The 116165-nt window shown below is 38.7% G+C and overlaps 1 protein-coding gene across 1 annotated transcript; it reads right to left on the reverse strand.

The window, feature by feature from the left end:
- Window positions 1–23772: 23772 nt before the first annotated feature.
- DTWD2 (DTW domain containing 2) lies at window positions 23773–92955 on the reverse strand. The gene is made up of 6 exons (XM_062513691.1): window positions 92819–92955; window positions 61173–61263; window positions 55134–55228; window positions 47023–47212; window positions 26068–26196; window positions 23773–23943 (listed from the first exon to the last, which is right to left on the reverse strand). Exons 1-6 carry the CDS (start codon window positions 92953–92955, stop codon window positions 23773–23775), a joined length of 813 nt encoding a protein of 270 aa, XP_062369675.1.
- Between the last annotated feature and the right edge of the window lie 23210 nt (window positions 92956–116165).

Raw genomic sequence — 116165 nt, forward strand, 5'->3', positions numbered from 1 at the left:
AGAAAGATAGAATTTCTTTTGTTTGGTTTGGGTTTTTTTGTTGGTGTTTTTTTTTTGTGTGTGTGTGTGTGTGTTATCCTTCAAAGGTAAAAAGCAGAATGCTAAATCAGTACAGAAATTCACCCAGATTCCCAGGTCTTAACCTTGTACCATTGAAATTAACAGAAATTCAGTCACTGACCTCAATGATAAGATGGTCTACTGTAATATCTGAAGCTTCATGGATGCATGCCAGAAACGTCACAGGGGAGTATCAGAAAACCACTGTAATAAGTCATCATATCCCTCAAGTAAAATACACTGCTCAAATATCAGATGTGTCCCAAAGCACCTGTATCAAAACCTGATTTTGGAACACTCCCCTTGAACTGGTCATTTCTCCCCCATCAACCACATTTATAACTCTGCATCATCTGTATGTCCCAGACTGATAAATATGTTGAAAAGGTCATGTCATGCAGCAGTTGCTGAAGGGATACTATGAAAGGCCACACATAATAAGTCATGCAGGAAAAATTTACTCACTAATCTTAACACTCTTAAAATCCTTCTTTGCAGAATGGCAAAACTGCTTGCAGGAGCAGTGACTGCCCCTGCCTATCTAACACTTTCAGTACATTCCTTTTCAAAGTAGTATTCCATGACATACTATTCAATGCATTTTCATTGTTGAGTTGGACCTTTTACAACTACAGAAGAAAAGATGAGAATTTTGCACAGGCACATTTTAGCACGGAAAATACCCAGCTTTTCCAAATATAAGATATGTATAAAGTATCACAGTTTCAAGTGACCCTCACAATAGTCTCAGCATATGGGACATCACAAATAGCTTGATTGTTTTCTCAACAGTTTTAATTTACCTATTTACTATTTCATTACAACTCTATCGCAGCACATTTAGTGTCACAAACATAAGCAGAACTGGTTTTTTCTCTGTTATTGCCCCATACCTGCTACAAAATAATACCAAATATATATATATATATATATATATATATATATATATATATATATATATATATATATATATCTGTTTGGTCCAAGGGTAAGCTCCACAAATGAGTGCAATCAATGCTCTCAAAGCATTTTTTGTCTCTTGCAACAAGGCATGGCTATTGGAAACTAATCTTGGATACATCTGTCTTTTAGATGCAGAAAGCATATATAGAAACAAAGTGTATGAAATATCAGCTTACCTCAAAAGATAAAACTATGTGAATATTTGTTTTGGCAGAACTCACATGGAAGTGGTTATTTTTTTGCAGGAAATTTTAAAAGATAAAATAAGGTTTGGCTCATCAAATAAGCTAAACTTCAACAGTGAGCAACCTAGGAAATTAGGTTTCTTTATTATTAATTTTGCTGATGTTTTTCCACTGAGGGGCACAGTTAATTTAAAATTATAACCAGTAGTCGAGCTAAAAGAAACCTTCTGATAAAGAGCAGTTTTACCAAAAATATATTCTGCTGTTATAAACTTTCAAATGCAAATGACACGAGACATGAGTATCTGGCTGCAATAGTGCCCCCAGGTGACATCCTCATTTCAATCCTCTTCTCTTGCACACCAAAGCTGCAACAGCACAGAAATGGACAGTCTCGAGCAGTTCAGGACTAGAGCCTTGGAGCTAGAGTTCTTCCCCTGGAAACTCTGTGATGCACATACAAATCCCACTTCAGCACGAGAAAAGAGCAGGCTGTATGGGATGTGAGGACCCATCCAGATTTTCTCTCTCACAGTCCAGCAGCCTGGATGGGAAATCAGCTTCTCCACAAAGTACAGCTGATGGATGCTGCACTGAAGTTTCATCCTGCTGGGACAGCAGGACATTCTCACCTAGACTAAGGACAAGAAGGGTGGTTTGGACATTTTTACTTTTTTCCCATTGCAATAGAGAGTGGAGGAAACCAGGGATAAGCTTAGTGGAGGGGAGAACAATTCAAAGAAAGATGTATTTCCATGAATTGGCTGGGGTATTACACAGGTGCTGTTCTGTGCATCTTTACATCATTAGATGATGCTTCACAGACTTTGCTGTTGAAAGACGCCTGATTGAGTACTAGAGTTCTCCAAGTGTGCATTGCTGTTGTTGCATCCATTTCAGTGAACACAATGAGGTAGCACAGGTGTGACAGTGGCATGCAAGTATGCCAGAAAGAGATCTTACTCCAACATATAAAAGATTTAAGCACATCTTCAGTCTGCACAGGGACAGGACCTGAAACTGCAAGCACTCATTACCTTACAGGACAAAAGTCCTTTACCCTATAAGTAGTGTGACATCCTTCAGACAGGTAGAGAAGCACAGACTCTATTTTGGACACGAGGATTTGTATTTATTTGGTTTGGTGTTTGTTTTTTGGTTGGCTGTTTATTGGTGGGATTGGTGGGTGGTGGGGAGCAGAGGGTTTGGTGGTTTCAGCTTGGTTTTTTGGAGAGGGGCATGGTTTGTTTATTTTTCTTTCTTGGGTTGGTTGGTTGGTTTTGGCCATCTTGAGTGTAAGATGGAATAGAAGTGTATTTCTCACTTGTTGTAAAACCTGTCACTTAAAAAACTATATCATTTAAGGACTGCTTGTTCTGAACATTTAGCCAAAACTAGGAATCTTCAGCTAGTTGTTGCATCTTAGTAAGAGTGAAAACTGTTTTAAACACCTATGATTCCAGCTGTCAGGGTAATTACTTTCCATAAAATGAAGTCAGACCAGCTGTAGCTTGTTGTTTTGTGACCACTTAATCCAAGCATCTGAAACAGCCATCGCCTCTATAAGATTAACTGGCTGGTTGACAACAACCTCTAATATGAAGCCTCTGCTCAGTAAGGGATAAAATAGCCAGGGGCTACCTTGGGAATTGTGTTTTGATTGCTCCTTACTAGTGTTGCCTCGCAAACTTAATAGACATTGAGCCTATTTATTTATATATAGGCTAGATTGTTAGTCCTGTGAAAGCTGTGCTGACACCACTTAAACCCAACTGGCAAGATTAAAGTCATTGTCATTTGGATTGTATTCTGTCTGTGGCACTCCAAGTACAAAAAATTTCGACATTAGCCTCTGGAAAGAACCAAAGAAATTGAAACAGGCTCCCCATCCTTCAAAATTCAGAATTTATCTACCAATTTTCAATTCAGTCAGAAAAGACAGGCACGAAAGGCAAAGAAGCACTTTTTTCCAAGCTCTGAATTAATTGTGAATGCCACTGCGCAACAATACTCAGAATTAATGCAAAGGCTGGGAGGACTGCTTGAGGTGATTGCATAAAAACACACATCCATTACACTTTCCTGTTTAGCACAGCGTTAATGAAGTAGAGCATTTTCCCATGGAGAGAGGCATGATCTGCGCTATTTACAGGCAGGTTTTCGCTCCAAGTGCAAAGGAGTACTTCAGCTGCCATCTCCTGGCTAGTCAACCCTACTGCACTGCACCAGTCTGGTTCCCACCTGCCTTGCTCAATCCTGTTAAACACTGACAAAACAGGTTCTCCTTTAACCCTAATCCAAACAGGTACTTTGATAACTGCATTTTTCACCAGTAGCAAAGACTGAATTAGAACACTGTGTTTTCAGCCTCTATCTCTGCAGTTTTGATGCAGACGAAAAGAGTAGGAACTTGGGTGCAAAACCAGAAGGAAGGTAACAGGTCCAGTGGAGGGTGGGACAGGTACTGCAGATCCCCAGTAAGATGTCAGTACTGAAAAAGGGGGAATCTCTGTTCTACCAAAATCTGCCACATCCTATAAAGCCTAACCTTCACAGGGAAAGTCAAGGAGCTAAGGGAGATATCACAGATGATTTTACCAACACAGTGGGGTAAAAGTGGTCATTAAATAACACAGGTCAAACAGAGGTTTGTGGTGAGGAAGAGAAGGATATTTACATACAGATTTTTTTAATTTGTTTACTATCCTGACCTCGGCTTCCAGGCAAACCAACATACCACTGCCATTCTTCTTCTGGAGCTAGGTGGTAAGAAGGTAATTAATGTCTTTCAGTGACCAGCACATTAGAGCAGAGAAACTGAAGCCTTTAAAATTTTACATCTTGTTTACATGGCACTATGACCATAAAATAGATGGAAATTAAAAGGATTTGGGGATTTGGGGGCTCTTTGAACAGAAATTTGTGAGGTTGGTGCTTCTCCCTATCTATCTGCTGAAACATGAATACTGAACTAGAGAAAATGATCAGAGTAAATACAGGTTTTTACATTGCTAACTCGGACTTAAACTAAAAATTGTAGGATTCTACTCATAAATCTGGAATAAATAAGAAAAACAATCTGTCCTGCACCTCCAAGGCATCATGATTCAAGCAGCCCTCACAGTACAAAAGTCAACAGAAACTGAGAACATGATAACAGATCCCCACACTTATCAGCCCTCCCTTGACTCTGTTGGACAAGGCACGAGTCATAGCTGAACATTTGACCTAAAGAAAGCATTACATTTAGTTTAAAACAGGCCCGGGGAGAGTGGAAAGCCACAGTTACAACTCCATTAATAATTACAGCCATCAGTAGTATCTAATACCTCCTCAACACAAGTCTTCAGCAGTTAGGGATGTTCTGGTATTGTGGAAAAAAAGAACGGACACATAGAAAATCCAGATACCTCAGGCAAGGCCGTGGCTGCATGCTCTATTCAAAACCTCTATTGAGGGATGAGAAGCTGAGAGGAGCAGAGCAGTAGAATTAATCCCTGGGTTTATAAACAAGCAGCACTATTTCATTGTACTATATCACACTGACTTGCAGCCAAGACGGAAAACACTTACATAAGAACAACACATTACAATAAAAATTGTTTGTATGTTCAAAGTCTCCCTTTTACACTCACAATCTCCCTTCAAATTTTCATATGTTGCTGCTTATTTCTTTCCTGAGTTATGATGTTGACTTATCCAGTGCTCTGCATCAGTGTTTGTCTCTGTGTAAAAGAGGCTGGGGGTCTCAGGCTTAAAAACATGAAGACAGTTAAAATATTCTCTCCTGAAATTCCTAATATCTTAGACAGTAAGATGGGAAAACCAGCACCAGCAGATGGTGAAATTAATAAATCAACCACGGTAAGAATCAGAAAAGTGGGCTTTAGGAGGGTTACCAGAGAAGAACATGTCACTTACAGTAACATCACATGCTCTCAGATTTCTAAGACTAAATATCAATTTTTCATTCCCATCCAGTATTTATTCCCCACTAGTCCACACTCATTGACTCCTTCCTCCCAGTCCTGATACCAATCTCTTGAGAAACTCCTGACTCTCCAACTCACAGCTGAGCTCTTACCCTGGCTACTGTCACCATTGCCCCATGACTTAATAAAGGCAATTTTGTTTACCAGCAATTTCAAAATAATTTTCAAAGATGGTGTCTTGTCATAGGTCTTTTGGTCCATGCCATGCACTGTGTAGGTTTTCATACAAGCCACAGTTATTTGCTAAACACTTAGAAATTATTCTTGATTATATGAACTGTACAAATATTATTTCTTTACAAAATGTACCAATACTAAACCCAGTTTTGTCACAATATTTCCTAAGTTTAGGGCATTGTGACAAGGTTCTTATAAACTATAATTACTTTTTTTAAAAAAATTAAACACAACAAAACAATTCCCCTCAAATCATGTAGTCAGTTTTTTGATCAAAATTTGGAAAACAAGGCCAAATTGAACTAACCCCATTATCCATTTCTCTCTCTGCTTTACTCTGTGTTTCAGTCACTTGTCAGCAAGATAAATCATAGCTTAAATGAAAAAAAGCTTTCCCTTCTGTCTGGGAAAAAAAGGGCTTGTTGTAACAGAATGCTTTTTCATTTGGGGGCTGACCTTGCTTTCACTTCCTTTCACTCTTAATCTGTACATCACTACAGCAATGTTACTAAGGCAGGGAGATAAATATCTGGCTGTTGTAGGAAAATAACATCCAAGAAAGTACAAGCAATTTATACACAACAATCAGGACACAAACCTTTGGAGAATTTTCCTTCTCTCCACTAGTTGTATGAGGAATTTACAACATCCTTCATTGATGAACTTGTCACCACCTCCTGAGCTCACAGAGAACTGTGGAATGCTTGCTCTTTTTTAGCACTCTTACAATGTAGAAATTTGACACAAGAGAATAGTATTTTATTGCCATTTCCCTAGAGCACCAATTAGTTTCATCTCTTTCATCTACACTTGCTTGGCAGGCAGGAAGGACACTTGGTGTACTCAAGAAGGCACATCACTGTTAGGGCTCACAAACAGCACAGTTCTGAAGAAAGCAGTGTAAGGGTTAAACATGACCATGTGCTCAAGGAAATGCAGTGTAACACAACTGCAGGGTTAATATGTACACTGATAATTTTTCTCTTTCATCATCCTGATCTGCAAGTAATACAGTCCAGAACCAATGTTTCATCATTTCATCAGTAGCTTCATCATTCATTCCTTGAGGAATTCACAGCTATGCAACATCAGTTAGAGCCAGATCAAAGACCAACTGCTAGAGGCAATAACTTTTCGGTCTCAGTTTGCCATGTTTCAGAAATGCAGTTTCTCTGCAAAAGACAGACAACTGAACTAGAAAATTCATCAAGCTGCTCCTTTCAATTAGTCATTGCAACACACAGGATAGGTTTTAATGCTTCTCAGCATTCTGTACATGTTAGCACTGTTTTGTGGAGATCGTTTTGAAGAAGTGATGCTGGAGGGAGGATCAGGTAGGTCACTGTCATTAAAAACACTTTCACTGACTTTTGCCAAAGTGAAGCTGCTTATTGTTCATTAATGCACTCATCTTCTTTCCATACATTCAAGAGTGCTTCACAGATAGACCTTGAAGCATCCATTCCCCTTGGTTTTATATTTCTTGCTCAAATCACAGTTAGAAAAAACACACTTATTTAGTATTCTCATTAATAATCTTTAGCAGGAAGAAAATGTGTCAATTTTATTCTTGACTGATACAATGCCTGTGGGGTTATGAATGCATGCATGTAGTGTTTCAAAAACAAGGAAGCTTTGGGATAAAAACAAATTACATTGCAAATCAACCTGAAAAAAGTCAAACTAGGACCTTTGCATACAAAATAATTCAGAATACTAATAATTAAATGCAGATTGTGATGGGGCAGCTCAGAAGAATATAGAGCAGGGAAGTAAAAATTTACATATGGGTGCTCCATTTCATTACAGGGCAGAGAAGGAACAGTCATCTGCTAGAAAAGTGACAGCACCAAGACATCTCATATTTAGCTAGACAACTGAATAAAAACCCTATCTTTAGGCTAAGCAGTATCAGCATAAGAGGCTAGAGGATGAATTTGAGGACAAATCTGGGAAAAAATCTTAAAGACTACCAAGTATGCCACTTTAGCCAAGGTGAAAAAAGGGGAAAATAATATAATTGGATACAAACATCTGAAGGGAAGAAACATCAAAGGAAGAAGAATTATTTGCTGAAATAGAAACCTTGCTATGTTGAACAAAGAGGTGAAATAAGGACATTTAATACAGTTACTACCAAAAATAGTTTCTGTTAAAATATATCAGGATATGGAATATATCACAACAGAACTGATACTTCATAACAATTTAGAGGTAATAAAAAGACAAGAGGCAGAAAAATACAGGAATTCCACAGTAGAAATGTGATGTTATGGAAAGTACAATACAACAATGGTCCTTGAGCACTTTTGTCTCCATATTTCTAACTAAAAGGACTGACAATGTAATTGCAAAGACTTAAATGTTAAATTGGTAGTGAGACCAAATAAATATTTTTTCTAAAAAATGTTGGAAACTTGCCAGGCCATTGAAATAATTTACACACTTTTCCACTCTGCGTAAATATATTGGGAAGCACTGGTAAATACAACATGAGAGTATTTATGCAACCTTTTGGAGTAAAAATTTTGGGCAGTTTTTTCTCAGTTTCAGCCACTACGCTGATACCTCAAAGGGAAAGAGTTTCACAGCAGCCACAGCAGGACCTCTGTGATACAGCTCCACACCACCCAGGGCTCACCAGAGTGTTCTATGCCCTTGGATGGAGCCAATTCCCAGGGGATGCCACCCACCTGCAGTGCTGTGGCAGTACAGGCACTGTACCAGAAGACACTCTCAAGGGTTTTAAATGATCCATTGCTGCTTACATTATTCATTTTGTTATTATTAAAACAGTGACAGTCTGACAAAAGCTGTAGATTTTCAGACAGATATGCAGAACCAAGTGGCATGAAGCCTGCATCCCGGCTGTACACACAATTAAAAATGAACTGGCTACAGAGACAAATGTAGTCCCCCCTGACCTTAACAATGTTGATGTTTACATATGAACCTCCCCACTCGACTGCAGATAAGGAATGACAGACAATACTACAAATTAGTGAAGGTCAACAGAGCAGGAGGCAGCAGTTAGTCAATTACAAAAGCAAACCCTCCACTAAAGCACCAAGTCCTGTGTTTTCTCAGTATAATCAACTGCCTGAGTCATGGGGGTCTAATAAAATTGACCTGTTTTTCCTTTATCTAATTGATTGATGCCTACAATTGCATGAACTTAAGGTGTGATAGGATTTAAGTCTTAATATCATGTAGCAAAAGGCAAACATCTAATTAGTCTGTCTTCAGGTCTAATGGTTGAGCATGCAGTGCACAATTCTACTCAACCATGACAAAATTTTCAGTTTGAAGGGTTTACAAAGACAAAAAATGTTGTTTACAAGCTATGTATGAACTCTACTGGGTCCTAGTAAAGTTGCTACAGCAAAACAGTTCTTGTGTGAAGAACAAGGATTGAATTATAAACAGAGGTTAAAAAAAAATCTCCAAAAAACTAATCCTTTCCTCAGACAAGATGTACTCTTTCAGTTAGAGATTAAAAAAAGCAATGCTAGTGTTCTTGAAATAGCAAGGTGTCAAAATTTTCCGGATTCATTTCCCTGAATAAGTAATTCAAACTCCTAAGTAGCCTTACGGATATGGTTTTCCTCCTTAGTTTCATAGATTATTTTATATAACTATTCTGACACTTTAAAAAAATACATATAGCTTCAAGATTTTACAAGATTTTAAAGGTTTGTAGTCTTTTTCCCAGACATTTCCTACATATGGCCTTCAGAGGAATGGTCTCAGACCTTGCTCCGCACTGAAAAGTATCTGCAACAGCTTTTGCTGCTTGGTGGCCCCTCCTTTACCCAAGACATTTGTGTGTGCATTTTAGTTTAGACCCTGCTGCTGACCTTTAACTGAAATAGAGCTGGACTCTGGTTGCAGTTATTGTGTGTTTGACAAGTGGATTTTCAAAGGACTCCCACACACCTAAACCTCCCTGCAAGAGTTGGTATCTAACAAAATCTGAACCCAAACTAGAAGGTACCTCACTGGTTTCTGTCCATGGCTCAGTGAAAAGAGTACTTGGACATGAAAGGCCCAGTAGGGGCCAGTAGACACTGAAGGCTCTATGACATTCTTCCCCTCCAACTACCCTCAGGGAAGTTAAAAAATGGGAAGGAGCTATGAAACTCCACTACTACAGCGCTTTTTGAATGAGAAGACAGACATAACCAAAAATTATTATTTTAAAAATAATATAATAGGATAAAATTTGAGACAAACTCCAAAATTGTAATTTCTTATGTGTTCACGAGAACATTAAAGGGTTTCTGCTGTGAACAGAGCAATTCCCTAGGGTTTCTACAGTGCATTTTGTTTGAAAATATATTAAAAATAAAGTTCATCCAACACAGAGCACAGGCCCTGTAAAGAGAATTTTCTGACACTATAAACAATAGAACAAGAGGCTGAAATAAACATCCTTAAAAACCCAAAGCCAAATTTTAGTCTTCATTTATGCACAGTTTGGTGAGACAAAGTATGCACATTCTCCCTTTCTTTCTCTAACTACACATAATATTTTACACTAACACAAAAACATTTATGCAGTTTTACATAAGCAAATGCAACATAAAATTTAGAAAATCAACTTCCAAATTTATTCAGGTTCCCATAGTTATATTAGTACTTCTCTCTGTAAACCACTAACATTTTTTTCAACATTCTCTCCTTTTCTTGGGAAATTTACTAGCTATTTTCTTTCCCTCCCAGATGCACATTTACTGATGCCTCACTAAAACTTTTCCCTTGAACTGATTTTGCTGCTCAACCATCTCTATGTACACTAGCATCATACTGGTATTTCTGGACTGAAAAATGCATTCTATCACCACACAAGAGGCATTCCTGCAGAGGCAAATCAATTTATTTGCTCTTTCTCACTCCTCTTACCAACAGGCTACTCATTTGAGAAACCAAAATTTGTTTTCAACATTCCTAAGTGCAGGACACTTAAAATACACACCAGGAATTCTAGTTTTTTAAACAATACTTCAAGTGCTCACATACGTCAACAAGCAAGTAGCCACAGCATCCAAAGATTATTAAAACAATACTTTATGTTGCTACTTAAGGTGATCTAGATTTATTAAAAAAAAAAAAAGGAGCACTTTAGAAGCAAATAGTGAAAAAAGGGAAAGTTAAGTAGACTTTACATCTTGATTTAGTACATTCTACAGATGCATTTAGTTTTAGATAGGTCTACTGACAAGTCTTAGAGACATTTTACAAATTTTTCAGCTTCTCTTGAACTCCTGAGTAGCTTAAGGAAATTCACAACAGGCACTGCTCTGATAACATTAGTACGGTTATGCATAGTCAACTTTTACATAAATATTTCCATTCATCTGAAAAATAATGTTATATGATAACATCAGCAAAAACTAAGAAAATATCAGAAGGCTGCATGTCTATTACCCACAGCTACAAATTAAATCAAATTACTAGTTTAGATTTCTTTTAGCAGGATTAGTGTGCAAAAGTATGAGTTTCCCTTGGGATCTTTGAGAAATCAGAGCTCAATTTTCCTTTTAATGAATGATGATATGTTTGTGCTAGACAGAATATTAACAAACACTCATGCAAATTAAAAAAAAAATTACAACTTCACTGATTCCTAAATGTTAACTCTGTTCAAACTCCTTACCAAGGAAGGAATAACATTGGTTTTGTGATACTAAACAGCCCAAAGCCAAGGCCTGCTGTGTACCAATATACAGATCACCAAGGGACAGTTTACATAAAACAAAAGAGCACTAACATGACCTCAAAAACTCACCCACAGACATCACCTATAATACACTTCACAAATTTTGAGCTGGGTCTTGTATTTTATAGTCTGGTAAGTGCTTTGCAGAAAATTAACAAATGATAAATTGTCAGTTAACATACATGAAAGCCAAAGAGATCCCAAATGGGAAAATTAGTGAGAACATCCTGAAGAGAAATTTAAACATATCAGTTTGTACAAAACTGATTACACGGCAGCACCAATTTTGTTTTGCTGCTTTAGTTTAAGATACAGACTAATGAACCAGAAAATATTGTAAACTTACATTGAGATATGAGGTCTTTGGAGCAAAGAAAATGGATCTTTCAAAGCAATGTTAATAGAAAGTGGTTAGGACATTCAGGCAAATGAAAGAACTAATTTACATGCAATTAAACTCCAGAAACTCAGAGAAGTAATTCTCAAGTCTGGCCAATCAAAAGCTAGGCATATAAAAATAAGAGAAAGAATATGTTAATTTATTAGTTGGGGAAAACTAAGGAAAGGAAAACAAAGGAAATATATTTAAATGCAGCCTTTCAGAGAGGTGGTTTAGCATATGCTCTAATTTGGGAAGAGGGCAAGTCAAGAGAGACACAAAGGAGGTCAGAATGTAATTCCTAGCATAAAGGAGATGTTGAAAATCAAGGAAAGACAAAAAATATGAAAGAGTTGCAGAATCTTAAGTGTTCCTGAAGGCATCTGCATTATCTTATGTTTTTGCAAAGCATAAACTGTGTTTGCAATTTTTGAGAATTGCAATTTGGCCAAAGATAAACTGCGGCTTGGGTGAGAAACCTCCAGCAAAACCACAGACTTGATCTCTGTTTCACAGAGAGACAAAATACCTATTAAGAGAACAAGAAAGGGCACCAGTAAAATACCATTTTTTAATGCTGAAATTAGCTTGTTGTACTACTGCAGGAACAAGCTTAAAGGCTGCTCCACTGAGCATGTGAGGCTAAATGGACAGCTCACTGCGTGGAAAAGCACAGCCACAGGATGTAACCATGTTTACTTTACTCTGTAAACATGTTTAACTACTCTGCATAGCATCTTGTGTGCACATGACCACTTACTGCATGGCACTCACCAAGAAATACGACTACTCTACAATGTTTCCTGAGATATTTTTGCCCATATCCTTAACTAAAAATAATACAATTATAGAATTATAAAATATTTGGAGTTTGAAGGGACTCATCATGATCACCAAATACAACTTCTGGCCCTGTATGAAATACCCAACTCGACCATGTATAATCTGAGATTTAAGGACTTAAATATAGTGACCTATTTTGGTTTAACCCATATTTCTGAGGTTTTATTTGCTGCAGTTGAATCTGACCTGCTATCTGGAATGAATATCTTTAAAGTTAATTAACTGAAAGGAAATCAAAAGCCATAGGAAACCTGAAGTACAGATAATCGTTCTAAAACTGTCATTACATTTCAGAGCAATAACATCTACTCTCCTGAAATGATGTCATCCTTAATAATCAATGTGTCACGTGTCATAAATACTGTGTCATTTTTAATTAAAACAGAGTTTTGATTCAATATAAACATGTCACAACTGCTTTGTCTGTCAATATGCTCTAAGTGCCATTAAATGCAAAATCTCTGGCATTACAGAGCATCATTAAAATATGTTTTGTCAGACTGAGTAGGTTTAATTAAACCTATTATGTTCTAGAAGGAACACTGCAAAAGACAAGGACTGTATGCAAGACCTACACACAATTAATTCTATTCATAACAAAAGCTGCCAAGTACAAATTGTCAACTTGTTTAAAAATGGAAAGCTGTTACATTGCCAAGTAATGGGGAAATAGTGTTTAGTGGTATTTCAACCAATTACCTTAGACGCGTAAAAGAGTAATGTAACTGTAGTATACCTGAAGTTGGAAGGGACCCCTTTAAGGATCATTGGGTCCAAATACCTGGGCCTTGCAGGACTGTGTAAAAAGATAAACCACGTAGCTGTCATCCAGACACCCTTTGAACTCTGCCAGGCTTGTTGACATGGTGACCACGTCCCCAAGCTACAGGTTCCAGTGACTGACCATCCCCTCAGGGAAGGACTTTTTCCTAGGCGTCAGCTAGCAACTTCATTCCATTTGGTTGTATCTTATCACTGTCACCAGACAGGGGACATCAGCACCTACCTCCCACTGCCCTACCTGTGGAAGTTGTAAACCAGTCCTGCAGCTTTCTCCAGGCTGAATGTGCCAAGTGACCTCAGCTCCTCCTTTTAAGTCTTGCCCCCGAAACCTTTCACAGTCTTAGTTGCCTCCTTTGGACACTCTCTAGTAGCTCCATGTCTTTCTTACATTGGGGCACTCAAAGCTTGAGGTGAGGCTGCTCCCACACAGAGCAAAGCAGCACAATCCAGGTCCCTCATCCATCTGGCAATGCCTGGAGCTGCGCCTGATGCTGTCACTGTACATACATTAAGGTTTTTTTTCTTCCTCAGGCCGAAAAACCCCAACTCTCAGCCTGTTTTCATAGCAGGGGGGTTCCAGCTCTGCAGTAATTTTCATGGCACTCCTCTAGACTCACTCCAACATCTCCTCATACTTCTTAATGCTGGCCTTCAATGCAGTAACCTGTGCCATGGCCTGCTTTTGCAGTGCTGCACAGAAGGATAGCAGTTCTCCATGCTCCCAAGCCACTGCTTGCCTTCTTTTGCAGTAACCATTGTTTGGGAAGGTGATGAGGCTGGACAGCTGTTTGCCACACTCCTTAGCTTTATGAGCAGTGTGAGCAGTGCAGGAGATGCCTGCAATTAGATGATTGCAAGGACTGAGTCACAGCAAGTGCTAGGATGATGGCTCCTGCTCACTTGAGCCCAAAGGAGGGACTGTGGTTTCCAGGGGTGCCCAAGCCCTGTGCTGAGAGTTCCCCTAAAGGGGAAGGGCTCTGCTAGACTCCTCCAGGCTGATGGCACATTGTGCTCAGCTCATGAGCTACATGGCTGCTTGTGGCTCAGCAGAAGAAGCCCCTGGTCAGGGCTTGCTCACAGGCTCAGGGGATGGGCAGCTCTGATGTTAGGAAGGAATTTTGAGGCGGATTGGCTCCAGTCCCTGGGAGACTTTCATCTTCCTCTGGAGCACTGAGCATGACCCCTGGGCCATTGTCGGTATCTCACTGCCTAATGCCCTTGCAGCACCATACCACGACTGGTGCCCTGTGTCTGCAGTCAGGAAGGTTTTTTCCCCTTGGGTCACACTCATACATCCCAGGATTTTGGGGAGGTGGGAGGGGGCAGGTTGTCTTTCTCTGAATCATGGAATCCTTGCCAGAGCATCTGTGGGTTCTTTTGAGTAAGGGTCTTCCCACCATTCTTGTAGCACAAAGATACCATGGGTGCCCAAACCCCAAAAGAGCTGCCACTTCAGCTGTCCCTGTACTCCTTAAAGCTGCCTTTTTTTTCATTGATCTTGGTCTTTGTTTCATGTATGTGCTGCTCTGGGCCGGGAAACCTTGTCCTGCCACTGTGCTGTGAGTAGTGCAAGTACACAGTACTGCAGTTCTGGGGCAGTTTGGGAGGGGGAGAAGCAGGGGTGGTTTCTGTAGTAAGGTGCCAGAAACTTCCCCCATGTCAGACAGAGTCATTTCCAGATGGCTCTAAGATGGACCTACTGCTGGCCAAGACTGAGCCTATCAGTGATGCTGGTAGAGATAACATAGCTAAGAAAGGGAAAAGAACTTCTGCAGTAATTATCCAGATACTGCAGTGGAATTTTGAATGCCACTGCACATTATAACACATTTTCAGCTCTGGGATATTTAAACAAATTTTACATGCTGCAGTGGAGTCCTTACGCCAGTGTGCAATGCCACAGTGAAGGTAGAGCAGAAGCAAAAGGCTCAGTCTCCAACCATACATTCCTCAGGGAGGCCTCCAACACAGACAGTTGCTGCAGCATGAACTCCAGCCTTAACAAACAGCCCTAATGAAACCAACAAATAGGAATGGCACAACCAATCCATTAACTTCTCAAAAACTCATTTTAAGCATAAGAAGAAAGTTAGGAGGTTTTGGCATCACAGTGAAAATGCAGAAATTAAGAAACCTCTTTAAACTCTTCAAAGATTTTCAGATAAAAGTCACTATCTTCTGTATAATTTAAGCATCCACTGGCTGCATTCACAACAAGGCATATTTTCTCAACAAATGTATTTATTTAATGAATATGGAAATTATAACACAACAGTCAGTATTTACTCTGCATTGCTTACATGAACTACCATAGATCATTTTAAAAAGATGTTTCTAGTAAAGCTTGCTTGTGTTGCTGCTCAGATTGTTTACTAAAAGAAATTTAATTCTTCAGGAAGCTGAGCAACATAGTGTGGAGTACCTGTTTCTTCACTAGAGCTTCCAGAGCCATCAGTAAAATTTTGGCTGTCCTTTGAAAACTAGTTCAGCTTGCCTGAGAACTGGAGCCTGCGGCTATATTAAACAACAGTGACCCTCCACTTGGTTCCATTTTAAAACAGAGCATTTGTGACAGCTTCAGAAGTGATATACATTAATCCTGCTTGGGGTTCAACCCGACTGTGCTCTGGTTATCCTATAGGATAAAACTTATTAATACTTAAACATAAGCATTAAGAGTATCATGCATTTTACATAGAATGCTTTGGTTCTAACACAATTTCTTCATTGAGTCATTGGCCAGCAAAGAACTTGCTTCCATCTTACCTGAATTATTCATGAGGCATGCCCTTGTAGAAATCATCAACTTAACTGGAAGAATCACTCAGCAGAATACCCCTGTCATATTTTATTTTTTCCCCTTTATTAAGTTCCATTGTTAATCAAAAGCATTGCATTTTTCCCCCAAGAAAGAAGTAGTATATGAAGAATTTATTCATGATCATGGATTACCTGCCACACATCAGGAACAGAATGTTAGACTGAAAGATGGGCAATCTGTTGGGCAGATGACAAAGTTCCTAAGAATTAGTGAAGAAATACAAATCGATATTAGATAGTAGATATTAGTAACATTTTGATATAAATACAATTTGGTATAAGCAGCTACTTGCCAAATATCTACTTTTACAAAGTAGCAATTGTCTCAAATAAAGGCACTAATATGATTGTAACTTTAGATGAATTTATAAAGGAAATTAAAATCATCTGTTGATATTGAATAGACACAATCTGTACAATTATTTCAGGAGAATTATATTTCATCATGAAAGCTGAAACATAGAAAGCATGCAGATAGGGTCCCATCTTCTGTGGTTGCTTCAGTAATTTTGGAGACAGAATATACTCAGTATTTTACAGGCAAAAGACCCTGTAAACTAAAAATCTGCTAACTGTAAAACTTTCAGTGAATTTAATCAAAATCACTAGAATATAATCCATAACTTCACAATGGAAAAGTTCCTACCTCTGAAAAGGGCAGCACAAGACCTTTTTAAAAAATAGTTTACTTCAACAGAATATGAAGGCTGAATCAGTTCTGTAAAATGTTACCAAATTCACATCAGTTTTTTCTGATTTCTAGGTGCTAGGAAGAGCAGATGCATATTAAGAGTTAGAAACTCTTTCATTCTGTAACTCATACAGCTCTCCATATCGAATTCAATTCCTCTAGTAATTTGTCTTGTGCTTCTGGATCTTAGAACTACCTTTAAAAGCAGAAATACTCAATTCCCTCTCCTCAAATGTCATTATCACTTTGACTTACTACCATCTTCTCATATACACATTATGAAAACAACAACAGTAATTTAAAGCAATTTATATCTGAGGTCAACAATGCTGACAGGTTTCTTGTTTGGTTATTAAGTACACCCAAATTTCTCTTGATGTCCTTAAAAACTTTAAATAGGCCATATCCTAAAGAAGAGGCTGCACCATGCACAGTTTTACTTTTAAAACAGTGATATTCAGCATTACAGTTTTGAGCTTACACTGTAGTCATTCCCCTTTCCCCCAGCTTTGAAGTGATACATGCCTCTAGAGATAGAAAGACACAACTGTTTTTCTATTCTCTGGAACAGAAGGGCTGTGATTTTCCTTGCATCTTGAGAAGGTCATATAAGCAAGGACCTCCTGTTAGGAACTCCTCGGTAAAGTGTAAAATCTGGCCCTTGAAAGTTTGCTTTCATATTTTGTCCTTTATTATCAGACAATACTGACATTTCATTTTTTTCATTTCAGACAAATCCCTAGTAAACTGCCACAGAAACCGATGTTCACCTTTCTCATATCAAAAGCACATAATGCCCCAACAGTACCAGAATAGCTCTGCAAAATATCATCTGCTATTCCAGTGTGACAACAGGGTCAAAAGGAAACAACCGTGGTCTGAACAGAGAGGCAGGAAGGATTTAGTTTTGCAGGCTGAAGCACAGGTTCAGCCTGCTGGGCTAAAGAAATTCTCACTGATCACAGGGAGCCAAGTGCTCCCCAGAGGGGAGAACTGTTGTCTGGCAGGACACAGGTGAACAAAGCCAAGAGAATGATAATCTCACAACAGTTTCAAGATAACTGGAGTACATATTTTATCTACTACAAATGCATGCAAATGTCTACAAAGAACAGAAAAAAAATGTCTTTAAATAAAGCAAGGGTCACAGACCATAACTGTTCAATGTTTTTGGCAAATATCTGACTACCAGCACCTTTCATTAACTAATTAATTATTGGTACATTTCAGAATGAAACAGGATGACCTGTAGGAGTGCAGTTATGTACAGCTCTATTAAACTCCCATTAAAAAAAAACATCAAAAAGAGCAAACCAGGCACTATTTTATGGAATTTCATTTGCTGGCAAAAAAAAAAAAATCCACATACTCTTTCTATGGAAAAATATATCAATGAACTTTTCATCTAAACATAGTATTCCTTACAATACTGACTCCACACTTGGCATACACTAGCCATCTAGAACTGACGGAAGACATGCTATCCAATACCTGAAAAAAATAGGGAATTTGATTTTGGATGAACTTAAAATCCCTTAGAGGACTACTTCAAGTATAATGAAGCACCATAAGCTGAAACATTAATATAGAACAGTATAATTTTTTCCCCATTACCTTCTGCTGGTAATTATGGAAAAAAAAATCAAACATTATGTATTTGACCTCAATTCTGCAAATGTTTAATCATGACAAGTATATGATCCATTTCTCAGTGCATCAACCTTAAAATATCTTTAAAAAGAACATATAAAAATCCCACTAGAAATTATTACTTTTATCTACACATTTTTACTTTTATCTACATACACATATGTCAACAATAGAAGAAAAACAAGTAACTAGAAGCAAGACTTTTGTTTCACAGAAATTTAATTTTCCTTTTAAAACGTATTTTTAAATGGTGATAAACTTCTAATAATAACATGCATTTTAAAATACATTATATTTCCATTCATGTTTGTAAGTAGCAAATGGTTTATATATTATTAATTTGCAAAGTATTTTTTGTTGTTCTCTTCCACTAACACATAAAGTTGGTATGTCTTGTGCTGTAAGTATTTTGTATATACTCTTTGGTATCTCTCTTTATTGAGAGCAAATCTTACCATTCAAGCCAAAAACATCTTTCTGTTGCAGCTACTGAGGCTCTCAGTTACTGCTTCAATGGTCCCATAGGTACAGCAATTCTGCTTAGTGACAGAAGTACCCTCTCACATACAAAAGTAATCAGCATATTTTAGGAAATACAATGGGATTCAAAGAAATATTTAGTAAATATTAAACCACTTAACCAATGCAGCTAACCTGGGATATACTTCTTATACAAGGCAATCCTGGTATATGGAACACCAAGTACCAAGCTTTATAGTAGACATACCCTAGCAACAGAAACAACTTTTACCTTGTCTCTGTATTTGTTCTTGCTGTGGTAGAGTTTTTTTCACAGTGACGAATACCAGCCTGTGTCTTGGATTTGTGCTGGATACAGGGTTGATAATACAGAGATGTTTTTGCTATTGCTGAGCAGGGCTTACAGAGCCAAGGCCTTTCCCACTGTTCATGCTGTCACATTGGTGAGGGAGTTGTGTGTGCACAGGAGGCTGGGAGGAGACACAGCTGAGACAGGTGACCTCAACTGAGCAAAGGGATATTCCAAGCCATATGGCATCCTGCTCGACACATAAAGCTAGTGGAAGAAGGGAGAGGGATGTTCAGAGTTCAGATATGGCATTTATCTTCCCATGTCACTGTTACAAGTGATGGGGCCTGTTCTCCTGGAGATAACTGAACACCTGTCTGCCATGGGAAGCAGTGAATTAGTTCTTTATTTCGCTTTGCTATTATGCACAACTTTTGCTTTCCTATTTAACTGTCTTTACCTCAATCCATGAGTTTTCTAACTTTTACCCTTCCATTCTCTTCCTGATCCTGCTGGTGGGGGATCAAACAAGTGGCTGTCTGGGGCATGGCTGCTGGCTCGGGTTAAACTACAATAGTCTCTTATCCTTCTTAGAACACAGACTTCTCTCCTCTTTATTTTCCTCTCTTATCTATCCCTGTGAGACAAAAGCAGCAGCTCTCACAGCTGGGACTGTGGAAGGATTGTGAAGAGGAATACAAGGAACAAACCTGTAACCAAGGCAATTTGAAAGTCCCTAAAGTGTAAATTTTGTAGAAGGGAGATAAGAAATGGCTGCATAAGAACAGAAACAGTTTTGTTGCTTTGGTTTTCGTTTTTTAACTTGATTATAGCAACTTGAGGAAGGAGAAACTGTGGGTGAGATACAGAATGGTTATCTCATTGCACCTACTAGGACATGGAGCTGGAGATACAGCATTTGGTTGGTGTTTCAGTGTGGGAAGATGGGTATGTTTGTGTGGTATCAAACAGGAGTCAGTCATCATTGCAGAAAGAGAGACGAGAGCTCTGAAACTGAAATGCTTGAGAAATTGCCACAGCAATTTAGTCTTCATGCAGGGTTCAATGTGTAACAAAGGAATCCTTTTTCTTCAAATAGCATACACAAAGTCACATCTCATTAAGTGACTGAATGGTGTTAAAAAGACACAAAAAAGGATGGACCAGGATTTTTAATATCAGCACATGTGAACAAATTCAGTTCTGTAGAGATGCAGTGAAACATACCACAGTAAATTAGATATTTTATTGCTCTGAGGCAGAAACAAATATATAATTTACGTGCATTCATGTATATAGACATAAAACACACAAACATCAAGAGAAAAGAATGAACTACTATCCCTTTTTAAAAGTCCAGTTTTTAATTAAATTTCAAAATAAGCAGGGAAGTTGAGAAAATAATGCAGCATAAGCAATTGTTTACCTAATGTAGCAGTTAAGAGGGAAACCCTTGGTCTTAAAATAATTTTTGCATCTTTTGAGGTCAGTTGAAAAGTTTCCTTTTTATCTCAAGAAAAACTAATAAAACAGTAATTTATTGGTAGCATGGGGTTATGAGGCAACAAAAGCAGAATCTTGAACAAAAATACATTTATGTTTATCCTGAGTGTCTCTTAAATATGAAATATTTCTAAATAAAAGGGCAGGTGTGGTTTGTGTTCTTATTTTAATGTATTTCCATCTGTGTCTTTTTTTTTTTACAAACTTAGTCCTACAGGCTATGAAAATATGGTGAATTATCAGTTCTCCCCTTGGAAAAATATCTGCATATGTTCAAAAGCCTGCTATTCATGCTACCAGTTTCCCAACAAATGACATTGGGGCACATAGAAGGCAGATTTCATTTTGGTAGCAATATCTGGAAGTAAAACGTGGACAAGGACAAAGGACCAAACATGAGAAGCAAACACATTCTTTCCTTTTTAATCAATATCTTGTTAGACTGGTGGGTTTCACTCATTAATCTTTTGGCAAGGGAAAATGAAACAGATTTACCATTACAGAAAAGTAAAAGTGCAAATTAAATTCATTCTAACGAAAATGCTTCCAAAGAGTGCTACTTCATCACACACAGCTTCTGTCAAGAGAGTTTCGACTTCATAGTATTCATTTATTTGAGGTAATGTATTTATTGGCAAAAATCTGAATCCAAAATACCTGAAAACAAACTTTCTAAATTTCTCCTCTTACATTGTGCATATTGTTAAAATCATGCAAGTTCCACTTAAAAAGTATTGTGTTTTGTGTTTGATAGCTTCAAATAAATCTGAAACTGTACTTCATATGGCTGCTGTGCTGCACCTAAATGTTCACTACATTATAGCTGAGCTGGGACATACAAAAAACTCAAAGAAATAAAATGCCTGGAGGTTTACAATGCATTGTTTCCAATTTATTTAGTTACTGTTGCATATTGATTGATCTAGCATTGCACAACAGAGGAAATTAGCAATTAAAGGCTTCTATGCATCCAGCATGAGATCCTACAAAATCCTGTTATCCACGGGACCAAAATTAAAAGAACAAGAGGCATCAACAAAGCTAAAAACATGCTTATTGTAAGCTGTGCAGAAACTGTCCTTTGCTGAAAAACATGAAAACTCTACATAGATTGCATGCACAAGTGTATTTAATGTAGGATTATAACTCAATTAAGGCAACTATTTCTCTGATCCTGTAATTCTAAGGCATTTTGCAGATGGCTATGAATCCCAGGCTTTAATACAAATTTCTTTCTGTTCTCTATAATATAAACTCACATATTATGTAAAAACACACTTAATCTTCTGCCTATGAAAATAAACTTCACAATGTAGGTCAAAAGATACACTGCTGCTTGAGATGAATTTAAAGTAAGGTAAATTGAATTAACACATACAACCTTAAATGTGAATCCATATATGTAAATATGACATTAACAATGAAGCTTAATTGATATCCATGTTTCCTCAAGGAATTATTGACCATGACCCAGGGTGCAGGGAAGGAAGATTACCAGCCCAGCAGGAGCCATATCAACCCTGGAACTGGACACGGCATCACACACAAGGCTCTGCACACAAATTGCACAAGATTGCAACTTTAGACTCCGAGTTAGGCTGGAGATTGGTCTGCTACAGGAATAAACATGCTCTTTCTCAGTTCCAATGTGAACAAAAGTGCATCTACACTATCATTAATCATATGAGACTGGTTTGCTTCAGATTTGTCAAAAGTAATTCAGCTTTGCTGAATTTAGTGACAGATACTGGATTTATCTAGACTGGGAGAAAAGAAAGGTTATGTAAGCTTTGCTAGTATAGCCAGACAAATTATACTGTTTATCCATGCCTAAACAAAAGGTCACTATTAGCTCAGGGTTAACTAAAACTTCTTAGCTAATCTCTGACCTAATTTTCACCTCTCTTATTAATTGCAGAAAAGCTTTCAGTAAAATATTGGCTAGTTGTGCTTACACATCCCCCCACCCCGTCCCCACCCTGCTTCCATAGTTTCTTGTCTGACAGATCATAAATTAAAGACAAAATATCTTTTTCCAAGACTTATTAGTACCCAGTTAGCTTCATGTTGTTACCTAGAGTGGAAGTGACAGCAAAGACAAACATTAAGCATTTTAATCTCTTAAATGCAGGAGGCATTTATGTAGAAGAAAGGATTATCGGAACCTTTACTTCACTTTATATTTTCCCCCAGATCATAAAATTTTATTTCAGAAAGCCTGTAAAAATACCCAATTCTTCTGCTTCTAGCAATTCCCATTAGAAATAAGTACAGTTATATTGCTTTTAGAAGTGAAAAACTAAACACATGAAGTCTAGAGGATCTATAATAATGTTAGTTGGTTTTAACCAGACATAATCATTTGTCATTGAATCATACTTCTTACAGAGCAGTTTACATTGGGCTTGTTTAATTCCTTTAGTAGCATCATCATTGTATGTCAGAGTATGGGTATGATGTATTTATATCCATGAGATCTTCCCATCTGCGGAAGACTAGTTATTGCTCAAGTAAAAGCAAAGCATCTGAGTTATAATTCCAAAAATCACTTTTTCTACTTTTCTTTTTGCAAGTCAGGATTGTTCAGTTTCTCATAAAAACATGCAGACTTAATTAAAAAAATAAGTCTGAGAGAAACTAAACCAAACTTCACTGTAAAATATATGTAAATTTACAAAAATGAGTTCTAATAATACAAGAAACAAAAATCTCAAAGTTAGAAAGAACAGTCCAAATAACATGCCTTATGCTCATCTGAACTAAAGAATATAAGGAATTATGGTTTGAAAGCCTACGGTAATTAGATACTGAAGCTAAAAAGCTCAGTAGAAATTCAACATAATACTAACTGCTGAAGCCTTACTATTCTATCACATCCATATTCATATTTCTTGTCTCTTTGTACTGATAAAAGCCTCTCCAAAATAAATTCATCCAGTCGTACTGAGGATCATATCTGACACCCAAGTGATAACATAAGTCTAAATTATGTTCAGTTTTCTTCCTCTTCTCAACAGGAAATTAGAATGCTCCTTCATCATCTGAACAAAGGCACCCGGCTTACTGCATGAATTTAAAAGCTTGTCCATTACTGTTTGTCACATTGGTAGATAAACCTAGCCTAAGAAGGGCCTAAAAGTTGTTTTATTACAGTATAGTCAGCTATCTGGATCAAATCCAGATTAATATTCATTTGCTAGGTGCAAATAAATCCCACTGTACAGTCAGTACAGTTTTCTTATATTTTAACATTATTCACCAGAAGCTCCATTCTTCTGAGTTTGCGTTTATTCTTTGGCATGGGCTTGTCATATAAGCCATTTTTGAGAAGATGTTCCTTGCTGTGATGGATCTGGGCACCATGCTGAAGTTGGAAAGAGCATAAAGCTTGAAGAGGATGGAGTATAGTCTGCAAAAATGTGGACAAAAAAACCCCAAGCTTTTAGTAAGGTATTTTAGAGACATCAATTATTACAGTTTTTTTTATTCAATGATTACTTAAAAATGCTAATAAAATGCAATTTGGATTACAAAAGTTGTTAAAATACAACCTTTGGAGACACAAAGGGCACAGCTGAATAGAAGATGTACTGAAAAGAACCACAGAGCAGTCATACACCACCTACGTGGTGCCATCCCTCACTCCTTCCTTGGAACCACTCAATCCTGACTTCAGCCCCAGCCACATTACCATAAGTTATGGCTTTGACTTGACCTTAGCAATGGACTACAATCAATTACTGTAGCTCGGTCAACAAGCTGCAATAAAATAAGTCACAATAACTAAGCTGTTTGTGCTTGCACAAAAACCCCTTGAGGCAGGGTTTTAGAAACAGAGGGGGGACTCAAGATCAAGGCAGCTGGACTGCTATCCTGGAGACTCAACTACATCCATGCTTCTGCCCAGAGGTACTGTGTAGGATTAGTGAAGCTACACAAACCAAATTTACCTCAAGTGGTTCCTAATTGTAGACTCTTCATTTTCTGATTGCCTGACTGAGTCACGGGGGTCCCATATGCAGATGTGTAAAGTAATCACATATGTAACTCCAGCCAGCAGAAGCTGAGATTCTACTGAGAAAAATATGACTCTTAAGAGCACACAGGAAAATCAATTGACATACTGGGTATCAAACCAAGTGCACATTTTTAATATCCATGGCTCTCAATTTCAGTTCACCATATTATATGTTGGCAATAGCACTCAGTTCAGAGACGGTACAAAAAATGCATGGATGTAGCTCTTGGCTACTGCAATGCTTAGAGAAAACAGCAATTTTGTCTTTGAAAAGTAGGCTGGGCCAATTCCCAGTGATAGGCGTGAATCAGAATACAGGACTGATAATTATAGAGATTAACTAAACATGCACTGTAAGACAGAAGTCCTAGTGAAGGACAAGTGAGTCTTCCTAGTGCAACGAAGACAAAGGTAAATATAAAACCCCACATAAATACACTAGTTTGTTGAAAACTGTCTTTACTTGGAGTTCCAATTTCTGAGCCATACTTTCTTGTCCACACATTTTGTCCAAGTATGGGTTTAAATCCAAGTCCTGTAATATTGAGTCTAGTATCACAGAAGTAGACACAGAGGTGGCATACTATATATTATGCCAGCTGCAGGAGCAATTTTTGACCTGGACACCTTGTTAAGTAGGCAAACACTGAGTACAAAAATATTAATTAGCTGATGGAGAGCAGTATGAGCACCCCAGGGTGATGACTAGAATGTAGTGGGTACATGGATGAAAATGGATGAGTTTTAAATCTCTTTTCACAGATCATTCACTACTACATTCTGTTGTATGCAGTTGGAATTGCAGACTTGGCTCTGTGGTGTAAAAGTACTTGTAGGTGTTTTTCAGAGGGCTTATTAAATTGATATTATTAATGTCAGCAACAAAAGATTAAGAAGAACATTTTCTTAATTACCTCCTCCATAATGGACTAGTGGGATCACAATTTACAAGGAAAGGCTAATGTGCAATTAGTAATCTGTGACCTGGGATGAACTTAAACTCAAGAACTATTAAGCCCTGAATTCCTCCAGTGACATATAAGAGTTGTGAGCTGGCTGGTAGGCAGACATAACCCTGTGGGTTACATTCCATAGCTAAGGAGTGCAAGAGATCAGAGGAGCTGACTTTAAAAAGCATTTAATCTTCAAGATAGCTATGAGGGGGTATTCAGACCATATCTGCTGTCTAGCTTTAGGAGAAAACAATTTACTTCATGCAGTAACATACCTTATCTCCTGCTACAAAATGAATTAGGTATTTTAGTAGTTAAAGATCACTTTGTTGTGTTCACTTTTGGAGCACAACACGAAAGAGTCAATGTAATCCCAACACCCTAAAGTTAATAAATGAAAAATGGTATCCATTGCTGCATTCTTGTTATAGTTTGCTATGCAACAAAACTATTACAAATGTCATTAAGATTTTAACTGTCAAGTTTTACATTAATAGCTAAGTACCTTGACTGCCCCTCTATGATACATGAAGGAAAAACTCAGGTATTTAAATTTACATACCTCTTGTATACTCTTATTTTTTTCCAAGATAGAAAGAGCAATAGCTGCACATTCAAGAGTAGACAGACAGGTGTTTGTTGGTTGTGTACGAATTACATATTGACTTGAAATACTGGGTTTTAACTGCACCTGAAAAATAGCAAACTAGTAAAATGAACAGGTCAGGATAGCAAACAAGATACCTATTTTCTACCCCATGCAAAACACATCCCCTTTCCATCTGTATTTAACTGTCTTCTTCCCTTCTTGATGTTTGTCTCCCAATAACCAATGACCTGCTACTGTTCAGTGTAATACACGTGAGTCACCATCACAAACAAAAACTGCACATTTGTTACTGTATGAACATGCAAAGGAAATACAATTTTTTTTGATAGAGAAAGACTGAAATTTTAGCAACTGATTTCAGTTGTCACAGATATGCTATAACAAAAATAGAATTATTCACTTATGCTTTTAAAATTGAACATTCTAAATGCACACACAATCCCATGCAAGGTACAATGGCCATACAGTCATTAACACTTTTTACCTTGGCAAAATATTATTTGTCAAAGTTCTAAATGTAAGACTTCTAGAAACTGTATTTATTCATACAATGTCTTAGGTCACTGACTAGAACTATCTGCTTAACAAAATCATGTCTGAAAATAATTTACTGGCTCTGCCTCAAGTGATAAACACTTTACGCTATCTTACAAATTAAAGGCTTTTTAGGAAAAGTAAATTTAATTCAACCAACAGCTCCAAAAGCTTTTACCAGGTTTTTAAACAGTGGTTGAAACAACGCAGATTTTACACTACTTAACTCTGTGTGAAAATTCTGATATTTTTACTTTATTCCTAATATTTCCATGGTGACATATATCTAAAATGTAATTTTCAAAACAAATAATGTTTTAGCGACATTGTCAGTATTCTTAAACCAGAAATTCTCAGGTCTTTTTCAAAAAACATTGTAGTGCAGTACAAAAAACCCAGATAAATCCTTATAAAAGAGGAAGCTAATTTTCTTATTTTTAAACTCATTCCATCAATTGATTTTTATTTTTCTTCTTGAAAAAACAAGTGGTCCCCATGGCCTACTGTTCCCATTTTGCCTGCTAGAAGTCTTTCACTATTCCTCACTTTATTCAATATTTTCCTCCTTCACTTTCCTCATTTTTCCTTTTATTTGAAATATTTCATTTTCCTTCATCTCTCTTACATGCAATTAACCATTCTTTAAAGTTAATGGTATCTCATTTATAAAAGGAAAACTCCAGAGTGCTGAAGAACCATAAATGAGTAAAATGAAATTCCACTGCCTTATCTATCCCAATTTAATGGAAATTAAAAATAATAATAATAAAAAAGGCAACAAGAAAAGAGCAAAAGGCATTCTGGAAAGGACAAGCAAGTTAGCTATAAAACCTCAATTTACTCAAATATGGTAAAATAGAGAAAAACAAAGCCTTTCTCAATTACCTTCTTCAATTTGGTATATAAAAGCCAGAAGAGAATAAAATTAATTAGGAGAAAAAATTTAGAATCAGTGTATGTAATGAAAAGAAAAAGAAGATAGTATTTTCATTTGTTACTCCTCAAGGTTTTCTTTGATTTTATGCCTTCTCTCTGTGGACGTGTAGAGATCTTCATCACAAAAGAGTAGGAAGTCTAGTTATTTGAAGTATACAGAAATCTATCATGGAAGAAGCTTATGGTCTCCACTTAGAAACTCCTAAATAGGTAGCAGAAAACAGGATAAACATGGTCCATCACTTCTCCAACACGTGTCCCTGAGCAGCAAAGCAGACATATATTAACACTTTTTCTCAAGAGCTGACAGCTACATTCTTCATGGAGCATCTCTCCATAGCTCCATGTCCAGTTTTCAGGCTCAAACCACCTGGTGGAGTACCTGCAGGCCCACTGGCTTCCCCTTCTTTGGACAGTGCCTTAAGGTTTTTTTTACCTAGGAGTTGGGAATAGTTCTGTCTGCTGGTTTCTATGCTTCATTCCTTGGGCCTGATGTTGAAAAGCATTTGAGATAATCAACATTCCAGAGAAAGAAAATTTATCCATGACTGCAAGACAATTTCTATAAAGAAAAGGGGCTTGCACTCTTCCACACAACCATGGAGCCAAAATGTGTGTAACTGCAGCTCTCAAACAACTGACAATGCATAAAAGGGCAACTTTCTAGTACTAATAGCCACAGTAGCAGCAACTAAGTTTCTTTTCTCATGAAAATAAAGAGAAAGGATGGAAACAAGTGTCGTCGTCCATTTTTCTGAAAAATTACATATTCCCTGGGATAAGATAAAAATACCATAGAGAGTGGTAGAGATCAGAGGAACAATACCTTATCAAGACAACTACCAGCTACAGTTTGTCTCTTAAGCTTCTTTCTGCATGAATTTTACCCTACTCTTTAAAGCAGCACAGAATCTAAATGTATGATGCCTAGTCACTTGAAATACAGTCAGGGTAGTCTTTGTCTACTGCAAATTGGACAGACTCACCAAAGTTCCCATCTGAAACTAAGGTACATTTACGGAACCAATAAAACACATAATACTCTACCCACTCAGAGCATAAACTGAATGGTAAAACCAAGCAGAAACAATACAGAAACCCAAACAAATTAGTGTAACTAATAAAGTTCAGACACAGGAAGATATCTTCCTGGAAAAAAAAAAATGCCTAGATATATGAAATATTTACTTGTCCTCAAGACTTGACTGGGTAGGAAGATGACCTCTTTCATTTTGCACCAAGATGTCTAAACTTGAATTGCCTTTTGCGCAGTTAACAACTTCAGATAGTGTGTTGCAACAGTCTAATCCAAGTTTCTGCATTACCTATGTGGATTCTTAATCTGTCACCTGCGTATCTCAAATCCACCTGAACAAGTTTAGTTCAGATTTACAGGAATGTTCTTGTACAGTTAATTTAAACAAAATCACACTGTCTACCTCTTACACCAGACTTCAAAATCTCTGAACGAGTAAACACAAATACTCTGTTTAAGTACATTTCAAAACAACAATTATGATATCTTAGAAGCATTTCTCCATAAAATGATGAATACCACAATACAACCATTTGTTTTTACTTCAAAGTAATTTGCAAATCAATCCACACTTTGGAATAATATCAGTTTCTAACAAAATATAGAAATGAATAGTTGAAAAAACAGCAGACAGTTTAATACTGCACACCAAAATAACTTCAGAAAGAAGATGGACACTATCTCAACCAACCCAAACTAGAGAGGAATTTAGATAAACTGAATGCAATTTCTCACTGCAATTCAGCTAAGACACTGAAATTAGTGCATCCATTCTCTCTAAGTGCAAAGGAGTTTGGGGACTTCGTTTCCAAGCCATCAGAAGTATGAAGCAACACATAAAGTTTCATTTCTGTCTGTAACTCAAGACTCCTGTTTCCAAAAGCCTGAATTTCAGCAACTCTCACAAACTGTTGGCTTATCTGCCAAAGCACCATTCCCTTACCAAATGCTACAGCCTTTGAGCATTTACAAAGGATTTGAATCACAGTAAGAACTGTAACCCTTCAGTGTTTCTTGGGGCAGAGTTTTTCTTCCTGAGTCTTCCTTGGATATGCTTCAGGCAACTGAAGACCCAGCTCATCTTGTTCATCAGTTCAAAATTGATGGAAGGAAAAGTGTTCCATTGATGGGATCAAAGACCTGCTGCTTGAAATTTTAAAAATTTAAGTCAGTAAAGACAAGAAACAGATTTCTGCTTTTATTTTAAATAATAAAACCAGAAGTCTAGCAGAAAGCTCTAAGTGCTCTCCTTAGTTATCCTCTTAATATCTTTCTACCTTTTCTATGCTGATTTCCTCATCATTACTCTTACCAGCTGTATTCTTACCAGCTTTACTCTCCAAACAGAAATCAACATTATGCAAAATTATACTTGGAAAATAATGCATCACCAAGAACTCAAAAAAAGTTAGCATATCTGTCTCACAGGACACATTAAACAATCCTTGCTTGTTCTGTTTTCTGCAATAACACTACAGGCATCTCAAAACAGGCAGAGGCATAATATATTTTTCTGCAGTTTCTACAAAAGACTTAAGATCACTTCCTCTTTATGTTGATAGTGTCTTTTGAAAATCTGAATGTCAGCTTGGGAATTCATTTGCTTAAATTTTCAAGAATTAAGGAAGAAAGTACCATCTGTCCTCCTGCTTAACACAGGCACTAGTTATTGGTCATATATTCTACTTCTTTAATAAACACCTTTCAGAAAAATAATTGACTATTTCTTTAAACTAACTCAAAGGGCACAAAAAAAAAAATCTAAGAGTACAACCACATCCTGCTGTCTTGCTCATCCTTCTAGAAGCTAAGAAAAAAATTGCTTTTAAGGTGCTTAAGGCAGTAAGAGCATTCTCTGGAAGCTACTGCAGAAGCAACCTCAGACAGAACATAGGTGACAGGCATGGGAAGATCTTTCACTCAGCATCCAGTTTGCACAAGCACCTTTTACCTATAAGCCAAAACAGTTTTCTGTACTTACAGAAATCTCATGCAGTTAAGTAAAATCACCTTTGCGCCAGAGAAGACAGGCTGAGTAAATTTAGTCTCAGCATGCTACTGAAATTTAAATCAAGAATATAAATAAGTTATCTTGTTCAAAACCTTGGCTTTAATTTAAAGTGACAGCTTAAGAGCACTCTCTTTCTAAAATACTGGGGGGAATAACTGTCATGCAACTGTCACAAATGGACAGCCTGAAAAAGTAAATACCTGTCAGAAAACCCATGGTCCATGAGGGCATGACATTAAAGACTTTGATGACTGGAAAAAGGGAAACATAAACCCCATTTTTGAAAAAATAAGAAGCATAGGATCTAGGGATCTGCAGAGTAGTCTCATCTCTCGGCCAAGCAAGCTTATGAAGCTGATTCTCCTGGAAATCATGCTAACGTACGTGGAAAACAAAGAGGTGATTGGAAGGAGCTAGCATGGCTTTACAGACAGGAAGTCTTGCCTTCTGTGATGGAGCTACAGCACTGGTGGACAAGGGCAGAGCAATTGACACAGTCTACCCATGCTTATGCAATGCTCTGGATACTGTTTCACATTATATCTTGTTTCTGAATTGGAGAGAGGTGAGTTTGATGGATCGACCACCACCTGGTGGATAAACTGCCTAGATGGCATGGAAAGAGTTGTGGTAAAGAGCTCCTTGTCCACATGGAGACTTGTGGGTCAGTGCTGGGATTGATACTGGGACTGATACTGTGCAACACCTTTGTTGGTGACAGGGATGGTTGGCATCAAGAGTACACTCAGCAGGCTCCCTGATGACTCCCAGCTGTGTGGGGCAGGGACATGCCAGATGGAAGGGATGCCAGCCACAGAGACCTTGGACAGGCTTGAAAAGTGGGACTGAGTGAACATCAAGTTCAACAATATACAAGTGCAGGATCCCACACCCAGGTCACAGCAATCCCAGTCACACCCACACAGGTTGGGCAGAAAAGTGACTGAGAGCAGCCCTGTGGGACAAGACTTGGGGATGGTTGATGGAAAACTCCACATGAGCCAGCAGTGTGCACTCACAGCCCACAGTGCCAACTGAGTCCTGGGCTGCACCAAAAGCAGCGTGGCCAGCAGGGCAAGGGAGGGGATTCTGTCCCTCTGCTCTGTTCTGCTCTGGTGAGACCCCATTGCAGACCCCACCCTTCCTGAAGGGCTGGCATCCCTTTGCCTCTGGCATGTCCCTGCCCCACACAGTCTGGTGTCATCAAAGAGATTGTTGAAGGTGCTCTTCATGCCTCTGTCTCCGGCATGGTTAAACAGTATAGGCCCCAGTACCGACCCCAAGGGACATGTATAATCCCCTTTATTTCTTGCACGAATATTTCCAAGTACAAGAAGGGTTAAAAAAAAAAAAAAAAAAAAAAAAAAGCTCCAACACCAACCACAGGTGTCCTGGTTTGAAAGACAGGTATTTACTAAGAAAGCCAGAAGCCTCCCTTCGAACTCCCTTCAAAGTGAAGAGTGTGATCCCTCCTCCCTACAAATTATTATAATTTTGGAATTAAGGGAGCACTAAGGTGAAGATAAGGGGGTAGGAATAACAGTTCTTTACTAATATATCTAACAAGACAAACAAACAAGAACAACAACAGCTATGAAATTAGCCACAAACAGAACAGTAACTCAGTCCCAGTCCCTTTCTGGCTGCAGGCACCTTTTCCCTGAGCTGCAGTTCCTGGTGCTGGGGGCAGGCAGGTCCCACAGAGCTGCAGGAGGGCTGGGGGTGATGGCAGCGCTGTCCCAGGGGGAGAGAGAGATGGAGAGAGCCCTCCGCTCACGGTGTTAGTCCTGGTGCTCAGCAGAGTGCTGGATGGTGGCAGGTTACAGCCAGAAGGCAGCAGGGCAGGGTCCCACAGCAGTGAGGATGGCTCCCGGTGCTGGGATGGCAGGGATGGGGCTGAGGCTGCGATCGTCCTTCTCGTCTGAACTCCACAGGGTAAATGGGCCGAGCCAGAGCCTTCTGTCTGCTCTTCTGGATGTTTGGATATCGAGGGGTTTCCCTCTTCCCTCCCCTCCCCTTTCCCCTTGTCACTAGGACCTAATCAACAGGTATCTTAGTGTGACAACAGGGAAAATACCACAGAGGGAAAAAGGGGAAAAAAAAACAACCCCCAAAACCAGGTAACTTAAATAACGTCCAAGTGCAGACAAGCTGTAGTTCTAACCCAAAAGGAACTGTTTCAACTCCAAACGAATACACCATGAGGCAGATCCACATGTCCAAAAAACTAAGAGCTAACAGATAGTTAAAGTGTAAGGAAAGGAAAACCCTCATAGGTGAGATATTACAGAAGACAGGACTGACTTAGTAATATCTGGACTACGTATTGTGCAAAAAATAATTGAAATACCATCTGGTTATGGTCTTGGTTACTGAAATTGCATGACTTGACCTATAACAAAGGAATTAAAAAATTTAATACTGCCATTAAATTATCGAAAAATAATTGTCTTTAAGTACAAGTCATATAGCCTATTCATGTCACTTTGTAAAGTGACTATGCATTTCCAATTAGTTTCCAGGCATTGTATTTTTTTGGTATTTAGAGAAGAAAAAATCTAGAAATTACTTCTGGTAATATCTCTCTTGCTCCACTTACATTTAAAAAATTAATGTCAGCCAACATTTCAATATTTTATGCAGCACTATTCTTTTAATACTTAATGAAACAGGAAAGCACTGCAACCAAATTCAGTCAGTGAGCAGAGTATAAATGTAGACAATGGGGTCACAAAATTAAGATAGAAAAATTAATTACGTGTATTGCCACAGCTATTTAATTACCTATTTATTTACAATTACCTGCAAATATCAGAAAATTTTAAATGAAAATTAAATACTTCTGTGTCAAAATGTAGCATCAATGCAATAACACTGTTCTTTGGAACCTTTGGAAACCTTATTTTTGCTTTGTGTAATTTCTTGTTTTCTCACTGTATGTGAATAGCAGTAGGCACTTCCTTGAACAGGTGAAAAGAAGCGGAAGAAGCTCCTGAGAATAATTTAGGCAAGGGTAGAAGGGAACATGAAAAGAAAGAGTAAAAGAATAAAAAAGTCTTCCATTAATCTACCTATTTGAAAGGAAATTCAATCAAAATTAAATATATTTTGAGTTTACTTTTTACAAGATGATCATATCCCATGAGAATATCAGCATGGGTACAACAGTACAAAATGTGCAAATGATCCTGAATTGTTCTAGCACAGTAATTATGAAAGAAAAGGGAAAAAAATAAAAGCAAAGCTTCTGCCTAAGTGTGAGAAGCCAGTTCAGTTTTGCTATGCCTCAACAGTGGTTGTCAGAGGCATGTGGAGGAGAGGTTGCCCATATGCCATGTTCAGGAGGTAGCTGGAAGAAGATGGAGGAAAGCCTTGTCTCTGGGGAGACTTCGCATGGCGCCATTTCATTTCTAATATGGGACAGGCAGCCAGCAGGGGAACACCGCAGACACTGTACTGCAGAGACACTATGCAGTCAGATGGCAAAAGGTCTCTTCTCTACCACTGGACTGCAGCGGAATGAATGCTGGACTGAGCCAGTGGTGTCCTGTCAGCAGGTGGACTTGGGGAGGAGCGAGTGGCATGAAAAGTAACCGCACCAGAAGCTCTGAGGGGCTATTCTGTCCTTTGCCTTTTGACTGGGGAATTTTTGAACTTGTTTTTTTAGTGTGGACTTTTGGCTTGGGGCTGTGCTTTTGCTTTTGAGGTTTGGTGATTCGAGAGGCTTTTCTGAGATTTGCTTTTTGAGACTTGCTTGTCAAAACTTGCTTTTAAGTTGGGCCTTATTGAGTCTTACACTTTTGCCCTGGGCTCAGCCTGCCTTTTGGCTCTCCTGCCCTCACTGGCTCTTGTTCGCTCTCACATCTGCCCTGCTCCCTGTGTCCCTGACCAACACCCAGCCTGCTCCACCTCTGTGTCCCTGCCTGAGCCACCTGCGTCCAGCCCTGCCTGCCTCTGAGCCCCCCAACCACCGTGATCCTCACTGCCACCCCGTCCTGGCCTTTCTGCCCGAGTGCCCCTCACCTTGTGTCCGGTCACCACAGAGCTGTGCACAGTCAGGCAGCATGAGCAGCCCCTGCCTCATGGACATGGACTGCACTACCCGACCTCTGCTGGTAATGCCCTCTTTTCCCTTCTCTCTCCTCTCCCTCTATCCCATTTTTCTTCCTCTTCCTCTCTCTTCTCTATCCCTCTTTGGTAGACAACTCCTTGCTCTCTCATTACCAATAAATGGTTCTCAGATGCAATATTTGCCTCGTTTGGTTTAATTTTGTTCCTGACCATCCATTATTAAAAGAACTCCTTGTAGTTCCCCACAATGGAACACAACACCAAGAATAAAGAAGTATACACTTCTGACATCTGGCAAATCACCTCACACCTTTCAGTCACAAAGAAACTGTCACTGTTTCGAGAGGTAATAAATATGTGCTTATGACCAGAAAAATGTCAATGACCAATGTCATTCAAATTAACCTAAATGTTAGAAGGTCAAAATGCTGTTGATTGCTCAGCATCATATCTCAACTTGGCCTGCAGTCTTGACCCAAAATAAATCCCAGTTCTCTCCCTTTGATCTCACTTTTCTCAAACAGCAAGTTCTGACAGTACTAACAAAACATTTTGTTGTGTAGAGTTCAAAATTTTTTTTTAATGTTTTGGTTGTAATAAGACAGCAGCAAAAAACTGAACACGTGAAACATTTCACAATATATAACAACTGTTAATGATTATGAGCATCTTACAAGTCATCATACACAGGTTATGAGCTACTTAATGAAAAGTTTTCTTGCTACACCAAAAATTGCACAATTGGAAAAAAAACAATATAATGCACAAACAAAAATGTACTATCAACTCACACAGCCTCCTTTACTCTAAGGATAACTGGGCTGTCCTGTGGGATTATTAGTAAAATCACCAGTGTCATGCACCAGTAGATAAGAAATGTGTTTGGAACAAGTCAGTGAAAATGCAGTATATTTCTTCCATGAATATGGATGGATGGTTGAATGTATATTTTCCAGGACCAGCCTTAATACAGTTTTCCCTGCTGCAATCATTGTGGCTAGCCTTTGTTGCCTTGGGTTCTGATTTGCCTCCTGCTCACCTGCACTCTTTATTCATGATCATACTTCTTTCCCAAGCAGAATTGAAATTAACATTGTTCATTTAATTAGGTTCTATGGCAAAATTTCTCTCATGCAAATTGCAAACTGTAACAAATAAAAAGAGAGGAAAGCATAAAGATAAAAAGGGACTGTACAAAATTAATTTATTACTTGGCACTATTTATTATTTGGCCCTCATAAAGTCACTTCCTGATGTCTCTTAACTGTGGAGATGAGAAAAAGTATTTTTCTCTGCATCTCCTGAGCTCAGTGAATGGGAGATTTTATAAAATTAATTCAGAGAGCAATCAGAATAAGAGTGAACTAAGACAGAAACAGATAACAGTAGTGACTCTCGATGGTTTGCTTTTTCTTCTATTCTGGGTATTTTCTGTGTGAAGATGAACGAATGGTTTTATATTTCTGCTTCTACATTAATTGTAGTCCACTCTCATGGTGTTAAGACAGTTGGCTATACAACATAAACTGTATTATATTTGTGTCTGTGACCATTAGAAGGAAGTTTTAACTTACTCTAGAAGGAATTTATCAAAATGGCTGATTACACTTTAGGATAACTGCTTGTTCCATCAATGAAATTCTTCTGATTGTGGAACATGCTTTCAGAAACAAAGTTTCAATCTTCTAGGCTTGAAAACGATAAATTCCCAAAAAAAAGTTTCACTATCTGAATATACCAGAGAACTAGACCAGGACTAGACCACATACTCCACTTATTGTTAAAAAGCATCATGCAACTATTCAATGAACCTCAAACCATTACAGTTTCTCCACCAACTCATTTATGACTTTACCTATCATCAACAGAAAAACAAGAAAAAATAAATTCAGCATTTGCTCAGTGATGCATGGTGCATAGCTAACCAAATTAAATTATGCATTAATTTTGTATTGATAGTTCTGGTATCACTGCAAGTCAAATTGCTGATAGAAGACCTTACAGCCAACTACAATTCAGTGTCCTTCACCTTTTGACTTTAGCATTTCTGCTAAATCACATCTGCCATACAATTTGCTTTAAACCAGGTGGCAATTTTTGACTTCCTGTCTAGCATTTTACCCTTCTGTGGAAACCCACTGGACTCTCCTACCTACTAACTCCAGTAGCACCGTCTCATTTGAAAAGCAGGTGCACCTCTAGAGGAATTGGGGTTTTCTAACTTCTTTTCTTTTAAATAAAAAGAGTGGCAAGAGATTGTACCTTTCCATATTCCATGAGCAGCTTCTTTCTTTCTTTCTTAGTGCTCAATGAAGTCCTGAGAACAGCTGGCATATCCCTTCACTGATTCCTATAGAAGAGGGTTAAGAATGTTCTCCTGAAGGATCCCTATGATGACAGAGTTTCAACCAAGCTGCTTGATAGGACTTACTCTCAGGCATCCCATACCATCTGCAAACCCATGCTCACCCAGAAGAGGCAACATGGAAACCACAAACACAATCCAATAAATGCTACTCACTTTGCACAGCATGAAGTTTTGACATGAGCAACAAGGTAAGTCAGCAAAGAATTCTTGAAACAGATGTTGATGTGACTGACTCTGGTGAAAGATCAAAACTCTGGAATCTCAAAGACCAGTTTGTGTTGACAACTACTCAGGGATATTACAAGATGGTCAGTGAACAGCTGAAAAGAAACAGAAATGCCTAAGTGTTTCATAAATATTTAATCCCACTATCTTCCAAACTGTAAGATTTGGGCTGCATTTCTCAGAAGGTGAGAATAAGAAAAGCTCCCCCTGCCTGACAAATTGCTGAAGTTCTCTTCCATTGACTGGAGTTCTAGACAGCATATAACTTTGACATTTCAAATTTACAGGGCCTTTTTAGAAGACAGCACATCAACTATGATGTGGCAGCCATGCTTTTAATTAACCAGTTATGAGGTCAAAGACCACAGTTTCTGTCATCGGTAACAGCTTTTGTACACTTTTCCTTTGTACTGAAGACAGTGAAGCATTTTGAGGGGGGTTTTGTAGTACTATGGTACTTTAAATTAACAGTAAGGGTTCTTAACAACCCGATTACATTGTTTGCAAATAGATCTATGTTTAGCAGACTGTACCCATTTTATGCAGAGAGAGAGAATGTCACAAAAAGGTCAGACAGAAGGGAGTAAATAAAGTCAGCAGGAATGACCCTTTGACAAATGCAGTGCCAAGTAAGAAAATTTGTGTGGTACCTTGAAACTTTGCAGTTTATTGCCACCAACAAGTTTATAAATCACCCTGAAAGTCTTGCCTTAAAACCAATATGTTTACCTTTAATAGGTGGCAAATGTACAACCTATTTTAACAGCTTTATGATGATGCATTTGACCACAGGACTCCTAGGATCTCATTTAAGTATGAGCAAACAGCTTAAAAAAATGTTTAAGAAAGAAAGCATATCGCAGCATTTACCTCACCTACTAGCAGATCACATTTTTTTTCTAGTTCATTTCAAACCCATCAAACTGTGCAATGAAGAAAACTTAAATTCAACTGGAAAAATGGGGAAAACTGAATTTAAGAGAACGTTTAACTACCCTGAGCAAAATTTGGCTATCATATCTGAGCTGAAAGCCCACCATACATAGGAAGACATAAAAACCTCGGGTTTATTTATTTATTTATTTTCATAGAATCATAGAATAGATTCATTTGAAGGGACTTTTTAAGGGTCATTTAGTCCAGCCCCCACCACATGGCCTTGTTCAACTTCATGAGGCATCCACAGGTTCTCTTCTTGAGCTCCAGGTCCCTCTGAATGACATCACATCATTCAGGAGTGACATCCCACCACTCAGGAGTCATCTGCAAATTTTCTGTGGGTGCACTTGACCCCTTTGTCTGTGTCACGACTGAAAGATATTAAATAACACCACTCCCAGTAGAGACCACTCAGGGCACCACTTGTCACTGATTCCCATTAGAACACTAAGCCATTGACCCTCACTGAGCCACTACCCTCTGATAGTGACTGTTCACCCACATCCTCATCCATTAGTCTACCTACCTAATTCATCTCTCTCCAATTTAGAAAAAAGGATGTTGTAGGGGACCCTGTCAAAAGCTTTACTGGAGTCCAGAGAGATGACACCTGCAGCCCTTTGCTTGTCCACTGATGTAGCTCCTTCATTGTAGAAAGGGTTGTAATTAGATGATTTTTAAGGTCCCTTCCAACCCAAACCATCCTACGGTTCTACAATTTGCAAGAGAAATTTCTGTATACACTACATAAGACCATAAACTAATTGCCAAGGCAGTAAAAAGCAAGTAAGGTGAGCTGCAATGAGCTCAGCTCCAAATAAATGCTGGAGAGGATATTCAAGAGACTGGGTGCATTGCTGGCTGGAACATTTCAGGAACATGAAAGGGCAGGTTGGGCCTTGCCTTTGGTGAGGCAATGCCTTGCAGTGCACAAAACACCCCATGCTTGTATCCCAGACCTACAGTGGCCACCAGTCCCTGGCACAACACAGGCAATACTCCATGTCTGCCCCTGAAGCCCCAGTCTTGCACCAGCGCAGCCAGATGAGAGAAATCCCACCAGGGGAAAGTGTGTAGGAAAGCCAAAGGGTAATTTAGCCAGGACACGAGGCAAGCACAGGTCTTGACGCTACTTCCTGTTGGACTTCTGATCAGCTGAATACCACTGGAACCAGAAGGGTTCTTTATAACAGCTTTTCTGCCTTTCTCTCTTCCTTCTAATTTCCTCTTCCTGGAGTTTTGAGAAACTTAAGACTGGACAGGCTTGGAGCCTGTTAAGTTGAATGGGGCATCAAGATAATGCTTTCTGAAGTGTTTTATGTTGATTGTATGTTGTTAAACTTTTGTCAGAGTTCTCTGCTTTTCTGAAGTTGTCATTAAAGTGGTTTTTTTGCTGCTTGCGGATATCTTGCCAGCAATATCTCCCATGCGTCTAACTCTGAATACGTGAAAAACTGTAAGCGCCTTTAAGAGGTTTGTCAAGCCATTTTTGGGGGGCTTTGCAGGTATTACTTCACATGTGATGGAAGTAAATCTACAAAGACTGCACATTAAGAGAGTTGTCATCATATTTGATTACTACTACTAAACAGAAAGTCAACAAATTGGGATCCCACTTCCAACTAACAATTTTTAAAATTCCTGTACTGGACCAACAAACAGTTTTTCAATTTGTATTATTAGAAAAAGTATTCAAGGTGTATTTGGCACAAAGATTTCAAAGCAGAAAAAAAATCTCATCATCAATGGTATTGCCTAAGTGCATGACAATTTAACAATTCAAAATCTGGTTCAGGATTTGAAATATTGTCTTCCGTGTATGAAAAGTCTAAAATGTACACAGATAATGTAACTAGATGCCTGAGTTCTCTTCTAGTCGTTTGTGAATTTTTGTGCACTTTTTTTAATAGGCTTGAAAGGGACTGCATGCATTCAAGCAAGCAGATGTGCATCTAACTCTTGGGCACTGAACTGAGGTTTTCATCAAATTTATTATTATAATCTCAAAATCTCATTGCTGACAAGTACATTTCCCTGTTAAGAGATTAAAACAAAATCTTCTTTTTAAAATGCATTCATTAACATTTATCTACAGTAAATTTTCTGTGCTGTATTAATGTCCAGTTACTGAACTTCACACTCCTTATACAACTCTCCATAGAGTTATCCCTACCACTTTGTATAACTTAACGTCATGATGACATTTTGTCACTTAACTAGTATATCTTTAGTATTTCTTCAGAATATGCTGAACAACATTGACTCATTGCAGACTCCACTAAAAATTTCTCTATAAAACATAAAATAAAATTACAATCACTATGAAAACAGACCAGTTCCTGATGGATGCCTTTTTTAGCATTTTTTATACAAGACAGCATTTCTTCGTACAACACAGTTCTACTGAGGGTGTTTGGTGAGCAATCTGCAAAAAGTGACTTCTGCACACTGCTTCAGTCAGATTGCTTCTGAAAGAGCCATGAAGCAGGTGGCTAAATAGCTTCTAAACTTGTAAGATATGTCACCTGTTTTCAACAATTGCACTGAGCTAGACCAGTACTGCTGGTCTAGCAACACTGGCTCCAAATCCTATTCTTAATCAGATTTTCCACTAAATTATTTGGTACAGGTATTACTGCAGTGTACCTAAGTATGTGAAAGTATAAGCAGAAACACAGACAACAGTATGCAGTACTCATGCAATAATCAGGGACTGTGATAATCTTGCACTGTGATGTTAAGACTTTCTGAGTCTTCACTGTTGACTGTCTAAGAAGCCAGATACATGACTGTACTCAGAAAACTGACAATCCTAGAGCTGAACATTAAAATTTTTTCACCAGAAGATCATGCTCTATACTTTATCCTTATTTCAAGAACTTCCTTTGAATCAATTGTCCTGGAAGTTTAGAGCATTGGATTAGTAACTTTTCTTCCTAAGAAAAGTCATGCATAACCTTATATACACATCATGCAGACTAACACACAGGAGATTACTACTCTTCTAATGCAGATAGGTGAAGAGATCAACAGATATGTGAATATATCAACAAAATTGTAACTACAGTTTTAAACTACCTGGCCCTCACTAAAAATGCTCATATAGAAAGCCTACTTTGCAGGCTTTGAAATAATCATTTGAAATAATTTCTGACTATTAAAGGTTGTTTTTCTATAAGGGTTACTGTAAATAGATGCTCTTGATAAAACGCTCTAGCCTCCAATCTCTAAATGTTCACTAAAATGATGGTATAGACAGTGTTTGACAAAACCTCTGAATAATAATCAATATACAAATGTATGTTTTTTATGCCCCATTCCTGATTGTCTAAAATTGATTTTTTCTTGACTGCTGGCTAGATTGATGCTGATGTCTCAGCTTAAAATTAGAGGGAAATACAGTTGTCTTTCCACATTCACTTAGAACTATTTACTGGTACCTGAATACCAGAATATTAATTTTTCTCCCCACCCCTCAAAATTCTCAAAATAAAATGTGATGACACTGTGGTGGTGAGAGCTGCTCCGGAACATGGGCAGGGACAGTCCCCTTGGCATCAGCATGGCATGGTGCAGCTCCCAGTGCCACTGCTGCTCAGTCTCACCACACACACTGATATGCACTACTCTTGACCCAAAACTCCCCTCCTCTGAGGAGGGAGCACATGAGGTACCAGAAAAAAAACAGGATCCAAGAGGTGCAAAACTTCTTCTGAACCCCAAATCAGAGCCAGTGAGCCCTGAAGGGCACTGAGCCATGGGTGAATCACTGCCAGCAGAGCAGAGAAGGCAGGGGGAGGATTCTATTGCACCCTCCCAAGGAATGAGCGAGATGACATGACAGGTGAGCAAGGACAGATGTATGCCAGCAGGATCCATGGACATGGCCTCACACAGAAAACAGCACAGTACCCCTGGGACAAGCAAGGATCTTGGAGGTCCAGGGGTCCAGGACGCAAACACATACTACAAGAAAGGGTTTCAAAGCCTTAACGACAAGACGACCACTCTCCCTTTCAGTGGACAGAGGGGGCTCAGTGCAAACCCTGTCAAAGCATCAGAACCATCATGTGCTTCCTCAGGTCCCACCACAATTAGCCCTGGAACCCAGCTCTGCCTCAATGCCACAGCAAGACAACCTCAAACCACCCCAAAAGTGAGGAAGCAAGGAGCCGCAGGCCAAGCAGGGACTCTCCTGTCCAGATCTGGCTGCACCTTGGGCACAAAGCCACAAGACCAGGAAGATGGCAAAAATAATATGAAAGAAGTAAACCCCACTATCCAGAAAGTACCTGTAAACTTTTTCTCTTTATCTCTCATCCCTACCAAAAAACAGCCAACAAAGCCAACAACCAACTGCATAGCACTTTCCAATACTTTTAAGGGATGGATATTTATTTTCTACAATTATCCAGCATAAGCATGATGACCTAAAGCTTTTCACTGTGTTTTTAAAAAAGGAAAGCAATATGAAGTGACAGAAACAATTCATTTAGGTTTGGGATAGCAGATTCCTGGATTTACAACAGTGATCCAGAAATACTTATCCATAAATAAAAATTATTTCTGTATTATCTACTTCTGATAAAACAGTAAGCACCTGTGATAAGATTGTCTACTTTTTATATATGTGGATTTTGGGCTTTTTCAATTTGCACTTGGTGCTGAAGGAGTAGAAGGCCAAAAGTGGGAGTTTAATCATCTCTTCCCACTATGATGTGCTTATCTCCTTATGAACGAAGTAGCTTCACCCACAGTGGCCTGTGATTGCTTCACACAATACACCACCACATGGACTGTGCCAAATGGCTAGCTCTTCTCTCAAACTAATTGCATCAACTCCTCCAAGGTAACTGAATCCCTTCTCTATATCCCCTCTGCAACAGCAGCTGCTGCACGAAAGCCTGCAGTTTGTGACTTCTTTTTCAGCTGTCGCTATGCAAAACATCCTGGGATAATATGCTTCTCCAGAAAGTGCCAGTTCATGGAGTATCCTATGTAATCAATGTAATAATCATATTAAAGACTATTAAAGTCATATGAGGAGCAGTTGAGGAAGCTGGGGGTGTTTAGCCTGGAGAAGAGGCAGCTCAGGAGAGACCTTATCACTGTCTACAACTCCCTGAAAGGAGATTGTAGCCAAGTGGGGCTCAGTTTCTTCTCTCACACAATTAAAATTAGGACAAGAGGACAGAGGCTTAAGCTGCACTCGGGAAGGTTTAGGCTGAACATTAGGAGGAATTTTTTTTTACAGAAAGGATAATTGGACACTGGGATGGGCTGCTCAGAGAGGTAGTGGAGTCACTGTCCCTTTTCACCTGAAGGTGTAAAGACTTTTAAGAAAATACTGGATGTGGTGCTTGGTATCAGTGCCACCAAGTTGACAAAGTGGTTTCTGTACTAGGTTGGACTTGATGACCTCAAAGGAATTTTCCAATCTAGTTGATTCTATGATTCTGTAAAGTTACCTTAAGCCCAGTGCCTCGTACATTTTTGCAATGAAGTTTGTCCAAGCTCATGCTTTGTGATTTATGAAAAAAAAATCCAGACAATTATTCTGACAATCAAGATCAAGACATAAATTGACATCTTTCTGATATAGTGAAATATGTTATATTCACAATATAGTTTTTCTCTGGGACTTTCTGGAAGAGCACAATTTAAGTTTCTTTTAACATTTTTTTCAAAGAAAAATGCTGTGCTGACTGAGCTAACTGAGCTGTTAATTAAAAGAGCTTTCATTGGAGATCTCAAGATTTTAACACTAATTTAAAACAACAGTGAAGTTATTAAAATATCCCACAGTACCTTGAAAATCATTCAACATAGCAGTTTGTATTACCCAAAATCAGCAAAGCTGTAAAGTAATACAATTAAATATTCCTTTCAATGCCTTCAATCTATTGTGTCCTTGTAGTAGATCTTGCAATTAAGAATTGCTAACCTCTTCATTACTAAAATAGCTCTTTTCCACTGCTGGAATATTGATTAAAAGCTCAAATCACTATTTATTGAATAATTCTAGTTTATTTTTGTATTACAGATAATGCCCACAGGTATCCAATCCTCTTCACCTTTAACATCCCTTCTATATAGATGTTGTCATATACACTTCATTCACTCTCTGGGGCCAAAGCCTGCCTTCTTGAATTTCAAATATAGGGGTATTCTACTCACTTCGGTCTCACAAAATTGTAATATCAACCCAAAGTTTCAAGACACGATCTGCAAAAACAGAGAACAATTTACAGAATATTTAAATATGAACTATGATGTATAAAACAAGAAATAATGTAGAAATAGTCAAAAGCCAGAAAAGCCCTACAGTGTTGGCCACTATGTCTAGCTCAGTGACAAAGACAAAACAGAAAACTGTCACAGGGTGAACAAAGTTTAGTCCTTAACAATGCTGGTGTTTATTTGCAGATAGTTTTATAATAACCTTCTCCCACACTACTGCTAATTTTAACCACTTAGAAGTTCTAGGGGGTTGCACAGGTGCCTCAAGCCCATTTCAACACAAAATAACCAAATTCAGTCTAACATGCAGGTGTGCACACAGGGCTCCAACACAGCTTTTGCACTGCTCCACACCAAGCTGTACCTTCACTGAGCCTTACCTGCTTGCAGCTACAGCACAAGTTCTGACTTAGTACAGCACAGCACATCACATCACATCAGAAAAAAAACTAAAATACCATTCAAACCACTAAATGCAACCGTTAAACTTGATCTAAGAGACAGAAGTCAGCCAGGTCACACTTCAACATGGGAAAACATTTTTTTTCTGGGGGAAGCTATTTTTAGAGAACTCCAACAATGTCATCATAACATGTCCATGTAATTTGAATAATAGAAAGTAACAAATAGAATATAATATAAAAATCAAACCAAATATTGATTTTAGCTCCAGTATATTTACCCGATGGATGAAACCAACTACCATAGTTTAAGAAAAAAATTAAAACTTTTATTAACTTAATAATTCAAGAATCACTGTATTCATTTACTCAAACAATTTAAACCCTTTAAAACAAGAGCAGCTATGCAATTCCAATAAAAAAGAAGGGTAGGGATGGCAGAATATACCTTTCCTTGAATAAAAGGACCAGAGAAGAAGTAGAGTGTTGATTAATAACTGCAACTGTTAAAGACTGCAATTGATGAAATACAGAATTCAAGTATGCACAAAGAAGCAAATCTGAGAATGGTTTTTGATATTCCTGCTGTCTGCTGATGTTTTTCCCCAGACTTTGAAGTATGATCCTTTGCATCACTATTTCATAAACCAAGGCCTCTGAACCTTCTCAGAAAGGAAGTCTGTAACTCACTCTAGTGACAAACCATATACAGTCATTCACTTCTGCAAAGTCTTGCACCCTGTACAGAGGTGCCTGCTTGCAGGGAGGGAAGGTACACAGCACCCAGTTATCAACTTCCATCCAGAAAAATATCTCTCTGGGCTGTCACATCTTCATGTTTTGATCCCTGTTCATGTACAGAGTGTTATAGATTAACATCCTACACCTACATTTGCTACTACAGCTATGACATTTTGTACAAAACTTCTTAACATACAGAAAACAGTTATGGGCAAATTAGGTGTCTATAAAATCACATGTAGATATGACTTAAATCTAGTATTTCTGGTGTAATAACCTCCATGGTAGGAACACATTTGTTTGTAAACATAAAATGTTTTTTTCCTTTTTTGTAGTACACAGACACATTTTAATATCTTGGTGAAATCTAATGCAATAGTAAAAAAAAAATCCAAAGTAAAGTAACAAACTGGGTATTACGGATTTTTTAAAATACATAATAATCACTTATATATTTATTAATTTTATTAAATAAGGTTAATGTATCACAGTCAATACTACTGCTAAATTTTCCAAGAGTTTTTTACTTATTTTTACTTCTTCTGAGTAAAATAACTGAGTTATTTACATTATTTTTACTTGTTCTATCACTTCAAAGTCTTTATCAGCTTCAATTTGCCTTAGGCAGAATTTAATAATTTTAAAAGCATTACCTGTATGTAAAATAATCCATAAGTTTTCTGTCCATTATTTCAATAAAATAAACATTTTAATGGCCTCAGGGATATTATTATCATCCAATGATGAAGGAAATTACCTTTTCCATTAGTAAAACTGTTTGTATTAATACTTTTTCTAAAATATGCTTTCGATAATGTCTCTGAATAAAAATGGCAGCTTTGTCAAAAAATTAGACCAACAATTGTAATCTGATGAAAATAGTTAAGATATCGATACAAAATTATTGTTAATACAATTAAATGGACAGTATTTGTCACATGTTACCCAAGACAGGGTTTTTAATATGGTGGAGAACACATATGAGAAGAGTGTGACCCTTTCCTAAGAGGCTACAAAATTTAACTTTCAGCTTTCCTATTTCTGTAATGTAAAACACTTATGCAGGGGAAAATAAATGTTTATTTTAATCAAGAAGTGCTTATTTCAATCTATGAATTTTAACATCTTAAACAAGACACTATAATTTTCTCCACAAATTAGGTTTCAATTTTGCAAAACAATGATTCACTATGAAGTACATACACTAACTCAAAAACAAACAAAAAACAAATTTCAAGTGAGAAAGTGGAAACCTTCAGTGTTTACAATCATCTTGCTTATAATCTCACAAATTGCTTAAGCAGTCTTTCTCTTGTTAACTGGTTACATCCTCAGAAAACCACTCCCTTCTGACTGATAAAATTTAGACAAATTTAGAAATTTTATTTTACAATTTATAACTCACCTGCTTGGGAAAGCGGAAGAGAGCATTTTTGTAAAATATATCTTTAGCCTGACTCCACGTTCCATCAATGATGATCATAACAGATGAACTAGAAGACATCACTGCAACTTCTTCCAAATTGGTTGCTTCAGCTCCGGGATACAAAATTAGAGTATTGGGATTTCTGCACACAGTTGCTAGTTCAGGATACCTTCAAAGTACAGAAACACAAAATTAAATTAATTATTGAAACTTTTCATCTCATACACATACTTTCAGATATTAGCTCCCACTCAACTCCACCAAATTTTATTTAAAATATCTTTCTCATCTATCACTTTCTCCTTCCAACACTTCCGAAGTTGTTGGTTTCCCCAAGGTTCTACGTGGGGGCAGTCAAAAAACAACCACAAAAGTAATCAATGAAAGCTGAATAAAGCAAGATATCTTATCTTTTCCAATGTTTAATCATTATTCTAATGATTATTGGATCCAAAGACGTTCTGAATTGTTTACCAAAATTTAATATAAGCATTCTAGAAAAATATGTTCAAACACTTTGCATAAAATTACTGCAATTATCCCATTTTTAACCTTGTATATATAGAGAATATTAGCAATTCCTGGTCCACACCTACAGAACACTTTTGAAAATGTTATCATTTCCATTGTGTTGTTTTTCTAAATTATGACTTTAACTAACTGCTACAGTTATAGTTTCCACACTTTGACGCTGTCTTGTTCCTTTCTGTTGGCTTCTACATTTCTCAATGGTACCACAGGAGTAACTTCTGTCTATTAAGTGTACAGTTAATGTTCCTGGAAACTCCTGAAGTTTTTGCAGCACACCACTGCCTTATAAAAATCTGTGAAAGATATTTCAGTTAAATAGTACTCCAAGACTCCAAAACCAAGCCTAAACTAGTCTGGCCTTGGACACTCTAGGGATGGGGCAGCCACAGTTCCTGTAGACATCCTGTTTCCATGTCTCACCACCATCAGAGTAAAGAATTTATTCCTAGTATCTAATCTAAACCTACTACTCTCTTCCAGTTTAAAACTATTTCCTTTGTCCTACACCTTCCAAAATCCCCTTCCAGCTTTATCAAAACTCCCTTTAGGTACTGAAAGGCTTCTGTAAGGTCTCCCCTGGAGCATTCTCTTCTCCAGACTGAACAATTGCAACTCTTAGCCTTTCCCATCAGAGATGTGTCCAGCCCTTTGATCATCTTCATGGCCTTCCTCTGGACTCACTCCAGCATGTCCATGGTCCATATCTTTTCTGTGTCCAGAGCTGGACACAGTACTCCAGATGAGGTCTCACCAGAGTGGAGTAGTGGTCTCAAGCAGAGTGGTAGGGGAGAACCCAAGAAAAGGCTAGTCTTGTAACAAAGACTGTATTATTTGTCTGGAACTCATTTCAGCAGTATCATCACATATTCTTCAGAACTGCCTCAATCAGAAAGCATGAAGAAATATAAAGCAAGGGTTGACTGTCCAAAGCATGTGACATCGAACAAGAAATTAATTCTGCATAGTACTTAAGTGGTTATAAGGTGTAACTGATTTGGTAGGACAAGAGGAGCTATAGGCAGTTGAAATACCACGTGAAGTGGAAAGAGAAACCAGCACATCTTAGGTGTATCAGAATGGGATTAACAATAGCCAGGACATAAAGTGGGCTCTTCATGATGCCTATCAAAATCCACTTTGGGCAAGATCATGGACACAGACACAGGCATGCTAAATATGTAAGTTCACACTGAGGAATTCTTATTATCACTGTCATTGAAGCTTTTAAGTTCTAGGAACTGGACACCTGCACGACTTTTCCAAAAATCAAGCAAGAATAATGTGTATTTGTAGGGGGAGGCAGTGATAGGAGTGAGGAGGACTAGGGAAGAAAGGTTCATAATGGATTTTGAGTTGACATATAGGAGTTGTACTTCAACCTGCACTCCATTACCATTCTCTGAAGAAGCATGTGAAAACACAGTTTTAAGAATGTTAAATTCAGGCAGAATTGAAGTGCAAGACATTGAGATCCTGAGATTAAGACTCAAATGGGAGCATACGAGATGCATGTGAAATGAAAACGGAATGGAATTCAGCATACTACTAAGCCAGGCGACAGTATTCCACCATCTAGATAGACCACCCTCACTGCCAGCCTCCATCCTCCAGCAAACAGTCCAGATTGATTCAAGACTATGTGTTTCAATGCTATCAACATCATTAACTACAAAGAACAAACACACAAACAAACAACAAAACCAAAACATAATGATCTGTCTTTCCAAAATGAACAGAACAATAACTGTAAATAGAAACCAGAAATCTGTAAGATAAGTCTGTGTCAAACACATGTTCATGGAAATTTCTCTACCCACTATTTTTTTAAGCCTTACTTATACTATAGTAATTTTAATAGTATCAGTTTACTTTAACCAAGAATCTTGCTACATAAAATCTTAAGCAAGGGGCTATCTCATTACATGGTGCCTAATACTCAAGGCTTAAACCTAGAAAACTGGTTATTATTTTCATGTTTGCCTTGAAAATCTAAGTCTTCAAAGACCAAACTATCCTAATTCTGATACAGAAGATATTTTAAATCATTAACACTCTCAGAGGATCAACAAAATGAATTATTGAAACTAATCCAAAGCCATATTGATTATGAAGCACTTTAAGTTCATATTACAAACACCACAACTGAAGTTTTAGTCTTCAAAATATAATTCAGTTGACAATGGTTTTCAATGCATACTCATGCAAGGATCATAGAATCATCACAAAATCATATAATGGTTTGGGTAGGAAGGGACCTTCAACACCACCCTGTTCCAACCTCCGTGCCACAAGCTGGGACACCTCCCATTAGACCACGTTGCTTAGAGCCCCATCCAATCTGGCCTTGAACATATCCAGAGAAAGGGCATCCACAGCTTCTCTGGGCAATCTATCCCAATCTATCCCACCCTCAAAGTACAGAATCTTAATATTTTCTCTAAACCTACTTTCTTTCAGTTTCAATCCATTCCCCCTTCCTCTGTCACCAAGTGCCCTTGTAAAAAGACTCTCTCTATCTGTCTGGTAAGCTCCTTTCCTGTACTAGAAGGCTGCAATTAGCTCATCTCTTTTCCAGGGTGAACAATCACAACTATCCTAGTCTTTCCTCTTCCTAGTCCTTCCATCCCTTTAATTCCCACTAAAAGTTACTTCCATGATTCCCCAACACCTGACGCTTAAAATTTAGCTGAACAGGTTTAGCCATACTGTCTAGACTGCTTTTGCTAAAAAAGTTTGGACCAGATGATCCTTGAAGTCCCCTTCCATGCTGTAATTTTATAGTACATATGTAATGAATATCAACAACCAATTATGGCCTTTAGTTGCACCTACGCTCAAAACAGAATGACTTCAAGTAACTGAAGGAATATCCTCTATAAAGACTACACTGAAGGAAAATCCTTTATACAGACACTATGACATTTCCCATACTTTCATTGGCAATTCATAATATTTGCAGACTTGCAGACTTCAGAAAATGTTGGAATTGGAATTCCCAGGAGAAAGGAATTTGTATCATTTACAGTTGTAGTAATTTACTTCAATCCAGGTAAGATTTTCATTGCAATAAAGAAAAGTAAGATCAGTCTGAAGATAATAATTTTCTCTTTTTATAAATACATCAAAACCCATTATTTTATCTGCTTTTCATGACCAGCAGCTAATGCAAAGCTCAAACAGATGACACAATTTAAAAGTCAGGCTGTGAGATACAACTATGATCTTGAGGTCCATACAAGAAATATTTGCAATACTCGCTTCTCTTACAAATCAGCTTTAGTTTTGGTATGCAGTAGGTATTGCCAGCCTTTATAATCTATTTAGCACAGCAACAATCTCTGCTAAGCAGAATTTTTTCATATGTTTCATTCATGTCTGAATATCCAACCACTTTGTCACAGAAGATTTATACATTCTCATGATTGTACTTGAGTAGCATTTCATTATTTCTGGGATACATGCTCTTGAAATGTGTAATTTAAATGTAATCCCATTTTTGCTCCATAAACATTTTCATTACACATCTACTCAGTTACTCTCTCTAAGCGGTTTTAATTCAACATGGATCCAGTGTGAATGGCAAGCATTCAAATTAATAAATAATAAATAGATTAATAAAAATACAACACTGACATTTAGTAGCAAACAATACCAGTAATAATGAACAGATGCTAACTTATTATCTGTAGAAAACCAACAGGTTAACAAACCTTCTCAATTACTCTTATCATTTTTACTATTTCACCTTGGTTATAGGCAGGTGCCTTTGCTTCTCTCAGTATTCCTGTGTTTGGAAGACTGCAGACTGACAATTCCTATAAGGTACTAATTCTCATTAGTTAATAAAAAGGGTAAAAAATAAAAGTAATTACATTCTGTCACTTCCACATTCAGAAACAGCCCCTTAGGATCAGGACTAAGGCATATAGGAGATATTCAGCAAGAGATAAATATCTGTTTTATCACTTATCTACTTTTTTGTATGTAAAGCACAATCTTTAAGAACAGAAACATTAGCACAAGGATCACCACAGAATTGTTTACATTGGAAAGGACCTCAAAGACCATCAAAGTCCAGCTGGACACTTAACACCGCCAAGTCCACCACTAAACCATATCTCCAAACTCCCTATCTACAGGTCTTTTAAATACCTCCCAGGATGGTGACTCAACCACTTTCCTGGGCAGCCTGTTCCACTGCCTGAAAGTCCTTTGGGTGAAGAAATTTTCCAATCTAAACTTCTCATTGAAGCACATCTTGAGAGACATTTCTTCTTGTTCTGTCTGTTGCTTGTTCGTTCAGAGAAGAAACCAACACCCACCTCACCGTAACTTTTTTTCAGGCAGTTGTAGAGAGTGGGAAGGTCTTCCCATATGTGATATATGCTGTGTTGGGCTCATGGCAAGGTTTTGGTAGAAAGCAAGTTGCAAAAGTTGTTGTATGTTCCCAATAAATAATCCAGATAAACAATTGAACTGGTCTATTATTTGAGAAATGCTATCTGATAAGCCAAGTCACCATGCAAAAACCTCATATTTCCACTAGAATTAAAATGCCAGACCGTAGCAAGAATAAAGACAAGGAGAAAATCACATATTAGCTTTTAAAAAATTGATTCATCCTTTCTCATTTTTTTCATTGTGGTGTCAATTATATGTTGAAGATATCAGGTTCTGGAAAGACTTTCCAAAGTTGGTTCTTCAGCTTTTCTGCCAATACAGGCAAATAAAGAATAAGGTAAATGTAATCTACACAGTTTGTGTGTCAGTTTTCAACTACATGATAAAGGTGTACACAAGAAGGAACTACTTTCAGGAAAGTCTCACCAAAAATACCCCACCACAAAACAAAACAACAACAACAAAACAAAAAGAAAAACAAAAACAAAACAAAACAAAAAAAAAACAAAAAACAAAAACAAAGACACCAAACAAAAAGGCTCTTTATGTTTACTCTTTCATCCAAACATGAAAAAAGTTTAAATCCTGATTTTCAGTCTTACTGTCATAACCACTGGACAACTAAATGTTACACTTTCATTCAGGTCATGCCAGTTTATTCTGTACGACATGATTCTGGAGTTCCTTATAAAACCCCTCTGTTCACCTCATATAGTTTGGATGCTGATTACAAAGCACAGGAAAAAATAACCAAGGTACACTTGGACAGCAAATCTGCCCTCCCCTTCAAGCAATGGGCACTGAGAGCTACCCAGCTGTGATGGTATGTACACTTCCCCTTAAAAGCAGACCTCGGCCAGCTATGGATTTACAGCTGCCAGTTTGCTGGTTGGCATGCCACTGCTAGAGCTGCTGTGATGGAGACTTCCAAAGAAAATCAGCCACTGCATATGGCTTATTTTTCACTCAGATCCATAAGGACAATTACTTAAAACTCACAAAGGTTGCCTCGAACTGTTCTAAGTTTTCAGAGCTGTTGCCAAGAGCTGCTCCCTTAATAATACAAATATTTCATTCAATTATGATTATTTACAAGAGTATGGGCAACCATCCAGGCCATCACTTGGCCAGGTCTGCTGCATGGTAAGGTTCTACATGTATGCAGAAAAAGAACGTGTACACCACATCATGCCTCCATCTGCAGGCACTGTCCTAACACAAGGTCACTGACAGCAGAGATTTTGAGTTATACTGGTTTATACCCTTCCATACCTTGCACCTCTGGTGGCAGCAGCAAAGGACACAAACAGCATCAGACAACATCAACCAAAAGCACTGGTATGGCCTTAACTTGCTTCAAAACAATACTTCTAAAATATATCAGCAAGAATTCTATAATAATTTATTTCTTCAAAGTAAAAAGACAAAAGTCCTGCCCCAACAGGGGGCAAAGTTCATTAAGCTGCCTGTACAGTAGGTACCAAACTGCTTACAGACAGCATGGCTCTTAAGAAATCCAGAAAACAACTAAGTCCTGTTTAGCTTAGTGTGCCATGAGATGTAAGATGAAGCACTGTAATTTGCAGGGCTTTAGAAGTCCCATTAGCAGAGACTTTCACTCTAAGAGAAGATCAGGGACCAGTACAGTCCTTCCCATTTACAGTAAACACTGAGATGTTTCTACAAGTCTGCAAAATGCCTGTTCCTTTGTTTTTACAAGGAAGGAATATTGCTTAAAACATTGACAGAATGCCTTTATAGCTAAGAAGAAAAAACATGTAGAAATAACACATTGCAAAGCTGGAAAATAACTCTTTCCCATCACTCTTCCTTTCTCATCCCAAGAAGATGAACATAAGCTCAACGACTGAGCATTCCAAATTTCTACAGTCTCACATCCACATTTCAAAGCAGGCACACTACAGATGCTGAAAGTGTTAAGTTTTAGCCACCCCCCCCCCACCTGGGCAAGACAGATCACTAATATACATATTAACCTAGTGAAAATGTCCATTTCTATCACCACCTCCAGCATGATTTATAGCAAAAAAATCTAACAGAATTTGAGGCTGAGATGTTCCACAAGAGGTTTTGACCTAAAGAGGATCCCCTAGTTTGGAGAAACACCTCTGGATTCAAACTTGAAGCAGCTTTAATACTGTAATCATCAATTCTAAAAGAATTTGGAAATTTACTAGGCACAGACTGTATTGAGAGTCTATCAGTTTGAAAAGTTGCTTCATTTTCAGGTTTAACACAAAGGGAGTAAAATTTCCCTGTATCCTAGAACCTTTCAGATAACTATTAGAGTTATTATCATAGACGACTGAAAGAAAAGCAATATATTTTTAATGTTTTCTAGTTAAAATACATGCAGCATAAAGATGCGTAAGCCTCATTCTGTATTACCTTCCAACATTTTTGTACACTGACCTCCACAGAGAGTTTCCTCTAAGGATTTGACTCAATTTAAGAACTAATTTCCTTCAAAAGTATTCATGATTTCTCTTTGCTATACTGAAAATATATGTAGTAAAACTTCACTGGCATTTGTACCAAGACTGGGTTTCTATGCTTTAGCTTAATCTAATGAAGATTACAGATGATATATGAGAAATACAATCTTTTCGAAGGTCTCAGAATACTAGAAAAAAGGAATTTTAAAATTGTGAAAGCTATGCTTTCTTATGATTAATTTTAAGAGGAAGAAGAAAGTGATATTTTTTTTTCAAATTTTCAGTTTCTTACCACAAGGCTGCTTTCTCAATTTCCTACACTTGAGCAAAATCTGTCAGTTTTACTTCAGTGACACCAAATGCTTAGTTAGATAAAGCAAATCAAAAAAGAACAAAACAGCATAGCAAGACAGACCTAGTACTAGGAAAGTTCTAGTACAGTTCTAGTTTCCTAGAACTGGAAATAGCTAAGAGTTTGAAAGTAGTCATCTGAACACTCCAAGAGCACAGAACAGACTATAACCAAAAAGGAAGACTATCAAGTGTTTCTGACTATCTTTGGACATCAGTAGTTTGTATCAAAAGTAAGTGTGCACACTTGAAATAAAAATTAAGAACACTGTCGGCTATTTAAAAAGACACTACAAGATATATTTCTAAAATTTACAGAGAACCAGAAAATGCACAGGCAATCCTGCTCACCTGTCTTCATTAAAACGTCGACCAACCAAAATTTTACATTTGTCTGGAGGGAGACAAGCCGCTAGCAAAGGTACTGTTCTTAACACTCGACTTTCCTGTAAAAAAAAAAGAAAAATTACTTTTGACAAAATCAAGAAAGGCTTCTTGAATTGATAATGTTTTCATTTTTTATTGGATTTTGTTGACTACAGATAGAGAAAAAAAATTTAGCAGATAACAGGACAACACAATCTTCAGGAAAAAAAACCCCAATCTTGATGCTTCAAATTGTATTGTTTTGACTGACAATACTGAACTTAGTCTCAACTAGTCTATGACCATCATGATAAATTTGAACTAGGTTATCAATATAAAAAACAGTAACAAAACTTCAGAGAAAATCACAGAATAAACAGTGGGCAAGAAAAAAGCATTAGCATTAATGTAATGGTATCAGGATCAGCAGAAAACTAGGGTAGGGTTCAATTTACACAGATGCTTAAAAAAAAGCATGGATTGCATGAACAGAGTGAAGCACTAACATTCTGCTGTCACTTCATTTCAGAGTAACCTGGACAATGACACCTACACTGCCCCAAAGACTCTGCCTCGTGCCATGCAGGCTGTGGTGACCAGGCACCTGCATACGTCTTTGTGTCACAGATGAGAAAGGTGACCACCACACCTGGGTGGGGAGCAGGGGCTTTTCATTTCTCAAAGAGCATTAAAGAGAGCTGTGATGCAGAACTTCAGAAAACGGAGGAAAAAGAAAGTAATGATAGCTAAAGCAAACTATCTACTCCTCAAACAAAGGAAATAAAGTATTTCTGTGCTTCATTTAGCAGAGCTGGCAAAGAACTTTTGTCTAGACAATAATTAATACAATTTGCACTCCAGTTTGTGGGATTTCAAATTTTGTTTTCTAATCAAGGAAGCAGAAGCATAGCTCTATCTATAGCATTTACTGAAGACAGCAAGCCAACACAAAAAAAAATCGAAGTCTCAGTTTCTTTATTTCTCCTAAGATGAACAAAGGGAAGGTTATTAGCTGAACCTAGCAGCAGGGAAGACACGAGATGTCAGGTAAGGATCATGAAAGCCCTAAACTCAGTAAAAGAAATGAGTTCTTACAATATCCTCAACTTGAATGTTTCATGACTCAAACAATGAACATCCAAACATCAGTCCCTAAACCACAGGATTACTTAATGAAACCAGGGCCAGTGGGGGGCAGGGTTTGGTCTGCCTTTTGATTTAAGAGCCATATCTAAACAGTCTTTGTGAATGCATGAGGCCCTGATTAACTCATTCTGGGCATACGTTACTTCCACAAATATCAACGTGCAGCTGGCTGCACTCTGACACTGTCCTGCTACCAAAGTAGTGTTAAAATAGTTTTCTGAAGACTTATTACTGTTACCTAAAACTTTTATTAATTTTGCTTTTTCTGAGCCTTACGTACTGATCCTCTATAAATAAAACATCATGGAGTTGAAAGAGTAGTTGTCCTGCTACACCCACCACCATTTTTCATGGCTGCAGCAGCATGATGTCTCCTAGGGACAGATGATAATCAAAGCAACTTGGGAGTGAAGTGCCAGCAATGGGAGGGAGAAATATCCTTCAAATTGTCATCAATTTCTTCTACCTTAACAAAGTAGAATAAGCTACTGACAGTGGTACAGTATTATTTGTCTTTATTTTATCATAATTAATTCAGTAGTTAGAGGCCTCCATCTTCATAAGAATTTAAGAAGTGGAAATAAAGGAACTGAAATAAAATCAACTATTTGTCTCTGATTAACAAAACCAAAACAGCTGTCATCAGTCAGGAGAAAGTTATTCAACTGCCCCCTCCAACATCATATCCTTACTTGAGAATTACCTTTCATATCAAAGAAACACATTCTCTTACCAACCTAGGAAATAGAATTTTCCAATCTAAAACCTATGGAAACTGAAACATCAAATGCCAAGCTGAAAGGAATTGAGAACAGTAACTTAAGAAGAGCTAAGTCAAACTAAAATTAAAACGGTTTCATTTGTTTATAATTTTCTTCATCAAAAGTTTGTATTTATGCAGTCTATATGTAATGTTATCATACCAGCAATTTTCTATTTACTGGTTTGAAAGTGAGCAGTTAGGCTCCTTTGTTCTTCTCAGTGCTCTGATAGTTATTTGCAACTCTTAATTTATACATGACTTGACCACTTAAGTACATACAAAGAAATAGAACTAAAGGACTTATGTGGTGGGCTGACCTTGGGTGGCCTCCTGGTGCCCACCAGCTAGTCTCCCTTCTGATGGAATGCGGTGGGGAAATAAGATGTAAATGAACTGGTGGGTTGAAAAGGCCATGGGCAGAACCAAGGGATAAAAAATATATTTTATTCTCCATTTCTTATCAGGAAGCAAAGTGCAGCCACTTCCTGGGAAACAGGGCCTTAGCACATGTACCAGTTCTGACACAAGCCTCAACGAGAGATGCCGTTCACCACCCACCTCCCCCAGCCCTTACTGTGTTGTCATGTAGTACAGAATTTGGTCAGCCAGGCTTACATGCCCTCCAATATCTTGCCTGCAGCCAGGATACTGGCCTTTGAAGGCAGTCTTAAAGGCACAGTCCTAATGCTGTGTCAGCACTGCTCAGGAGTAGCCCAAACACTGGAGGCACAGATCTCTCAGAGCTGCAGCATGAAAAGCTAACTTCCTGACAGACTCAAGGCAATTTACTTTCACACTGTGGGCTTTTTTGTTTGTTTGTTTTCTGGGAATTTGTGGTAATTTTGGTTACCAGAGCATTATCCATCTAAATGGAAATTATAGTTCAAACTAATACAAATATTTATTAAAGCCAGAAGGAACACATTTCCTTCATGTCTTCTTATGAATTTTTAGGGCAAGCAGAAAGAATTTCCCCCTCACATTTTTTACTGTTTACTAAGAAATACTATATGGAAGAGGTATTATAATGAGCAACTCAAAATTAATTACTGGAATTAGATCAATATACTTAATTATTAAATATGCACAAGTCTAAATTTTCTTCTCAAATGAGTAACATGGAAAATTCTTACAGAAAGAAAGGCAGGAAACAAGAAACTTAAACAGATACCCTCCGCTATGCTTTGGGGTTCTGTCCTGAGCTATACTCTTCACTCAGGTTTTGAAAAGTACATAATGGCCTACATTCTACTTGCAACCACTTCAAGAATCATCAAAGGCAAAGATCAGACAAAAAGGAGTTTGAACACCTATCTATGCCACTGACCCATGGATCATAACAGCAGGCATGAAAAATGACAAAATCATTTTATTTAATTTTATATATTTTTTTTTAATATTTTTTTACCTATATGCAAAGAAGAAAAATAAATCAGACCAAGCAAATAACTCTATCACCTTTGCACTAGTCCTAATGCTGGGTTTCTATATTTTTAGTTTTTAAATTATTCCCATGATGAGCAATGGTACAATAACACTAATCTGAAAACAGGTATTTACACCTTGACATGAAATGGTGTATCACCCTTGGATTCCTCACAAACAAAAATCAAAATAATTAATGTGGCTATTATACAAAACATAAGTTGGACGGGACGATTTCGCACATGTGATTCACTGTTCTACAGTGAGTGATTCCCCTCCCCTCCACAATACCTGGTACATGCACAGGTCTATCTGGCAGCTTGGCCTCTGGACAAGTGTGAATGTGGAGACATTAGTCAGAGCACAATAAATGTTTTTCCTGACTTTCTACATTATTATTTTGCCTCAATACCAGTCTCAATAGCATCATTTGACCATAGTTGAAGGCTTAGTCCAAGGCACTGCAGACTTCTAAAGTCAATAATGAAGTACATAGGGGACGACATTTAGGACTGATGCACAGTACAGGAAAGACATTCTCCACCTGGTTAGCTTAATGGGAAATTTTTGAAACAGATTGTTAAGAGTGTATCTGCAATGCAATGGCTGACTGAAGGATCAGATACAGACCAGAAGGCTCATCTGCCTTCAAGACTGACTGTGTTTTGAGTAGGAGCAGCTACAAGCAAAGTGAACCTACTTTTTGTCACATATGCCTCTGCGGTTATGCAATCAAAAGTACCACCTGTGACCATCTGAGATAATACATCCAAAGATCACTATATGATGTTTTTAGCTTCCCATCATTTAATAGGACTTCTCTGATAAGCCAAGGGCCCTGATATAGTTGGATAGTTACAATAGGGGTCTTCCAATTATAGTTAATTGTATGAATAATCATTATGTAATATAGAGTAATGGAAAACTTGCATCCCATTATAACAGACAGCTGTTGTGATTGCTAAATAATAAAAGATTGTAGATAACCTTCTGGACAGACACAGGAATGGTGTATTAAATCCAGAAAAATCTGCGATTTTTTTGTAATACCCTCCACCGTGAACAGGAAATTCAACACAATTAAAATGTCAATTCAGTATCTCTGGCATATTTTTAAACTTCTTTTCCCAGCAAGTGACTTCAGCATATATTTAGGTACTTTTGAAATGAGTAACATGGAAGAGTATTTCTATTATATACAGTACATTAAAAATCAGTTTTCCTGTTTAGGGCCCAAATATGGCTTCTGTTTTATTTCCCTGCAAGAGAAGACCTTTTTTAAATTGGATTTTTTTTTTTGTATTCTGCTTCAATTCCTTCAGATATGACTCTCTGCATGTTGATTGAGCAACTGTGTAATGTCAAGCAGGCAGCTGGACCACAAAGTACATGAATTTTCTGAATTCCACAGTCTAAATTTGCAGACCTACCATCTACCCAGATCTGTGTAACTGTGGTACAATTTCTAAACACCTTACAATCCACCTCCATGGTTGGCCACTGTCAACCAAAGAGAAAAACATCAGTGTATGTTCTTCTACTGGTAAACCAAAACATACTGTTCTGAAGCTGAACTGCAGTTTTTCATTGGGGAAATAGATAAAGTCATCACTAAAATGAATAGCTTAATTTATATTTTTAACAGAACACTAACATCAATAAAATATCACTGCTGTAATCAAAATAAATTTCTCCACAAATCAACTCCAAGCACCTCTGTAAGACACTGTCTTCACAGAATCACAGAATACACCGAGTTGGAAGAGACCCATGAGGATCACTGAGTCCAACTCCTGGTCTTGCACAGGACACTCCACAAATTACACCATATGCCTTTATGTTATTTAATGTTATTTAATAATAATGTTAGTTCATTATTAAAATTTATACAAAGGCAAGTAGATTTCAATTCTAGTAGGTGAACTGAGACATCTTGCATGCATGTAATTACAGAAATAAGGCGTGATTTCAGAAGATACAGTACTCCAGAAGAACTGAACAACAAATATAGCAACTCAGATGAACTGGCATTCAGTCATGAAGTGTAAAATGAAAAATCATTATACGATTGCCCTGGCTTTGGCTGGGATATGATTAATTTTATCCCAGTAGCTGATACAATGTCATGTTTTGAATCAAGGATGAGAATAATGTTGATAGCAACAAAGAAAACATCAGTGGGTTAAGTAGTGTTTACCCTAAGACAAGGACTTCTCAAGTGTCTCACACTCTGCCAGTGAGGAACTGCGTAAGAAATCTTGAGGGAGCAAGCCCAGGTCAGACGACTCAAACTGGCTTATCATGGATATTTCACACCATAGAATATCATGCCCAGTATTTAAACTGGGGATGACCAGGAGCTGCCAATTGCTGCTCAGGTATGGGCTGGGCACCAGCAGGTGGTGAGCACTGTATTGTGCATTAGTAGCAATGCTACTCTTATTAGTAGCAATAGTACTATTTCACTTTGTTTAATTTATTAAACTGTTCTTATCTCTGGCAGAAAGTCTGCCCTCTGCTTCTCATCACCATCCCATCTGGCAGAGGGGCAAGTGCTGTGGTACTGCATGGTACTCAGTACCTCGGAGATGGCTGGGGTTGAAGCATGAAAATGAGCTGCTCCCTCCTGCCTACCATTTGCTGCATTAGGATTCAAGGTCAAGTCCCACCGTTACTACAACCTTACTCACCTCTGCTGGATGCTGAATTATATACAAGCAGGTAGAGACCTTAAGCGGATGTACAGGCAGGAAAGGACACAAACACACCTTCTGAGGACGGCTACATAGCAAAAGAGAGTGAGAGAGAACAATAAAAAACAATCAGCAATTTGTGAAAGAATATATAAATAGACTGTACAAATGCATATTGCATTCCCTAAGAAATTCTCCTAACTACATTGTATTAAACCTCATGTAATTTTATGTTTGAAATTCCTTTCGCTTGTAAAAAAAAAGAGGCTAGGCTTTAATTGAAACAGCATTTTGGTAACAGTGTTCAGATACTTCCTGTGGTTTAGTTAGGGTTAAAGCACTCTAAAAATTCTTCTGTCATCTTCCAGATGAGCAGCTTACTAACATCCATACTCTTATTAGCAAGTCTGTTACTGCTTTCCTACAAGCTAATTTCAACAATATGATGAGCTGTAATAGAGCCTACAATATTTAAAATTTATATAATACTTACAATGATTGACTAGAATACAGCATTTTAGAAGTATACCTGTGTGAAACCCCAGACATGCTGTATTTTATTTTTTTTTAATTCCATCTATGCTGAAATACATTGCAGACATGGAATGAAAACAGAAAAATCCTTGTCAGGAATCTAAGCTAATCTAAGTCAGAAAAAACATTTAAAATTCTTTGGTGTACTGTCTCAAGCTGTTGAAATGACTAGCTGAAGAACAGTATCAAAAGAAATTAACTTATACTTAGTATGAAACGGATGTGCTGAATGATCAACCGAAGCAAAGAAGTAAGCTTGAAGTTACTCACAGAGAAACTGAACTGTTACTCCAGAAAAACACACATTCACATGCACAGACAGACATCACTCTAGCTCCTTGCATACATTATTCAATTACTCAGAAAAATGAAGAATTTTCCTAACAGTGAAACTATTACCTGTATTCATCAATTAAAATCACACTATCTCTGCAAATTTATTCAGCAGTGATAGGGACTTGGAGCAGAATTTGATCTGCATCCTCCTTGTCACCTTTACTGTTACCAGTTCCTACTTTGACCACACAGAAGAGGCAATAAGCAGTGAATCACTGCAGCAGACTTGATTCAAAGAAGTGAATTCTGAAGACAGGTTCAGATTAAATTCATGACATGGGACAGCTACAGCTGATCTGTAAGCTACACAGATAAAACTGGCGATAAAAGACCCCAACTCAACTATCCTAGCACCTTAGAGAGTAGAAGTAAACAAATGCCCAGGTAAGACAATGATAGGTTGGATTCAAACCCAAACAGGGGACCCCAGCCAATCCCATTCAAGGCTGAAGGCAGATATCTAATGGACCAGTGATCTGGGCAGTGTTAACACCGCAACCAATTAAATGTTCAAGCGTGGGAATTTTTGAAGCCCCTGCAGAAGAGGGTGTCTGTCCATCAGTAAACTTTGGCTTGAACTCGCATGAACTCGATGTGCTCTGTTGTCTGACTGTCTCCAAAACTGTGACAATGATGAGCCAAACTGACAATTAATTTGCTTAATTAAGCAAATGTTCACACACCCAGACAGGTGGACTAAGCAATGTCATAGTGATCAACACAACTACAACTGTTCCCCATTCAAACATTAGTATTTAATAATAAATGCAGCATTATAAAAAGACAGTAAGAGCTGATAAGCTCTCCTTTATCAGTTGACAGGCTGTGCTAATCTAAAACCTGTACCTCAAGCCCCAGCTACTGAGGCACAGAGGCTATTCCCTTGTCCACAGAATGTAAAGGTTACCTAACACCAGTCTAAATACAAAGTGAGGATGGGGAAATGTTTATGCAAGACAAGGAACTGGTACTTCTCAAAATAAGCACCAGAAAAACTAATGTTAAATATATAGACTAAAGGGCTCACAGACAATAGATCAGCCTAATGACAACTGGAAATTATTCTGATACATTCTTCTGGTGTACTGTTCCAGTCACCTACTGGCATTTTCCTGTTGCCAATGCAGCATTAATTTGGCACATTCTGCTGTATTAATGGCTAGGCTTTGGGCCTAAAATTAAGCACACAGTAACTTGACTATTCAGTGGGCTACCCAAGGGACCTTCGTCATGAATGAACTAAAAACATCTCTTTTTGGGTCTGATGGGTTGTTCTCCAGTGCAATCCCTTTGCCTTTTTCCCAAATGTTCTCACATGTGAGCAATTTGAACAGAAATCTCTGCTTTGATAACAACGTAGAAGCAGCAAATACTGTGGAGACTGTTTGTTGCCTGTGCACTGATTGTTAAGTCAAAGTTCATGCTCTTTTTGATCATCAGGTTTATCAGAAAGTCAGGTGTATGTACAAAGTGTGATTCCTTGATTTCTCCCCAGTATCTGGTTCACTTCAATAGCTGATTTCACTTACAAGATAAGTTGTTAAAGTTCTCTCCATTATGACATTTTCTGCTGAAGAGTGATGAAGGCATGAAAATCTACTAAAGCAAGCTGTTTCAAAACAGTTAGCTGTTGACTTCAATCCCATGAGGTATACTATTCATACCTCTTATAAGCACACAAAAAAAGCTTCCAGTGATTTCTGACCTAAGGGTGTTTAATTATAACAAATTTCACTAGATATTACTTACGTACTTTCAAGTTCCCCTTTGGTATATGCTTTCTATATTTTCCACAGTGCTTTGGATTTTTCCCAGATATTTTTTAAGCTTTGTTAATCTCACAGCAAGAAAATCAATAAACAAATCCAAACAAAAATAAGAAAACTACTGGAAAGAATTTTTAAATAGCTGCAAAATAAATTCTGCCTATAATTTGATCTGTAGGGAGCAGAGCATAGACTATGACAAATACAGAATTTCCCAATATAATTTAATTACTTACATATGCATATACATCACTTAACTTTAAGCACCCAATTAGGTACTTAATTATGTTGAAATCATACTTTTACAACTGCATCCTGAGGGCACAAGACTTATTTCTGTAATTTTACTTTGGAACCTAACAGTTATTTATGAAACAAAAAACCCCCAACATTATTCCTTCATGAAACTAACATTACCAGTCTACATCTGTGGGACAGGAAGCACTGCGGAACAAACCAAATTCTGTTCCATCACCATAAAAGCTGCCTTTGCTCTTAGAAAGGCGACCTTGCCAGAAAAAGCATTTGTTCTTTTTCTTTTGTATAAAGATGCTGTTTTAGTCTTGTCCTACATACACAGAAAAGAAGGAACAGCACCAGGAACTTCTTTAACACTGAATATCAGCTTTCTCATTTCTAAAAATCAGACTAGCAATCAGCTCTAGGCAGGAGCAGTAATGTTGAGAATATTAAGGAAAACATTTGTGCATGGGGATTAGGATTTTAAGGAGGATAAGTCTTTGTTGCATTATTCATCTGTATGCAATTTTTGCTACAGCTCAAAGCTGTACCAGTGGATTCCTACCTGTTTTTCAATACAGCTTTTCTAGTCTAAAAACATATGATGAAGTAACCCATAACAGCACAACTAAAAGAAAAAGAATCATCATTCCATATCTTGCAAGAGTGCTCCATATGAAAAAGACATCCATGTATATGTATTGACTTCCTAGCTTTCTTTTCCATTATTTGTATCAAAATTAATGATACTCAGAATAACATTAGGTCTATCTTCCCAGCAGAACTGAATGTGGACAGTAGACTGTGGTGTCAGATTTAGCATGATTACCAGTTTCTGGGCAGAGATACTCTAAAAGTAAATATACTGTAGTCTGAAAAACAGTGAGCTAATTCTGGAACTCTTTCCAAGTCTCTGTATTATTTTACTGCAAATATGTCCTCACTTGCTTCATAACTAAATTTTACCTTGCTACATATCCAGTACCTTCTTCTGAGAACAAGCATCATTCTGTGAATGCAAGTCATACACCCCTACTCAGAAAACTACAGGTAGGTTATTCAAGGATTTAAATCCCAAGTAAACAAAAACTAACAAAGTTACAGTTTTATGCTCAGTATTTGTAGACATTTATATGGAAACATACAGAGGTTGAGTAGCCAAGCATATGTTCTAGAAACAATGTTTCCAACATTAAAATAAGGAAGAAGATTATGTTTTTTAACTACTAACACTTGTAGCAACATATTCATGTTCCAACACATACTGCCAAGGTCAGGCCCCAGACTGTATTTTAAAAAAAACATGCCTGCCAAAACAGAAATGGCCTCTTCAAGTAAATTAGGTTTGTCTACTGTTTTTGTCAAAACACCAAGCGTTTCAAGGTCAAAACCCACCTGAGAAATCTGAAGAAAAGCCACAAAGCTACCATACGTTTGTTTTATGCTAATGTTTTTATGTATGCTTTATACTGACACAAGTCTATTACACCCATGCATTAAAACAACATTCAGGAGTTTTACAAAGCTGTATATGGGAAGTTTTAAAGAAGTCCATTTATTTTTAAAAATTTGAAAACTAATACTATTTTTGCTACATTTATGTTAAGAGGACAAACACAAACTAAAAATTCATTTAAGATGACATTTTGTATTCTCCACCTTAATCACTACAGCTATAGAGGGAACACAAAAGAAAGACTGGATTATACATAGATAAGTAGATCTTACACATAGATATTATACACAGATTTGTACAAAGTTATTCATTTAGGAAAAAACAATCCTAACTTGACAATTAGGAAAAAAAAGATGTCTGAAGTTAATATAATATTCAATAGCACAAACTTTCAATAAATAATCTTGTGGAAACAGCAGTTTAATGCCAGGCAATCCTCAAAAACACAGATCAGTTGTAAAGTGTTACTAAGAAAGGACAAAGTAATTAAACATGAACACTATTATGACACTACACAAACCTTTGGTGTGCACTCTGAGTGTTGAAGAAGCCAGATCAAAAATACCTACAGTAATTTTTCATGCTATTAACACTGTCTAGGTTTATTCTAGGCTTATTTTGGACATTCTTTACTCAAGGAAAATTTCAAGCCTCAGTTTTAATGGGGTTAACTGAGTAAAATTCAGCATAGAAGATTACTCTGAGTTTACTGTGTTCCAACTCCCATTTTGTCCTCCCATCTCTTTCAAGACTTAGATACTCACTGGTGATGAGGCATAAAAACGTGAAATTAAATCCTTACAAATTTTTTTTAGGAGTCAATAGCCACATAAAATACTGTATCAGAAACACAGGAAAAGGGGGTATCAGAACATTAATAGAGCACTTCCTTTTCCACCTGGCAATCTGTACAACACCAGCTTCCTGGCAAAGAAAAAAGGAAACCAAAATCAAATTAAAAAAAAATTAAAAACAAATCACGAAAGGCACATTGCTGAAGTTTTGCTTCCCACAAGAAGTTATAAATAAATAAAAAAAACCAGGCGTATGAGTGTATGGGTTGGTTTTGTTTCGGTATTTTAGTTTTTTAATGGCACAACCAGTGAATGTAATGGAACATATCTTTGTTCCCTGAGAAAACACACTTAAATGTGTATGCACAGGAAAAACATCTAATACAAATCATAGTGAAAACCCTTCCAAAGAAAAGATTAGACACAATAATGGAAAAAAAGTTATGCTACCCAGTAATATGAATCATCTATTTTGCAAACAAATTGCCTTCATGTGTAAAAAGGTAACTGTTTAAAGAAAGTTTAGTCACTGAGCACAAAAGTTATTGTGCATTTGTAACCTTTTAAACACAATAAAGACAGCCACTTTAAGCAACAGAATACAGAAATAAACTAACTCAGATGATCAGAATCTAGAATACTTGTTCTAATTAATGCAAGAAGTTCTATCAGAGGTCTCATGCCATCATGAGAGAGCTGTGGAGTCACTGTCTTTCCCTTTTGCAGATCATTTTCCAATGCACATCAAATGTGCACAGCGCTAAACAGCTTGAGGCCCTGAGTTTGAATGTCAGGACTTCATATACCATATCACTACCAGCTTCCTCCTCCTACTACTCCAGAGTACTAACCAGGAGAAGGAAAAAAACAAAAAAAAAAAAAAACCACAAAAAAAAACCACACACAAAAAAAAAGAAAAAAAAACCCCAAGCATTCTCCTAGAAACAGTCATTTAGATCAACAGTATCAGTGTATCAGTGGCTCAGCAGCAGAATGGCCTGACTTGGAAAAGATTTTCAAGATCATCTCATTCCAACTCCCCTGGATGTTGGATAAGGACACTTTCCAGTAGATTAGGTTGCTCAAAGCCCTGTTCTAGCCTTGCATGCTTCCAGAGATGGGTCACCCACAGCTCCTCCAGGACAACTCTTCCAGTGCCTCAAGTGCCTCACTACCCTCCTAGGAAAGAATTTATTCCCAAGATTTCATTTAAACCTGATTTTATCTCTATTTTATCTCTTTTAACTTACAGATCTTGCTCCTTTTACACTTTAAATCTGTAATATATTTTGGTAGAGATTCCAAAACTTTTCTATCTAGTTCCAGGAAAAACCACTACAGTACTAAATATTAAATTCATTAAAATATGCCATATTAAATTTAGCATTTTTTACCAGAAGACAAATTTAAGGCAGTATCACAAATTTCCAGACCAACAAGACCATAAAATCAACCAAGTAAATTGAGGTTACCATTGTATTCAACAAGTTCATTTCCAGGGCACTTTCCTCATAGTTGTACAGTTGAAAAAACATAGCATCTGTTCTTCTTGTCATGACGTACTATCAACACAGCAAACTTGGTCACAGTGTAAAGAAGCGTAATATACAACAGAGGCATTCAAAAAGCAATGCAGTATTTTTAGACAAAATCTGCCTTTGAACTGACCTTGTATCCCACTGGAACTAACAGGATCAAGGGATGCAGCAGTTCGAGAAGGCAATGGCATGGGGTCAGATATACTTCAGAGAGGAAGTGCAGGAAGAGGTTCAGAAGGGCGGCAGGGAAAGAGAGTCATCTCTCTGCCTCTCAACAAAGCATGCACTATTCGTGAGCAGCTAGGAGATCACAGAACTATTTCCTAGCACTCATTTCTTGGCACCAACTCTCAGCAGTTCTGCTCTTACATGGTATGGTGAGAAGATACATCCCTTGCCCTAATTTCTGTTTTCCACTCTAACTACAGCCTCCTATGCAAAATCCTGATTTTCCATCATAGTCAATCAATTTGAAAATTCTGCTTTCTTGTAAGTTTGAAACAATCTTGGGCCTCTGCCCAGAGCACTGGACTTCAAAAAACCTGAACAAAGAATAAGGTAGTTAATTCACAGATGCATCAAGGAATACCAGCAGAGACTAAGGGCAAAAAGAAACATTTATGTACATCTGTTTCATGAACAGTTACATTGCATCACATAATGGGTGGGAGGAGAAATTCATAAGCAATAAAAAATCTGTCCATCATCAAAAGTTATTAAAGGACGAAGATACACCTTTTAGTTCAGAAAATCACAAAACCACTATTCCTATCAGCCACAAGTATCACTCTACATGTGCCCTGTATTTATGATGATCCCCAGGCACCTGTTATTCATTATTTAGCTCTCCACCACAGAACCTCATATTTGACCCATTTGCTCTGAGTATGGTCTACTGGCAGAAATCTCTATTTAAGAAAACATGCAATAGGCCATTATCCAGCTCCTACACTCTGCAGGAGAACATAAAGCTCAGCGAGGTAAGTGTTGAAAAAAAGAGTAGAGACCATATGCAGTTTCATTTTAAAATTTACTTTCAGAGCAACCCAATATATTTCAGGGATGATGTCCTGAGGTCTTACTGGGAAGAAAAAAAACCCAAAAAACAAAACAAACAAAAAATTTCAAAAATAGCTGAGTTTTCAGCTGTTGACAGACAGCAACTAGAAATGGGATTTACATCACCAACTCATCTCTTCTTCAGCACCAAATAATGATCAGTTTGTAATGATTTTCAGTCAAAGTTCAACTGGTCTGGACTTGAACAACTGTAGCAATACACTTGAAAAGCCTTACTTACAAAGATTACATGATCTTATTTTTTCCTAGATTTAAGACTAAAACTGGACTAAAAAGGCAGCTTTCCAGAAGGGACAAAAGCATGTCAGTTCACGACAAGCTCTGAATTCTCATTAAAGAAAACCTTGCTTTTTTTTTCAAAAATTACATCAGTAAGTGCAGTTCTACAAAAATTAGGCAAATAAACATACATACATACATAAATACATAATATACATACATTTTTCTTTAGAATATGTGTATTTCTAGAAATATCTAAAATTAATGAAGTATCTTTCCTTCCAAGTATCTGGTAGCTTATGTATCATTCCAAACTTCTCTATTTTGCATTACCATATTTTTCACAGTGCTTTTGAACTAAGTAAATAGTACAAGAGATTTTATCCTCATCATCAGTAGTAGTTGCAGCACATATTGAAGACATAGTATCTAGAGAATTACCAATACTGGGTGAAGCAACTTTTATGGAGAACTTTATAACACTACAGTGACATGCAATTATATTGGAAGAATTTTAAATTAATTTGGACATTTCCTTTGACTTTGTAGACTTTGATACTACAATAGGAAGCAACAGGTTACCCGACAAATTTACTAGATTCTTTAGTACAGCATGTGTATGAATGTTATAAGAGTATGCTATCATAACGAGCGATCTTTTGCACATTTTTATTCTGAAGGTATAGAGACAAAAAGCAATATATCTCAAGAATGTGCACAAAGGCAGCAACAACTTTATTAAAGGCTTTTAAGTTGTGCTGAGTTCTTATGTGTCCATTTCCCAAGGCAAATAACCTTTCTGCCTGACCAATTAAATCACAAATAAAGGACAAACAAGTTAGTTTGGGGATTTTTTTTCTTTTCAGCCTGGTATGTCCATGGCAGCTTTACAAGCCTAATCAAAACATATCCAATACAACAAATACTTGCTAGTGCTTTAAAAGAGAAAAGATACAAAGAAGAAAAGAAAAAAATATCCACTCTATCATTTTCTGAGCTTATTACATGGAAGCAGAAATTGGTAGTCAGCTTTCTTTGCAAATAACTTATATTAACAAATCAATAGGAGAACATTCTTTCAACAGCTTAACTGTTTACATTAACATTGGCTGCAGTTTCCACTGGAACTAATAGGAGTAAATAAATAAAATAGCATTTAGCTTATGCAGCACTGCAGTCATTACAGAAAGGCCAGGAAAGCCAAAAACTAATGAGGCTGAGATTGTTGACATTTTCATGCATCTTGGCTCTACAGTCTGGCAAAATACCTGGCACCCTGACAAGCTTGATGCCAGACAGCTAGCAGAGCTTTAAATTTATTGAAAAAGGTGAAGCAGTAATGGCATTTAAAGTGTACCATTGAGACATTAAGAAGTTAAACTCAAGTCTTATATTGCCACCCTATAATCTCCAATCTGTTTCACAAGTTTAGATGCTACCACAAGAAAAGACAAAGCAGAAAAATGTGTAACCAAAACATCTCATGAAACAGTCCAGAAATTCCCAGGGCAGAAGGGAACCCACCAATCCAAATAAGGAAGTGAAAAAAAGAAAAAATTTCCAACAATACAGCACCCGCATCTTGTGTCTGGTAGGCTTGGTAGTCCCTTGCATGCCTGCACAAAGAGCCTCTCCACAGATGACTCTCAGAAACAGTGGCTGACTCCCCCCCTTCTTCTCAGTCTGGTAGCTTGGTGGAACGCAGGTTCTTTAGCACCCCATATATAATAAAGGTTCATAATTAACATGGCAGTGAGACAAGATACCTGGGATTAAGACACTGCTAACAAAAGCCACTGACTGTACACTTCAAGAGCAGTAAGGGGCTCAAACAGCAACTGAAGCTGTGTAAATGCAGTCTACAAATCTCAAGTTAAATTTACCTAAAATCTTCCTGCAATGTTGTTCTGCTATTGCTTGTTTATTGATCAAAAAAGGATTGTTACAACTTGTCATTAAGCGTAACATTGCAAAAATCTATGTAGGCAAGAATAAAAATCTAACACTAAATTTCTAAGTCCCATCTTATGGGATTATTTCAGTTTTATGTTTGAATTACACGAACAACAGTCTCTCCGAAACACGCTGACCAAGTTTCAATGAAACCACCCTTTCTATCTCCAAAAAGGCAATAGGTCATTTCAAACTTGAAATTTAGGTTTCAAATGCAACTTCATCTTATCTAATATAGTATTTTAAACACAGATACTATTTAAATGTATACTTTATTTTTAAATAATAAAACCAAGTCTGAGTCCTAGTTTGAAACAAGTAGATAAAAAAGGAAGCTAAATTTAAAGCTCATTTCTGCATTAAATGTAGTCAAGGGAATTCTGTCATTGATTTTTGATGAAAGCAGGTTTAGTGCCCACACATCTTTCAGAAGTTAAAACAGCTAAGTTCTTGTGTCTCTCAATCCACACAACAATGCTATATCCTGTCACTGATAGCTATGAATTTAACATTTGTTCCTTGAAAAACCTTTTTAAAAACTATTATATGAAGTTATGAAAAGTAAAAGAATGTTATAACTTACTATAGTAAAACAGAATATACAACAGATTTAGAATCCCTTTCTAAATTATATTTAGCATTAACATAAAAGTAATAACGTCTATCACACATTACACCTTTAAAGAATACACATTCCTGTTAGAAGAAACATTCTGTAGTTTAACTGAATGCAAGCAAAAATACAGTTAATGGAGCTTCATATTAAGAATAACTTGTATTAGGAAAATGGTTAAATATGAAAAGGAATCTTCAGTTGAAGTATTCTAGTACAGTATTAAATTCTGCCATAGATGGTAGAAGAATGGAGTTAAGTTTATGTATAAACTCAGAAAATTTCAGTATAACTCAACATTATAAAACCTTTCAAAAAAGGCCTTGTGCTCTATTCAGACTTGTGAAACACTTAGCTGTGAGAGCACTTTCAGTGCTACACTGCACTCTAGTGTCCTTTTTCTGAATAGCAGAGCTTCTGTCAAAGACGGATTCTGATCTAGCATCTCTTACTAAAAAGCAATCGGTTTCCTTATATAATGCAATAAAATAATATCTTTTAAAACAGTGTATCTGTTATTTAACATTAAGAGGTTATTTCTTCAAAATATGTTGATTTTTACTGAATACAGAATATCTCTTTTATTTAACCAGGCACATCCAATTCATTAAGCCATTCTAAAGTGTTTTCTGGATACTGGAAGTCGCTGCTTTTAAGGTTAACAATCAATTCAGCATTTTTTTTTTTCATCGTTTTAATGCTTAATATAGCAGTCACCATATCAAACCTCAGAACCACACTGACTTTTACCACTCAAGGTCCTTTGCAGGCTTCATGTCCTAGGAAAAAATACCCGACAAGAATGCTTTCTTTTAAATAAGAAACTTGGAAGGCTTTTGCATAGATGAAACTTTCTTGTGTAACTTGGAAACACTACTTTTATTACCAGTGTAGCATATATTTAGCAAACATGATTATAAAATTACCAAAAAAATCAAAGTTAGACTGTACTTGAGTATCTCATTAAAAGTTTGACAGGAATAAGAAGGATCACAATAGTTAATAGATAATTTTGCACTCATAGAAGTATCATGGTCTGAGAGGCCCACTGGTATTAATTTAAACAGAGCACAGCAGTACAAAGCTATAAACAGACACATAAAATAATTCAGAATTGGACAACTTTGGACTCAAAGCAGGCATAATTTCAAAATCCTTGAGCCAACCGATGTTAGCCTACCAGAGTCTCACCAGGGAACCAGCTCTAGCATTTAACCACTCTCAAAAAATTTATTTTTTGTGAAGCTGAAACACAGCTACACCCTGACTGAAATTGACAGGACAGGGCCTCTTCTCCCACCAGGGGATGCTGCTGGCTCACGCTCACCCAGCTGCCCACCTCTGGGCACTGAGTTTCGAATGTGCCAAATTTTGTGAGGTTCCTCATGACCAGACAGCTGACAGCATCTCTCTGAATGGCTGCTCTAACCTCCTGCAGGACAGCAATTGCTCCATCCACCTGGCTGTCACCTGAAAGCTGGCTGTGCATGCCTTCCACCCTGCCCACCTGGGCACTGGGAACATGTTGAACCTCCACGCAGCATAAACCCTCACAAAGACCTCTCCTACTTTGAGTTGTCGATTGCTTGAGCTCAACAGCCCAGAACGCTTTCTTTGTTTATTTTGAAGACCCATGACCTAGTCTGTATCTTCCCAGCTCGACTTTTGTAGAAAGCTCTCAAACACTCCCTTAATATTCTTATAATCAGACAGACGTAAGAACCAGAACCTATCATCATGGTTAGATACTGTTAAATCCATTAACCAGTCTGTCAAAGAAGGTGGGCGTGCTGCTTTTCCATCTGTCCCCTGCCCACATTTGTTTTAGTGGTACATAACTTCATTAGTCCTCTGATAGTGTCCTTACTACATTTCTCCCCAGCCCCTCTCCCAACAGATGCAAAATCTGCATTTGCCAACAGGGAACAGAATACAAAATGAAAGCAGTGGCTCAGAACAGAATTATATTAAAGCATAACCAGCTTAATAGAATTTGACAGATTATATGCACTGTACCATTATAAATGTCAAAGACATTACTGAAGCAGTTTTAAAGACTTAAGCTCCAAGATATTTGGGTGCCTATATATCTTTAAAACTACTTGAGTTTAAAGCACATATTCACCAGCATGCCTATTCATTTTGTAAGGCATGAAGCTGCTATAGGTGTAAATAGGCCTGTTCTACACTAGGGGTTATTTTTTAACCTACTTGGAGATGACATAGATTGCACATTTTAAAAGGCACTTAAAATCAATTTAATACACTGTATTTGCTGCCTGCTTTTCATGCATTAGGGTTTTTAAAAGAACTTTGATGCTCAAGGAGAATTTGACTTAGGTCTCCAGAAGAATTAGCAAAATTGGAATTAATTGATCATTTTTTGGTATTTTAATGAAGAAATTTCCTAAAAGGAAGTAGTTACCAAGCCCTTCTCATAAGGACAATAAAATATATTTAAACTCTTATGATTTTACAGCCTCACATCTTCATTTGTTGAAAATTGTAACAAAGATGATTTATAGTTTATAACCAACAATTCTAATAAACGAAGGGGGGGGGGGGGGGGGGGAGGGAAAGGGAGCTTATTCCTAAATTAAGTGTAATACTGAAATCAAAAATACCAGGAAAAAAAAAATTCCACACATTATAAAACTGAACTGGAACACTGCTGTTGTTTCATCTACATAGCAAACCATAAGAGCCTTTGTTGGGGGTTGGTTCTTTCCCTTTTCCCTCTGTGGAATTTTCCCCATTGTCATGCTAAGATACCTGTTGACTGGGCCCTGGTGACAAGGGGGGGGTGAGAGAGAGGAGGGAAACCCCTCGATATCCAAACATCCAGAAGAGCAGACAGAAGGCTCTGGCTCGCCCCATTTCCCCCGTGGAGTTCAGACGAGAAGGACGATCACCGCCTCAGCCCCATTCCTGCCATCCCAGCTCCGGGAGCCATCCTCACTGCTGTCAGACCCTGCCCTGCTGTCTTCTCACTGTAACCTGCCACCATCCAGCACTCTGCTGAGCACCAGGACCCACACCGTGAGCAGAGGGCTCTCTCCATCTCTCTCTCCCCCTGGGACAGCTCTGCCATCACCCCCAGCCCTCCTGCAGCTCTGTGGGACCTGCCCGCCCCCAGCACCGGGAACTGCAGCTCAGGGAAAAGGTGCCTGCAGCCAAAAAACACTGGGACTGAGTTACTGTTCTGTTTGTGGGTAATTTCATAGCTGTTGTTGTTCTTGTTTGTCTTGTTAGATATACTAGTAAAGAACTGTTATTCCTACCCCCATATCTTTGCCTGAGAGCTCTCTTAATTCCAAAATTATAATAATCGGAAGAATCACTTTTTTTTTCAGTCCAAAGGGAACCTTCTGCTTTCCTTAGCAAACACCTGTCTTTCAAACCAGGACAGCCTTTAAACCACCTTGTTTGGATCATCCTTTTTTATAAAATACCAGTCTTGATTTACCATTTTACAGCCATTAAGAACATAATCCACTGTCAACAAAACTAGCCTTATCTCTAATTAACTTTTCTGGCACTAGATTTCCTCAGACTCTTTGGAATCTTTAACTAACCCATAAAATCTAGGTGCTTTTTAGGTAAGGAGCATTTTCTCTCCACTGTCTGATATAAGCATCAAAATACTGATTTCCTGAACATTTCATATTCATTCCAGTTTAACCCATTTATTCTGTCCCTAGTGCACAAATTGCCTACTTTCAGTTTCATTAAACTGGACTTCTGGAATAAATAGAAATGCTGAAGGGCTAAACAGAAATGGAGGCAAGAATGCCAATTCCATGACACCATAAGAAAATAAAAGTATTATAAATATTGTATAGTTTCATAAGCTGATACTGTCAATTCACACAAAAGTGTCCATTAAAAAGCACTCCTTCCAAATGTAGGATGCATGCATAGTCAATTTTATTTAATATTTCTTGTCTTTTGGACAACAGTTGATTGCTTAAAAAAGGAAAAAAGAAAAAAAGAAAAAACTCTCAGAAAATTGTATTATCAATTATTAATATATAAAAACTAAGGAAAATACATTAAAAGAAATAGAGATAAGTCACAGTATGTATTTTATTCACTAGGTAAAATAATTCATGTTAACTTTACAACATAGATGACCTACTATCTACCACTTTGTGCCAGAAGAGCCATAAGATGAGGCTTCCAGGACTCCTTGGGTCCATTTTCTTTACATGTTCACGGAAAAACAAAATTTAAGTACTGCAAGGAAAGGACACATTCCCCTTCACATAACTAATATAGCTGTATGCTTCCATGAAACTAAATTTGAGATTAAATAAAAATCATATGCTAGAGACTGTTAGCAGTCTTCCATATTAACATGCTAAATAGATTTAGGAGCTGAGTATAAGAATTTTAACATAAATTTGTGTCATAAATCATAGGGATAACTGGTGTAACTCAGAAATTGTATGCAGAAAGATGGAGGAAGAAAAAATCTGACTATGTCTTGCAAGCCAAAAGAGAGGTACAGACAACTACTAGGCTGCTAGGCTGACAGATCCAGGAGTCTGAACTGGGATTATTTATTCCAAGCAAAAAGCATTACAGACTTTGATGAAAAACATTTCATCAGAGCCTGTGAAGCAAAAGTACAACTCTAAAAAAAGTAAAGCTATAAAAGTGCCAAGTCAGAACACTACTTGACTTTAAAAAAAGAGAAAGCGACACACAGGTGCATTGCAAGGGATAAATGTGGATGGGAGATCGGGTGGTAGAATGACATACAGTCATTAAAAGGAAGAAAAGACTCCAACAAACACCACACCTGAAAGGGAAAACAAACAAAAAAAATCATAAATTAAAGACATTAGAAAAAAAAAACAGGAGGAAGTCAAATGACCCTGATAAGTCCATTCTCTGAGACTATTCAGAATAAAAAAAAAAAAAGCCAATAAATTCTACGCATACTGTTTTAACAAAGGAAGAAGGTTTGAGTGATGCACCTAAAATGGCAGGAAACTTTAAGAAAAAAAACCAACAAACTCAAACTGAGGGAAAACATAAAAAATAAAAAATGAAAAAAATAACAGGAACTGAAAAGAATCCAACTGAAATAAGACCAATTAGTCACAGGATGCTCAGACAAGCTCTAAGAGTACATTACATAACAAAAAACTCGGAGATATGTAAGGGCTGGCTCTCCTCAAGAGAGTATCTCTTTCAGCACTGCAGCTGAAATTTACCTATGCCAATATCAGACATAAGCCCCAGAAACTACATGAAAAATCATTGGATTTGCTGCACTTAAACCAACTCTTATTTGGATAGATGTATAACAGTCTTCAGCTACTTTTGTAACCCCCACAGAATAGAAAGTAAAATTAATCTTTTGTTTAGGTTTTTGCTTTGTGCTGTGTTTACAAAAATCAAGAGCAAATTTAGAAGAATAAATATTGGTATTTTTAGTATTCCTTATAATTAAACTGAGAAGGCCTGATCAATGTTGAAACATTTTTGACCTCTTTTACAATACATTACCATCCCCAAGGAAAAGGTGTGCTTGAGTCATTACAGAATAGAAGCCAATCAAAGGTACTACATTGTTTTAATTAACAAGACTATTCTGCGCTGCAGTTCTTGTATTTGGATGTGCTCCTATTAGCCCATACACAGCCAGCCTGATGTATTCTTTTTCCTTTTTTTAATGTCAACAGATCAAAAATGCATCCTAAAAAGGTCTCCGCTCATTACTCTGATCACAATATTGTAGGAAATTAATAAAAATTGGGGGTTGGTTCTCTCCCTTTTCCCTCTGAGGAATTTTCCCCATTGTCATGCTAAGATACCTGTTGACTGGGCCCTGGTGACAAGGGGGGGGCGGGGAAGGAGAGAGACAGAGGAGGTAAGCCCCGCGAGATTCAAACAGCCAGAAGAGGAAGCGGAAGGCTGGGCCTCGGCCCATTTCCCCCGCGGAGTTCGGACGAGAAGGACGATCGCCGCCTCCTGCCTCTCTGTCCCATCCCAGCATAGGGAAACCACTATCGGACCCTGCCCTGCTGTCTCCTCGCTGTGAACTACCACCATCCAGCACTCTGCTGAACACTGGGACCCACACTGTGAGCGGAGAGCTCTCTCTCCATCTCTCTCTCCCCGTGGGACAGCGCTGCCATCACCCCCAGCCCTCCTGCGGCTCTGCGGGACCTGCCCGCCCCCAGCACCGGGAACTGCAGCTCAGGGAAAAGGTGCCTGCAGCCAAAAAATACTGGGACTGAGTTACTGTTCTGTTTGTGGGTAATTTCATAGCTGTTGTTGTTCTTGTTTGTCTTGTTAGGTATACTAGTAAAGAACTGTTATTCCTACCCCCATATCTTTGCCTGAGAGCTCTCTTAATTCCAAAATTATAATAATCGGAAGAATCACATTTTTTTTTCAGTCCAAAGGGAAGCTTCTGCTTTCCTTAGCAAACACCTGTCTTTCAAACCAGGACAGATTTTTGGCGCCCAACGTGAGGCCCGAGGGCATTGAGAGAAAAGGGTGAAAAAGGAATAACAGTTCTTGAGTTACCTCAGTTTTGTGTTAGGTGGAATCATGTTGTCCAGCTTACTGTGGTTTGAGCTCCATGTGGCCACAGCTTTATCTCTCCCATTTGCAATCCCTTACTTGAACATGGGTCCTATAACTCAGGCTGCTGTAACTATTATCCAGTTCCTTTTGTGGGCTGATAACATGAGAAATTCATGGATTTTTAACTTCCTCTGGAAGGTGGGCACATGGATTCAGGGCTATCACACTCTAACTGCATGGTTTTGGGGTTACTTTAATAATGGTATATACTGTGAGGATATGACACCAGGGAAAATTTTGTCCCAACCCCTTACACAGTTTTTTGGGTCTGCTCCACCAGCTTTTGAGGGGTTCAAATATCTTCTAAGTAGTAATGATATCATACAGTGGCTGACATTGCTAATAGGCCTTGTAAACCTGTTCTATTTAACATTCCGAGATGAGGGGAGATTGACTTGGATGACAACCCTGATACGTCCCCCAAGAAATAGGGATTCTGCCCCAGAGCCTGGCTCTGCCCCAGAGACTAAGGACTCTGCCCCAGAGCCTGACCCTGCCCCTGCCCCTGCTCCAGAGACTAAGGATTCTGCCCCAGAGACTAAGGATGTTGCCCCTGAGCCTGATTTTGCCCCAGAGCTCACCTCAGAAAGGAACCATCCAGAGTGGGTGGGTTTTCTAGTGAAGGAGATGGGCCAAATGCTGAAGGAGTACCTTTCCCCAGCTCTTGAGAAACTCTCCCTCTGCCTTAAAGAGGGAGAACCTGATGGTGCAGCAGTGGAACCCACAAATGTTACATCTCTCCAGGTTCCAGCTGAACTGCAAGGGCACTCACAGCCAGCAGCAGTTGCCCCTGTGGAAACTAGGAAGTCTAAGGTGAAAACAAAGCACCTGGATAATAATGATCAGAAAGCAGGGCCCTCACAACCAGCAGGGGAGCCAGAGGTTGAGATCATCACTGAGTCCCTGTCATACGAGAGTCACCGTAATCTGTGTAAAGATGTTGTACGAAGGGGCCGTGAGGCTTTTACAACATGGTTACTGCGGGTCTGGGACCTTATGGGTACAGGTGTGCAGCTGGATGGTACTGAGGCAAGGAATTTGGGACCCCTGACCCAGGACGGTGGGGATCCGATGGCCTGGCACATCAGAGCCACAAAAACATAGGGCATTAGTTGATACTGGTTCACAGGTCACCCTAATACCATCAGAACATGTGGGGGAAGAGCCTGTTTCTATTGCTGGGGTGACGGGGGGATCACAGGAATTGACTTTGCGGGAGGCTGAGGTGAGCCTGACTGGGAAGGAGTGGCAGAAGCATCCAATTGTGACTGGCCCAGAGGCACCATGTATTCTAGGCATAGACTTCCTCAGGAATGGCTATTCCAAAGACCCAAAGGGACTCAGGTGGGCTTTTGGAATAGCTGCTGTAGAGGCAGAAAACATTAAGCAATTGAACACCTTGCTTGGACTGTCAGAGAACCCATCTGTAGTGGGACTCCTGAAGGTGAAGGAGCAGCAAGAGCCAATTGCCACCTCGACAGTGCACCACAGGCAGTACAGGACAAATCGAGATGCCGTGATCCCCATCCACAAGATGATCCGTGAGCTGGAGGGCCAAGGGGTGGTCAGCAAAACCCACTCACCCTTCAACAGCCCCATCTGGCCTGTACACAAGTCTGACGGAGAATGGAGATTGACTGTGGACTATCGTGCATTGAATGAAGTGACTCCACCGCTGAGTGCTGCCGTGCCGGACATGCTGGAACTCCAGTACGAGCTGGAGTCCAAGGCAGCAAAATGGTACGCCACCATTGACATTGCCAATGCATTTTTCTCCATTCCTCTGGCAGCAGAGTGCAGGCCCCAGTTTGCTTTCACCTGGAGGGGCGTGCAGTACACCTGGAACCGACTGCCCCAGGGGTGGAAACACAGCCCCACCATCTGCCATGGACTGATCCAGGCTGCACTGGAAAAGGGTGAAGCTCCAGAACATCTGCAATACATTGATGACATCATTGTATGGGGGAACACAGCAGGGGAAGTATTTGAGAAAGGAGAAAAGATCATCCAGATTCTGCTGGGAGCCAGTTTCGCCATCAAGAGGAGCAAAGTCAAAGGTCCTGCCCGAGAGATCCAGTTCCTGGGAGTAAAGTGGCAAGATGGGCGGCACCAAATCCCCACTGAGGTCATCAATAAGATCACCGCGATGTCTCCACCAACCAACAAGAAGGAAACACAAGCTTTCCTAGGTGCCATAGGCTTTTGGAGAATGCACATTCCTGAGTACAGCCAGATCTTGAGCCCTCTCTACCTGGTCACCCGGAAGAAGAACGAATTCCACTGGGGCCCTGAGCAGCAGCAAGCCTTTGCCCAGATCAAGCAGGAGATCGCTCATGCTGTAGCCCTCGGCCCAGTCAGGATGGGAGCAGAGGTGAAGAATGTGCTCTACTCTGCAGCCGGGAACAAGGGCTTGTCCTGGAGCCTTTGGCAGAAGGTACCTGGTGAGACCTGAGGCCGACCTCTGGGATTCTGGAGCCGAAGTTACAGAGGGTCTGAAGCCAACTACACTCCAACAGAGAAGGAGATCTTGGCTGCTTATGAAGGAGTTCAAGCTGCCTCAGAGGTGATTGGCACAGAAGCACAGCTCCTCCTGACACCCCGATTACCAGTGCTGGGGTGGATATTTAAAGGGAAGGTCCCCTCTACCCAAAACACCACTGATGCCACATGGAGCAAGTGGATTGCCCTCATCACACAGCGCGCCCGTATCGGAAACCCAAATCGCCCTGGGATTTTGGAAATAATTACAAACTGGCCAGAAGGTGAAAATTTTGGTCTTGCCGATGAAGAGGAGCAAGAACAAGTGACCCGGGCTGATGAAGCCCTGCCATACAACCAACTGCCAGCAGATGAAACTCGCTACGCTCTTTTCACTGACGGTTCCTGTTGCATCGTGGGGATGAACCGGAAGTGGAAAGCAGCCGTATGGAGCCCCACACGACAGGTTGCACAAGCTACTGAAGGAGAAGGTGGATCAAGTCAACTTGCTGAACTCAAAGCCGTTCAGCTGGCCCTGGAGATTGCTGAAAGAGAGAAGTGGCCAAAGCTTTACCTTTACACTGATTCATGGATGGTAGCCAATGCTCTGTGGGGCTGGCTGGAAAGATGGAAAAAAGCTAACTGGCAACGTAGGGGAAAACCAATCTGGGCTGCTGATGAGTGGAAAGACATTGCCAGTCGGGTAGAGAAGCTACCTGTAAAGGTCCGTCATGTCGATGCCCATGTCCCCAAGAGTCGGGCTAATGAGGAGCACCAACACAATGAGCAAGTAGATCAGGCTGCAAGGATAGAGGTGTCACAGATAGACTTAGACTGGCAACACAAGGGAGAGTTGTTCCTGGCTCGATGGGCCCACGATGCCTCAGGTCACCAAGGCAGAGATGCTACCTATAAGTGGGCACGAGACCGGGGGGTGGATCTCACCATGGACAGTATTTCCCAGGTTATCCATGACTGTGAGATGTGTGCTGCCATCAAGCAAGCCAAGCGAGTGAAGCCCCTCTGGTATGGGGGGCGGTGGTCCAAATATAAGTGTGGGGAGGCCTGGCAGATTGACTACATCACACTGCCTCAGACACGCCAAGGCAAGCGCTATGTGCTGACCATGGTGGAAGCCACCACTGGATGGTTGGAGATCTACCCTGTGCCTCACGCCACTGCCCGCAACACCATCCTGGGCCTGGAAAAACAAGTCCTTTGGAGACATGGTACCCATGAGAGAAATGAGTCAGACAATGGGACTCATTTCAAGAATAGCCTCATAAGCACCTGGGCCAGAGAACACGGCATCGAGTGGGTGTACCACATTCCTTATCACGCACCAGCGGCTGGGAAAGTGGAACGGTGTAATGGACTGCTTAAAACCACCTTGAAGGCACTGGGTGGGGGGACTTTCAAGAACTGGGAGATTAATCTACCAAAGGCCACATGGTTAGTGAACACCCGAGGTTCCACTAATTGAGCAGGCCCTGCCCAGTCTGAGCCCTTGAGAACACCAGATGGGGACAAGGTTCCAGTGGTGCACATGAGAGGTATGCTAGGAAAAACTGTTTGGGTGAACTCTGCCTCCAGCAAAGACAATCCAATTCGTGGGGTGGTTTTTGCTCAAGGGCCAGGTTGTACCTGGTAGGTGATGCAAAGGGATGGAGAGACCCGATGCAAACCCCAAGGAGACCTTGTTTTAGGGTGAACTACCTACAATACTGTGCCTGTATCTGTAACTGTATGGATGTCTATAATTTGAAGATTTTTAATTTGATTTGGCATGATGGTAGGGGAAAATTCGGGGTGGATAATGTTGGGGTTTGGTTCTCTCCCTTTTCCCTCTGAGGAATTTTCCCCATTGTCATGCTAAGATACCTGTTGCCTGGGCCCTGGTGACAAGGGGGGGGCGGGGAGAGACAGAGGAGGTAAGCCCCGCGAGATTCAAACAGCCAGAAGAGGAAGCGGAAGGCTGGGCCTCGGCCCATTTCCCCCGCGGAGTTCGGACGAGAAGGACGATCGCCGCCTCCTGCCTCTCTGTCCCATCCCAGCATAGGGAAACCACTATTGGACCCTGCCCTGCTGTCTTCTCGCTGTGAACTACCACCATCCAGCACTCTGCTGAGCACTGGGACCAACACCGTGAGCGGAGGGCTCTCTCTGTCTCTCTCTCTCCCCCTGGGACAGCGCTGCCATCACCCCCAGCCCTCCTGCAGCTCTGCGGGACCTGCCCGCCCCCAGCACCAGGAACTGCAGCTCAGGGAAAAGGTGCCTGCAGCCAAAAAACACTGGGACTGAGTTACTGTTCTGTTTGTGGGTAATTTCATAGCTGTTGTTGTTCTTGTTTGTCTTGTTAGGTATACTAGTAAAGAACTGTTATTCCTACCCCCATATCTTTGCCTGAGAGCTCTCTTAATTCCAAAATTATAATAATCGGAAGAATCACATTTTTTTTTCAGTCCAAAGGGAAGCTTCTGCTTTCCTTAGCAAACACCTGTCTTTCAAACCAGGACAATGCCTTTGAAATTTAGTGCAGTAGAAGTAATAAAATCTTTAAACCACCACCAGGTCTGGCACCACTCATTATTGGTAATATGGACCAAAGAGATAGTAGCATGAGAAACTACTGCATATACAGTAACTGCTAAACAAAACAGAACAAAAATAAAGAATGTTTAGCTTGATATTTATAATTCTAGCCAACTGAAGATACATAATTTAGTGAGCAAACTACATTTAAAGCAACATTATCAGAAGCATGTTAAGATTATAAAAGGCACTGAACTTCCAATCTAATGCTTGTTAATTATTCAATTTACCTTTAGCTATTCTTCTTAAAATGTAGTACAGATTACATATATTGTAGTTGATCAATTTCAAACAAATTACATCTTAATCTATAGTTGGTGAATTCTACATCTTTTTTATGACCAAGTACACAATTTCAAGACACCCTCTCAACATTCTTCAAGTTTCCTCATGCATTTTCTTTTGAAAATAAATAAAAAACTTAAAAGATATTTGTGTCAATCAAACAAAAAAGGTAATTCTGGAATGGAAGAGACTTTCAATTTGTATCCTCTTGATATTAATGCCCCCAGCCCTATTAAAACTGCTTAACCTCTTCAGATGAGCTGACATATTACAGCATAAATATCTCTGGTTCTCCAGTGGCAGTAAAATCAACAAAGTCACTTAATGCTGAAATAAATTTTTAGTTTGTAGAATAACTTTCTGCTGTTGCAAATAGGCAGTTACCGTTAAAATACTCTGTATACTGCTGTAAAATTATTCAGAAACGTTCTCCTCTTAATGTGTTCAAGCATAAAACTCAAAACAATAATTTGTTCTGTGCTCTTGTGGCTGGATTCTCTGCTGGCTACTGAACTAACTCCAAGACTGGGGGCAGGAGGCCGCTAGCACTTTCTTGCTTAAGAACTTAACTGACCTTCTAGCTTTCTAAGTGCAGTGCTTCTGATCTCTCAATGCAAAGACACATATCCCCAAGCTGGCTAAGAAAGCATAAATCAAGTAACAAAAAATACAGTCATGGTAACAGAGTTCTTCTTGCCATACACTTTTGCTAGAGGCCAGACAAGGCCCTGGAAAAGGGTCACACACCTGATTGACACCCAGGTCTCTCCCGCCTTCTCAGCTGCCTATATACACCCATGCTTACAGAAACAGAAATAGATCTGCACGTCTATGCTTATATATCCACATTTATATAAAAATCACTGAATGTTGGGAATAAACATGTTACATTCACAGTAAGGAGATAAGAAGTCTTTGGCAAATACTTCTAGCCATTTTTTGAATAAATATAACCCATAGGTGAGAAGTCCTCAACCATTTTATCAGGCTTTTCTGTGTTAAAATTAGCTTACAAAAGCCTCATCCCAGTTAAGGAAATTATGTCCCCAGGTCTGGATGACACTTTGGAAAACCTATGCAAGCAATTACTGGGTCAACACAAGCATACAACAGAATTGCAAAGACACAGCATTTTTTGAAAAGTAATAAATGAAAAAGTTACAAGAAAGAAAATTCAGCTCCATAGGCCAAAAATGTATTAAGAGCTAAGTAATTTCTGATTCCTTCAGCTATACTTCAACACACAGAACAATCTACCTGGTCTTCTATTAAAAGCAACAGCTGAAGACAACCTCTTTAAAAAACCTAGTTCCTCTCTCCAGGGCTTCCCTTCTAGGCAATCCCCCCCTTCCCTAGCCTCAAACTGGAGTTGTGCCAGTTACAAAGTCCTTCTACAAAAATCTAAAAGGAAATATAAGACTTAATTTCATCAACATAATCACTTTTCACACACACTCTGTTAGACATACCTGCAAAATACTGAATCCTACCTACCAAAAGTCTCTCAGCAAATGCTGATGCTGCAGACACTCTAGAGATAGCCATATAAATAACAGCATGCATAAGGAAATTCATAATGTGAACTCTGACTGTGATTAAGAACTGGAAGGCCAGATCCTTGCTTACAAAGGACTACTACCGCTAGAGGTTTCTGCCTCATCTCAGAACTAATTACCAGCTACTTGTGCTCTTCTGAAAAGTCTCACATTCACCACTGTCGCTTTACTATCTATGGTAGGTTGACCCTGGATACCTGCCACATGCCCACCAAAGTCTCTAGCATAGTCTCAGCTGAACAGGAGGAGAAAATATGATGAAAGGCTCATAGGATAAGACAAGGACAGGGAGAGATTACTCACAAGCTACCATAGCAAGCAAAGACCCAACTTAGGGAAAGGGGTTTAATTTATTATTAATCAGAGTAGGGTAACAAGAACAAAACACAAACCCTAAAAAAACCTTCTCCTCAACCCTCCTTTAATCCCAGGCTCAACTCCACTCCCACCCAGTTTCTCTATCCACTCTTCCCCAGCAGTGTGGTCAGTTCATCACACACTGTCTCTGCTGCTTCCTTCTCTGCAAGGAGAGAACACTTCACAGTTTTCCCCTGATCCAGTGTCCCTATCCACAGGAGACAGTCCTCCACAAACTTCTCCAACATGACTCCTTGCCCTGGCTGAAGTTTTTCATTAACTGCACCAGTGTGGATACCTTCCACAGGGCCTTGATTCCTGCCAACAAACCTGCTCCCATGCAGGTTCCTTGCCCTACTCGTCCACAGGTCCTGCCAGGAGTCTACTCCAGCCACGCTTCCCACAGGACCACAACCTCCTTTGGGCATGTACATACTCTGGTGTGGGGTTCTCCAAGAGCTGCAGATGGAGCTCTGCTCCACCATGGATCTCCATGGATCTGTAGGTGGACATCCTGTCTCACCATGGTCTTCACCATGAGCTACAGGGGAATCACAGCAGTGCTGCCACCATTGCTCAGCCTTGCCAAGTGGCAGATCCTTCTTGGAGCATGCTTGCATGTTAAGGGAGCTGGTAGATGCTACTGCAAGGACAGTTTTGATGGCCTCCAGATAATATGAGAGGTTACTGAAGTCTGAAAGAAAGTAAATGTCACTACTGTCTGCAGGAAGGTACAGGAAAGTACAGGTCAGTGAGCCTTACATCAACCCCTAGGAAGACAGTAGAGAAAATCCTCATGAAAACCATTTCTAAACAAACAAAAGAAAAATGGGTATTGAGAGTAGTCAGATGGATCTACAAAGGGAAAATTATATTTGATCAACTTGGTGGCCATCTATAGTGAGGTGACTACCTTGGTGGATGAGGACAAAGTGGTAGATGTTGTTCACCTCAGCTTTGGTAATTATTTGGACAGTGTTTCACCCTCCTAGACAAGCTGATAAAGTACCACCTGGATAAACTGACAGTAAAAAGAACTGACTCAACAGCCAGGTACTGAGGGCATGACCAGCTAGATAAAGTCCAGTCAAATGCAAACTGCTGGTCAAGTACTCCAGACATTGATACTGGGGCTAACTCCATTTAACCTCTTCATCACTGACCTGTATGCTGGGACAGAGCTCACCCTGAGTAAGCTCACAGCTGATAGGTGTGGCTAGTACATTGCACTGTGGTCATCCAAAGGTATGACTAATGATAAACTAATCCTTTCAAGAAAAAGTTCAGAAAAAAAAATGTAGGAAGTCACCATGGCTATTACAAAGGAAGCCGGACTTACTTCAACACAAAGAGGACTGGAGGGTGACCTTTGCTTTAGATAAACTGCTCTGTGGACCAACTGTTTCTGTAAATGTTCTCCACTAAGAAAATCAATAGGGACTATTATGTTCCTAACCCAGCCAGATCAGCATATAAGAAATATTCATGTGGCTGAGCACAGTAAAAAAGCTGAACAAAAACAAAATGAACTTCAAAAAGACCAATGGGTTTGAGCTCAGTTCAACCCACACATTCCTTTCTGGTAACTTAGGATGGGCAGTGCACATCTATAAGAATGTTATCTGGGAATATTGGCCTCCTCCTAAAGGATGGACCTTTAAAGGCTGGAGCAATGGGCTGGAAGGAAGACTCAACACAGGTAAATGCAAAGTCCTTCATAAGAGGAGGAACAGCCCCAGGCACCAATACACCCTTTGGGAACCAAATAGCTAGCTGGAAAACAGCTTTGTAGTGAAGGAACTCGCAGAGAGGCAAATCATGGGCCAGCAAACTGTCCTTGCCCTTCACACAAAGGCCATCACTGCCTGGAGACCAAGAGAAGTGATTCTTCCTCTCTACTCAGCACTACTAAGGACACGACTGGAATGCCGGCTCCAGATCTGGGCTTCCCAGAACAAATTTATTGGAGTATGTCCACCACACACCTAAAGATAACAAAGGGACTGGAGCATTTTTTTGTATGAGAAGAGGCTGAGAACTTGGACTCTTTGTCCTGGAAAAAAGGAGGGCTAATGAGGGTGTTATCCCTGTGTATAAATGACTAATGGGAGGGAATGAAGATGAAGCCAGGCTCTTCTCATCAGCACCCACTATCAGGGCAAGAGGCAAAACACACAAGTAAACTGTGGAACTCCATCTGAACACAGGAAAATATTTTTTTATCAAACACCAGAAGAAATTCCCAGAGCAGCTGTGAGGTCTCTGTCCTTGGAGATATTCAAAACCCAGTTGGACACAGTCCTGGGCAACCTGCTCTATTTGATCCTGTTTCAGCAGGGGTCCGGACCCAAGATGATCTCAAGAGGTCCCTGCCAGGCTCACCCATTCTGTATGTAAGATTCTGTGATGTAAGCAGCAGTGACACATCCAAGTGACCAGTCTACAGCCCCAGCTGAGTATGTCGGATTGTGAGAGTGGTCACTGACAATTATGTCCTCAGAAAGTGGGTATTCATCTTCATACAGAAAAAAAAAAAAAACATTAACTGCAAAATATTTATCCCAAAGTAAAAGTAATAAAAGGCTATGAAGCTATTTTCTTGCAACAGCCACTGCTAAAAGTCTGAACACATGCTTATTTCACTTTCATTGCTACTTAAACTTTAAAAATTAATGTTTGCACCTAAATACCGTAACAGTGTGCTAAAAGGCAACTGCATATATTTACTGTGCTGAAGAAAGCCCTGTGCTTCCTCAGACTCAGCCCTTATATGACATAACAGAATTAACAAGTAGATGACACTTACATAAGACCATTACATTCTTCCTCAAAATAATGAAGCAGCACCATGTCATCACAAGTCATCATTGATTTACCAATGCTATCAAGAGTCCCCACACCAATCAAATTCAGTAGAGCATGTAATATTTTAGATATATGTTATAAATTACTCACCAAAATCAGGTAGGTCAATCAATAAGGCAATTCATTATTTCGTTGATAAGGAACAGGCAAGCAGGGCTGGGGACATGGGGAGTCTGCACTCCACCAACACGTCCATCTCACCTTTGGTCACTGCCCCTTTCGTAGGCAGTCTCTGGTAGGCTGTGGCATGCCCACCGTGCTGGGGTACAAGTCCCAGTAAGCCTGAACATGCTGGCTAGGGCTCAAGCAACAGACCCATCAGGTCCGGACAAGGCTCAAACATGTTCTCAAGTTAAACTCCTAGCAAGCAGGTAACAGTAGTGACAAGCCTGCTCATGTTCCAAACAAGCCCACATTTTCCTTATACATAGAAGTGGATATAATTTATTATTATATTAAAAAAATAATAAAAACAAAAAGTTTATGATTTACAACGAAGTGATTTAAACAAATATAATGAAATAATTAGATTTTTCTGAGTCTTATGTCCATGCTTTACTTTGGAATCAATATTCTTGTTTATATTGATCGCACGGTGTATTTTCATAATGACACAAATCACTATGAAACATCTCACATATAGGCAAAGAGAATATTTATATCAATATTTATATTCATGTTACTCTATCTCTCCCCACCCTTGATATACATATACAGCATAGTATATATTATAGCAGAGCTGAGAGAACACCTGTTGTCATTAACCTAACTTTACAACATAAATCTGTCCGGCAAATACAGAGGACTGTTACCAGTCGATATTTGTGATGGCTTCTAAGAGACATCCAGAAATGGTAAATAATACTCACAGTTTAAAGTCATAATTCCTCCTGAAAATATTCCCCACAAGTTTTCCTACAGCAATGAAATTTTCCATATATATAGTCAAGATTTGTGGCAAGAAGTCAATTGTGTATTCATGGCTCTTGTACTACCAAAAGTCTTCTTCCTTAACAGAACACCATATATCTAGAAAACAATGAAATCTGACACACAGGACACAATTCTAAAACATTAAATTGCTATCAGCATCACACCACAACATCACATTGCTGTCCTACATTACTTCAGCTGTGGGGCCTGCTTATTTTGTTTTTCAAGCTAACAGCAACTTGCAAATGATATTGAGCTTATTCTATTTAAATGTTTGGGCGTGGGCTTCAACTTCTGAAAACAAGGAGAATACTTATTAAGTAGAATATGAAAGCCTTGAGCAGTTATTGATTCAAGGTTTATCCCCACTAACATTTTGGTTTTGCCAGACAGACAATATACTAAATTCCCTCCTCAAGAATAAAATAGTCAACTGCACATACTTCATTTGTATCAGCTGCTTGTTGTCTCAAACACCAAGCATAAGAAGGGTAATTTTACACTTTTTTAACTGCCATGACACAAAAACCTTCAAAATGTAAAATTGTATTGCATTATTTCATCCAAATTCTCTACCATAAGCAATTGCAAATGCTAATACTTTTCCCACCACAGGCAACAGAAAGTCTTAAAACACACAGCACTTAGAAATATCCTGTTTCTTCAGGACACTTAATGTGACATTCACATCATCCAAAATGAAAACTTACCTACCTTACCTACCTTACTCCCCCATTTCACATCTTGACTGAACACTTGTTAGCAAGTTATCAATCAGCTGTCTTGCCATATCAAAAAAAAAAAAAAGAAACAGAACCTGAAGTCACTTCCCCTGAGGAATCACCAGATGATGCTAGAGAGAACCCATTCTTCCATGCTTTTGTACTGAATTCAGACCTACATCACATTCATTATGGTATCTTACAACAAAAATCCAGAGTTCAGAAAATTGAAGAAGTCAGTTAAATACACTGCCCTCAACCAACATGATCCTGTTAAGGGTAATATTGCTTCCCATGAGGCACCCTAAGTTACAGCCTTACCCACTTCAACAAAGTCTTGCTACAAAATGTCATGACCAATGAAAAGCATAATTTATCTGTAATCCTGAAGAATAATAGTATGGAGGGGGTACTACACAAAGACACTCAATGTACAATTTAGTCTTGCATTGTCATCACCACAAAAGAAAAAAAAATCATTTTTTCCTTAAAAAGTAGCTCTGCCATCTTTTCATCCTCCTTGGTTCCTCAGTCCCTACATTTCTTTCTCTGTCTGTGCTCATTGTTACCATGCTCCTCACAAGGAAATGTAATTCATCCACAGCTCTTTAGGAAGCTGATGTTTTACCACAGGGTAATGATGAGCTGAATAAGTACTTCGCATCACGTTTACTGTGAAAGAAAACAGAGAGATACCTATTACAGAAACCAATTTTTTACATGACTCATCAAAGAATCTGTTCAAAACTGAAGGAACTAAGGTGGATATTGTGAAACACACTTAACAAAATAAACTATAATGAGAAGTACTCTACAGGCATTTTAAAAAAATTCAGCATTAAAAAGTACAGTAGGAATAACAATAGGTTAACTGTCAGCCAATTCCTTGGCATGTCAGGACTAGAATGCTGAGCAGCAAACAGCTACTTTAAAAAAAAAAAAACTTCAACAAAGATTACTAATGTAAACAGAAACTACAAATAAAACTACGGTTAGCAGAACCTTAGAAAAATACATGGTCTATATGAAAAGAATTGTCATGGCTTTAGCAAAAGGAAACCCTACTTCTCAGACCTCTCTAAGATCTTTAAGATCTCGGAAAGAGTTATAAATACAGGGGTGAGAGAGCTGTAGTTGACAAAAATCAACTTTGGCTTTCCAAAAGACTTCCTAAAAGATTACTAGGAAACTAAGCGGCCATAGAATGAGGAAGGATCCCTATGAATATAAATAGAAACACATTACCCAAGGTATACATCTCCAGCTGCCTTACTTGTATCTGGAACACTATGTGCAAGGGAGGAAGGTGGAAGCCACAGTCAAAATAAACTAAAAGGTAATTCCTCCCCACTGTAGTTTGTAGGCCTGTGCTGTGTCCTTGCTAGATATTGCTGATACATGAAATTTACAGAGGTTCAAGGGGGACTGGAGAAATTCCCATCTCAAAAAAAAAAAAAAAAAAAAAACCACTGAGGGTATATTAGATGCAACACCACATTAGGCTCAAGAAGTTTTTTGAGCTATAAATCACTGGAGAAAAAGAGGGCAGCAAGGGGCAAGTGTCACTCACTCACCTGTTTGGTTTTCATCTTTGAGCATCAACTATTGCTTATGACTACTTTTTCTAACAGTGAACACTTACAAATATGATGACTTGCACGATATATATTTTTTAATTACAACTTACAGGAAACTCACTGGCAGTAAGCTTCTGAACTTTGACACCAAAAAGAGACTACAACTATACTGTTAACAAAATTACATGCCTCTCCACTTGTTTCACAAATGACCAGGAACAGGTGAATCAGTATAGGTGCTACGAAGCCTTTTTCCCTTGGCAGTTATGCACAAGCATTTCAGCTCAGGAACCAGCCCTTGCTTTACTAAAAGGACATACGTAAGCATAAAATCAGGTTCTGAGGTATTTCTGTAAGATCATAAGGCACTGCCTGCTTCAAAAAGACATCAGAATTCACAAGCTGTATTAACCACTGCTTGAACGAATTTCAAAATTATCTGTAAAGCTGTTAGACAGACTAGTTTCCCATTTCCTTTTAACAAAGCACCAAAGACTGCCCAGGCATACTGAAGTCTCCTCTGCCTCACCGCATGGCACTGAGGGGATACATCTTCCCCTTCCCCTTTACTTTTCAACGGTGAGCATACAGAAAAAGGTGTAGCACCTTCTCTATGTTGAGCCTCTAGGCTCAACAAATTCCCCACCACATTTACCCATTCCTTGGACGGCAATTAATTCATGTCACATTGCTGCTACACAAGAGGCGCGTACATGTCTTTACAACATGACGGCCTCAGGACAAGAGGCAACAGGCAGAAACTCACGCACGCGGAGTTCCACCTGAACATGAGGAACATCTCTACTGTGTCTGGAACAGACTGTCCAGAGAGGTTGTGGAGTCTCCGTCACTAGGGATACCCAAGAACCATCTGGATGCTATCCTCTGCCGTGTGCTTTGGGACGGCCCTGCTTGAGCAGGGAGGCTGGACCAGATGGCCCCGTGCGGTCCCTCCCAACCCGACCCGTCCCGTGACTGCGCGGTGCCACAGGCGCTGGAGGACCCCGCTCACACCGACCCGCTACCTGCGGGTGGCCCTGAGGGCGACTCGCTCCCTGCCGAGCCGCCGACCGGCGCCCGCCTCACGGCGAGCGGGGCGGGACCCACCGGCCCCGCGGCACCTCCGCGGCCTCACGCCCGCGTCACCTGCAGCGCCCGCACACGGGCCGCCTCTCGCAGTGCTCCACCGGCAGCTCCCACAGCCCCTCGCAGCCCTCGCCCTCCCCGCCCGGAGCCGTGGCCGGGCCCGGATCCGCCCGGCCGCCGCTGCCGCTCCCGTCCATGCCGGCGAGGTGAGACCGCGAGGCCGCCAACCGCCAGGCGGCGCCATCCGGCAGAAGAGAGCGCGGCCCCCGCTCACGTGAGGAGGCGGTACCGCCCCTTCCCGCGCTCGCCCAATGGGAGCGCACGAAGTGTCGTCTATGCCACGCCCACTAGGGCGGTGCCAATGCGATCCTCTCGCCCAGCGGAGCGCGACCGGTAGGGGGCGCTGTCGGCACGCGGCGGTCGCGAGGAGCCGCTGGGCCTTCCTGGTCAGCGCGAGAGCGGGGAACGGGGAATGGGGAACGGGGAACGGGGAACCCCTGCCCGCCGCTGCCCTCACCGCGCCGGTGCCGGCACCGCCGAGAAACACCGACGCACAGCCCACGCCTGGAGCTGACAGCGCCCCACTCCGCGCGGATAAGCAGCTCCTGGTGCTGCTGGTGACGCTCGGGTGGGAGACTGAATTCTTGATACTGTTGGTTTGGTTTTTTTTTAAATCACAAACTTCTGGTATCTGGCTTTAATTTGATATTTAATTTTTTTTAATTGATATTTTATTCCAAGTGCCGCAGAGTAGAAGTTTAGGAATTTCCATTCCCTGGGTCCCTTATACCCTCTCCTGAGCTGACACAGCTCCAGGAGAGCTTCTGCAGCACAAGACAAAATCCAAGTTATACTGTCGTCATTAAGGTAGACACGTTAATAAGCTGAGTTTATTGGAGCCCGCTAGACAATACAATGAAATTCAACTCCAAAGTTGTTGCAGTTTGCATTAGAGGTCTACTGGAATGTAGCAGTCGGTAAATTTCCACACTAGAGAGCCTCTCCTGAAATTAGCATCTGCAGACTAGTGGGCCGGTTGTGTTATTTCCTGTTTTCTGTTCTGAATCCAAAATAAACTGTACTGTGTTTACGTATTTAAAATCATCAGAGCCACTTGATGTAATTCAGGCCTCCTGGTATAAGATTCATGCACAATTTTAACACTGTTTTGATTTTAAGTTGTGTGGTTTTGTACCGTTTTGTATTTGTAGCTCAAGCTACATATACACTAATATCCTTGTGTAGCCATTAAAATAAATTTTCCTCACAAGACTCAAAAAAAAAAAGATAACATTGATTCTGAAGCTGGCTATATATTTATGCACTGTAAATGAAACAACAGCAACAATGAAAAAAAAAAACAACGAAGCCCCAAACAAATTAAAACAAAAAAAAAAAATTAAACAGAACAAAGAAGCAAACAGGAAAAAAAAAACCCTAAGTAATAGCAAAATACCACCTTGCAAATTCTAAATTATAAAGTCATCTATTGCTAGTACAGGGAGACTAATGTGCGTGGTGGGGAAGGCTGAACTTTTTTTATTACACTGAAAGGCTCATCACTAGGTTGTCATAACCTACAGAGAGCTTATTTAGGCCTACTGTTTAGAAGGATCACAGCTGTAGTGGACAGGACAAGGAGTGTTAACATCTACTTTCCTACTTCCACTTTACTGAGAAAGGTCCCCGTGCAGGACTACCAGCAGCAGCCTGGATACACTTTATCAGCTTTCAACAAAGCTTCAAAGATTTGAGTTTTTTATCTGCTCTACTAAGTGTAATCAGCTTGTCATCACCTTAAAAAGAAAGTAAACCATTGTAAACTGTTCTGGTCTGACTACACAAAAGAAGAAAATAGATCTGCAGATAGATGCCTAAAATAAATGTAACAATAATTTGGTCTGAAGTAATTTTGTTGCCAAGGGAATGGGTGAATCTGGCAATGAATATAGAGAGGTTCAGCAGCAAGAGGATGCTTTTCTCTGTATGCATACATATGAAGAGCAAATTGAGTCAGTTGAAACTAGAGGAAAATGGAAACATGAGATCAGATTAGGATAACCTGATGATGACTAAAATCTAGGCTTGAGGACAGAGGTTTCCTGTTAGCAGAATGTTGCTATCCTGGAGTACCAACAACAGTAGAAGGGATTCAAAGCCAGCTGAACCCTGGCATTTTTATTTTTAACAGAGCTAGTGTTTGCTATATCTGTGTTTTTTCAAAGCATCTTCTCTCAGTAAAGGCCAAAAACTACAAATATTATATTAATTACTCATTTTTTAAAATTTGAAGCATTATTTTTTTTTTTAGCCAAAACATCTTGTTTGAATGAAGAGGCATTTAAGAGGAAAGATGACTGAATGTTGGAGTCTAAGACAAAGAAGTAAAATGTATTTCATGGCAGATCTTGATAATCTTTTCAGGCTAATAGGTTTTTATGGTCACACTATCTTTCTAATGTATGAATAACTTAAGTTTTCAATGTGCAGACTGGAGTGCAAATTAACACGTCCACCGTCATATTAGAAACCTGAGGAATTCACAGCATCTCTTTGAACCAATATTTGCAATTTGTAAATTTACAGACTGGGAGTTTCTTGCTTGAACTTAATACATTCGATGTACTTCACTGTTCTGTTTTTGGGATAATAAATGGTCACGTGTTTAGTGACTCACTGTACTGTGGAAAATCCATTAAATTTTGTGGAAAGTACCATTCTTCTGCATGTCCAATTTCTTCTGCATCTTTATAGAAAACATTTCTCTTTTATTCTAGGATTTAGTGTTTATTTTATTGTTAGCCCTTAGTAAGAAGAAGTTACATTTTCTGCTGCTACAAGTCACCAAAAATCCCTTCCTCAGCAAGAAGTTCAAATTTAATTTACACTTATTTTAAGAGATGTTAAAAAGCTGTCAGGGTGGAAGTTCTCAAAAAAGCAAATTCAAATGGCAGGTGTAGTTTCCAGGCAGCTTTAGCCAAGTCCTATATTTCTGCTGCCTGGTTTGAATCAGAGTTTCAAATACCTGCAAAAGTAATTTGAAATCCTGCTGGATACATTGTATTTTTTATTTTGTTTTCTTTGTAAAAGCTGTATCCTCAAAACAGAATGTTCCTTCATGGCAGCTCACAAATGTTGAATTTGGGTAGCTGTGGTTCATGTTTCCTGTCCATCCCCATCTTTATCCATGTGTTCAGACTGGAGGAGCTGCCTGAGCTGTCTTACTTACTTACCTCTTGGTGTCAGCAAGAGGCACAGTCTGCATAAGTGCAGTGGGAGCTGGGAGCTTGGAAGCTGTATTGAGCTAAGCTTCTGTCTCAGGGCACCACAGATGAGCCTGGAGATCTGACTGGCACTGAGAAATGTGAGCCAAGGTGAACAAGGTTGGAGACAGGTGAGCTGGGAGATGCTTACACAAAGGCTGCCATGAAAAGGAAGGATCATGCATTTGTTGTGTTATTCTGCCTCATTTCCTCTCAACAGAAGACAGACAAACAGCTTGGTGTTTGTACAGCAGAATGGCATCAACAAGACACCTTCTAAGCTGGCAACACACGTGAGCAGAAGCCCATATGCAATATGGAAGACAGTATATTAGATAAGGGGGCTCCAGAGCAGAGCAGTGTTGGTAAATACCACTCAGAGTGGAAATGGAGCTCAGTGTAGAAGTGTGGGGGTGTCTGAACTCAAAATCAGGAACTGCTGAGTTTTGGGGAAGAGCTTGCTTTTGTTTGACCTAAGCATGTACTGACCTGATTTGTCAGCCCACTTATTTCCCAAGACAGGCCTTTTTGAAGGAAAAAGTATGTTTTAGTGAGACAAGATAGCTGCCCAGAAAAATCCTCTACAACTTCCCACCAAGGACTTGGTGGATGCTGCTGGAAGTACTATATTTTTCCACATGAACAGAGATATTGTGAGACTTAAGGGTAAAAATTGCCGGTGCCTGCCTCTATTCTAAAAGGTGCTATACTATAACAGATTTCCAATATAAAGGATGGGAGTAAAACACGCCATCTTACTTGTTTGCTTGGGCAGCTAAGGATTACATTTCAAGGAACAAAAAAGAGAAACTAAAATGAGCAAACAAACAAACAAACAAAAACCAAAACAGAACACACATACAGGAAAAAAACCAACCCCAAAACAAACAAACAAACAAAAAAAAAAAAAAAACCCACCCAGAATAAAACAAGCAAACAAATAATAATAAAAAAAAAGTGACAAAGTACAGTCCAGTTCTAAAAATCTGATTGGTAAGAATCTATGAAACAATTATGTACAATGCTTAATGTTGTCTCCCAATATGTGGGACCTGTGGGCTTCAGACATTACTCATTATGTTTAAAGTTTTTGGATTTGCCAGTCATTCATAGTAAGTCACTGCTTTGTAAATACTGAAATGAAGTGACTTTAAAAATGGAGAATTCATTTCAGCTATTTTAGTTACTATTGGGGGCTTGGAAATATCTTTTACATAAACTAGAGAAATGGCAGCAGCAATAGAAATACCTAGTTAGCAGCTTATTCTTCCTTTGGGTTTTTTTTCTGTTGACCTAAGAACTAAATTCTGTGCAATCATGTCCAAAATGCTTTGCAGCAATGATTATGCCTTTATTCTGCCTGATGAAAAGTCTTCTGCAAAGCTTGTTCTTTAGCACCTCTCTTCTAAATATTTGCCAAAAAAAGAGCTGCTTTCTATAGCCTCATTTACTTCCTTGAATCACAGAATTTGGGGGATTATGATGTTTTTTTTCCATTGAAACTTTCCCCAAAGTTTTCAGATACCCTGTAAGAATGTGCAGTTAGGAACTACACTTGTCTGGGGAAATACCTCAAAATAACATTCCATCCAAGCTGTTTCATGCTATCTCCTGGACATACACTTTTATTTTTGGCATAACTACATAGATGAGTTACAGTGAAGTAATCAGGGCATGACTTTGCAAGGTAACTACTGCATCTCACCACCACTGGTTTACATGTTTTTACATACGGTTAATACCAATAAGTGTTCTTTCTCTTTCTCTCTTGATGATAATTACCAGCCATTTTGAAAAAAAAAATAGTGAAGACGATACTATGAGTAGAACCTTATTTCTTTTCTTGGTCTTAAAACAGTGAAGCATTTCAGTGACTTTGGATTGCAATTAATTTCAATGAAGTTATATAAAGGCACTTACGCAGTAATATTTTTCTTCCAGGAATATGGGAAGTATTGGGGTAGGACAAGTATCACTACAGACTGGGGCTTTGCTTTTGCCCAGGTTAACCTAAGTAGCTTATATTAGCCTCACTTTGAAGAGAGAAACCTTAAGGAGCCAAAGGTTAGTCTGCAGCTGCACACTTGTGCAGTTGCCATTCATCACATGTAAATACATTTTACAGTGTTTACCTCACACAGATAAACTTATAGAGCCCTAAGCCTCTGGCATAAATACAATTATGCCAGCAGACTAATGTCTGGAAAAGCAGCTTTTGAACATTTTGGTTGCATTTCTTACCATAAAATGTTACAAATACAGAAAGATGGCCACTTTCAAATGAATTAAATAAAAACTGTAGTGCTTGTATGGCTGTTTGTAGTCTACCTGTGCTGGGAGTTCAGCATTCTGAATTTGGTGGGCATTTGGTACCAATGGCTCTGCAGGTATTTGTGTCTGATAAAGTAGTCACTTTTAGTGGTGGATTAACAATTCCTACTCCTAATGAGAACTTTAAACAAACATGGACATATGTGATTCTCATGAAACAATGTTCACTTGTTCCAGCTCAGAAACTGGTGAGTGCTGGCAGGGTAGCAGGTGCTAGATGATGCAGATGTAGGCTGCCTCCAGCCAATTTCCATCAAGCTCAAATGAACATGTTGTTCAAGCCTGCATGTATTTAGCAAAATTTAAAAATTGCAGCGTATTTCTAAATGCAACAAATAATTTGAAGGTTCGCATAAATTGTCAGAGCTAGTGAAGGTGATGCTATTGCCCGCCTTCCCACACTCCTCATCTTGACTGGTGCTAATGCAAGTCCCCATGTGCCCACATAGCCACCCTGCATGTTTCTCTCTCTATTTCTTCTCAGACAGACCAGCTGGGTTTATCATGTGACCAGCCAGACGCTCATGATGGCCTAAGCAGCTGGTGGGAAGAATGAAGAGGAGAAAAATGTCCAGCTTTCCTTCAGATCTCTAGTGTCAATGAGAAAGTGAAAGACCAGTAAAACTGTAAATGCTGGGGGGGAAAATCTGTTTTTCTTGGTATATACTGGTACTTGCAGAAGTTGGCCTTGGTCACCAGTTGCTGTCTTGGTGTGGGCCAGCCCTGTGATGAAAAGGTCATAATATACTGGAAGGGCATATGGCAATATGTGCAAATTTGCCAGCTAAAAATATCTCTTCATGGCAGCTTCACTTGTGATTTTTTTTCTGTCACCTTTCCTTTTGTGAGCTGCCACTCTTCCTTTCTCATTGCTCTGCTGCGGCAATGTTCATCTTACCTGTGCCACGTTATGTTGTGAAACAACCTGCCAGGCTATTGCTTGGGCTGTGCTCCCTGCCAGTACAACATTCACAAGGTTTCACTGACCTGGAAAATCTCTGTGTAGTCAATTCTTTGCTTCAGTGTTATGGACAGTTTGCAGAAGGTGTGAAGAGACTGTAGTCTGGAAAAAACTACACTGAATTATAGTTGCCTAATTGATACGGTTGCCTAACAGCCCATGAGTCTGATTGATTTTATGCTTGTAAAAAACTGCCTTCTCAGTTCCTTTTGGTTTTGTCTGTTGCAAGTAGAACTCTCATGTTGCATAAGTTACATGGAACTTCATAAAGTTGTTCTATTAGGTCACAAGTAAGTGTCATGTCCTTTTTGAAACAGCTTAGACTGTACATCCAAGGTAAGTGAAATACATCATGTGATGGATCACTCACATTCATTTGCTTCTTTCATAGAAGAAAAACGTAAACATTTGTAAGGCGTCAACACATTTTCAAACACAGTCATTTTATTACTGATTTGAAAGCTTGGTAATTTCTGATGGTTTCTGATGGCATCATGGCTTCATTAATGACACAGGGCTAATAATGGGTAATTCAAATCACTAAGCCTGTAGTTGCAGCCTTTGATGGCAACTCTGATGACTTGGAGCACATTACACTAAGAGGTAACTGAGACCTTTATGCTAATATTGAAATACTTAACAGAAGTCAGATTCAAAAATCAGAACCTATGCACTGTATAGAGACAAGGGTAGTTAGTTGAATAATCTTGATATGCTGTGTATGCCATTTTGTAACTGTAACATGCAGTTGAAAATATGGAGAGCAGTTGTAAAAACAGGTCAACTTCAGTGATGGTGGTTTAAACAGGTAGATGAGAAATAGCCTTTTAAGTAGTAAAATACTATGGGCAAGAGTCAGTATGCCCTCCAGAGCTTTATAGCTTTAGAACTAACCATTATGCTTCCAGGACTACCCAGTGGAGATTCCCATACTTTACATGTCACTTGGAAGCTGACAAGCATGTCAGCAGAAAATTCACTTTCATCAGCTTGTACTGCTGATGTAGATGTGGCTTTTTACAGGGAGAGAAAAAGGGTGCACTATTCAGAATACTGACAGAAATCTTCACATTTTTATTAAAGTCTTTTAGATGTCGGGGTTCCAATCAGCAGCACCTTTACTGGGCATTTTGAGAGGTCAGAATCAGCCCCTTTTTCCACTCAATTCAAAAGCCTTGCGTTCAGCAAGTAATTTCAAAGCCATAAGAAAATTATGACCTGAGTGTGAAGTTTCATAGATCTCTGATTGGAAAGCTTGTCAAAGGCCATAATTACAGTACATTTTTAGTGTTTCCTGCTCCATTATCAGTAATGGTATGCCCTACCCTAGGTGGTCAAAGGAGACAGGTTCCACTTTTCTGGAAACTGTTGCCTGCTCTTTAACTCCCACAGTAAGTATAGCTGAATTGCTTGCACTCAGTGAACAGTGAAGTAAAAGGCTTTAAGGGTGGATGAAAGAAGTCTAAATTGCAGCTATTTTGCAATGTAACATTCAGCTTGTGATCTTTTTCTTCTATTGGAAGGGCCTATGCAAATAACAGGTATGATTTATTGGTGAAAAGAATGTGCCTCTGAAAACCAGAAGTACCTCTCTCTTTAAATCAAAGATGTTTGGGTCATTTGGAAAATATGACAATGCAAAGGGGAAATGTCAGGGCAACTTTACTCATGTCCATGTGCTTAGCAATATCTTGTCATTTCTTAGGTTGGGCAGTTTCACAGACTGGATACACAATACAGTCTTCCAGACAAGACTACAGCATATGGAGTAAAAGCCTCAGGTGACAGCAATAGCACAGGAGATTCAGCTGAGTCTTCTTGTAAAGAACAAGAAAGTAACAAAATTATTCCATAAAATGTGAGCATTTCAAATTTCCTCTCTAGTCTGATTAAGAAAATAATTGAAAGATATGAAAACATACAGTGAATCAGAAGAGCTCTCTTATTCCAAAGCAGCATTCATCCTGGATTTATAGATCAAACACTAATCTAGTGTTAAAAAGTGTATCTGAATATGTAGCCATGCTACTCTAGGAATAGGTTATAGTTTGATATGTATCAAATAAAATGTGAAAGGGGCAATTATGGAGACAAAAGTTCATCCCGAGTAGTAAGAGAGAAGACAATAGTATATGGTGTGGAGAGAAAGCTGCAATAATGAGACACCTATTTCCAGCAGAAGGAACTTTGAACAAAACTATGCCTTAGACAGCAAAGTGTACAGCACAGGAGATAATTTTTGCCTCTGTGCTAGCAAGGGTGCAGTACGTGGATTGATTCAGGGTGCTTCCTGGTCCTGGACAGGACCTTTCTTGGATGCTTCAAACTCACAGGGCAGATCAGTTCTCTAGCTTTGCATCTAACAGTGTTGCTGTCCCAAATCTGGTACTGTTAAGTACTGTTTCTTGTCCCTGTCTTGCACTCCATGACATACTGCATCTACCACAGCCATACTGATAGTTTATATTTATTCTAATGATTAAACCTGAATTGTTAAATGGATGCACATAGACAGGATAATTTTTAGACAAAATGTTAGCAATGGTGCACAACGTATTAATACCCCTTAGTTTCCTCTGCATCTTTAGTTCTGGGATTCTGATTTTGCTTTTGTCCGGAGAACTGTGCTTACTCTGGCATATACTTGCTAATCCTTCATAATGCTGCAGTATCCTTAGTGGCATCAGATAATTAAAGTTAAATTTTAAGTTTATGGATTTGTAGCCCTTACAAAGAGTTGTTTTACATAATAGGAAGTACTGTCAGACAAAACATACTCTTTCTCCCAGTCGCTGGCAAATCAGACGAAATAAAAATAAACAGCTTTATTAATTTTAGGAATTTTATTATTTTGCTGATCAGACAGTTTCTTTCTTAATACCCTGGTTTTAATGCTTTGCTAGACCCTGATCAAATTATTTTCCTTAGATTGGACTGATTTCTTTTTTCTCCAAGAAATGTTTACATTCTAGCAAAAGTTTTCAACAGTGCTAAATAACCCAAATGTGTAGTTCCATGAGTGGCCTTGCACAGTAAATTGTTGTGATAGTGCAGATATATTTGTGTTACTTTACTATCTGTTTGATAGATAATGTAGTAGGCAAGATCAATGCCTAACATTATGTCTGTACAAACCTTGACATAATGTAGATATAATGGCCCTGCCCTGTACTTCCTAGGGCAAGGACATGCCATCTATTACTTTTCATCTCCAACCTTAATATTACTCCAGCCAGTCTACAAAACCCCTTTCACTTTGCAACAAGTCACAACAGGGATTTTCTTAGAACAACGATGGATTGATTTCTCCCTGACACTGTCCCGGTAAGGACAGTGAGCTGTGCAGGGTCTAAATGGCATGATGGGTTGTACTTATACACCTGAATAGAGCTGTCCATATGTGTCCCTACACTACTAAATGTAGTAGTGATTTTAGTGTAGATGATTTTAGTTATGAGGCTGCATAGGAGGGATGGGGAAGAGAAAAGGAGAGTGTATTATACAGTTGTGTAAATTCCAGGTCAGCAAAATCATTAAAGTTATCGAAAGAGCAAAGGAGGCAGGGAATATGTCACTATCAGAAGGTAGTTCACTACTCAAGGAACACCCTGGATGTGTGTTTGCATTTTATAGCATTGTCTGGTAAGACAGAGCATGGTCAGTTATGGTGTTGGGCAGACACTTCAGGAATGAGCCTGTTCTCTGGAGAATCAGAGCTAGCTTTGATATCTGTGGGTGCAGTGAATCCCAAAGGATGTGCTAGCATCATTTTCTTTCCAAGACCAAGACCTGATAGTTAGGTCATGGATTGGACTTGATCTCAAAGTTCTTTTCCAACCTGATGATTCCTCGATTTTTGGGATGAAAAATAATGAAATTTTTGGTAGCTGGACTAGATGATCTCCAAATGTCCATTACAACCCTAACTATTCTGTGATTCTTTGAATTAGAAGGCTTGAAACTTAAAACGCTGCAAAGTTGAGGGGGAAAGGCCACAAGGTTTTTAACAAGCTGGATCCATTGAGAAAGGAGACTCATAGAAGCTATCCATTTTCTTGAATATTGCTGGAGATTTTAACAAACCAGGATGAGAATGCAAACAATGAGATTTTATAGACAGTAAGCAGGACATAAGGGTGGACCTTCCTAAGAAAACCTTCTTTTGAAGAAAATGCAGATTTCACACCAGACTACAACAAGGAGGGGAATTCTCTTTTAAAACTTAATTTAAAACAGTGAGTCAAGCATATTTCTTTATATTAATCATATTGATATTAATTATACTTGATATTATACTATAAAAAAGTATAGGAGTAAAAATCAAGAATTCAGAGTGTGGAAAAGACTGGTAGGAGATGCAGACCAACATGTATTAACCTTTCTGGGTGTCTTAGCTGAAATAATTGGCTAGAAATAAAATACTACAGAGAAAAGATACAACTTTTGAGATACTCTTCATGACAGAAGCAAATCTGAAATTCACAGTATCCATTGGAAGGGTGGAATAAGTGGGTATGCCTCCCAAATTACAGTGACTGGGTCTTTTTCCCCCAGATGGTACTCTATGGTTCAGTAATAGCCTACAAATTTGGAAATAAAGATTGATAAGGCATCTGATAAAATGAATTTTTTGAAAAGTATTTGACAATTGTATTTGAAAATTATAGGATTACTTCTACCCAAGTAATTTCCCTAGATTATCCAGTCCCAGAAAGAATGAGGAAAAATTTGCAGCAAAAGATGATATATTGCAGAAACTCTTTAAGTCCATCCCAGTAAGCAGCCAGGAAAATGCACACTGAGCTCCTTATTACCAGTTCTATTCAGAGATATGTATCACTGATGACTTACTACTCAAGGTAATAAGGTTATGTCAGTACAAGTATTACAGCAGGCTTCATAAAAATATTTGGGGGTTGCATGGTATAACCAATTGTAAAAGAAGTACCTGAAGTATGAAACCTTAGTAAAACATTAGTAAAGTGGACAAATGCAGTTCCAGACACGTGGAAGCCAAACCCTGAAGTGTGTACATTCCAGCAAAGATGATTTAATGATGTTGTGTCATTAGGATGAAATTACATTAGCAGAAATTTTGCTAATGAATCATGTCACAGCATAACATAAACCTACATTTGTCATTGAAAAAATACTGTAATTCATGTGCCTACTAACAGCTCATAAGAGTTGGTCATGATGGAAAAAAAAGGTGAGGTTTGAAGAATTAAATGAGAAACATACATTCCAACATACTATCCACTATGCTGTTTACTGTGAAGTGCAATAATAAAAGACCTTACAGGTTTTCCCTTTAGTTTAGTCTTTGACAAAGGATCACATCTTGGCTATGCTGAGCTGTGCCTTAAAATTCAGATCATCCCCAGGAGAGCTTTTAATTAACATTGAATAGTAGTCAGAAAGATTTCTTTTAAAAAGACAGCAAAAAAACCATAATTGTGCCAAATTAATTAAAAACATTGAGATTAAATGTAAGTATACCTACAGCATGTGGTATTGTTACAGAGGAACCTACTCATATTCCTCTGAAACACAAGATTTTAATTACAAGTCTTTCAGGAAAAAACTACCATTTCTTCTCTGTCCTTCATGGAAAGGAATGAAGAAAGAACGTTGAACAGGAAAGTGAACAGTTAGTGGAACAAGGGTAAAAATCTGTTTCTACCAGCTTTCATGTGGAAAAAGGAGTCATCAACTGCAGTGAGCTGAAGGGATGAAGAAGTGGCTCTTAAGGATCTGATCCATCAAACACACTCTTGGAAGGGTTCTTCAGCCCTCTCAAGTTGGTTGATATTGAAAATTCTTGCCAAATAGATTGTAACACAAAAATGCAAGGTTAAGTATTTCTATTTCAATGTCAAGGATAGGCTCACCATTGTTAAGAGTGAACAGCAGCTAGGTTCAAAGGACCACGGTGCCACAGAATAATCCAGCTAAGGAGAGAGCTCAGGAGGTGCCTGGTGCCAGTGTCAGGCATGGGGCCAGATCAGGCTGCTCGGGGAGGGATGGAGCCTGCAATACCCACGGGCAGCCTGAGCTGCTGTTCATGTGTCCTCCTGAGGAAAGATTTCCAAATGGCCAATCTCAGCCTCTCCTGTCCCTCACCCTGCCCACTGTGCGCCACTGAGAAGATCCCTACTTCTGACAGTCCCTCATAGGCACTGGAAGTTGTTCTTCAGTGCTCCCAAGGCCCCTACCTTGCCCAGGCTGAACCAGCTCTGGAGCATGAGCCACTGCAGGTAGCAATGAAGCAGTCTGGGACCCCATGGCACATCCATCCTCCCTGGGTCACATCCAGAGAGTCTGTCCCACCTGCTTGAGAGTGCACAGTCCCATTTGAACTGTGAGTTCAGCTATGAGTTTGCTTCCTCAAGAAACATGGAAGATCCCCATATTCCTCTTGTAAAGACTGAAAATTCAGTGGGAAAAAATAAAAAAAAACAATGCATAAAAGTAATATAGAAAGCTGTATTTTGCAATAGCATTAATTTTGTGCATATATAGACTTGTATCATGGTTTAACTGCTGAAACCAGCACAACTTGTATTTGAGGACTTGGAAGTAGCTTGCTGAACAGACATAAAATTATCATACGCTATCATTTCCCATGACAAGTATGATCTGAAGCACAGAGGGATTTAAAGTCCCACATTGCAACATTGCAGCACATAGACTATATTAGAACTTCTGTGAGATAATACGAAAAGATGGCTCAATGGAGTTCCTACTGAGAATGATAGAAAAAATCAGCATTCACTTCAGTGAAGTGTGGGAAATAGGCTGGAAGGAATTTATCCTATGCAGGTTTCAGGCCAGCTGAGGTGACATCCTTATGAAAAGAAAAAACAAAACCCCAAAAGCAGCAGCACTGTGTCCATTCAAGGCTGAAAAGAAAAGCCACTTAAAGCCAAACAACACAAATACTGCTATTAATATGGGTTTTGGCTGCACCATATTACACAAAGTTGCACATTTCAGAGTTTTCTGTAGCTTCAGCTCCATCTGACACTGATTTTTCTGTTGTGTATCACTGTGATCATGTGCAGTAGAGATCTTTATTATGGTGCTGCCACTCAAAACTATAAAGCAGAGAAAAAGGAGCAGTGTGTGTCAATTTTGTGTGTCCTTCTAGGTGTAAAATTATGAAAACAACTTCTATGTGAAAAAGTGTGTTCTGATATGAACGAAGGTGATGAATACATAGGTAGCTTGTAAAGATTTATCCTCAAATGATCTTGATTTGCACACAGCTTGTTTATAGTGGCACAATAGAAATTTTGTTGTCTGATGCATGCACTGCAAAGTCAGAGAAGTGTATAAATGAGAAATGACATTACTGGGGACATGTATTTACACAACCTTCACTTGCTCAGCATGTAGAGGGAAGGAAGTGTTAAAAGGCAGCTTTTAATGGAGAGCAGCTAGCTGTAAAATAATGTGGTTTGTATTAGCCTACAGACCACTAGATTTGTCCTGTGCCTGTGGCACATTTGTAAAGAGATTGAAAGAGGCAACAATGGGAGCTGCACATGAGCCTGAACAGACATGACAGGCAGGTTATGCAGCTGCCTGCTGCTGCAGTGCCACCTATCAAAAAAGCACTAGAAGGTAAGTTTTTAAAAACTTAGATCCTAGTAACAGCACCTGTGAATAAAGTCAGTGTCCCAAGTATCTTAGGCCAAGGGCTCACATATTTCACTTAACAGTGGTAATGACTGAGAAGGGACACACTTCTGTCTCTGCTCAGTTAATTTAGTCCTGTCTGCTCTCTCTTGGGAGAGGATCTTAAGGGGGCTTTTGCCAAATATTTGCAATAAACAGGCAACCAAATAACACCTTCAGAGGACACTAGTGAGCTTCTTGAAACACTCCACTGGCAGATGTATTGAGGGGTAAATTGTTCCACCAATATTTATGTATTTCTGTATATCCATCAATTTCACGCACCAAATCAAATATCACTTTTCCAATCCACATAAAAGATGATCACAATCTTGTTCTTTGTATATTTAGTATCTATAAAAGGGTTTGGAAAGTTTCCAGATCCATCTCCCAGTTCTTGTCATCAATGAATAAAATGCAGACTTGGCCAAAATCAGATCAATTGTCTTAGGAAGCATGAAGCTATTTGTAGATATTTTTATTCGATTTCTCCAAATGTGATAAAACTGAAAGCGGATACATTTATTTAATTATTTGCATTGCACTTTACTTTCCATTCTCTTTCCTGTTGTTAGACCAGTGGGCACTATAAAATTGCAGCAAATCTACTCATTTTTCCTTCCTTTATGGAATTCTAAATTTCTTAAAATTAAATTATTTTATTTATTATAATATTATGCAAAGCGGCCTTGTAACAATCACCATTTCCCAAATTTAAAATGCTTTTATGGTCCTTGTGAAATGTAACTTCATAAAAAAGAATGTGATAACATTGAAGTTGGAGGCCCATAAATCAAAAGTCAGAACTAAAACAAGTTTAACATGGAAGTAACAAATAATGAAATGTGAACAATTCATTTGTTGTTTTTTTTCCCCCAAGAAATATTTATATCCTTTGTTAAAGAGTTCTTGGGGGTTTTAATGCTTTTGGTTTGAGCCCTGCTTTTTCTTACAGTTCTGTAAGTTATTGAAGATGACAATTTAAAAACTGCACAAGCAGTACAGAAGCCAAGACATAATACTTACTGGAACTTTCCTGAGAGCAGTTATTTTTATTTACATGTACATCAATCATTCAGTGGAAAATTACCTTTGTTACAATAAATTGGATCTATGGTAAAGCCCAATTGTTGATTTTAATAGTTTTAATATATTTTTTGTATTTTCTCTTGCTTATTACATAGCACATTAAAAAAATTAAATATGGATTTGTCAAATAGTCATTTGGTTTTAATGCAAAAACTGTAGTGCTGCATCTTGGGAAAAAATCCATTTTATGTCAATATTTCTTATGTAATATGAAAACACTGTGAATTCTTTGAGTGATGAAAATCTTGTAACCCAAAGATTCACGTGTTTTTGTTTGAATCATCTAGCAATGACATAATTAAACATTCATATCTCTCCACATTTCAAGTAATCATTATTGATTGCTGCCTATGCTGAAAATATGCCAAATAGCATGCATGGTGGTGATTCATGGCCGCTTTCTCTTACACAAAAAACCACACAGATGGACGCACACATTTGCACACACAGACTTGCAACAAGATAAGCAGGACCAGTCAATGTTTACGTGGACCTCAAGAGCAGGAAACAATTTCATAGATTAAACTGCCAGTTTTAGGCTTTCTAGGGCTGATTATTCATTTAGTTACCCGTTTAATTATTTTCCTCTATGGAGTAGTATATTTAAACACAGGATCTAATTATAGATCACATAGGATTGATACCAATTTTATTTCTCTCACTGAGTGGGGCAAGGCTGGGACTTTCTATTTTTTATTAGAAAGAAGATACAGTAAGCTGCAAATGCAAACCAGAATACATACCATGCTTCCATTTTACCACATGACTGTATTTACCTTTTTTCTTTGTGAAGTCCCCCAGAAAAAACAGAGATAGGATACTTGATATTAAGTACAAGCAACGATTCCTTGTAGACATTAGACTAATTAGATCACTACTGTTTTTGTTTAGTAGTGCTACTGAGTCACAGTGGTCTTTGCAACCAAAGTTCTGCAGTTAACGTACACAATAAGACAATGGAATTGCAGAAGATAAATTTATTTTACTTCTTCCAAAATGTGCTTAAGGAGAGTGTCTTTTCAACACAGCTGACAGTCTGCTCCAAGGTGATACAATTTTTTCATGTGAGTTACCCTTTTTTACAAAAGAAAGCTTTGCACAGCTGTTTTCCATTTGCCCTGCTGGCATTTTAGTATCTGTATGGTTCAAGAAGATTTTGTATTTTTAACTCACTGCTGAAAACTTGTCAGAATAAACTGCTTGTGAAGTCATATACCATTTTGCAGAAGAAAAATTGAAATAGGCCTGTCAGGAATCTCTACTTACAAAATGATTTAGTGTGTCAAAGCAGAGGATACCAGCTTCTTGATGACTGTAATGACATTTCTCTCATAGTTCCTCTTACCTTTGGTTCCTTCTCAGATGTATGCTTCTGGTAGAACTGGATCCTTTCTGTTCACACATGCAGGGGAAAAAAACTCCTACTATTTTTTTCCATGGGATTAGAAAAACACTATGGAAAAAAAAGCATCTTGTAGGTTTTATATATTCCCTGCTCACAGTACTTCCCCATTACTTAATCAAGTCCTCCAGGGCTATTGCAATACAAGAAATAAACAACAATTACCACGGCATTCTGGTACTTTGGCTGTTAAGCATCCTTAACTTTTGCTAGAAACTTGATGAATGTGACAGGATTAAGGCCTAAAGCTTTAAAGAGCCCCTGGTACCATTCAATTGCTCAGACAGGGATTAAAACTGCTGCAGGCAGTAGTAAAGTGGTAAATACTGACTCAGCAGTAAATAAAATCAGTCCATTGAGGTGGAGTGTACAGTATGTAGTGGAAGAAGAGTCACGAGAAAGCAATATTGCTCTTGGGCAGATTAAACAGTGTACACCACAAACCCACATGCTGTTTCAGGGAAGTCATTCTGTTCACAAAACACGGTGACACTTTACACTCTTAACAATCTTTAAGCACGAAAATTGTGTGTGCTTTTTTTTAATCTGGTAAAAAATTACTTTATTTAGTTGCAAAACAGAGGAAGTCTGGTACTAACAAGCAACCAGTATCCTCTAACATGTTTTAAAATGTACATGCGTAAATTTTATTTCCTGTCCATGATTATGTTAAAAATCTTACAATTTTTTGTTTATAAATTGGAGAATGTTTCAAGACCATTCTCTTCTGTAAAAATACAAACACTTTATTACCCTATAAAGAAAAATACATGACATACAGGTGTTCAATTGATGAGAAAGACAACAATTTTAATAGCTTTTTTCAGTTCAGTGTGTGGTTTGTTCCACTCAAAATCAGGAATTGGAATTCCTACTTAGCATATAAGTCAACAGAGAAATCTCCCACGAGGCTGAAACGTCACATTTGTGTCAGCACCTTTGTTAAATGTTATGTTACTACAGCATTATGAATATGGTGGAATGAATGTGTATTAACACACAGATGAACACTCACTCATTTGATTGCTCTTCCTTTCTCTTCCTTATTTGTGGAATAAAAACAGTATAAAAAAGGTAATATTAATCTTGTAAATGCAAGTATGCCTGACAGTTCAAAACCCTGTATTTGTACATATGAATGTGAACTACGTTAATGAAATGTAGCAACCAGAAAAAGAAACAACTTGAGATTTGCATACCATGAAAAATGTTGGCAAAAGAACAAAATACAGGCCTACCTCACAAAATGGCTGTGAGATAAGGAGGAGTGTATGCATTTGAGGATAAAATTGTTAATTCCACTGTAACTGGAAAGAACAGTGGGCTTTTTGTTTTGTGTTTTTCTTTCCCAATACTTGAATGGCCATCTACGTAAGTCTGTGTACAGGTATAAGGAAAAACCCATCTTCTATGAAAAGCTCAATCTTCCTCCTAAGAGGTTAAAACTTAGTCATTAACAACCTTAAAGAGGTAACAGGTTGAAACAATAGCATAAAATTGCTTTTTAAAAAAATATATTTTCTTTTTTATTTTTCCCTGGCTTAAGGGTATGCAATATATTTGTGGACATATGCTGATGCTGAATTTGGAGACATACATATCCAAGCTGTTGTTGACATAAACATGAAAGGAAAAGTAGTGATTGCATTATACCTCCGGTAACTTTCTTAGGGACATATATAAAGGGTGTCACCATTTTAGAATTGATATGGAAACCATATGCCTTCTGAAATACCCCAGAGAGTTCAAAACTTATGAAAAAATATCCTTTATTGGAATAAACTTGGAGTATGATAATTCTTCATGTGAATATGGAGTCTACATATTTTTTTACATACAACTTTACATTTCAGAGTAAACAAAAAAAATAGTATTTGTTATTATGCTCAACATGAAATTCACAGTTTAGAAAAAAGAAATAGACTTACTGAGTAATTCAGAATTTACATAAAAAGGACAAATACATTCTGGTAGATAATACTGCATAATGACTATTTCAACAGCCGTTCATAAGAATTTCATGTAACAGGCTAATACATCAGCATCCTAACCAGAGTTCAGTGCCAGCAGGTGAGTAAGGCCAGATGGAGCTTCCCAGGTCTACACAAAGAACTGGCCACCCAGACAGCATCTTTGTAGGGGTGGAGAAAGCCAGGCTCAATCTTTTCCAGGATACTGACTACTGCACCCTGGCACAAAAAGTCCCCTGTGCACATGAGACTGATGACTTGTGAAAACTGACTGATGCATCTGGAAATCATCACTATTTAGCATTTGCAGTTGGACAGGACTTCTGCATGCTGAACAAGATCACTCTTAACCATGTACTGTGGAATCCACCAGTGGACATTTTGCACTGCAGCTCCTCCTGGCTCTCTCAGCTCTGCTGTGGTGCAGATCTGTATCCTGAGAGCAGCCTGCTGGAAAGTGATGGGCAGACCTGCGGGGGCCCCCACCTCTCTCACTCAAGACATAATATCCAGCTCAGCATCCTCAGCTGTCAGAGATCACAGAATATTTTATAAGTACATGGAGAAGGAGTGGACAATTAATGTACTATCCAGCAGCACTTTCATGACTTTCTTCAAAAGTAGCTTTAATCTCAGTTATGTGAAATGAACGTAAAACTCGTATAAGAATGGAAACTTTAAAAGTCTATTAATTGTTAACTATTAACTTGCAAGCCTGAAGGATCTAATAATTGTTGACTTTTACTTTAGAATCAACTAGTTATGATATTCTTAGCTGAAACCAAAGTATCACCAAAAGCCAAATAAAACCTGAATTAAATAAATGAAAATATCTTTACTAATATCTTGTAAAAAGGATACCAGTCAGTATATATCCCCCTCACCAAGTAAAAGGTTATATCAGATAACTGAAGTGAAAGGCAATGTACAACACTGTACAGGAGATGTGACAGCAACATTATCTGTTAGAAAATGTCTTTGACAAAATGAAAACTGTACCAAAAAACAAACAAACAAAAAAACCCCAACCAAATATCACGCTAACCTTCAGGCTACAAATAGTGAAACTCAGGGTACTGAAGACATGAATAAAGCAAGTTTTTTGGAAAGAAAGGTTTCACAAAGTGGTCATCTATTTAAAATCTCACTACTAAATGCCAGTATATATAGATTTTTGTCTTTCACATTTTCCCAAGATTCTATGGTGTGTTTTTACTCTTTACACTGTTAAGAGTCACAAAAGCTTAAAAGGAGAATCAAGTATTACTTCAAGTGATTCCCAGTGTGATCACGAAGGGAGAACACCAGATCTTGAGGAGATCAGTAAGGGCTTTTCAGTCTTAACCTCACTAAGGTCCAACTTTTTCCTTGTGTATTCACAAACCAAAGAAATCCTGTAGAAAGATCAAGGGCAACAAAGACAAGGTCAAACAGCGTATGAGGTGGGACAGTTATTCCCAAATGCACTGCATTGTTTTTTTAATGTGAAAGATAAACTGTAAATGTAAAACAGTATCTTGCCTTCCTGTAGCTAATTATTAAGAAATACAGGAAGAATACAACATTTTATACCACAGACAAGCTCTAAATATGTCGCTTAGAATGCCAGCCTCTTTAGAAGCTGCCTGTATATCATTGACATAAGCGGCCTCTCTGCTGTTAATGAGTGACTCATGGATGTTTCTTGTACAGAATGAACACAAAGTATGTCATTGTAATTCTGCAAGTTAAAAAAATTACATATATATATATAAATTTTGTTCTGCATTACACTGAAGAACATTGTTAATGTGGATTTGTTGTGCAATTTTGAATTTAGAAGAGACTCACGGGAGTACGATTTAAAATTCTCATTTAGACTTTCCTTGGATACTGTCAGGAAAATATATGCATGATTTACTAATGAAAAGTGTGTGTGCATATACTTGATATTACTTTATGGAGCATTTAAGGGCCTCATTGTTATTGAAAAAGTAATACTTTTCTCAATAATCAAAAAGCAGTAAATTGTTCACTTCCAAGCCTTTTTGCACAACCAAAAAAGCTGCAGTTCTGTCAGATTTTCAGAACAGCCATAGCCACTGTATGTTAAAATACTGGGGAATGATGCTTTTTCCTTTCCAACCTTCCCAATCTTCTGATACAGACACTATTTCATACAGTGCCCCTTTGGAATAATTAAGTCAAGGACTGAGTGAGCATAATCATTAGCATTTGTGAATGACAGGAGTCATCAGTTCGTGAGAAGAACTGCAGCTCCTGAAAGACTCAAATAAAGAAGATTTACTGAAAAGATTTACTGAGGCTAGAGGAAAAAAACAGTGAAAATGAGTTTATGATGGTACTTTATTATACTGTAGGTTAAACTCAAAGTTTATTCTGGTTTTTTAATTCTTCTGAGTGAAAGGCAAACTAAAGATCTTAAAAGAAGAAAAAAGCATTTACTGAGAAGGTGAGGAAATATGTAAAATGAGCAAAAATGACATGAGAAAAACTTTTGTTGTAGCTGTTAACTTTCTGAGCTTTTTTAATTTTACCTTTGAGAAACTGTAGAGTTTTAAAATTCTGAGATAAGACAACTTATGTGTTTTTGTCAACAAGACAATGTATAAATACACTTGTAATTGTATTAAACCATATAAAGCTTTTCTTTTTAAATGCCAGTGTCCTACAATGCATTCACTTTGATGTTATAATAAAATATACAGTACATAATCTGTCAGCAGCTGAATTCACAGATGTTACAGAAGTGAGAAGGGGCATCAATCAAACTTCAGGACACATGGCTGGTGTCTGTCCTTGACATTTCCCAGGCTGAGAAGTGGAAGAAGCACAGCAGCAGTGTCAGGTGAGGAGAGGTGTGGAAGTTCCTGCACTGCAGAGCGCTGCTGACAGCAAATGTGGGAGGAGAAAGGTAGTGCCCCATTCCTGTAGGGATGGGAGCCCTGATAAGGATTTATACACCTGACAGGTCATTATGCAGGCTCTCACTCTAACCATAGCAGGAGAACACAAGTTAATGTCCTTTCTTTTATAAAGTAAGCTAAACATACTAATCTGAGTAGTGTCAAAGGACAAATTCACTTGGAATGGAAATTATAAGTTCTATATTTTCTTTGCATATCAGCATGTTAGGGTGTTGCAGTCATAACTTTCATACTGTGGTGTAAATAGATATAAATTAAAAAGCAATTATCAACTACAGAGTGAAACTCTTCCCTTCGTTATATTTTTTTAATGTCGTGAGTTTCCCCTGCTTCCTGATTTCTTCACATTCCTCAGACAGGGGTCTGAGATTACTGTCTACTGTTAGCCTGCTCTTTCTTTTGTTATACTGCAAATCCTATGTGCTTTACACCTGTGGATTGACTAAGGCTTGAAGAACCAATATATATCTGCAGAGCCTCTGACCTCTTCTGTCCAGTGCATTCCAGATCAGGCCTCATGGGAAGAAGTTCCAGCTGGCTGCAAGCAAAGTCAGAGCATCTCACAGCATGAGCCCAAAGATAGCTGGTTGTGCTGAAAATTGCAAGTGAAGGTCTCTTACTGTTTTCAGTGATAATTCACTTTCTTACCTATGGCCCAATGAACAGAATTTTTGTTACCTTAAAAATTCACTGAAGTTGATTTTTGAGATTTTGCTGCTAGCAGAAGAATTAGTATAGTTTATCAGTGATCAGCAATTTTTGTAAGGGTAAGATCACTACTCATTGACAGGATACTTTGATAAGCTTTTTTGATTTTTTTTTTTGCCAAACAAAAGTGATTAGTTATAGGAGTTTATAAGTATCTTTGGAGGAACATCTATATGTAGAGTGCCATACCTATCTATATATGCAGAGTGCTCTACCTGATGAAATTTTCTTATATCAGGAGACTTAAAAAATAAGACAGATCTTTGCTTAATACACATGAATTATCATCAGCAAGTTGTATTACGGTGACATGTTTGTCAATCTGCTTTTCAAAGGATGTAAGGCTTGTATTTACTAAGACATAATGCCCATAAGTATACGAGACTGACCTTGCTTATGCAAAGGCTGGAAAAGTACACGTTACCATCTACAGATACACAGTATCACCTTATAAGTATACTGGGATGTGGTACGCAAAGTTGTGCCTAGTACCGTCAAATTATTTTTGTTTTGCATTTATTTCTTGGAAGAGTTGGTGGGCAGAAAGAGGATCTAGTATTGATACAGGGATAACGTAAAAATGAAAATTGATGTGGGACCTGTAATTTACAAAACACTTGTAATGCTGAAGTTCCTATGAGAAATCGATGGAAGGCTAACAACTAGTTACAGTGGAAATAAATATTATGAAGTTCTTCCAGTGCAGCAGAGAGAATGGTCACGCAGCCTCACAGCTGAGAGATGCCTCAGCTTCCCGCAGCTCTGGCGGTGAAGAGCTGCTGAAGAGGTGGAGCTGCTGAAGCGGTGGGTGCCTGGTCGGACGGGTCCGCCGGCCCGAGGGCACACTGCCTGCCGAGCTCGGGCCTGGCGCGACCTTGGCTGCTCTCGTCGGGCCGCACCGGCCCGCACCAGCCCCGCTCCTGAGCCGCGGTGCCCATCCTGGGCGGCTCCCATTTCCCCTCACTTTATCAGGATGGTGGGAAGCCCTGCTGCCTACAGCCGATCTGAGCTCCAAGCTAAAACTGGCGTCGCTTCCCAAGCCTCGGGGTCCTAAGACTCCTGTTACCCCGTGCTTC

Source organism: Cinclus cinclus, chromosome Z (genome assembly GCF_963662255.1).
Source record: "Cinclus cinclus chromosome Z, bCinCin1.1, whole genome shotgun sequence".
Lineage (NCBI taxonomy): Eukaryota > Metazoa > Chordata > Aves > Passeriformes > Cinclidae > Cinclus > Cinclus cinclus.

What these genes read in the sequence shown, in the direction of transcription:
- DTWD2 (XM_062513691.1), bottom strand. Translation starts at nt 92,955, where the DNA reads ATGGACGGGAGCGGCAGCGGCGGCCGGGCGGATCCGGGCCCGGCCACG. An exon ending in CGACGTTTTAATGAAGACAG is followed by an intron (nt 47,213 to 55,133) that starts GTGAGCAGGATT and finishes TGTACTTTGAAG; the next exon opens with GTATCCTGAACTAGCAACTG. An exon ending in AAAATAAGAGTATACAAGAG is followed by an intron (nt 23,944 to 26,067) that starts GTATGTAAATTT and finishes ACATTTTTGCAG; the next exon opens with ACTATACTCCATCCTCTTCA.